This window comes from Cervus canadensis, chromosome 12, assembly GCF_019320065.1.
Source record: "Cervus canadensis isolate Bull #8, Minnesota chromosome 12, ASM1932006v1, whole genome shotgun sequence".
Taxonomy (NCBI): domain Eukaryota; kingdom Metazoa; phylum Chordata; class Mammalia; order Artiodactyla; family Cervidae; genus Cervus; species Cervus canadensis.
In genome coordinates this window covers 35628871-35763443 of record NC_057397.1, presented here as the reverse complement: position 1 = coordinate 35763443, position 134573 = coordinate 35628871, and the positions used below count along the sequence as shown (strand labels likewise).

Here is a 134573-nt window from a genome sequence, read left to right as displayed (position 1 = left end):
CACTGTTGGTGGGAAGGCAAACTAGTACAGCCGCTATGGAAAACAGTGTGGAGATTTCTTAAAAAACTGGAAATAGACCTGCCATATGACCCAGCAATCCCACTTCTGGGCATACACACTGAGGAAACCAGATCTGAAAGAGACACGTGCACCCCAATGTTCATCGCAGCACTGTTAATAATAGCCAGGACATGGAAGCAACCTAGATGCCCATCAGCAGATGAATGGATAAGGAAGCTGTGGTACATATACACCATGGAATATTACTCAGCCATTAAAAAGAATTCATTTGAATCAGTTCTAATGAGATGGATGAAACTGGAGCCCATTATACAGAGTGAAGTAAGCCAGAAAGATAAAGACCAATACAGTATACTAACACATATATATGGAATTTAGAAAGATGGTAACGATAACCCTATATGCAAAACAGAAAAAGAGACACAGATGTACAGAACAGACTTTTGGACTCTGTGGGAGAAGGCGAGGGTGGGATGTTTCGAGAGAACAGCATCGAAACATGTGTATTATCTAGGGTGAAACAGGTCACCAGCCCAGGTTGGATGCATGAGACAAGTGCTCGGGCCTGGTGCACTGGGAAGACCCAGAGGGATCGGGTGGAGAGGGAGGTGGGAGTGGGGATCGGGATGCGGAATACATGTAAATCCATGGCTGATTCATGTCAATGTATGACAAAAACCACTATAATATTGTAAAGTAATTAGCCTCCAACTAATAAAAGGAAAAAAAAATTTAAAAAAAGATTTAAGAGGTATATAAGGGCTTATCAAAAGATCCTGATTCAGAGACACCAACTGTAAAATTAAAAGCTGATGATAAAATGAGAGAAATTTGACTGGATATTTGACAATATTAAGAGATTATTTTAAAAAAAAGAAATTATTGCTCATTTTTAGGTGTGATAATGGTATTGAGGTTACTTTTTAAAGAGTCCTCATCTTTCAGATATAATGATTTATATATCTACATTTATATTTATAAACATATTTTGTGTGAAATACATTTTAGAATATCTAAGATTTGCTTCAAATTAATCCGGTAGGGGGGCTGTTTTTTTTTTTACAAATAACTAAAATAAGAAAAACTAAAATCAGAAATATCTGCTTCTGCTGCAATTTTATCATTTTCCTTAAGGTTCCTGTTCCCTACACACATTTTACTGGTAACCAAGGGCTCTGGGAGTTAGAGGCATTAAAGCTTTTGACACGGGGCATGATAACAGTAATAATGACGATGACTAACATTTCTTAATAATCCATACATTTGACTAAAACCAGTCCAGGAACATGCTAGGCCAAAAAACTGATGCAATCTCCCTGGGAGAAGGGGAGGAGGGCCCCCTGAGGACCAGAAAGAAGGTAAGGAAGGAGTCACTCAGCATGAGCTGCTCACATTTCCGTTTCCCCCAGATTGCTGTGAGCTGCTGAAACCAGGGAACCACGTTTTATTCATCTTCCCCGTCCCTGGTCCAATTACCACATCTGGCAAGTGTAGCATCACTAATTGAGGAGGAAGATAAAACGCAGAGATAGAGAGTAAGGGAGGGATTCTGATATCTAAAACCAGGTGGGAGAGGGAAGCTAAGACCAGTCGGTTTTGACTTGCCACAGAACAGCAAAGGGACACGACTCCCCTCAATCTACTTGAAGAAAACCACAAACCAAAAATGTACGAAAGTCCATAACCAGAGGAGGCGGTCTGTGACCTGAAACAGGTTTCGTCTTGCTTCTGCTCATCCCCTGGTGAGTCTGGGCAGTAAAGGACTGTGATGGAAACGAAACCTGCACCCACAGGAGGCAGCACAGAGCTAACATTCTAAGAGATGCAAAACCCAGATCAGTAAGGTGGGGCCTCACCACTTCCTGCTGGGAACTTCCAGCCTTGGCTTCAGGGTTTACCTCTCACGGGACAACAAAAAGTGCCTAAGTAGCTTTCTGGAAGAATATGGGGAAGCAGTAAATCAGTAGCAGTGTGGGAGGGATAAGCTCTGCTGTGATGAAGTGATAGCGGATACAGTGGAGTATCCCGAGTGGAAAGTTTTTCATATAAACATCCTGAAAACTTACACTTAGCTAAACCTCATGCCAAAATGTTCTGCAGGTTCCCTCTAGACACATGCTTAAAGCCATGTGCCTGCATTTTAAAAATTAATTCCTAGCCCCACAACTGCTCAGAGAAATCACCTGAAAGCATTTTAAGTGTCAATTTATTATTGAAGGTCTCCTCCCTGGATTCCTAAATGTTGTCTCCAACCCAGGCCATCAACAGCAACAAGAACAAAAAGTCTTCTTTTGAGACACTGTGGCCCCTGGGAATAAACCGGTGTTGATCAAGTTAAATGCAAAGCCACTTAGGCACAGAACTTGCAGCTTGCTTTGAAACCCTGAGCCCCGTCCCCCGGGAGATCCAGAGCCCTCACCCCCTACCCTGACACCCCGCTCTGATGCAAGGAGGGCCTGCTTTCGTACAGACTAAGTGGGCTTGAGCAATACTTCTGACATCATCTGCAGAAATGGACTTCCCCTTCACTTCAGGTGCACAGCCTCCATCCCTCCTCCCTTCTCATTGTGTATAAATAGTGATGGGCATGAATTCGAAGAAACCTGCCCTCCTTGATTTTTCTCTTTCCGGTTGTCCCCAGTTGTCCTCACCTCATAGCCCACACCTCAAAGGTAAGACGCACCTGGGACCCTTTGCTGCAATGCTTGCACCTGCACACATCTCTGCTCCAGCAACAAAATACAAAGAAACGATATGAGACTAAAAATAACTGCGTGCAAGTGTAGTTGGGGCAAATTCTGGACCCAAAAGATACAAAGAGCACCCCCCCCAAAAAAAAAATCCAACTGAAACTTTTGAAGAGCCTGGAGCCAAAAGCAGTGTCAGGAGCAAAAGCAAAAAAAACCAAAAAACAAAAAAACAAAAAAAATGGCAACAAGAAACAGAAAATGCTTCCAGAGAAGAGGGAAACCTCACAACTTTTTCTGATTAGGATTCAGAATACTATCTTTCCCTGTCTTCTCATCTAATTTTTCTAGATTTGGGAAATATGAAGTGTCATGAGCAGAGAGGATGAGGCCAGATGGTGGAAGGTCTGGGCAGGTGCCTGGTAGACAAGGGAGGTTGTGTACTTCTTACATTTTCTAGAAGGGAGAGTCTGCTGCTCCAGGGGATTTCCTCCTCCAGAGGATCTTCTCAACCCAGGAATAGAACCCATGTCTCTTGCATCTCCTGCTTTGGCAGGTAGATTCTTTATCACTCAGCCACTTGGGAAATCCAGCCTATGAAATTACCCAGTCCATAAAACTAACAGCACCACCACCCTGCCCCCCACCACCAAAAAAAAGAAAAAACAGCCCCAATACCCCGAGTCCACTCTCACATTCTGAGTCTGCATTCTGCCTGTGGGATGTGTATCTCTCTCAATAAATTTGCTTCCACTTTACTCTTGAATTCTTTCCTGCACATAACCAAGGACCATCACGTGGTGGCCTATCCCAGGAACTTGCCCAAGACCCAGGACATGACCATTCTCTTGCTCCCTCTTCTCCTGCGGCACTGCCAGATGTCAGGAATCTGAGAAGTGACCAGCTCTGAACCCAGTGGCCCAGTGCGAGGGCCTAGAAACCAGACACCGCCTGACTTGGAACCCCTACTCCAGCACTTGGATGAGCTCCCACATTTCTGAGTCTTAATACTCTAATGTGCAAAATGAGACTCATACCCTGGGAAATCTTGAACAACAGCACAGGGTGGTTACTGTGAGAATTCAAGGAGAGGAAGTGTGGAAACCACCTAGAACTGTGGCTGGGCACTCTCAGAATTAAATCATTTTCTGTCTCCCTTTCCTTCCTGCCTTCCTATTACTTCAGTCTCTCCTTTCCCAGTTACGCATTTGGCCTCACTCAACAAGGAAATCCTCAAACGCCACTGAAAGTTTTCAGCTGACATTGCAGGATATTTGGTTTCTGGACAGGGCAGATCAACATGATACTCAAATTTGACTTCTTTCTGGATTCATTTTTCTAGCTCTGGAATATGAGACACCCTATAACATATGCCAACTCTATATGATAATTCTTTTACCAAGAGAAAATTGCTTCTTCGTAAATGATCCTGGGGGGGTTACCTTTTTGTTATGCTTAAAATTTCAAATACAAGCATAGAATGCTATAAAATACTTCTGTGAGCCCATATCTAGCTTTTTTTTTTCCATTTATTTTTATTAGTTGGAGGCTAATTACTTTACAATATTATAGTGGTTTTTGTCATACATTGACATGAATCAGCCATGGATTTACATGTATTCCCCATCCCGATCCCCACTCCCACCTCCCTCTCCACCCGATCCCTCTGGGTCTTCCCAGTGCACCAGGCCCGAGCACTTGTCTCATGCATCCAACCTGGGCTGGTGACCTGTTTCACCCTAGATAATATACATGTTTCGATGCTGTTCTCTCGAAACATCCCACCCTCGCCTTCTCCCACAGAGTCCAAAAGTCTGTTCTGTACATCTGTGTCTCTTTTTCTGTTTTGCATATAGGGTTATCGTTACCATCTTTCTAAATTCCATATATATGTGTTAGTATACTGTATTGGTCTTTATCTTTCTGGCTTACTTCACTCTGTTTGATGGGCTCCAGTTTCATCCATCTCATTGGAACTGATTCAAATGAATTCTTTTTAATGGCTGAGTAATATTCCATGGTGTATATGTACCACAGCTTCCTTATCCATTCATCTGCTGATGGGCATCTAGGTTGCTTCCATGTCCTGGCTATTATAAACAGTGCTGTGATGAACATTGGGGTGCACGTGTCTCTTTCAGATCTGGTTTCCTCAGTGTGTATGCCCAGAAGTGGGATTGCTGGGTCATATGGCAGTTCTATTTCCAGTTTTTTCAGAAATCTCCACACTGTTTTCCATAGCGGCTGTACTAGTTTGCATTCCCACCAACAGTGTAAGAGGGTTCCCTTTTCTCCACACCCTCTCCAGCATTTATTGCTTGTAGACTTTTGGATAGCAGCCATCCTGACTGGCGTGTAATGGTACCTCATCGTGGTTTTGATTTGCATTTCTCTGATAACGAGTGATGTTGAGCATCTTTTCATGTGTTTGTTAGCCATCTGTATGTCTTCTATGGAGAAATGGCTGTTTAGTTCTTTGGCGCATTTTTTGATTGGGTCATTTATTTTTCTGGAATTGAGCTGCAGGAGTTGCTTGTATATTTTTGAGATGAATCCTTTGTCTGTTGCTTCGTTTGCTATTATTTTATCCCATTCTGAAGGCTGTCTTTTCACCTTACTTATAGTTTCCTTTGTTGTGCAAAAGCTTTTAAGTTTCATTAGGTCCCATTTGTTTATTTTTGCTTTTATTTCCAATATTCTGGGAGGTGGGTCATAGAGGATCCTGCTGTGATTTATGTCGGAGAGTGTTTTGCCTATGTTCTCCTCTAGGAGTTTTCCATATCTAGCTTTCATGTGTGTGCACTCAGTTGCTCAGTTATGTCTGACTCTTTGCAATCCCTATGTACTCTAGCCCACCAGGCTCCTCTGTCCGTGGGATTTCCCAGGCAAGAATACTGGAGTGGGTGGTCATTTCCTCCTCTAAGGAATCTTCCTGACCCAGGGATCAAATCCACATCTCCAGCATTTCCTGCATTGGCAGGAGGATTCTTTACCACTGGGCCAGCTGGGAAGCCACTGGAACTTTAATGGTTGCCAACAATTGAGTATTTTTGTTTCACCTGCAATCCTTGCACTGTTGTTGCTGTTATTGTTTTTCTAGATGTCTTATTATACCACCATAAATGCTTCAAGGTATGTCACTAACAAATAAGGACATTTTCTGTCATAACCATAATACCATTATCAAACCCAATAAAATTCATAACAAATCCTACTATCATTTGATACCCAGTCTATATTCGCCCCTTGTCTCAAAGATATCTTCTTATGGTTGTTTCTTGGATTCAGGAATCCCCTGCATGTGGTTAATATTCCTTAAGTCTTTTTAAATCTGTAACAGGTCTGTGCCAGTCACGGAGGAGCACCGCCCAGATCCCCTCAAGGAGCAGCTGCAGCGCAGCTGCAGAGCTTGACATTAATACCACAGCCCCTTCACCCAAGGTCACACCCTTCCCCGAGCAGCCCACCTTCGAGGGTAGGTAGAAAGCCCAACTTCTTGGCCTGACACAGGACAGACAACTCCAGTGACCAACATTTGCTCCAGAGAGTCCCAGGCATTGTCCAAGACTCTGCCAGGCCGGTATCACATGGGTTCTTTCTTGCTGCCCCCTGCGTCCCAGCCCCTTTCTTCTACAGGTGTGGATCCTTTTTAATCACCTTGCGCCCAGACTGTGTGGCAGCATCTGCTCCTAGAGAACGCCATGTGCATGGCTCTCCTCCCTTTCCACACCATCAACTAGTGGGAGAAACTAGGACTGACTTGATGTGTTAAAATATTGTTTACTAGACTTACTATGGTGGTCATGTTGCAATATATGCAACTATTGAAACAGTATGTTGTACACCTGAAACTAATATAATGTTATATGTCAATTATATAAATCAGAAAGTAACTATTTTCAGCATCCACACATCTGTTTTTTTCCAGAATGGAAATGATAAGCCAAAGGTTCTCATTTTCAGTAAAAGAAACTTCCAATCAACTGAAATCAAAAGAAATCAAAGACGAATACAGTGTAGTTAACACTTCTATTCCATTTTCTTAAAAAAGCTAAACTATTTCGTCTACATTTCTACTAAATTGCTGACGTTACCAAAATAAGAAACAAAGTAAAAAGGTCTAGATGTCTATTAAAACTATTTTAGTATAAATTATAATATGTTCATCAATCTCTTTCTTACCCCTAATAGAGTAAGGGCCAACTTGAGCAACCACAGGCTGTAGGGAAACTGCAGGTATTATAATTCCTAGAAAAACAAAAAACCCTCCTAGAACACTTGGTCATATCCATGAAAACTGGCTGACCCAAAGCAGTCTCAGCTCCCTGTTCCCCTGGAAAAATGAGAAAGCCTCTTTGCCCCCAGAATCTCATTTGACTCACCTGTGAATTAGACACAACACTCTCAACTTCACAGTACTGTTGTGCAGACTGATGGGATAATGTACAACGAAGCACCTTTTTACACTGTTACATGCCAGCAGCTACAAATCCTTGCCTACACACACACACACACACACACACACACACACACACACGTTGCAAATCTCCTGATTCACTTTTTGTTGGGAAGCAGCAGCTGGACCTGTGAATACGCCACCCACCTTCTACCTTCAGGGTCTCTGATCTTTGACTCAGGTGTGCATGTCGTGTTTAGGTCCTTGACAAACATACAAGGAAGGCTCAGGTGAGAAGCAACAAGAACTCACACGGGTTCAGTTCTTGCTCATGCTTGTGGGGTTCGGCCCTCCCACACTCTCCCCATCTTTCCATCTATCTTCAATTCCTGACTGGCTGTCCCCTAGTCTGCAAGCTCCCGAATCAGACAGACCAACGACAACAGCCTAACAGAGACCACATGACTAGTTCCCCTGATTGGACAGGGCCAGGTCTCTGTCTACCTCTGCTAGTGGTTCTGCTCCTCTGGCCGGACCGGGTCTGATGGGGCCACATTCTCACCTCCAGACTCATGCTTGCTCCCCACCTTCCTCAGCACAGCTTCACCCCCTTCCAGCACCTCCCAGGGCTTCCCATACGTTTAAGCTTTTCCAGTTTTAAAACAACTTTGTCAAAAGCCATAAAGCCGAAAGGGTTTTTCACAGGTTTAAAAGAAAAATCTCTTCATGTAGATGGCCACCATTTCACAACGTAATGTCAGCATGTACCAAATCCTTTTCAAAATGAGGATATCTGCCACGTCAGCCTGCTCCACTTTTAGAACTTATTTGAAAGATATACCTTGGATGTATAGAAAGGATTATCATGTCAGTTTAATTCATCATGATGAAATATTGAGGAAATATTAAAAGAAATACTAAAATTCTATTTTAACCATATGGTGAATTATTATGCATCCATTAAAAGTAGTCATGGGGAATTCCCTGGTGGTCCAGTGGTTAGGACTCCACACTTTCACTGCCAAGGGGCCAGGTCCAATCCCTGACCAGAGAACTAAGATCCTGAAAGCCAAGCAGCAAGGCAAAAAAAAAAAAAATAGTCATAGAAAAATAAATTGCAAGAGCAGGCTTTTCACAGAGGAGGAAACGTTCATGGCCTATAAGCTCATTTCATTAGGACTGACAAAAAAGTAAACCAAGATTTCAACAAGATGTGATTCTATACCTACAAGTTTAGCAAAATTCAGAAGTTTAATGAGATCAAGCTGTGGATCAGTAGCTGGTAAGGTGTAAAATAGCACAACCACTTTGGAAAATTGTTTGGCATCATCCTGACAAGTTGAACCCTCACATACCTTCCAACCCAGTAAATGCATTTCTGACTCTGCATCCCAGGGAAATGTTTTCACTTGGCACTTGTATACCAGAGGCATATATAAGATCAGAGCAGTGTCTGCAACAACAACAACAAAAAAAAAAAAACTAGAAACAACCCAAGTGGCCACCAACAGGAAAATAAATCAGTAACTTGTGCATATCCACACAATGCAACGTGATATGGCAGAGAAAATGAACCACTGCTATACATATTGTGGATAAATAATAAGAAACATTATGTTGAGAGGTAAGTGACAGAAGGCTATGTGCCATTCACACAGTGCACAAAACAAGCGAAGACAAACAATAGGGCTTTTAAACAGATACAGGTGCATGTGCGTGCTAAGTCGCCTCAGTTGTGTCTGACTCTTTGCGACCCCATGGACTGTAGCTCTCCAGGCTTCTCTCTGCATGGAATTCTCCAGGCAAAAATACTGGAGTGGGTTGTCATGACCTTCTCCAGGGGTTCTTCCCGACCCAGGGATCCAACCCACGTCTCTTATGTCTCCTACATTGGCAGATGGTTCTTTACCACTAGCGCCCCCTGGGAAACCCAAACAGATATACATTAGAACTAAAGCCATATTCCATTTAAAAATGGTGGGCCTGGGGATGAGAGGTAGGAGATTCGGCTAGGGAAAAATAGATACAACTTTTTGGTAATATCCTAGTTCTTGAATTGGGTAGAGGGTACACAGTAGTCATTATATTGTTATGCTTAGGAACTAACATCAAAGTTACATGTAATCTTTTAAATATATCATTTTTTCTTATTATAAGACATTCTGGAGTCAAGTGGGTTCACTTTTGAGAGCAGCCAGAGGAGGATTGTTTGATGTGCCATAACCAAAGAGTTAACTCTGTTGGCAATACTGAGAGAAAAAGGCTATTTTGGATGAATTTCCAGTTCTACAGAAACATCTTTATCTGTTTCCTCTAACCTATTTCTGCTTATTTTGTAAGTTTTGCTTCTCAAAAAAAAATTCTTGCCAGGCAATTAATGCCATGTAAGATACTTCCTGCCAAGTGCCCTGTGAGTAATACTTCTGAGCAGCTGAATAGCATCCTAGCATGTGGTAACAAGCCCATGTTCCCAAGTCCAACTGCCTAGTCCCAAAGGCCACCCTGCCATGTACCTGAGGGACGTCACTTAGTCTTTCAGTCTCATTTTGTCATCTTTAAAATGAGCATGATAATAAGAGTCCTACCATATTTCACCAAAGTGAGAATTAAATATTTGTGTAATAAAATGCTTGACAAATGATATTCAGTAAGGAAATTCTCATTTCTGGCTATATGGCACACTAGTACCCAGAACAACACTCTTGATAAAAAGAAATTTTAAAATGTGCTGTATAAAATTAAATGCACCCTTTAACAAGAAAATAAAACAACTTATATCCTGATTTTGGTCTCTAGAACCCTTTCCCATGAAAAGAGATCAGGATTCCTTGGAGAAACACCTGGTTCCAGGGGAACCAGGAAGGATACAAAGGGAAGGAAGGAAACAGGAAGGATACAAAATAAGCTTGTCACATTTTTATAGTGCTTGAAACCAGGAAAACTTTCAAAAATTAATGGAATCATAACAAAAAGACATAGAAGTAAGTCAAAGGGGATCTTAAGAGCCTAATAGTAATAATATAGGAATCAAAAAGAGTAGTTATTATAGTTTAATGGCACACATTGACTATATTAAAACCAAAAAGTCCAGTGTATTAAAAAAAGATATAGCTGGAGGGAGGAGGAACTCATTTATCAACATCTAAAGAAGTTATTAAACCAAATTCTTACTATGAAAATTGGTAAAGGGGAAGAATTAAACATTTACCCTGGTTTTCTAGTATAAAATATGTTTCAGGAGAGCCAAATGGCTCTATTTTACAGAAAAAAAAATGCCAGCTAATAAATACAGAAGGAATAAGAGTACTAATTAAAAATCTTCATTTCACAGCCTCAATGAAATTTTTGATTTTTTTTCAACAAATGAATGAATTAACTGCTGACCGATGGAGGTTAAAAGCATTAGAAAAAGGTTGATAAGGAACTAAACAGTTATATAGTGTTAAAGGAATATCACTTAGAGAATTCCCTGGAGATCCTGTGGTTAGGACTTCTTGCTTTCACTGCAGAAGGCCCAGGTTTAATCCCTGGTGGGGGAACTAAGATCCCTCAAGCTGTGCAGTGTGAACAGAAAGAAAGAAAGAAAGGAACATCACGTAGACTCTTCTTGGTTAAGGAATGTCACTGTGCACTCAAGAGATCAGCCTGCTGTCCCTCCAACATCCATGTCCCTGATGATATGGATACAAAGCTCACAACAATTCTTCTGACATAAGCAAGCCACAAAATGTTCGCTTCATACCAAGAATAGCTTCCATCTTAAGAACCATTTTCTTTGCTCATTCACAAGAAGGAACTTATCATCTTTTAAATTTTTATCAGGAGATTGTAGCAATTCAGTTACATCTCCATTTCTAATTCTCATTCTCTTGTCATTTCTACCACATCTGCAGTTACTTCCTCCCCTGAAATCTTGAACCTCTCAAAGTCATCCATGAGGGAGGGAACCAGTTTCTTCCAAACTCCTGTTAATGTTGATATCCTCTTCCCATGAATATTCATGAATATTCTTAATGGTATCTAGAATGCTGAATCCTTTCCAAAAGGATTTCAATTTACTTTGCCCAGATCCACCCACTATCTATTGCAACTATAGCTTTTAAAAAAACAGAGTTCTTAAATAGGAGTTAAAAGTCAAAAGTACTACTCCATCCATGGGCTGAAGAATGGATGTTTGGTTATGAAAACATGGCATGAAAACATTAACTTTGTTGTACATTCTATTAGAGCTCTTGGGTGACCAGGTGCATTGCCAATATGCAGGAATATTTGGAAAGTAATCTTTTTTTACTAAACATTAGTTCTCAACTGTGGGCTTAATATATTCAAGTAAACCCATGTTGTATACAGATGCGCTCTCACCCAGGCTTGGTTGTTCCATTTATATAGAGTACAGGCAGAGTGATTGAACATAATTCTTAAGGATTATGGATTTTCATAGTGGTACATGAGCATTGGTTTCACCTTAAAGTCACCAGTTGCATTAGCCCCTAACAGGAGAGTCAGCCTGTCCTTTGAAGCTATGAAGGCAGGCACTGACTTCCTCTGTAGCCATGATAGTCCTACATGACCTCTTCTTTCAGTTTAAGGCTTTTTTTTTTACCTATGTTGAAAGTCTGTTGTTTATTGTGGCCACCTTCGTGAGTTATCCTAGTTAGATCAGCACTTGCTGCTTCACCTTGCACTTTGATGTCGTAGAGATGGCTTCTTTCCTTAAACTTCATGAACCAGCTTCTGCTATCTTCAAACTTCTTCTGCAGCCTCCTTACCTCATTCACACTCCACAAAAATGAAGAGAGTTAGGCTCTTGCTCTGGATTAGGCTTTGGCTTGGGAGAATGTTGTAGCTGACTTGACCCTCTATCCGGACCGCTCAGACTTTTCTTCATATCAGTAATAAGGCTATTTCACTTTCTTAACATTCATGTGTTCACTGGAGTAGCACTTTTAATTTCCTTCAAGAGCTTTTCTTTTGCATTCACAACTTGACTGGTACAAGAAACACAGCTTTTGGCCTATCTTGGTTTTCAATATGCCTTCCTCACTAAACTTAATCATTTCAAGCTTGTGATATAAAGTGAGAGACGTGCAATGATTCCTTTCACTTGAACACTTAGAGGGCATTGTAGGGTTATTTATAGGTTTGTTTATTTATTTATTTTGGCTGTGCTGGATCTTTGTTGCTACCTGGGCTTTTCTCTAGTTGCAGTGATCAGAGTCTACACTCTAGTTGCAATGCACAGGCTTCTCATTGCCGTGACTTCTCTTGTTGCAGAACACTGGCTTTAGGGTACTCAGGCTTCAGTAGTGTGGCTCTCCAGCTCCAGGGCACAGGTTCAATAGCTGTGGGGCACAGGCTTAGTTGCTCTGGGGCATGTGGGGTCTTCTGGGACCAGGGATCTAACGCATGTCTCCTGCATTGGCAGGCGGATTCTTCACCACCAAGCCGCCAGGGAAACCCTGTAGGGTTATTAATTGACTTAGTTTCAGTGTTATTGTGTCACAGAGAACAGGGAGGCCTGAGGAGAGGGAGAGAGATGGAGGAACAGCTGGTCAGTGGAACAGTCAAAAAACACACAACACTTATCATTGAAGTGTGCTATCTTATATTGCATACTTCGTGGTACCCTAAAACAATCCCAATAGTAACATCAAAGACCACTGATCACAGATCACCATAACAAATATAAGTCAGGATGAAAAGGTTAGAAATACTGTAAGAATTACCAAAATTCTTACACACACAGTGAACAAAGTCAATTGGAAAACGGCACCAACAGAGGTGCCCAAAGCAGGGTTGCTATAAACTTCAATTTGTAAAAAAAAAAAAAATGCAGTATCTGCAAAGTTCAATAAAATGAAATGCAAGGACTTCCTCGATGGTCCGGTGTTAAGAATCTGCCTGCCAGTGTAGAGGACATGGGTTCAATCCCTGGTCCAGGAAGATCCGACATCCCCGTGCACCACAACTACTGAACCTGTACTCACGGTCCACAAGCTGCAACTACTGAAGCCCACGTGCCCAGACCCGTGCTCCACGACAAGAGAAGCCACTGCAACGAGAAGCCTGTGCACTCAGACAAAGAAGAGCCCCAGCTTGCTGCAACTGAAGAAAGCCCATGTGCAGGAAAAAAGACCCAGCATAGGCAAAAACAAATAAATAAAACAAAGTATAATAAAAGAATGTATGCCTATATATCTTTATGATGGACTACTATTCATCAAAAAAAAAAAAAAGAAATGAACTCCTGTTACACTCACCATGGATGACTGAAAAACATTATACTAAGTTAAAGAGCACACTCTATATAATTCCACTCATATGAGATCTGGAAAAGGAAAATCTCATTTATAATGACAGAAAACAGACCACTGGATTGCCAGACCACTGAAGGACACTGACCAAAAAGAAAACAAGGAACTTTGTGAGGGGGGTGGGTAATGGAAATATTTTATATCTTGGTTATAGTATTGGTCACACAAGTGCATACATTTAATCAAAACTCCTCAAACTATATATTTGAAATATATGTATTTTATGTAAATTATTTCTTGATAAAGTTGGTTTAAAAATACTAGCAAACTGAATCTAGCATTGCAAAAAAAAAAAAATCATTCAAAACAAAACAAGAAAATTCTCAAGACCAAGTTAGTTGTGGTATGCAAGTAAAAATTAGCTTAGTGTTAGTTGAACAATTAATGTCATTTAACACATTAACAAATTAAAGGAGAAAATATATGATTATCTAGAGATAGATCACAATAAAATTTAGCAATCGTTCAGTTTTTTTGGCCACACTGCGTGGCTTGCAGGATCTTGGTTCCCCAATCAGGGACTGAAACCAGGTCCTGGTGGTGAAAGTGCCAAGTCCTGACCACTGGACACCAGAGAATTCCAAACAATCGTTCATAATTTTTTTAAGTTTGGTGACCTAGGACCAAAAGGAAGCATCTTTATCCTGATAAAGTGGATCCACAAAAAACCAACAGGAAGTTTTTAGTTAGTATTAGCCATAAATAAACATGTGGGGGCTACCATTTTATAGCTAATGTAACTTGCTCTATAATTCAATAAGCATTGTTGGACCTACCAAATTCCAGATCCAGAGTGCAAGGAAATATAATTTGTAGATCCTGACTTCAGGGATATAAAAAAATCTGGTGATGGAGCCTTAAACAAAGTCATTTAAGAAACATCCTCATTTGGAGTGAGATTTAAACATATTCACTTGATTTATATTTTTAAAGTGTAGTTGACTTACAATATTATATACAATATATTATATATATTCAATTGTTCAACATAGTGATTTGATAGTTTTTACACAACAAAATGACAGCATGAGAAGTCTCATTACCATCTGTCACCACAAAAGTTATCACATTATTGACTATGCTGTACATTACATCCTTGAGACTTATTAAACATATTCTTTTTTAAAATACATCCAGAAATTTTATTTGATCCTCCCAGAGAAACATGCACAAAAATGAATCAACACATCCACACAAAACTTATTCATTTTAAATGCAAAGCAACATGTGATTAATACCAACTGGTGATGACCAATATTTATTTTGTGCAAGGCAGTAGAATGAATCTGAGATACAACAATGAGTTAGGAGGTTTTATTCAATGAAATCATGTCATGCTTCAGGGATTCAGTTTGTCATACAGGAGAGGTAGAATTGTCTCCGTAATTATATTTTATTCTCTACATTTTGTGTTTATCGTTCAAGATTTGTATTATTGAATAGGTTTTCCACAATGCACAGTCTCATGAAAAATTCAGTATTTCATTAAAAGCTGAGAATTTTCACAGCAAAATTTCTGATTTAGGATATAAAATATATTATTTATAGAGATTCATAAAATTGTTTTCTCAGAAGAATATTGAGAAGAAGGAAACAGAATCAGTTGATTTTGTCACAAAATGCGGAGAGACTGGCTAAACATGCACCAGCCTCTCATTCCAGAACATGACCTAAAATGAGTTTAAGGAAATTGTCAGCTGAGGTCAGTTGTGAATAATCACATTGTTAATCACTCAGCATCTCTCTCCTTTGAGTATCTTCTCTGTTAGAAAAGCATGATCTCCAATGTATGACAAAACCCACTGAAATGTTGTGAAGTAATTAGCCTCCAACTAATAAAAAAAATTAAAAAAAAAAAAAAAAAGAAAAGCATGATCTCTCGGCCCCGAGCATTTTGCATTTATCTTTCCTTCTGGCTTCTGCTCTGCAACACTAGGCTGAAATTGTTCTTTGTAAGATCACCAGTGGGGGCTTCCCTGGTGGCTCAGACTGTAAAGAACCTGCCTGCAATGCAGAAGACCTGGGTTCAATCCTGGGCTGGGAAGATTCGCTGGAGAAGGGAATAGCTACCCACTGCAGTCTTCTTGCCTGGAGAATCCCATGGACAGAGCCTGGAGGGCTACAGTCCATGGGGTCGCCAAGAGTCAGACACGGCTGAGCAAACAGACACACACAAGATCACCAGCAGCGCCCTAGCTAGCCAGTGGTCTCTCTTCAGCCTAACCTCTGGCTGATTTCATAGCTGGCTCCCCTTTGTTACCCCTTTCCTCACTTAGTGATACCTTCCCAGGTCTCCCTCTGGTTCTTCAAATATTCACCTCAGACTCCTCTCTCCCAGAGGGAATCTCGGGGACCCTGTGGCTTCAGTGACATTGAACAGTGATGGTTCCCACCCCTAATCCCCAAGTTTCTCCTGCTTCTGTTCCACGAAATGCCACCTCAGTATGCCCCAAACGGAAGGCACTCTCTCTCACCAAACCTTCCTTCGCCTATGCCTCACCATGGTTAACACGGCAGCTCACCTGAGTGCCAAGGCTCTGGGCTCAGAATCCACGGCGACATTTCCGTCTCCCTTACCACCACCAGATCCAAGGGCTCTCAAGTTCTGCCAGGTGGGCTCCTGAGTGTCAACTAAGTCTGGGCGCTCCTCTTCTCCCACTCTTCCTTTTTCTTTTTATTTACCTACTTATTTGGCTGTACCGGGTCTTGGTTGTGGCACACAGGATCTTTTGTGGCACATGGACACAGGCTCCAGATCGTTCGGGCTCAGTAGTTGCAGCATTGGCCTTGGTTGCTCCACAGCCTGTGGGATGTTAGTTCCCCAACCAGGGATCGAACCCACATCCCCTGCAATGCAAGGCAGATTCTTAACCACTGGACCACCAGGGAAGTCCCCCACTGTTTCCATTAAGCCTCCATCCTCTTACCCAGACTCCTTGCCTAGACTGCAGCTGCGGGTCAGCCTGCCCCCAGCTTCTTGGCTTCAACCTCTTCTGCTTCCAGGGAGATCTTTTAACACAATAATCTGAGTGCCTTCTTGGTGCAATGGTCAGCACATCAGTCTCATAATGCAATCATCTCTTCTTGTTACTTCCCTGCTTTTCTTGAATCTCTCAGTGCTTCTCTAATGACAACAGGTTAAAGTAAAAATTCCATCATATAAGATATGAGGTTTAAAAAACCTGGATTCTACCTCTTTTTCAGCTTCGCTTCATGCTTTTGTCTTCCACATGTCACCCCCACATGAAATACAAATGCACATCTACCTCTGCCACCCCATTATGCTAGACCACACTGAACTCTGTGATACTCCCCAAAGTCAGCTTTCTCCTTCACGCCTCAAGCGCCCTTCCCTAACATCCAGGGTTGCTAGATTTAGCAAATAAAAACCTAGGATACCCAGATAGATTTGAATTGTCCTATGTCTAAGTACTTCACATAAACCATGTTAACATTTCACCTTTGTACTCATCAATAAAATTCAGGGCTGGAATTCAATGGCAAGAGAATCCCTCTATCACCAGAGCACAGAATGTGGCCTCTTGCTTTCAATATCACAGAAATGCAGAAATGTACACTCAGCTGTGAAGATTATTTTAGTAGCTACTATTATTCAGTGTTTCATCAGTGGTTCATATGGCCTTGTTTATCATCTCAATTTTCCTATAAGATAGGTAATGTTGTCTACCTCATAACCAGTCAAAATGGCCATCATTGAAAAGTCTACAAATAACAAATACTAGAGAGTGTGTGAAGAAAAGGGAGTCCTCCTACACCATTGGTGGGAAAGTAAGTTGGGGCAGCCACCGTGGAAAACAGTATGGAAGTTCTACAGAAAACAGAATTACCGTAAGATCCAGCAATCCCATTCCTGGGCATAAATCTGGAAAAAACTATAATGCAAAAAGATACATGCACCCCTGTGTTCACAACAGCTCTCCTCACAATAGCCAAGACATGGAAATGACCTAAATAACCATCGGCAAATAAATGGATAAAGAAGGTGTGGTACATATATACAATGGAATTCTACTCAGCGATAAAAAAAAGAATGAAATAATGCCATTTGCAGCAACATGGATACAACTAGAGATTATCATACTAAGTAAGTCAGAAAGAGAAAGACAAATGGCATGTGATATTGCTTATATGTGGAATCTAAAATGTAGCACAAATGAACTTATCTACAAAACAGAAGCAGACTCATAGACATAGAGAACAGACTTGAGGTTGCCAAAGGGGAGAGGGTGAGGGAGATGGATGGACTGAGAGTTTGGGGTTGGTAGAGGCAAACTATTACATTTAGGTGGATAAACAGCAAGGTCCTACTGTATAGCATAGGAAACTATATCCAATCTCCTGGGATAGACCATAATGGAAAAGGCTATGAAAAAAGAATGTATATATGTGTATAACTGAGTCACTTTGCTGAACAGCAGAAATTAGCAAACATTGCAAATCAACTATACTTCAATAAAAAATAGAGAAAAAAGATAAATAATGTTACTAAAATTCATTTTATAGACAAGGAAGCTAAGGCATAGACAAGTTTCAGAACTTGGCCAAGGTTGTATAGTAAGTGAGGAGCACCAGAATTTAAACCCAAATAGTCTCACAGCAGATCCCATATGATTAATCTTTCTACTTTGACAGCTACTTCTGTCTGCATAGTGGAGGTGGTTTATGTCTGCCTGGCGGTGATTTAGTCATTCAGTTGTGTCCAGCTCTTCCAACTCCATGGACTGTAGCCCACCAGGTTCCTCTGTCCATGGGATTTCCCAGGCAAGAATGCTGTAATGGGTTGCCATTTCCTTCTTCATCTGTTGGTATAGTACTTTGCAATTCTCTTTTTTCGTTTCCTTGTGTGATATCTTAGGAAAAGATATAATATGACCAAGATTCATGTAACACTGTACACCAGAAATACAACACTTAAATAAAGCTGAAACCCCCCCAACTGCATTCCCTTCCCCTAGTAAATATCATGTTCAGTTGGTCCTGATCCTCACAATTTGTGTATATGTTGTTTACAAAATATAATATTATTTTATATTTTTAACATATGGTCATGTGGTATGTATTCATCAGCAATTTGCATCTTTCTCTCCTATTGTATTTTTGGGACTTACCTGTGTTGATACATATAGTCTTATTCATTAATTTTCACTGCTGCATAATTTTTCATTGAATGACTATATCACAACTTACTCATTCATTCCCTTGTTAATGGATATTGTTGCCAATTCTGGGTGTGTTTTTTTTCTTGCTTTGGCTTTTATTTTATTCTGTTTGTACAGTTGTTTGGTTGATTCTGTTTGCTTTGGTTTTTATTGACTAGCAACAAAAGCTATTATAAACTTCTTGCACATAGCTCCTCAGGCAAGAATTTCTCTTTAGTAAGTACTCAAGAAAGGAATTTCTCTTAAGAGTGAGTACATGCATTATTATATTGGAAGTCCTAGCTAACAGGGACTAAGAAAATAAGGGAAATAAGGAAAAGGGAAATAAGAAAAAGAAAATAGGGGGGAAAAAAGAAAATAGAAAAACAGGGGAAAAAAGAAAATAGAGGAAAATATGAAAAAGAAAAGCCACAGGGAATACAGAGGAAGAAACTAAAATGCCAGTATTTACAGTCAATCTAGCTGACTATATAGAAAATAGAAAATTTATTAAGAGAGTTCAACAAAAATGGCTAGCTCGGTCATATCCAACCCTTTGCCACCCCATGGACTGTACAGTCCATGGAATTCTCCAGTCAAGAACACTGGAGTGGGTAGCCAGTCCCTTCTCCAGGGAATCTTCCCAACCCAGGGATTGAACCCAAGTCTCCCACATTGCAGGCAGATTCTTTACCCACTGAGCCAGCAGGGAAGCCCAAGAATACTGGAGTGGGTAGCCTATCCCTTCTCCAGGGAATCTTCCCAACCCAGGAATAGAACCAGGGTCTCCTGCATTGCAGGTGGATTCTTTACTGGCTGAGCTACCAGGGAAGCCCAAAATTTAATAAAAGAGTTCAACAAAAATAGCTAGATATTAGCTCATGTTTTAAAATCTATTATATTATTATGCTATAGCCAAAAATAATTAGAAATATAAATTTTAAGAATAAGTAGGAATAAGTTTTACAAAAGATGGGTAGGGCCTTTAGTGAAGAAAATCATAAAAATTACATGATTCATTGTATAGCTAAATAAATAGATACACTTCCCTAGTTGTTCACTGTTAAAGAACTCACCTGCCAATGCAGGAGTTGAGGGTCGATCCCTGAGTTGGGAAGATTCCCTGGAGAAGGAAATGGCAGCCCACTCCAGTACTCTTGCCTGGGAAATCCCAGGGACAGAGGGGCCTGGTGGGCTACAGTCCATGGGATTGCAAAGAGTCGGACACCACTTAGCTACTGAGCATGAGCATGAAATAGATACACAATATTCATAAACAGAAAGACTCAATATTATAACATTAGTTTCCCTCAAAGTAATCTGTAAATTCATTGCAATTCCAATCATACTTGTAAAAGATCTGGGAGAAAATTTGTGCAGTGCATTTATTCAATGAAGAATGGTATATCTGAAGTATATAAAGAATCACACAAAATAGACATAGTGTTGTAGGTAAATTATACTTCAAAATTAAATAAACAAACAAAGTCATAAAAAAAACTGATAAGATCTGTGGTTACCAGAGGGAAGGGGGAGATGCATGAAGGCCGTCAAAAGGTACAAACATCCAGGTATAATGCAAACAGATACTAGGGATGTAATGTACAACATGACGTAGAATTAACACTGCTGTATGTTATCTAAGAAAGCTGCTAAGAGAGTAACTTCTAAGAGTTCTCATCACAAGGGAAAAAAATTTGTATCTATGTGAGATAATGGATGTTTACTCAGCTTATTGTGACAATCATTTCACGATGTACGGAAGTCAGATCATTATGCTGCACACCTTAAAAAGCACTGTATGTCAATTATATCTCAATAAAACTGGGAAATTTTCTAATTAAAAAAAGAATCACACAAGACAAAGTAAATAGACAAACAAAATCTTAGGAATATAGACAGTATACATGGTGGTTTAAAATCTGCCCCCAGATTCTGTCCATATTTCCTTCAAAAAGTAGAGCTAATTTCCTTCTCCTTAAGTGTGAGTTGAGTTTGATAACGCATTTCAAACAAAAAGAATAAGATGGGAATGAAGGGAGGCTTGTGTGCTATTTCTATGGCAAGGTCATAAAAGACATCACGATTTCTCTGTTGTCTCTTGGGTACCTGATTTGGAAGATGCTAACCACTGTGTCCACAATAAACTGTGGAAAATTCTGAAAGAGATGGGAATACAGACCACCTGACCTGCCTCTTGAGAAAGCTGTATGCAGGTCAAGAAGCAACAGTTAGAACTGGACATGGACCAACAGACTGGTTCCAAATAGGAAAAGGAGTACATCAAGGCTGTATATTGTCACCCTGCTTATTTAACTTATATGCAGAGTACATCATGAGAAATGCTGGGCTGGAAGAAGCACAAGCTGGAATCAAGATTGCCAGGAGAAATATCAATAACCTCAGATATGCAGATGACACCACCCTTATGGCAGAAAGTGAAGAGGAACTAAAAAGCCTCTTGATGAAAGTGAAAGAGGAGAGTGAAAAAGTTGGCTTAAAGCTCAACATTCAGAAAACTAAAATCATGGCATCTGGTCCCATCACTTCATGGGAAATAGATGGGAAAACAGTGGAAATGGTGTCAGACTTTATTCTGGGGGGCTCCAAAATCACTGCAGATGGTGATTGCAGCCATGAAATCAAAAGACACTTACTCCTTGGAAGGAAAGTTATGGCCAACCTAGATAGCATATTAAAAAGCAGAGACATTACTTTGCCAACAAAGGTCCATCTAGTCAAGGCCATGGTTTTTCCAGTGGTCATGTATGGATGTGAGAGTTGGACTGTGAAGAAAGCTGAGCGCTGAAAAATTGATGCTTTTGAACTATGGTGTTGGAGAAGCCTCTTGAGAGTCCCTTGGACTGCAAGGAGATCCAACCAGTCCATCCTAAATGAGATCAGGCCTGGGTGTTCATTGGAATGAGTGATGCTGAAGCTGAAACTCCAATATTTTGGCCACCTCATGCGACGAGTTGACTCATTGGAAAGGACCCTGATCCTGGGAGGGGTTGAGGGCAGGAGGAGAAGGCGACGACAGAGGATGAGATGGCTGGATGGCATCACCGACTCGATGGACATGAGTTTGAGTAAACTCCGGGAGTTGGTGATGGACAGGGAGGCCTGGCGTGCTGCGATTCATGGGGTCGCAAAGAGTCAGACACGACTGAGCGACTGAACTGAACTGAATCACTATGTCATGAGGACACTCAAGCAGCCCTAGGGAATGGTCCATGTGGCAAGGAAGTGAGGTATCCATCCAATAGCAAATGAGTGACCTACCTTGAAAGCAGATTCTGTAGCCTCAGTCAAATTTGCAGATGACCACACTCCCAGCTGACATCTTGACTGCAACTTTATAAGAGATCTTGACACAGAACAACATAGCTAAGCTATGCCCAGAATTCTGACACTCAAAAATTATGAGTTAATAAATTTTTGCTCTCTTAAGCTGCTGTATCTAGTAGTAATGAGTTATGTAGTGATAGATAACTAGTACATGAAGTTATATAGTAACAGCATAGTGACTACAAACCCAAACACCAAGTCACACTGTCTAGATTCAAATTCTGGCTTCACTGCTGACTAATTATGTGACTATGGGAAGTGACTAGCCATCTAACTACCTCAGTTTACTCACCTATAAAGTGGAGATAATGCCAGCATGCCACACAGGACCACTGTGAGGATTAAGTGAGTTAATGTAATAAAGCAATTGGAAGAATATCTGGCACACAGGAAGCATTCAAGAAGTGTTAGCTGCTGGTATCAATTTACAAAAGAGTAAATCTGAATGTAAATTGGATAACCAACCTCATTAGGAAAACAAAGTAAAATCACCATGAGACTTCCTTGTTCTGCATAGAGTTAGCAAAAAGCAAAAAACTCTTAGCCTGAGTGATGGTAATTGGGCATCTTCACTATAGGATAATTTACCAAGATGTCTGTCTCTGGTGTGAGCACATTTTTTTGTGAGCAAGTTATACTTCAATTCAAAATTTTAAATTAATAAATAACACAAGACACACACAAAGCCAATACTCTCCCTCACTCTACCCTTACCCCCAGAAATGCTCTGTTAAAATTGGCAAATTGGCAAAGACGTGGAACACAAGAACTCTCACATCTTGCTTGTGGAAGTAGAAATTGTTACAGCTATTTTAGAGAGCAATTTGGCAATGCTAGCAAAGCTGAAAATTCACAAGTAAGGTTTTACCTGAGTGATAGGATACAGACTTTCACTATCCAGTTTTCTGTATCTTCTTTAAACTTTCATTCCTGTCAAGATACCAACGTGGGGGATAAGGAAAGTATTCAACCCAGCCATAAAATTCTGTGACCTGGACCCATTTATATTCTTAAAAATCCTAACATAACAGAGAGGAATGGTTCTTCTGCTGCCAGCCTCCGGGACAGCATGTAAAACATGCCTGGCATGCTGAACACTTTGTTATGGGCCTCTGAAAAGGAGAATTCCTAGATAAAACAGTAATCAGGGCTTTTTTAAAAAGCAGAAGGACTCAAAACCTGAAAAGAAATTAAGAATGAGTTATATTAGGGGCAAGAAAGAGAGTAGAAAAAGAGGTTGTCTTAAAACTAATCCAGTATTTAAAAATTTTTTTAAATTGTGGTGAAACATATAAAATTAACCTTTCTAACAGTTTCTTAAATGTACAGTTCAATGCCACTAATTATATTCGCAACATTGTGCAACCATCACTACTATCCGTCACCCCAAACAGAAACTCTTAAACATTAAACATTAAATAATAACTCTTCCTCACTTCTCCCCACAGCCTCTAGTAACCTCTGTTCTACACTCTGTATCTATGAATTTAATTACTCTAGGTACCTCACATAAGTGGAATCATGCATTATTTGTCCTTTTGTGTCCAGCTTATTCCACTTAGCACATTATTTTTAAGATTCACCCATGTGTTCAAAGGCACAGCTCAGAATTCCTCTTTATGGTTGAATAATATCTCATCTATGAAGTAAAGTTGCTCAGTCATGTGCAACTCTTTGCAATCCAGTGGACTGTAGCTTACCAGGCTCCTCCTTCCATGTGATTTTCTAGGCAAGAGTCCTGGAGTGGCTTGCCATTTCCTTGTCCAGGGTATCTTCCCAACCCGGGGATTGAATCTGGGTCTCCCACATTGCAGGCAGACACTTTACCCTCTGAGCCACCAGGGAAGCCCAGCAGGTCACATTTTGTTTATACTAGTGAGAACCTACTATATAACACAGGGAGCTTAGCTCAGTGCTCATCTATCAATGGACACTTGGGTTGTTTACACCTTTGGACTATCATGAAAAATGGTGTGATATACATTGGTGGACAAGGATCTGCTTGAGTCACCTGAAGTAAAGTTGGTCATGAGTTCCACTAGGGGTGGATGTTGAAGACAGGGGTGAGCCTATGAGGTGCTCAGGGGTCAAGGACGGACTCAGCTTTATTCATTCAGTTGGTCAGTCTTGCAACAACTATTTATCAAACACCACAATGCAAGAAACTGAGGTTCAAAAGTGGGGGAAATAAAACACTGTTCCCTCCTCTCAAAGACCTTGTTCTCTAGGTACTAAACAAGAAAAGATGGTTTAAGAGTGAAAAGTAGAATAATTAGTGATGCTGAGCGTCTTTTCATGTGACTCAGCCACCTGTATGCCTTTTTCAGAGAAAGGTCTATTTAGGTCTTCTGCCAATTTTTTGATTGGGTCGTTTCCTATTTTAATATTGAGCTACATGAGCTGTTTGTATATTTTAGAGATTACTACTCTGTCAGACACTACCTTGTGTAAAACAGGTAACTAGTGGGAACCCGCTGTATAGCACAGGGAGCTCAGCTCAGGGCTCTGTGATGACCTAGATGGGTGGGGTGGGGTGAGAGGGAGACTTGAGTCTTTGTGACCCTATGGACTGTAGCCCACCAAGCTCCTCTGTCCAGGGGATTTTCCAGGCAAGAATACTGGGGTTGGTTGCCATTTCCTTCTCCCAGGGATTTTCCCAACCCAGGGATTGAACCCACATCTCTGATGTCTCTTGCATGGGCAGACGGGTTCTTTACCACTAGTGCCACCTGGGAAATGCCAAGAGGGAGGGTATATATATATACATATAGCTGATTCATTGTACAGCAGAAACTAACACGACACTGTGAAACAATTATACTCCAATTTAAAAAAAGGAGTGGAAACTATTTTTGTGATGTAACAACCAAATTGAGGGTCAGGATGTCCGGGGGTAGTAAATTTTAAGCCAAGACCTGAAGGCTGAGAAAACTCCCAAGAGAAGCAGGTGAATGTGAAAGTTGTGTCCGACTCTTTGCAATCCCATGGCCTGTAGCCTGGCTCCTCTGTCCATGAAATTCTCCAGGCAAGAATACCAGAGTGAGTTGGCATGCCCTCCTCCAGGGGATCTTCCTGACCCAGGCATCTGTTACGTCTCCTGGGTTGGCAGGCGGGTTCTTTACCACTAGTGCCACCTGAAAATCAAAGAGGGGTAACATAATGTTTCAGACAACAGGACAATAGGAATAGGAATTATTCACATCATACAGCAGGCAACAGGAATACCTTGTGTGAACCGGAAGGTAGGGAGAGCATGGTTCTTCAGAAGAACTTTCAAAGGCTCACCATGACTGAACTCTGAGAACAAAGAGTAGTGGTGGCAAAGATTCCAGAAACAGTAGATGCAGATCAAAATTTGGGGCTTAGGTGAATGGAAAAGCATTGAAGGACTTAAAGGTAGAAGGACGAGAATCTGATCTGTAAAGCAGAGATGACTGTGAAGACTGAGCACCAGAGGAAGATGTGGTTGCGTATCTGGCTTGGGCAAGCAGGTCACAATGATCTAATTTCCCATTGTCAGGATTGGCCTTGCTGTGGACGGGTGACCAAGTTCTGGCCAGGGAGACACAAGGCGAAGTCTCATAGGGGAGCTTCTGAGAAAGATTTCCTTCCACGGGGGGAAGCAAAAACATGCTCCTGTCGGAATTCATTACTTGAAACCCATCATGAAGAACATTGGAAAAGCCCAAATCAAGGGACATGGGAACAACTGACCTATATGCAGGGATCATCTGGCAACAAGCGTGAAGAGGAAAGCTAATGTGCTAAGGAAGGTGGAATGGAAAGATGGAAATCTTCTGGGTTCCTAACAACTATGTTTTGCTAGTGAATTAACCAATCCTAGGATCTAACTTCAATCAGAATTTATGCAGTTTAATGTTTAAGCCAGTCCCAAACTTTTCTATTTCATAGTACATATTAAAAAGTGATGTTCATATGACACACTTGGCTAAGCAGATGAGGATGCTCGTGGCTAGAGGTAACTGTCTCCAGGGTCTCCAGGCCACCCCAGGCTGTCACCCGGTTGCCCCAAGGACTAATTGGGTCAGTATTTCAGAGCATCTGGAACACACTATTGTGCTAGGCACACTGGTTGGCAAATACTATCTTAAGTCACTATTAGCTGGGCTTTTTTATTCCTTGCAGCTCAAAGCATGCCACTATCTGGCTGACAAATTCTAAGCATTATCCTCTTAGCAACCCAACGTAAAAACTTGAGTCATCCTGCACTCATTCCTGTCCTTCACTCTCACTTCCCTTATGTTTTTTGTCCAGGTGCCTCCTTGAAATCTCCACCTTCTGCCACTCACTTCACCCTTGCTGCTATGGCCTTCATCTAGGTTAACGCAAGACTCAATTGCCCCCCTTCTAATCTCAATACCTTTTCATCCATTCTAACATGGCCAATGACTGCTCTAAAATACAGGTTACAACTCTCCTTTAAATCATTGCTTAGGTCCCATCCGTCTCAGTCTCATGTCATGTTCATTTGTCATGAGGGCCACAGATAATTTGTTAAGAGGGAGAATACTAAAATATGGTGATGATTTGCTATTTAACATAACTTAGAATGTATTCCAATTTGTCCCAATGACGTATTTGTTTTACTTTCTGACATGCTCTCCTGAGTTACTAGAAGAGCACTGAGAATTTCTGCAGAAACTGTTTACCCTCCCAACACCCACACCAGAAGAAGGGGTGGAAGTTAGATGAACAGAATGATTTTAACCTTGAAAAAGAGGAACACTTTCTGTGGGATATGAGTGAAAGAGAAACAGGATAGATAAATATCCAAAGATTTGAAGAAAGAATCAGAAACACCTAAATTTAGGAAGGCTTAATCTTTTCAGAAAAAACCAGGTCTTTGTTGGGTCAAGAGACGAAATATTGGATATTTTGTTTGACCGCCGATCTTCTCTACCTCCTCTGAGCCTGGGAGGCTGAATAGTGTGAACTCAGTCAGCAACACTCTTGTCCCCACAGAGGGATGGGATCAGCCAATGACAGACCTTGACAGGAGATGAAGGGATGGAGTAGATTGAAGGTGGTTATGTTTCCCCCAGCTCCCTCCCTGCCTGGTACCATGTGTTGGCTATGTACCTGTACCCAAGGCCACATATGTTGCCAGGCTGCCTCTCCATGTAACTACCCTCCCGATGTTCCGGTAACCATTCCCCGTGGTTGTATCTTCAGGATTAAGGTGTTAATAGCTCTCCTACTCTCACTACCTCTGAGATACTGCACTGTCCCCCATTGGTTTTCTTAAATCTTGCACACAGCTTTATGAAAATCCTCTTGTTAAATTCTCAGAGTTGGTTTGAGAGTATTACCTATTCCTTGCTGGGCCCACCAGTGATTTTGAGTCACATAATGGGGTTTGGGTCATGCTGGAGGGGAGTGGAAAGTTTTGAAATGGTCATAATAAAGAGTCTTGTAGGAATCTGCTAAGCAAGCCTGTGAATGCTTGACACACAAGCCTCCATGCTCTCCTATCTTTGGGGAAGGAAAATATTCAGTGGTTTGCTGACTGAAATAATCAATTACCAATAAAGTTAAGTTTTATAATTATTAGTCAATATTATGAGTCACATGTGATTATATATGAATGACCACCAAATGAGCAGTAGTTTTCACTGTATGCCTACTGCAGTTAGCTGTGTTGACACACTTTTCTCTGATTTTGTTTCCTCATCCATAAGTAGATAACCTTTAAGGTTCCTTTTAGATTTCAGAATTCTGTGATCATATGATGACAGCATTGAACCTAGCTGCTGCTGCTGCGGCTAAGTCGCTTCAGTTGTGGCCGACTCTGTGCGACCCCATAGGTGGCAGCCCACCAGGCTCCCCCGTCCCTGGGATTCTCCAGGCAAGAGTACTGGAGTGGGGTGCCATTGCCTTCTCCATTTGAACCTGGGAATAGATGAAAACAAGGGAGATGAAAAAGAAGGGGAGGTGGCAAGGAGGAACCAAGAGCATATTCCTCATGTATATCCATGAATCTGCTGACAGCCAAACCCAACCGTGAATAGTTTTTCTTCTCTAAATGTTGATAGCACGTGACCTGTATCACAAAATCTCACACTCCAACATGTGATTTTATGCCACTCTCTCATCTCTAAACAGTATAGACATCAGTTTACCCTTGCCTCTGTGCCTCCCCAGGCTTCCCTGGTATCTCATCTGGTAAAGAATATGCCTGCAACACAGGAAACCCTGGTTCGATTCCTGGGTCAGGAAGATCCACTGGAGAAGGTATAGGCTACCCACTCCAGTATTTCTGGGCTTCCTTGGTGGCTCAGATCTGTGAGCCATCTGTGGTAAAGATCTGCCTGAAAAAAAAGAAGAATCTGCCTGAAATGTGGGAGACCTGGGTTTGATCCCTGGATAGGGAAGATCCCCTAGAGAAGGGGATGGCTACCCACTCCAATATTGTGGCCTGGAGAATCCCCATGGACAGAGGAGCCTGGCAGGCTACAGTCTACGGGCTCCCAAAGAGTTGGACATGACTGACCAACTTTCACTTTCACTTTTCACTATGCCTCCCCACTCAGTCACAAGCTCATCAAAAGTAGAGACTACATAATATAATTCTGTATCCAGTGCTCCCAAAGCTCAATATATTTTTGCAGATATTCAATATATGTTTAATGAGCTGAAATGATGAATACACACTGACTGATTTCCGTGTATTTCTGCCAAGAACCTTTCCCACACACTTCCATCTTCATTTGATTTTTGTTTTCATTGTAATGTTTTTATAGGAGAAAAAAGTAGGTGGCATTTGGGGGCTTAAATGATTTTCTCCCAATTTGTAAATATTTATATTTACAAAACTGGTACATTAGCTAGGATAAGCTAGGAGGTGGTTACAGGTGTGTGTGTACATGTGCTCAGTCATGTCCAACTCTTTCTGACCCCATGAACTGTAGCCTGCTGGGCTCCTCTGTCCATGGGATTCTCCAGGCAAGAATACTGGAGTGGGTTGCCATTTCCTCCTCCAGGGGATTTTCCTGACCAAGGGATCAAACCCACATTTCCTGCATTCTTTACTGCTGCACCACTTGGAAAGCCTAGGAGATAGTTACAAGTAAACTCAAAATTCCAGTGGCTTAATACAAAGGAACCCATAGCTCAAGTAACACACATTTATTCCCTCGCAGTTCTATAAGTTAGGAGACCAGTGGGCTCAGCAACTTCCCTTCTCTGGGTCTCTCAAGGCCAAAATCAAGCTGTCAACCAGCCTGAGCTCTCACCTGCAAGATCTGGGGGAAATTCACTACCAGGTTTATTCAGAACCCCGCTTCCTTACTAGCCGTCAGCCAGCATCACCGTTTAGACTCCTGGGGGCCTCTCTCCCGTTCTTGAGCATGGCCCCCTACCTCTCAGTGTCAGCAATAGTGCAGAAATCATTCTCAGGTTTGGGGTCCCTCTGATTCCCTGTTCTGCTGCTACTGTTCTGCCTCCAGCCAGAGGAAGTCCTCTGCTTTAGGGGCTTCTGTGATTAGATTGGACCCCACTGGATAAAACCAGGATAATTTTCCCTATTTTAAGATCTGTCACCTGGATTAGAACTGCAAAGTCCTTTTTGCCATGTGACATAACTTATTCACACGCTCCAGGCATGAGAGTGTGGACACAAACCAAACATGGTATGGTTTATACATGTGCCACACACCGTTTTGGTGTTTTACATACATCAAGTGATTTGATCATCACAAAAACCAGATGATGTGGCACTTTGAATATCATAACCATCTTGGAGGTGGGGACTAAGGCAAAAAAGGTTAAATAACTTGCCTAAGGTGGCACAGCTTGTCGGTGGCACTAGTGAGTTTAAAACACCAGCGACCCGGACTCCCAAGGCTGTACTCTTTACCTGAAACCACATTCTCTCTATAAGGGATATATAAATGTATCCTCTCTTGGCGTCTACATCCATGAACATGTGTTGTCACAAAATGTCAGAGGACCACATGGATGGTTCAGATATCTAAAATCATCCTGGCCTCAGCCAGTCTCCTGACTGGCTTTTCTTGGTGTATTCAACAAAATTATATTTTTCCTAAAATTCTTCTTAATACAGTAGTTGCTTAACTAAAACTATTGTACATCAAACTTACATTTACAAATAGCCAATTTGCCCAGAATGGCATTTATTAAAAAGCTAAATAAGGTAATTAATCGTTTGTGCTTGCTGCATGCTAAGTCACTTCAGTCGTATCTGGCTCTTTGTGAACCTGTGGGCTGTACCCCACCAGGCTCCTCTGTCCATGGGATTTTCCAGGCAAGAATACTGGAGGGGGTTGCCATTTCCTCCTCCAGGGGATCTTCCTGACCCAGAGATCCAATCCGGGTCTCCCACATTGCAGGCAGATTTGAGCCACCAGGCAAGCCCCAACTAACCACTTACTTAAACTTAAAAGAGCAATTTCCTAAGAAATATGTGTTGATTGTAAAGAGATTATAAAATTTGGCTTTTAAATACATGTATATTAAGACTTCCCCAAAATTAAGGAATCTATTTCTAGTGTCAAGGAAAAAAGTTGTCTAAGGCTTACATATGGTCATAAAAGATTCCTGGATTTCCTTTCAGTGGAATTCTGGTGTAGCATATTGTTTTCATTATCTATTACTGAGTAACATGTGACCCTGGAACTCAACAACTTAAAACAACTATTTTTTTTTCTGTGGGTCAGGAATCCAGGAGAGGATTACCCAGGTGGTGAGAGCTCAGAGTCTCTCATGAGGGTCCAGGCAAGATGACGGCCAGGACTTTGGTTATCTGCAGACTTGACAGAGCAGCAGATCATTTTAAGATGGCTCATCCACAAGCCTCCCTTTAGAGCTGCTTCAGCATCTTTATAACATGGTGGCTGACTTTTCCAAGACAGAGTGACCTGAGAGGGATAGAACCAGGTAGAAGCTGCAGCTCCATGAGAGAAGCATTATGACTCCAACTTCAGGAAACACCCAGAACAGGCAAATCCATAGAGACAAGAAGTAGCTTAGTTGTTGCCTGGGGCTGGGAGGGTTTGAATGAAATGGGGAGTGACTGCTAATGGGTACAGGGTTTCTTTTTAGGGAGGGATGAGTATGTTCCAAAATTTATTGTGGTGATGATTGCACAACTCTGTGGATATACTAAAAACTGCTGAACTGGATATTTTAAATAAGTTAACTGTATAATGTGTGAATTACAAAATTATATCTAAATAATGCTGAGAAGAAGAAGGAGGAGGAGGAAAAGAGACAAAAAGAGGAAGAAAAGGAGGTAGAGGACAAGGAAGAGGAGAAGGAAAAAGGAGAGGAAGAGGAAGCAGACAGTTACAATGTCTTTTATGTCCTGATCCCAGAAATTAAACACTATCACTTCCATCATGTTGGTGGTCAAATCCAGTCCACACTCAAAGGGACAGGAATTAAGCTCCACCTCCTGAAGGAAGGAGTATCAAAGAATTCATAGGCATATTTTTAAACAGTATATAGACCCTCCCTAGATTATTGATTCTATATGGTCATCTATTGATTCATCTTTCAACTCTGTAGAAATAAAAGTTAAGATATAAGGCACATGTTCCTGTACAAAGCAATGCAAATGAATTTTGCCAATAGAGGGATTTCCCCCCTGTAGAAAGGATGACCCCCAATTATTTCAATTTATTGGCCTTTAGTTTTGCATCTTGTACTATATTCACTTCAGAAGTCCTCATTGCCTCTACATTTCTGTCCTTCAAATTCCCTTTGAACTGGTTACAATGTCTTACTGGTTCTCTCATTAATTAATGTATTGAATAAAATGTCTGACATATTTATTTTACATTTGCTTAAAAGCCATGTCTTGTAACCTTTTGAAAATTATAATTTAGTTTTACTATTCATGTATGTACCCTGCTCTTTCTGCCAAAATTAGCATGGAGGGGCAGAGACTGGAACACTCTCAACATTACACAGCACAAAAGAAAACAAGAACATTACCTTGGCTAAGAGGTTGCACATATCCAAGTTCCTCTATTCCTAATCTTTATTTAATGTGTATCCAGGGCCATACACACTTTCAGAGCTCATCAGATGTTTGGGATGATAAAACTGCTGAGAAAGAAAATATAATACCCATCTTAGGGTCTCAAGTTTGAGAGGAAAAGTAGCTTACCATGACTGTTACTTTGTCTATAATTTACTTCCAAAAGCTTCAGCATAAACAAGGTAAAATACGAATGTTTTTATTATTCCTATTAACTTTTACTAGCTATTATTCTTGATTGTTTCTGTATCACATGATTTTCATTTTGAACAAGCTCAATATATGAAAATCTAGGTTTTTCTGAAAAATAAATGGTATAATGAGAATTTGATAGTCTTCATTTTGCAAAGGATCTCACAAGATTTGATTCCCTTCAAAAGGAAACTCTAGCTTCATTTAAAATGTGATTTAACTCACGAAAAATTAATATGAAGAGAATATGAGCAAAGAAAAGAAGTGAGAAGGACGAAATGTTCAAGGAATGATAAGTAATCCAATTTGGCTGGAATGAAATGTGTATGTTGGGGAGTGCTAGAGATAAGTCTGTGAAGGTAATTTCATTATAATTAATCATATATAAAACTCACACATGATTGTGTCTTATTAGGTTGCATCTGCTCAGTCTCAGAACTACCTTATCAAAAACACAGATGCAAATCCAATTAAGAATGTACCAATTAAAATGAGTAAAGTAGGATTTTTTAAAATGCTTTGTTGCTATAACTCAGATATAAAGGGCAAATATCTTAATTGTACAAAGATTTTTAAATATGTTTACTTCCTTATAGCCACTACTCAGACTGAAATACAGAACATTACTAGCACCCCCAAACTCTTCTTCATATACTCCAGTTAACACTACCCCACCAAACAAAAAACAAACAACCCACTATTCTGACTTGTATCACTCTGGATTAGATTTCCTGTTTGTTCTTGAACATTGTATAAATGGAATAATACAGGGTGTACTGTTATGTGTCTCCTTTCACTCACTTTTCTGTCTGTGAGATTCATCTATGATGTCGCAAGTAGCAGTAGTTTGGTTCTTATTGCTGTGTAGGTTCTCTGTTGTATTAAAAATATGTATTTATACACATACACACACACATGCACACACACATACACGGGGCTTCCCAGGTGGTGCTAGTGGTAAAGAACCTGACTGACAAAGCAGGTAGACATAACAGACCTGGGTTCAATCCCTGGGTTGGGAAGATCCCATGAAGGAGGGCACAGGAACGCACTCCAGTATTCTTGCCTGGAGAATCTCATGGACAGAGGAGCCTGGCGAGCTACAGTCCATAGGGTCACAAAGAGTTGGACACAATGGAAGCACCTTAGCACATACACACACAAACACATCATAAATTATTCTTCCATTCAGTGGTTATTGAATATTTGATTGTTTTCAGTTTGAGATATTATAAGAATATTTTATTATTTCCAGTTTGGGACTATTATAAAGCTGCAATGAATACATGTGTTTTGCTGAAATAAGCATTCATTTGTGTTGAGTATATACCCCAGAGTAGAGTAGAACTGCTGAGTTATAAGTTGTACACGGTTAGCTTTAAAGGTATTCTTACAATATACTCTCCCACCAGTACTATGAGAATTCCAAGTGCTTCATGTCTTCTCCAACACTCGTAATTGTCGATCAGTTTCATTTTAACCATTCTGGTGAAGCTATAATGGTATCTTATTCTGCTTTCAATTTGCATTTCCTAAATATGGAGAGCACTCTTTTGTGAAGTGTCTGTTCATAGAATGTGGATTTTACCCAAAGTTTCCTAAAAAAATAAAGGTGTGAGCTACGTTATACAACATAAAGTTAATTGACAAGGAGATGGAAAAGCAAATGTTTGGTAAACCAATGTTTGCTGGGCCAAGCAGGGATAGTGGGACTCAGAGAGGAATTTTAACAGACTTTGCTAGGTTCCTCCCTGTCCATACACCTAATTCATATATATATTAATAGTTATCTACAGTGATCACTCCCCTTTTGGAACAAGTCCTCTATCCACATTCTCTAGGCAGTTAGAAGGAAGGTCAAAATTTCTTCTTGAGTCTGTTGGGCCTTGATTGTTCTCAGCTTGAAATAATCTGCTTATCGACACAACTTTTGGGGGCAGCAAATTTTGCTCCCCTACAGTAAATTGATAGCATATTAAAAAGCAGAGACATCACTCTGCTGACAAAGGTCTGTATAGTTAAAGCTATGGTTTTTTCAGTAGTCATGTATGGGTGTGAGAGTTGGACCATAAAGAAGGCTGAGCACCAAAGAATTGATAATTTCGAATTGTGGCACTGAAGAAGACTCTTGAGACTCCCTTGGAAGCAAGGAGATCAAATCAATCAATTCTAAAGGAAGTCAACCCTGAACATTCATTGGAAGGACTGATGCTGAAGCTGAAGCTCCAATATCTTGGCCACCTGATGCAAAGAGCCAATTCACTGGAAAACACCCTGATGCCGGGAAAGATTGAGGGCAAGAGAAGGGAGTTACAGAGGATTCGATGGTTAGATAACATCACTGACACAATGCACATGAACTTGCGCAAACTCTGGGAGATAGTGGAGGACAGAGGAGCCTGGTGCACTGCAGTTCAAGGGGTCTCAAAAAGTCAGACATGACTTAGGACTGAACAAAAACAACAGTAAATTGTAATTGTCCTCGTGTGCTTCTATTGACAATAATCACACCGCTCGCTATTATTTTACATGCTACAGACCCTCTTCAGGGTCTGAATTTACAACCCTTCATGCTGATGCAATTGATGCCAGAGAAGTAAGTCTCTCATGAATCAAGCTCCCATCCCTCCCGGGTGCCTCACTTTCTAGGTGCGTTCCTAGAACGTGTGGAGCCCTTGCTACCACTCTCTTTCCAACTGTAGTTGAACTTGGTGCTTCAACTCTGTCCCAGATGGAGTGCCTGGTTTCCACTGCCTAGAAATGGCATTTTCCATTTTTTGTCTTTTCAGCCCTTCTCCCTTCCAATACCAGAGGAGTAGACTTCCATCAGACTAGGAAATGAAGGGTCAGAAAGGGATCAGCCTAGTCAGGGCAAACTGGGCTAAACTGGAAGAAGCAGCTAGTTACTGCTTTCCAGGTACATCTGCTTATGAGGGGCTGCAGCCAGTGCTTTAATAGTATTGTGATGGAGACAATTATGTCACAAGTCTCTTTTCTTAGCCCCTCTTATCTGCTACCTCCACTACCCCCTGCCCTGGTGTGCCCCCCACACACACATTCACATGCACATGTTCATGTGATAATCCTCTTATTGGCCAAAATTGCCCATCTACCAAAATCTCCTCCCCATCTCTGAAATAATCTTCTCTCCCCAACCATATTACCAAGTCTTTTTTTTTTCTTTTCCCTTTTCTGCATATGCAGCCTCTCTAAACATCCATCTGAGTAAACTTTACTCAGTCAGTAGTTGAACTTCAAAACTCAGTTATTTGAATGGAGAAGTGAGCAAAATTGAACCCTGCTAAAGATTTTGACATTATGAAAGAGAAGCTTCCTAAACTAATGACTAGTGGGAGATACAGGCTCACTGGGTCATCTACAGTCAGGCCTGTTTCTGAGCAGCCACTGAACAGTTTATTAAGAGGTCACTCTCTGCGGTGCCCAACTTACAGCAGGAGCAAACTGCTGAGTTCCTGAGCGCCGCTGTTGTACTAGGTGTCTGCACATAGAAGCCTGGCTCCTAATTTTGTCTGAAAGCATGCTGTTCTCATCAGCAGTAATGTCAATATTAGACCCGCTGCTGAACACTAAGCAAATAGAAGCCCGTCACTTCCCTTCCATGGAATTATTGCTTCCTCTCTTGGCCTTCAGAATTATAATTAAATCTTATACAGGAAAATGTGTCTTCCGCACATAGGCCACATTTGTACGCATATTTAGAACAACCTTTCTTCTTCTCTGTGTTACCCATAATATCTTATAAGTCTTGTGTGTGTGTGTGTGTGTGTGTGTGATTTTTTTTTGGCCATGCCACATGGCTTGTGGGATCTTAGTTCCCCGACCACAGATTGAACTCTGAAGATGGTTTGAACTCAGGCCCTGGCAGTGAAATTGCCGAGTCCTAACCACTGAACCTCAGGGGATTTCCCAGGTCTTGTGTATTTTTAAAAGGACATTGCTAATAGAATTGATGGTGGTAGTGATGTTTTGGTGATGGTAATGGTGCTATGATTTCATTAGTAATTAATCAATTAGTAATGAAATTAGTAATGAAATTCACATTTCATTAGTAATAATATGGCAACAATATTTTTTAAATGTTAAAATAGGTACTTCCTGGAAGTCCAGACTTCACGCTTCCAGTGCAGGGAACACCAGTTGGAACCATTATCAAGAAACTAAGATCCCACATGCTGAGCGGCCCAGCCAAAAAAAAAGTTAAAATAATAGTAATAAAATCTAAATCCCACCACTCTTGAATATTTCCATTTTTTTCATATAGCTTCATTCAGTGTGTCCATATTAAATATAGCATTTTATATTGTTAACACTTTTATTATTTCTTAATAGATGAAAAGTAAAACATCTGTATCTAGCATAGGGTGGTGTGGGGATAAGTGATTATGGGTGAGTTGGCTGTCATTCACACCATGTCTTAGTTAGACTTATTCAGTGATCAGTACAACACTCATCTTTACTGACTGCTGAAATGCATGGATATTCCTTCAAATAGCAATTTAAAATACCATCCCCAATGTGTGTGTTTCTTCCACACCATCAAGGAACTAATTTAATTCTCAGAGGACACAGATAAAGTAGCCCACAAATTTAATTCAGTTCTAACACTATCTGCGTGGAGACAGCATCAGATTCCACAGGTTAGTAGCCAAGTCCAACCAGACTGCACCCACTTCAGAAGTGACTTGTAAGTCTAGCTTGTTACCTGTGCTTCTGATCAATGGCTGTAAATCAGAAGTTCCCACAACCTCCTCCTCAGTTTGGATTAACTTGCTAAAGTACCCCACAAAACTCAGGAAGCCAGTCTACCTACTAGATTACAAAGGATATTCATGGTTTTTACAAAAAGTATTAATATATATGAATGAACAGCCCGATGAAGAGATTACATAGGGTGAGGTCACCAATCCAGGAGCTTCTGCTCCTACAGAGTTTGGAACCTGAAATGTAGATGAGTTCTGGTTCAACACCTAAAAGCTCTCTGGAGCCCTTTCTTTGGCATTTTTATGATGGTTTCATTACTTAGACATGATTAAGTCACTGGCCACTGGACCTTGGCCAACCTCCAGCCCCTCTACCCTCCTTTCCAAAAGGCACTTCATTAACATAAGCTCAGGTGTGGTTGAAAGGGGCTTTTTATGAGTATCAAGACACCTTAATTGCTCTTGTTGTTGTTGTGTTGTTCATGTCTGACTACAGCACACCAGGCTTCCCTCTCCTTCACTATCTCCCAAATTTTGCTCACATTCAAGTCCATTGAGTCAGTGATGCTATCTAACCATCTGATCCTCTGTCACCCTCTTCTCTTGCCTTCAATCTTTCCCAGCATCATGGTCTTTCCCAGTGAGTTGGCTGTTTGCATCAGGAGGCCAAAGTATTGGAGCTTCAGTTTCAGCATCAGTCCTTCTAATGAATATACAGGGTTGATTTCCTTCAGGATTGACTGGTTTGATCTCCTTGCAGTCCAAGGGACTCTCAAGAGTCTTTTCCAACACCACAGTTCAAAGGCATCAATTCTTCAGTGCTCCACCTTCTTTATGGTTCAGCTCTCATATCCACACATGACTAGTGGACAAAACTCGTAGCTTTGACTATACGGACCTTTGTCAGAAAAGTGATGTCTCTGATTTTTAATGCACTGTCTAGGTTTGTCATAGCTTTCCTTCCAAGGAGCAAGTGTCTTTTAATTTCATGGCTGAAGTCACCATCTGCAGTGATTTATTTCTTTTAATTGCTCTTAACACTTAGGAAATGCCAAGGGTTTTAGGAGCTCTGTGCCAGAAATGAGAGGAAGACCAAATATATTCATAGATTTCTTATTATAAATCATAACATCACACCAACTTTCCAGATTCTAAACGGGAAATGTAACCTTTAACTCTTTGCTACTCAACTCTTGTGGAAAGCTCAAATTTGAGAAATAGCATTCAGGTAGAATTGCATGAAAGCATTACATTTTACTCTTCATCAAGTGAGTGCCTGAATCTGCTGCCTAACTTTGACTAAAATCTACTGAGTTAAATTCTTAGTGCACTTCAAAGGATATTGTTAGAATTTGTCATTTCAAATCTCAAAACAGGAAGTATAAATGGAAATACATGAAAATGTATGTAATCTTAAAAATCAGAGAAATTTCAACAGTGAGATGAATATTTTTGCTTACTAGATTAGCAAAAAAAATTTTTTTTAAAGGAGAGAATGAATTAAGGAAACCACAAGTGGTTTGGTCTGGCTAGAGTGTCAGATGTGACACCGGAAATAGCAAGAGGGAGTCAGAAACCCAATCTCTTCATTCATGTAGGCATTCAACAAATACTTATTAAGACCTTACTATATATCAAACACAGGGATAGATGATGAGAACAACGGTTAACAAAAATAGATATGGTTCCTACTCTTCTAGAGATTACGATCTGGTGGGATAGACATCAAATAATTGTGATTAACGAAGCATTGAAATCAGGGTTGGGTGTTATGCCATGGGGACCACTAGGTGTCCCCATATCCATTCACTCCATCTATAGGAACAGATCTCCAGGTTCATCACCAAAGCATATGGCAGCCAAAATAAAGGCTCCTTTCCCCAGCCTTCCTTACACCTAGGTGTGACCACATGACCAAGTTCTGATCAGTGAGAGGTAATGAAAAATAACAAGGGCAACATCTGAGTCATGCACTTAAAAAGAGTGATTGTACCCTCCCTGCCTTCATCTCCCTTTCAGTGGCTGGAATATGAGATGGTGGTGCATCGTCTTAGAGCAGGCTAGTAGGTAACAGTCTAGAGACATCAGCGCAAGAAGGCAGAAGGATCCTGGGATCCCGAGAACATGGAGCACCTAGACAAGTCCTGGGCTACATAGGCACACACTGTATTGTAAGAAAACAAATTTCTATCATATTAAAGTCACCAGAATCTCTGTTTCAGCAGCAGATCTAGATCCTAACAAATACATGTTCTAGGAAGAAGAGACTTCCCTGGTGGTCCACTGGTTAGGACTCTGCACCTCCCCTGCAGGGTGCATGAGTTTAATCCCTGTTCGGGGAACAAAGATCCCATGTGCCAGTGCAGTTTGGCCAATAAAAAAGAAGCTAAAAAATAAATAAAAGAGAATTCTCTGAGGAGACATAGCCAGGACCTATGCAGGGTCTGAGAAGATGGGTTTATCTGAAGAGTTGAGATGAGAGCTTAGGTTGATGGGTGGGTGGATTTAACCAGCTGGGGTGGGGTGGTAGGAGTGACCTGGGCAAGGCTTGTTTAAAACACTGAAAGAAGACAGAGCCTTGAGGAAAAAAAATGGGTAAGAATGATGGCGAAAGCTGATACTGGGTTTTATAGGGCTTGAAAGCTGTATCAGAGATGTTGATCTTTAGCCCTAAGAACAGCAGGAAGTCATTAAAATGTTCTAAGCAGGAGAATAAGATATCAGATTTGTGTTTCAAGCACATTGCTCTAGTTGGGATTAAGGTTAGTCTTGGTGTTTGGGTGATATTTTAATAGTTGAGGGAATTCCCTGGCAGTCCAATGGTTAGGACTCGGGGCTTTCGCTGCCATTGCCCAAGTTCCATCTCTGGTTGGGGAACTAAGATCCTTGTAAGTAGTATGGCACAGCCAAAAATGGGAAAAAAATTTTTTCAATAGTTGAAAAGGAAATTATGGTGCCTTTCTTTGCCTAGTGCTGCAACCCCTGTGAGCCCAGGGCGCACACACACAAGACTCTTCATGGCAATGTTGTTTGTAGTATCCAACATGAACAAGTTAAAATTCTTTGCAGCAACGAAGTGAAGGGGTCTCAGAAACATCCTGCTGATCCAAGAACAGACAGAGGTAAAAGAACACATACAAGGGAGCTCATTGCATATTCTGTGATGGCCTAGAGGGGTGGAATGGGAGGGTGAGAGGGAGGCTTTAGAGGGAGAGGTTATACGTGTATATATGTGACTGATTCACAATGTTGTACAGTAGAAACACAATATTGTAAAGCAACTATATTATTCCAATAAAAAATAATAAAAATGAAAAAGAACACACACTGTATAATTTCAATCATATGGTTCAAAAATGAGCAAAACTAGTCTACATCAAATCTAAGGTGCCACTGATGGTAGTACACACCATTACTTTATACTTTTGTATTTATATTTTATATTTCTTCTCCCAGGAAAGAAAAATATAGTGCTGCCAATTAAACCTTGCCAGGGCATCATTATAAGCACATCTCCACTTCAGATATTCTCAAATACTAGATTCAATAGTGTGAGATATACGGTCTAGTGATTCATACATAAGTGGTAAAGCTAAAAAGAAAAGCAATAACATTATCACAGAAATCAAGATAGTGGTTCCTTCTTGGAGAGAGGGAGGGTTTTGTAACCGAGGAAGGGCACACGGATTGTGGAGGGTGCTGGAGAGCTACAGCGTTGAATTTCTTAACCTAGAGAGTAATTTATGAGCATTCCTTAAACTGTGTACAGATTTTATACATTTTTCTGCATATGTGCTGTATTTCACAAACAAGAAGGAAGGGAGGGAGGGAAGAAGAAAAAAGAGCTAGAAAAGTGGGTAAGGCAGATGGAGAATTACAACTACATTGACAAATGCAGTAAGTAGGAAGGGCATGAGAACAAAGAACCTGAGGCTGCAGAGTGACAGACAGGTAAGAGGGGTCAAGTCAAGAAGCAGAAAGACCAGTTAAGCAGAGAGATTTAAGCCTGGTCTAAGTAGCAGCATGAGAGTAGAAGAAAGGGAGCAAATGGGGAAAGGTGCCTGAGATTTAAAACGGACTTGACTCTGACTCAATATATTGGTTGACTGAATTATCTTGATTATCAGAGCCATCCTCACAGCCATCATTTGTGGGGAGATTACCGCATCTCAAACAAGGGCACTTTACATGCATTGCTTTGTTAGTCTTCACCACCACCTAAGCCGGTCAATATTATTATCAGCCATACCTCAGAGTTGAAAACGGAGGCATTCGTCACACAGTTAGTGACTGAGCCAGGATGCACAGCCAGGCCTGACCAGTACTCCCAAAGTTTATTTACCAGTTCTCTGTCATTGGACTCAGGTATCAGAAAGCTTTTCTCTTGTGTCTTGTGCACAAAGATTGTGTTACCCGGCACCACGCTTTACCCGGCTTTCAAAACGAGGCCAGCAATTTGATCCGCTGAGATTGTCCATCCTTCAGTCACAACACACTGAGTCTCTCTACTATTTCTAGTGGAGAAAGGCACCTGGTCAGCTCTGTGCTCATCCATAAGCTATGGGGCCAGAAGCACTTGTGAGGGCAGACTCTGACTCGCCTCTTCAGCTGTGTGGAGAAGTCAAATGGTAAAATACAACTAGCACATCTAGACTTATTTAAGTCATGATATATAAGCAATAGTGAGTATTTTTAAATGCATGGTCAAAATCAAAACTTTAATGAGATACCACCTCACACCAGTCAGAATGGCCATCATTAAAAAATCTACAAATAACAAATGCTGGAGAGGATGTGGAGAAAAGGGAAGCCTCCTACACTGTTGGTGGGAAAGTAAGTTGGTGCAGCCACAATGGAAAACAGTATAGAGGTTCCTCAGAAACTAAAAATAGAGCTACCATATCACACTCCTGAGCATATATCCAGTCAAAACTATAATTCAAAAACATACATGTACCCCTCTCTATGTTCAGAGCCGCACTATTCACAATGGCCAAGACATGGGAACAACCTAAATGTCCACTGGTAGGTAAATGGATAAAGAAGACATGTTACATATATACAATGGAATACTACTCAGCCATAGAAAGAACAAAATAATGCCATTTGCATTATCATGGATGGACCTAGAGATTATCATACTAAGCAAAGTAAGTCAGAAAGAGAAAGACAAATACCATATGATATCACTTAGAGGCAGAATCTAAAATATAACACAAATCAACATGTCTACAAAACAAAAATAGATTCATATATATAGAGAGCAGACTTGCCAAAGGGGTGGGCAGATGGGAGGAAAGCATTGGGAGTTTGGGATTAGCAGTAGCAAACTATTACATACAGGCTGGATAAACAATAAGATCCTACTATATAGCACAAAGAACTATATTCAATATCCTGTGACAAACCATGATGGAAAAGAATATGAAAAAGAATATGCATATGTATAACTGAATCACTTTGCTATAGAGAAGAAATTGGCACAACATAGTAAATCAACTACATTTCAATATAAAAACATAAAAAATAAAACTTAAAACACAAAAAATAAAAATAGAATGTGTGGTCATAGGCAGTGGATACTCATTAAAATGAAAAAAAAAAAAAAAAAACGATGCTTATCTCAAAAAAAGAGGCCAAATGATGTTTGAACCCTCTGATTCTGTGCTGTTGTTCCAGGGGGCTCCTTAAGGACGGGAACTGGGGAGGAAACTGGTTATTCCATTAAATTAGAACAAAATCTTTTCATGTAGAAAATCCCCAGAGAATGAGTGGGTCAAGAAACATGCTCACCAACCCCACAAGGCCGTGAATTTCTAACACACAACAAACACACAACAGCCATGTAGGAAAGGAGATGGAGGATTGCTGAAAGAAAAAGTTGAGGATTACAAAGGCAAATTCATAACTTGCCCTTCACGATTTAGCAAAGCCTTCTTTAAGAACAGGCTTTACCAATGGTTCAGGTGATAAAGAATCTGCTAGCAATGTGGGAGACCCGGGTTCCATACCTGGGCTGGGAAGATCCCCTGGAGAAGGGAATGGCTACCCACTCCAGTATTTTTTTTTTTTTTTGCCTGGAGAATTCCATGGGCAGAGGAAAGAGTCCAACACAGCCTGACTTTCTTAGTAAGGGTTTCCTGGTCTTTATTACTGATCATACAGTACCAAAAACACATTCAGGAGAGCTTCCTGTTTATTGTTAGTATGGAAGTGGTTTTTCTCACATGTTCATGGAAGATACAAATAGAAAACACTTCCTTGTCTGACACATCTTCACAGGCTTGTAATTTCAGAAATTAGGATAAAAAAGTGATGCGAGTTAATGTGGTTAACTCATGACTGCTAAATGGAGTCATGTGCATCCTTTTTCTTTAAATCACACTGCCTTACTGACTAGGGAAATGTGCCCCTAATCATGGCAGAAGTTCTGGTGGATGTTCTGGCAAGTTGTGTCATCCAAATTCAGTAACCATGAAATGATCTAGCTATTAATAGGATTTTGTCAGACGTTGGCTGGGAAGGTGATTCCTGTCTTTGTCAACGCTGACGTTCAGGTTCCTTTCATGGAGTTGTGCTGGACATCTTCCGCTCACCCCTCCCTTCTCCACCTTGTTCTGTGTCCTGGGAGCTGACCTATAAGAATGAAGACAGCTTGCTTCTTCGCCTTTAGTTCCTCTGGGTTCAGCCATCAGGGAGCCTCACTGAGATCTGAGGGAGGTAGCAGGGTGCAGCCCCTCCCTGTGGGGTTACTTCTGGCTAGTCTCGCTGAAAAAAGGATGTAGGGGAATCTCAGCTTCCATCAGACAGAACTCTGCCCCCCAGTTCCTGTCCCTAGTCCCCTACCCTTGACCTAGAGCAGTAACAGAGCCCATCTTCTTCTAGCCCTGGAGTCCTGCGTTAATCTCCATGGTCTCCTCACACATGGGCCTCTGTAAACTGTTTCTTTACTAAATTATCCTAATTCAAATGCATCATGTTTTCTGCTGGGACCCTTGTGTAAGAGCTGAAGGCTTTTAAAGTTTCTCATTAATTTATTCACACTTGGATAACACATTCTGAATAATAGACCTAGAAATGCAAGTGTCTATGTTTAATTTTGAGTCACTGTGCTACAAATAGAAATGAACACTCTCTTTGTTCTTGTCATTGGCATTTTTTGCAGCCTTTGTGTTTTTATTTGTTTTCATTTTCACCTGTTGTTCCCCGAGGGAATTTTATTTTTACATAGTGTTAGTGCATCAAGCCACCCTTTCCCATTTGATCTTTGCTTGATTCACTTTTTATTCTCTCTAATTTCTGAACTGACAAGGCCTGTGAAGGCATGGCAGCCAGGGAAGTATTTTCTATTTTTATTCTCCATGCACAGCACTTGGCACTGAATGGAACTCAGGACAGATATTTTGAATGAATGGAGAATCACGTCTATTCCTGATAGCAGTTATTAGGGAACAAAGATCATCAGACAGTACTCTTCTTAGAAAGGTGACAAGGTGTGTCTGGGTAGAAGGCAGCAAGCATATAAGAGCTTATACAGGGACAATCCAAAGCTGAGACACTCAGACTTATGCAACTCTGCCTTAGCAGGCAGATTCTTTACTGTTGAGCTACCAGGGAAACCCCATTGCCTTGTAATTCCCCTTTAAAAATGCAAAGATGACCACTTTTCCCCCCTATTTGCAAATCACTCCATATAAGCAGTCATGAGTTAACCACATTAATTTACTTTTAACAAAAAAGAAGAAATGGCTTCTGTCTCCTGTATTTCAGCTGACTTGCACTCAGTGGGTTGTCAGCTTGAAAATTTTCTTTTACATTCTTAACATTCTGCTATTCTCTATGAATAAAACTTTACTTTAAAACAGAAAGTGAGGGTTTGGGTTCATCTCTAATTTTGATCCATATTCTATAAACTCTCTATGCATAAGAACATTTAATACTCAAGTTACCATTAGAAACTATACAGTTCTTTAAGAGGGTAAATCATGTTTTAGGTTTTCCTGTGCATCAAGCATACTCTACATATACTTAGGAACTTGCTTCTTTTTAAACTTTGGGTTGCCCTGGGTCTTCGTTGCTGCACCTGGATTTCCTCTAGTTGTGGTGAGTGGGGGCTACTCTTTGTTACAGGGTTCTCATTGCAGTGGCTTCTCTTGTTGTGGAGCACTGGCCCTAGGGGCCTGGGCTTTAGCGATTGCAGCACACGAGCTCAGTTGCAACTTGCTTTTTACACTTAATATATCCTGCAAATCACTTCCTTTCAGTTCATAGAAATCCCCCTCATAGAATTCTATCATGTGTATATACCAATGTTTATTCAACCAGTCTTCTATGTTTGGTTACTGAGGTAGTTTCCAATATTTTCCAGTTACAAAGAATGCTGCAACGAATCACCTTGGGCATTTATTCTTGTATTATTGGAGACATGTTCATATTGAATTTACAGAAGTAGATGGCTGGGTATGTTTCTCCTATGCTCCGTCGCTAAGTCACATCTGACTCTTTTCAACCCCATGGACTGTAGCCTGCCAGGTTCCTCTGTCTTTCGGATTTCCCAGGTAAGAATACTAGAGTGGGTTGCCATTTCCTCCTCCAGAGGATCTTCCTGACCCAGATATCAAACCTATGTCTCCTGCATCGGCAGGTTGATTCTTTAACACTGAGCCACCACGGAAGCCCCTGGGTTTGTTAGATACTGACAAATTCCCTTTTGTAAGCCTGGTATCATTTGCCTTCCCAGCAGCAATGTTTCCTCCTAGCCTCTCTAACAGAATATATCATCGAGCTTTTGAATCTTTGCCAACCTAAAAAAGGGAGAAATAGTATCTCAATACAGTTTTATTGTAGGACGGGGGACCCCTTCTCGGGCCCAAAACTGGGCTCTTGTCTAACACTAGGAAATGAACTGTCTGAGAAGACACATGTGCTGACAAAGCAAGAGATTTTACTGGGGAAGGGTGCCCGGGCAGAGAGCAGTAGGGTAAGTGAAACCAAAGAGAACTGCTCTGCCACATGACTCGCAGTCTTGGGTTTTATGGTGATGGGATTAGTTTCCGGATTGTCTTTAGCCAATCATCTGACTCAGAGTTCTTCTTGGTGGTGCATGCCTTGTCCAGCCAAGATGGATGGATGCCAGCAAGAAAAATTCTGGGAGGTGGTCGGACATGTGGTGTCTCCTTTAGACCTTTCCTGAGCTCTTTCGGTTGGTAGTGGCTTATTAGTTCTGTGTTCCTTACCAGGACCTCCTGTCATAAAACAACTCATGCAAATGGTTACTATGGTGCCTGGCCAGGGTGGGTGGTTCCAGTCAGTGTGCCCTAACACTAACAACAGTTCTCCTGGGTTCCCTTACCCTACTGCTCTCTGCCCCGGCACCCTTTCCCAATAAAATCTCTTGCTTGGTCAGCACATGTGTCTCCTCGGACAATTCATTTCTGAATGTTGGACAAGAGCCCAGTTTCGGGCCCTGGAAGGAGTCCCCCTTTCTGCAACAGTTTTAACTTCAGTTTTTCTTATAAGTGAACATGAACACTCTTTTATATCTTTATAGGCTTTTTTATATATGTAATTCATGAATTGATTCATAAAAACTTGAAGCACCCTTTTATGTGGATCACAACAAACTGTGGAACATTCTTAAAGAGATAGAAATACCAGATCACCTTACCTGCCTCCTGAGAAATCTGTATGCAGGTCAAGAAGCAACAGTTAGGACTGGATGTGGAACAATGGACTGGTTCTAAATTGGAAAAGGTGTACATCAAGGTTGTAAATTGTCACCCTGCTTATTTAACTTATATACAGAATACATCATGAGAAATGCTGGGCTGGAAGAAGCACAAGCTGGAATCAAGATTGCCAGGATAAACATCAATAACCTCAGATATGCAGATGACACCACCCTTATGTCAGAAAGCAAAGAGGAACTAAAGAGCCTCTTGATAAAAGTGAAAGAGGAGAGTGAAAACGCTGGCTTAAAACTCAACATTCAAAACACAAAGACGAAGCTCATGGCATCTGTCCTATCACCTCACAGCAAATAGATGGGGAAACAGTGGAAACAGTGACAGATTTTCTTTTCTTGGGCTCCAAAATCACTGCAGCTGGTGACTGCAGCCATGAAATTAAAAGACGCTTGTTCCTTGGAAGAAAAGCTATGACCAACCTAGACAGCATATTAAAAAGTAGAGACATTACTTTGCCAACAAATGTCTGTTTAGTCAAAGCTATGGTTTTTCCAGTAGTCATGTATGGGTGTGAAAGCTGGACCATAAAGAAAGCTGAGCACCAAATAATTGATGCTTTTGAACTGTGGTGTTGGAGAAGACCCTTGAGAGTCCCTTGGACTGCAAGGAGATTCAACCAGTCAATCCTAAAGGAAATCAGTCCTGAATATTCACTGGAAGGACTGTTGCTGAAGCTGAAACTCCACCTGATGAGAAGAACTGACTCATTGGAAAAGACCCTGATGGTGGGAAAGATTGAAGGCAGGAGGAGAAGGGGATGACAGAGGATGAGATGGTTGGATGGCATCACCAACTCAGTGGACATGAGTTTGAGCAAGCTCTGGGAGTTGGTGATGGACAGGGAAGCCTGGCGTGCTGCAGTCCATGGGGTCACAAAGAATTGGACATAACTGAGCAACTGAACTGAACTGGACTGAACCATCACCCACAATCTGGACCCATTTTCTTTTGCCCAGCAATGATTACTGTGATTGATTTGATGTATATCCTTCCAGTTTTTATCTAATGTCTCTCTATATAAATATACATCCCTGGGACTTCCCTGGTGGTCCAGTGAATAAGATTTCACCTCCCAAAGCAGGGGATGCGGGTTCAATCCCTGGTTTGGGAAATAAAGATTCTATATGCCTTGCAACCAAAAAATCAAAGCATAAAACAGAAGCAATATTGCAAGAAATTAAATAAAAACTTAAACAAATAAATACATGTCCCTGTAAAAAGCATAGTGTATAGTTGGTAGGTTTTTTTTCTTTTACTTTTCTTAATGTATCATACTATATATGTCTGTCTGCAGCTGAAACATCTTTTACAAAGAAATAGAATACTAACATTCAGTGTTTCCAATGTTTTAAATTATAGTGTACTAAATAAACATTAGTTTTACTATTTTTTCATTTGCATATACATTCATAACCTACAAAATTTTTAATGTTTTGATTGTGGTATAAGACACATAACATGAAACTTACCATCTTAAATACTTTTAAGTATACAGTTGGGTACACTTTGTACAGTTGGGTTCACATTGTGAAACAGCTTTTCAGAAATTTTTCAACTTATACAACTGAAAATATACACATTAAACAATTCTCCTTTTCCCTTTGCCAAACTCCTGGTAACCACCAATTTCCTGGATTTTAGTTACTTTAGATACATCATATAGATGGAATCATATAGCATTTGTCTTTTTATGATGGGTTTATTTCACATAGCATGTCTCAAGTTTCATTCACATTATAGCACCTGGCAGGATTTCCTTCCTTTTTAAAGTTGAATCACATTTCTTTGTATGTACATACCACATTTTGCTTCTCCATTCATCGTTTGAACATCTGAGTTGCTTTCACCTCTTGACTATTATGAATAATGTTGCACTGAATGTAGGTGTGCAAATATTCTCTTTGAGACTCTGCTTTCACTTCTTTTGGATACATACCCAGAAACAGGATTGCTGGATTATATGACAGTTCTCTATTTTTTTTTTCTCTATTTAATTTTTTAGGAACTTCTTTACTTTTTTCCATAGTAATTGTTACCATTTTATAACCCCAACACCAATAGTGCAATAGGATTCCAATTTCTTCACATTCACAAATAATTTCACAAATAACACATTTTTTTTGGTAGTAGCCATCCTAGTGGGTGTGAGGTGTTATCTCATTGTGGTTTTGACTTGCATTCTCTGATGTAATGACGTTGACCATCTTTTCATATGCTTGTGGCTATTTGTATGTCATCTTTAGTGAAATATTCAAATCCTTTGCCCATTTTCTAATCAGATTAATGGAGTTTTTGTTATTGAACTGTAGGAGGGAGTACTTTATATGGGTTTCCCAGGTAGCTCAGTGGTTAAGAATCCACCTGTAATGCAGGAGATGCGTTTTTGATGCATGGGTCGGGAAGATTCCCTGGAGAAGGAAATGGCAATCCACTCTAGTATTCTTCCGTGGAGAATCCCATGGATTGAGGAGCCTGGTGGGCTACAGTCCATGGGGTTGCAGAGTCAGATACAACTGAGTGACTAAACAACAACAATAACAACGACAATACTTTACATATTCTAGCCATTAACCCCTTGTCAGATATACTATTTGCAAATAGTTCTTCCCATTCATAGGATGCCTTTTCAACCTATTGATTGGGTCTTTTGGTGCACAAAGGTTTTTAAGATTATCCTATTTTTCTATTATTGCTTTTGTTGCTTATGTTTTTGGCATCTTATCCAAAAAATCATTGCCAAGTCCAAAGTAAAGAAGTTTTGCTTCTATGTTTTCTTCTAGGAGTTTTATAGTTCTAGGTTTTGCATTTAGTTCTTTAATCCATTTTTAAATTTTGTCTATGGTGTAAGGTATGGATCTAGTTTCATTCTTTTGCATGTGGACATCCTGTCCTTTCCTCTTTAAGTAGTTTTGGCATCCTCATTGAAGGTCATTTGACTGTATAGACAAACATTTATTTCTGGGCTCTTTATTCTGTTCTACTAGATGATTTATCCATCTTTATGACAGTACCACACTGTTTTTTATTACTGTCACTTTGTAAATCATTTTGAAATAAAGAAGTGTGGAGTCCTCCAATTTTGTTCTATTTCAAAATTATTTTGGCTATTCAGGAACTGTTAATATACTGTAAAATTTCAGGATAAACTTTGCAGCTTAACTTAATTCAATAATATTTCTTGGGGATTTATCCATATTAGTACATCTATATCTACATCAGTCTCATTCTTTTAAAATGCTGCATAATATATATAAACAGTGCCATGATTTACTTCAAACATTATCCATGATTGTCACATTGTTTCTAATTTTCACTGCTTTTGACTGGGATTGCTTCAGTGTTTCTTAAATTTAAAATAAGTCAGTGGGCTTAGGTGCTTATTAATGGAACAGTCTTTTTAATGTCATTTTATTTGAATATAAACATCAATATATATTTTTAAATTTATTTATTTTTAATTGGAGGATAATTGCTTTATAATATTGTGTTGGTTTCTGCCATATATCGATATGAATTGGCCATAGGTGTATGTATGTCCCCCTCTCTCCCACTTCTCACCCCATCCCACTCCTCTAAGTTATCACAGAGCATTATATTTGAGCTTCCTGTGATGTAGGAGATAGATGGGCTGCAGCTTAGACATTTACAACTGGCCTCCTGTTTATATTTCACGGGGCACAAAGAAGTGGGCTTCTCCCTGGATACTTACAACTGTTAGCATTTCTTGAGACAAGAGATAGGTGGGCTCCAGTTAAGGCATTTATAATCAGCCTCCTGTTTGCCATCTGAAATGGAAGTAACAACAGAAACAGGGTAAATAGCCAGTGTTTGTCTCTTGTAAACACCTTAATGTAATAGTCATGGCAAGGAGAGAGGGGCAAAATGCTGTTTGTGTAAAGGATTAAGAGGTCTCCACTCCCACCTCTTTTGGGACAAGGGAGACACATGCACAGAAAGGCTCCTTGTGGGTCAAAATGTCAAGGGATAACACCAAGCCATAATGAGAATTGCTCCTCCCAGAAGCCTTTACTTCGAGATCCATCTTGGCTGAAAGGTGCATGTGCAACCAGGGGAGGGTCCCAGGGTAGGTCAGATATGGAAAAAGAAACCAGATAATTGGCCTGAAAGAAGGCAAAGACCCAGAAGAACTGACCTTACATAAATGACTTTTAGCCGCTTCTTCACTGCACTCCTCCTCACTCGGGGAGATGCCCACACTCTTTCTCTCTGGGTGTGCATCTCTGCCTTGCTTTTTATCTTAGCTAAACAAACCATTTCTCTGTATGCTTTCCCATTTGTTGTTGTGCTACATCTCTAATAATAAACTTTGCACCTGCATTTCCAGTTTCTACTTCCATGATAAATGCACTTTTCACGAGAGTCAGAGATCCAGGGAAAAATAACTTCTAGCCTCTAGCCCTTGTTGGTCTGGTGGTTAGGATATCTGGTTCTCATCCAGGCTACCCAGGTCCAATTTCTGAGCAGGGAATTAAGAACTTGTTTTATTCCGCTACTCACTGCTGCCTCGCTGAGATCACCTGCATCATACAGTAAATTTCCACTGGCTATCTAAATTTACATATGGTAACAATACATACTTATTACAGAAAACTATGTGCAGAAAAATACAAAAACAAAAAAATCTAAAATATTCATAAACCTACCAAAATGATAGGCAACACAACACAGATTTTGGAGATTTACAATACAGAGATTAAATCCTAGATCTTCCATTTACCATGTAACCCTAGGCAAGTTACTTAACTTCTCTATACACAGTTTCCTCACCTATAAAATGAAGACAATCTACCTCTTGGGGTTTTGTGAGAATTAAACGAGATAGTAATTTGTATAGGGTTTGCCACTATGTTCTACATCTATGCTATATTCTATACTATTGAATCTCTAGGGAAATGGGTAACTAAATTACGGTACATCCAAACAATAGAAATTTATGCAACCATTAAAAATAATGAGGTAGCTCTCTCTATATACTGACTTGGAAATATTTCCCAGATTCAAATTAAAAAACATATGTAAGTAATTTAATGTTTTAAAAAGTGCATGTTTATATAGTGAAAGTTGCTCAGTCGTGTCCGACTCTTTGTGACCCCATGGACTATACAGTCCATGGAATTCTATAGGTCACAATACTGGAGTGGGTAGCCTTTCCCTTCTCCAGGGGATCTTCCCAACCCAAGGATCAAACCCAGATCTCCTGTATTGCAGGCAGACTCTTTACCAGCTGAGCCACAAGGGAAGCCTGCATGTTTGTGTACATATGTATAAAAATGTACATAAGCCTGAATATTCATTGGAAGTGTTGCAGCAAGGGGGACCCCTTCCAGGGCCCGAAACTGGGCTCTTGTCTAACACTCGGAAATGAATTGTCCGAGGAGACACATGCTGACAAAGCAAGGGATTTTATTGGGAAGGGCACCCGGGTGGAGAGCAGCAGGTAAGGGAACCCAGGAGAACTGCTCTGCCACATGGCTCGCAGTCTTGAGTTTTATGGTCATGGGATTAGTTTCCGGGTGGTCTTTGGCCAATCATTCTAATTCAGAGTCTTTCCTGGTGGCGCACGCATCGCTCAGCCAAGATGGATACTAGCAAGAGGGATTCTGGGAAGTGGACGGACAGACAGTGTCTCCTCTCGACCTTTCCCGAACTCTTCCGGCTGGTGGTGGCTTATTAGTTCCATATTCCTTATCAGGATCTCCTGTCATAAAACAACTCATGCAAATGGTTACTATGGTGCCTGGCCAGGGTGGGCGGTTTCAATCAGTGTGCTTCCCCTAACAGAAGTACTGATGCTGAAATTGAAGCTCCAAAACTTTGGTCACCTGGTGTGAAGAGCCGACTCACTGGAAAAGACCCTGATGCTGAGAAAGATTGAGGGCAGGAGGAGATAAGGATGACAGAGGATGAGATGGTTAGATAGCATCACTGATGCAAGGGACATGAATTTGAGCAAACTCCATGAGAAAAGTGAAGGACAGGGAAGCCTGGCATGCTGCAGTCCATAGGGTCACAAAGAGTAGGACACGTTAAAAAAAAAAAAAAAAAGAGTAGGACACGACTTAGCAACTGAACAACAATATAAAAATAGTTTGCATAGTGTAATATACATATAAAACTGAAGTCTAAATTGTTACCCACTAAACTGTAAAAATGGTTTGGGGGAAGCAGTGTAGAGAAAGAAATGAAAAGGGAAATTTCACTTGCTTTTTGCATTTATGAACTGTGAACCTGTTACAATGAAATACACTAATTTGCAATAAAGAGGTTTACATTTTTTTGTTTGTTTTTTTTACTCTAAAGAGAAATTCTAACTGTAAAAAGAATTAATATCTTTCAATTATATAATTGCTTCACAGAACATTCCACCTGTTGTTTTTTTGAAATTTGACAATTCCTTATGAAGAACAATTTAAATTAAATATAGCAAATAGGTCATCTAAAACCTTCTAACTAGGCTCATCTCAAAGTAATATCAGGAGAGGTTTACATTAATGCAACTCTGCAGGAGGACTTGTGAGGCTGACCTGAATCTTCTGACCTACCTCAAGAGATCAACCTTGCATAAAGTAACCACCATCTAAGCCTCTCCTGGCTTTTGTTAACCTGGGCCTTCTGGCTCACTTGAAATGAGGCAGAGCAATCCATGTAAATCTACTAACCTCAGGTGCCCAAGGCCATACAAATTAACCATTATGATCATGGTCATTTCATAACGCTAAAGGAAATCAACAGTGAGGGAAAGGTTACTTCCACAAACTGTGGGACTTTCCATTGAGAAATGAAATATTTCCTGCCATATCAGTAAATAAGAATGTCAGAGTCATCAGCGATTTCAACCCTCCAATATGAGCCTAAGAGCACTCAGGAAGGAGAAAAATACCTGCAGTCTAACAGCCATCAGATTGCAGCCACTCACAAGAGCGAACCCAAGGGAGTTCCCAAGAGAGCACAGGATACTGGCCCCAGGACAGCTGAAATGCACACAATAAGAAGTGGTTTCGGTAAGCCCAGAAGCTTGCCTCTTCCCATATTTAGAAAAGCGCTAAATTCTTTAAACTGGGATATATGAAATGAAACAAAATGAAATGAAAGTGAAGTCTCTCAGTCGTGTCCAACTCTTTGCAACCTCATGAACTGTAGCTTAGCAGGCTCCCCTGTCCATGGGATTTTCCAGGCAAGAATACTGCAGTGGGTTGCCATTTCCTTCTTTAGGGGATCTTCCCGACCCAGGGATAGAACCCTGATCTCCCGCATTGCAGGCAGATTCTTTACCATCTGAGCCACCAGGGAATCCCTGGATGGTTTTCTTTAATTAACAATAATCTTTCAATGTTCAGACTACTTGCCCTTTATTGCAAAACTTCCATATAACCTGGCTCTTCCCCTCACCTCCTCTGAACACTTCACTCAGGGTTACTTGAGATGCTTTTAGGATTTTAAGTCCCCCACGCTTAAAGTCCTAAAAATTCCCACCGAATAAAATATATCTCTCAAATTTTAGGTTGTGATTATTTTTTAAGACAACACCATAAAAGTTACGATGCTGTCATAAATTAATCAAAATAAAAGAATAGTCATTTTCAGTATTTCCTTGAATTATGTTTGTAGATCAAGAAGAAGCTTCTAAAAACAATTACATTTATGCACTGGAGAAGAGACAAAAATTAAGAAGAACCAAGAGCGTCTTTTAAAATAACTTCAGAGAGCTAGCACAATGTAATAGCTGCAGATTATAACTTCACAAATGAAATTTACTCTTTCACAGGCAACATGGAAATCCCCAGGAACAATTCTTATAAAACTCAATTGAGGAATTCATTGGAAGGTGAAACCAACCAGATGAAGGGGGCAAGGGAGAGGATTAGTAGGAGAAATATGAGCTCATAAAATAGTTCAAGTGCAGGGAAAATTTCAGCTTCATAAACTTTTATTAGTCATGAGACAAATTGAAATCTGAGACCAACTAAGCCAGTTTGTCATTGTTTAGTAGCTAAGTCATGTCCGACTCTTTTGTGACCCCATGAACTGTAGCCTACCAGGCTCCTCTGTCCATGGGATTTCCCAGGCAAAAATATTTGAGTAGGTTGCCATTTCCTTCTCCCGTGGATCTTCCCAACCCAGGGATCAAACCTGCATCTCCTGTATTGGCAGGTGGATTCCTTACCACTAAGCCACCTGGGAAGCCCAACTAAGCCAGTTAGGGTAGTATGAAACACAGTGAAGCAATTCAAAGCAATTATACTGAAAATCCTAAAATGACTCCAAGAGAAAGAATACAAGTCAATATCTAAGCAATGTTCTTACAAGTCATTTACTTTTTATGAGCAATGAAACAGCAGTAATAAGCAAAAAAAGCGATGTCTGATAACCTTACAAAATTGTCTTTTAAATGGCATTGCTAATGGAAAGGTGCCATCTGGTTAACAGATATAGTGAAGAGCTGTTTGGACCATTCAGACCATCCGGGGCCAGCTGGATGGTTCCTGGGTCGTCAAGGTGCCACATCAGTCCTAGATGAGAGAGAAATAAGATTCTATCTGATTAAAGTCATTGTTACATAGGGTCTTTGCCCCAGGAGCCAAATTTGGATCCCAACTAATATTGATGAAGTATGATTTACTGAAGAAATTGCAGGGTTATTTCACCTGTAAAACAAAGAATTGTGCTCCCAGAACATGGTGTTCTTATCAAGACATTACAATCCAATTAGCTGGACATTTCTCTCCAAAGTTATCATCCGTGCTGCAAGAGAGGTGTGTGAATGAGCTGTCCGTAAAATCAAGGTGACTCCTCAGCATCCATAACTCAAACTGAAAGACAGCTAATGATTTTATATATATATATGCAATGGACTAGTACGGGATTTTATATATATATATAAAATATATATATATATATTAAAATTAGTCCATTAAAATTAGCTCCTCTCTTAAATTGTCCTGTTTATGTTTGGGGCACCGTGATTCTCCCTCATCACACAAGCTTGAAAACTCAGTGGTCTTTGAATCCTTCTCCTTATGCCCTTATAATAAGCAGTTGCTGCATATGTTAAGACTGTGATTGGGTTTGGCTACATGTAAGTGAAAGTGAAAGTCATTCAGTTGTGTCTGACTCTTTGTGTCCCCATGGACTATACAGTCCCTGGAATTCTCCAGGCCAGAATACTGGAGCGAAGTCGCCATTCCCTTCTCCAGGGGATCTTCCCAACCCAGGTTTCCTGCATTGCAGGCAGATTCTTTACCAGCTGAGCCACCAGGGAAGCCTGGCTACGTGTAAGAGCAACCCAACTAAGGTCTTCAAAACCAGAAGTCAGGAGTGGGCAGTCTAGAGCTGCTATGACATCCAACTCCATCACAGTATCAGAAACTCAGGCTCCTAGTTGTCAGATGCACAGTTATTAGCATGTGACTTTCATAGATCTTGAAAGATGCTGCTTCCTATCTGACACCTTCCGTGTCTGTCTTAGCCTAGGAAAGACAGACTGAAGCAAGATAGAATTGCTCCTGCATTATTAGGTTCTATAAGCCCAGAGCATAGAACAATAACCAAAACAAAATTCCCACCCTCAGTGAGTATGTTTTAGTGGCAGAATCAGATGATAAACTAGTAAATAAATAGATATTATATGCTGTGTAATCTAGAGAAGGTAGCAGAAAGTGAGTTCAATATTGTATAGACTGATCAGGGAAAGCATCTCTGAAGAAGTTAAATTTGAGCAGAAAATTGAATGAAAAAATGAATAAATTATGTGACTATCTGGTAGACATTCCATGCTCAGGGAAGGATGATTGAAAGATCTGAGATTAAAATGTGTTAAACATTTTGGAGGAAAAGGAAGGAGATCATGTGGCCAGAATCAAATGAAAGATGCCGAGAGAAGTAGGCCATGAAGTCAGAAGGGTGGACTTAGGGACAAGATGTCAGGTCTTATGGGCCATATGGAAGGGTTTCATTCAAAGGATGACTAGATGGTCCAAAGGAGGGTTTGGGGAATGAGAGACAAGAGTAGAATAGTAGATGTCAATTAAGAGGGTGATTGCAGTGGTCCAGGAGAGAAGGTGTGATGGATGTGATGAGATAAACATGGGGGTCACGAAGGAGCAGGGCTCCTGCTCAGGGCTGGGGGTCGAAGTACGACAGCCCAGCAGTGCCATGCTATCTCCTGCCTCACCTCCAACAACCCTCTTTTTTACCTTCTACCTCCCAGCTGCACCTGACAAGAAGATGAGAATCCTAAACCTGGAGCCAGACTGTCAGGACCCAACCCCAGTTCTGCCACTTACTAGGTATACAACCTTGCATAAGTTACATTAATTTCTGTGTGGCTTCTCTATCTTTCCCATGTGTAAAATGGGGATAATACTAGTATCTATCTCTTAGATTGCTGTGAGGATTAATGCTTTTTTACTTGTAAAATGCCTAGAAAAGTGGCCACCATCTGGCATGATAAGTATCAGGAACTATTATCTGGTCATATCATTAAACATTCTCAACATCTTGAATATGTTGAATCTCCCTCACTTCTAAATCTGTCACTTCTCTTCCCTATGCCTGGAATATAGCACTTGAATTTCAAACTCAACTTCCAGCTCTCAGCCTCCAAGTCATTGCCTCCAGGAGATGTTTTCCTATCCCCTAGACTAGATTCAGTTCTCCTCTTGTTTCTTGCCCTATTACCCTATACTTCCCCTCCAGCAATGACCCCCCCATCATATTTTACAATAGTCACTTGTTCTGTTGTTAAGATTTTCCTACTAGGTCAAAAACTGCGAACAGAAGAACTATTCTTATTTGTTTTGTTTCCACCTATATCTTTAAAGCCAAGCACAGTGCCTGGAAAACAGGAGGCATTAAATAAATACTGAAGAAGTCTATTCACCTTAGCAACCTTCTAATATTAGCAAAAGACCCCAAAACAGAGAATGTAATAACCATGCACCAGAGCCACATTATGACTTTCTTGGATCCTAGCGCTTTTGTCTTCATGGGCCTCCATTCTGCATAAAAATACATATATAAAAAGGATATTTTAAAACTGCCTTGGCATAAAGATGAATATAACCTGGACTAGATTCATTATTATATATTCATTGTTATTATATCCATTTTTAAAATTCTTATTTTAAGGGAAATTAAAATTTTTAAACATTTTTGAAGGCCTAGGCATTGTGCCCACTATGCATAATAGGTAAGTTGCCACACAGTGTCAGCAATGGAAGGATTAAAGCCATGAGAAAAACAAAAACAAACTAAATATACAGGACAGAGTAGTGGTTACCAGAAGGGGAAGGGTGGGGAGGGTGAAATGGTAAAGGGGGTCACCCATATTCACACAGATGGAAACTAAATCTTTGGTGATGAGCAGACTGTAGGGTATACAGAAGTAGACATAGAATGTTGAACACATGAAATATATAATGTTATAAGTCAATGCCACCTCAATCTTTAAAAATCAATTCTAAAAATAAAAAGTAAAACAATGGAGAAAGCCAGAAGGGAACAAAGGGAGGGTCAGAATCTGAAATTAGGCTGACTTCCAGGATGAGTCAGACCATGTAGCTATAAATCAACTAGAATGCTTTCAGCAGCAAGTAATAGAGTTCTGATTCCAACTCACTAAACCAATAACAGGACTGTTCAGAGGTCTGGCTGGGTCTGGCTTAGTTAATCCAGTGACTCAGGTGTCTGCAGAGTTTCAGGTCCTTTCTAACTCTCTATTCTTCTGTCCCAAAGTATTGGCTTCATCCGAAGTCAGGTTCCCCTTATGGTCATCAGATGACTGTCAGCACAAATGGAGGCAACATCCTCCTGGTTTATATCCAGTGAGACAGCCGAGGAATTTTAGTTCTTCCCTGTAGTCTGACTGAGCCAACTTCAGTCATGTGCCCAAATGGACCAATAACTCCCTGGAGATCACCCCACACTAGCTGATCTAGCAAATCAGGATCCATGGAGCCAGGACTACAGCATACACTGGGCAGCATCAGGGATCAGGGAATATCTGATAACCCATTCCGCAGCTCTGGAAACATCTCAAGAGTTGAAGAGTTACAGAAAGAGCTATCACACATGAAGTACATAAAAAATATTTACATCAAGGATATAAAGAATTTACCTCAAGTATTAAAAAGGTCAAGGGATCTTTCTGGCAAGGAAGGATCTTAAAGGGGAAGATTTGTGGAAGTGTTTTTAGAGGAAGCTGTGCTGTGACCCTCATCCCCAAACCCCTCCCCTTAAGGGATAAAAAATAAAGGTGGGCAAAGACCTGCCTTCCTGCCTCAAACCTCGGTGAGTGGGGATTACACAGGGCACCACAGAGAGCATAATCAGTTCAGTCCAGTCCCTCAGTCATGTCCAACTCTTTGCGACCCCATGGACTGCAGCACATCAGGCTTCCCTGTCCATCACCGACTCCCGGAGCTTGCTCAAATTCATGTTCATCGATTCGGAGAGTCCATGAGTCCGACCAACCAACCCCATCCAACCATCTCATCCTCTGTCATCCCCTTCTCCTCCTGCCTTCAATCTTTCCCAGCATCAGGGTCTTTTCCAATGAGTCAGTTCTTTGCATCAGGTGGCCAAAGTATTGGAGCTTCAGCTTCAGCATCAGTCCTTCCAATGAATATTCAGGACTGATCTCCTTTAGGATGGACTCATTGGATTTCCTTGCAGTCCAAGGGACTCTCAAGAGTCTTCTCCAATACCACAGTTCAAAATCATCAATTCTTCAGGGCTCAGCTTTCTTTATAGTCCAACTGTCATATCCATACATGACTACTGGAAAAACCATAGCTTTGACTAGATGGGCCTTTGTCAGCAAAATAATGCCTCTGCTTTTTAATAATGCTGTCTAGATTGGTCATAGCTTTTCTTCCAAGGAGCAAGCATCTTTTAATTTCATGGCTGCAGTCACCATCTGCAGTGAGTTTGGAGCCCAAAAAAACAAAGTCTGTCACTGTTTCCATTGTTTCCCAATCTATTTGCCATGAGGTGATGGGACCAGATGTTGCCAGGGTCCAGCCCCAGCAGGATCCAGGGGAACCCTCAGGATGAACGGCGTCGGCGAGAGAGACACATAGGACCGGCCTTGATGGGGCCAAGTCTGCGAGGGAGAGAGAGAGAGACCAGACCAGGAATGTGCAGCAGAGTCTGGCAGTTGCTTTATTTTTCACCGTAGCCTTTATACCCTAAGTTGGTACATTTCTAAGGGGCAGATAAGCATACAGACTTAGTTTAACATTATATCAGCTTGTCCTTCATGAAACCAGGTGTGCTCTGTATATTTTTTTGTTTATGAGAGTCTTTTCCCATAGATTTTTTGTACATTATCTTCTGGCCTTGAGGTTAGCAGAAAACAGAAAAGTGGCAGTCTCATGGTACAGCAAGTCCCAACATAATAGAAATACAATCCTGTTAACATAAAAGTCAGTCTTTTTGCAGAAATTCTCAGCTAAATTTATCTAAAAAGTTTAACACACAAAGACTCTGTGGCTCTGGTGAGGCAGCCCCTGTTTAGCGCTCTTGGTTAAAATTAACAATTATCTTATTGTTTTTACACTAGGGCTAAACTCTTATTTTACTAGATCTTTAACTATATTAACAATAGTTTCTACTGCACAACCTCAGCACATTAACATCAATCAAACGTTGATCTAATAACCACTTTTAAAACAATATTTTTTGTATTCTCTAATAGGGCTTCCTCACCCCCCAAAGGGCTCTGTGACTATTAGGGCCTTTTTAATGGTTAACCTTTATGTATAATATCTTTTGGCTTTCAGGCCTGTTGACAATTTATGGTTTGTACCTGGTGCAACTTTAAGCAACTTCAGTAGCCGACCCTGTCTTTTTTGTGGTTAATCTATTTTCTTTCTATTAGGTGTCATCTCCAAGGGAACTAGATAGGATTACATTTTTTACAGAACAGAAATGCAAAGGATTGCAAAAACAGCAGATATGGCACAAAACAGGCTCTTAGTCTAAAAGTTAATTACCTGCAAGAAGTCGCCATCTGATCTCTATCTAAACTATTTTCTATTAGGCACATTTGTGGCTATAATATTTGTGGAGCTTTTCTCACCCCGCGAAGGGGCCTATGCTTAATAGTTTCTTTTGTTAGCGTACTGTGCTTAGGATGTTTAGAACAATCATGAGCATTTTTTGCAATGAGAGCACACATTTATCAAACAAGCCAGAATGCCAGCAAAAGGGTTTGAATTGAAGCATTTCCTTCATCTCTGGCCCTTTCATAGGGTACCAGCATCTAGGACATTTATTAATTAGGGTTTTAAGTTGGTCCTCATTCAATGAAAGAGGAGCAGGAGAACTCTCGGCAGGCAACACAAGAATCTGCAACAGGGCAAACAAGAACAACAGCAGAAAAGGGGGAAGGATACAGGGTAGGGTAGAGGCCGAGGCCAACCTAGAGGGTCCCTTATCCTAGACGGCCTTGCGTGTCAGGTATTTTCCTCATGACCTTGTCATGGATGGGATCCCTGACGGCCTTGCCTGCCTGGTATTTTCTTCATGACCTCGTCACGGGCGGGACCTCCCATAATGGCTCCCGGCAAGATGTCATGACCTTAGTTTTTTGAATGTTGAGTTTTAACAGTATGAAAAGGAAAAAGAGAGAGAGAGCTTAATAATGACCCCCAGATTTGAATGGCACAAGATTGGAATCAATGCTTGGGAACTCTCTATTGGTGACATAATCAAATCACAGACCCCCATATTGCAAAATCCAAAAGTCAGCACTCAGTCTTCATCTTATTTAACAGATGGGCAGATCAAAATCATTTAAAGAGCTTCTTCACCTGACTTCCAACAGGCCAGCATCCCAGGTTTTCTCTTACTTTCAAGGCCACTCCCTCTCTTCTGCTGGCTTCTCCTAAACCTCCCACCCCCACCCCCAATGAGGGAGAACCCCAAGGCTCAATCCTTGGACCTCTTATTTTCTCTGTCAACCCTTCTCTCTACATGTTGGCAACTTCCAAATGTCCATCTCCAGCTCAGAACTCTCCTGAACTTCAAATTCATTTATCCACTGCCTTCCCATTGTCTCCATTTGGATTAATAGATATCTCAACATGTCCAAAACAAAGTTCTTGATTTTTCTCCCCTAAAACATGCTCCTCCCTGACTTCCCCATCTCAAGTAATGGCAACTATATCTTTCCATCTGGAATCATCCCTGACTCCTCTGTTTCATACTCTACCATCCAACTCATCAGCAGAAGTATTTTTGGAGTTGTCTCAACTTTCAGAATATATCCAGCTTAGATCGTTTATCACCTCCTCCATCACCTTTCACATGGATTACTCAAAATCCTCTCAACTTCCTCCTCCTTCCTTCCCTACTTAGATGGTTGCAAAAACCTCTCTTTTTTCTCAGGTCTAAGTAGACAGCTGCCTTTTTAAAATGTGAACCAATGTCAATCTCTCTCAAACAAACTCCAGGAACTTTCCATCTCATTCAGAGCAACAGTCAAAGTCCTAAGAATGGCCCATCAAACTCCACAGCACATGCTTACCCACCCCCAACACACACACTTCTCTGATGGCATCTCCCCACACTCCCTTCATTTGAACAGCTCCCTGTTCCTCCTCAAGGAAGAACACACTCTGACCCTGGGTCCTTGAAATCAGCTGTTCTGTCAAGTACAAAGCACTTACTTCTAGAAAGCCACATGGGCTGCTACCTCATCTCTTTCAAATATCATCTTCTTGGTGGGGCCTTTCCTGACCACCCTATCAGAAAGTAAAACCATATCACCTCCATCCCTACCCTCTTCCCTGCTTTAATGTTGTTCATGGCACTTAACACAGCATGTCTGCTGCTAAAGTAATTTAGTTGCCAGTCTCTTTCCACAAAAATATAAACTCAATACGAACTGGAATATTTCTCATCTGGGTTGTTAAATGCTGTTTCCCCAGCATCCAGCCTGACATATAGCAGGTGCTCAATAAATTTTCTTTAAATGACTGCACGAATACTGTTCTATAGATAATGTATTATTTGAATATTGTATAAGAAGAAAATGTTTGTTTAACCATTCAACAAATATGGATTCAGAGCAAATTCAAGCTTAAGTACTATGCTAGATGCTAGTCAAGAGTGGGAAGCAAAACTGAGCTGACTACCCTGCCTGGGCTCATGGAGCTTAGTCTGGTGATGGATGACTGCTATCATGACAAAAGGAGTGTTAAGAACTGGAAGGAAGTAACCTAGGTCGACAAAAGCATATCACAAAGTAAGCCGGCCCCTGCCTGGATGAGGTAAAGGTGGGTGGAGGAGAGGGATCTGGGGGACCAAGAGAGCCACAGGAGATTGAAAGCCGGGCTCCATGTGACAGAGTTTCTGTACAGTTTTACTCAGGACTGCCCCTGCCCAGTATCAAAAGTGTAATAGGTGTGCCGTGTGCTACCTGATAAGAATTCCCTGAGAAAATAGCATCTGAGCCAAAGAAGATCCACACCTATTACTGATAAGGGATAAGGGTCAGGTAGAGTGGATGCATGTAACTGAAGCAGAGGGAACCGTGTGGGTGAAGGCTCTGGAGCAGGAGGGAGTATGGCACATTCTGGGACCCAGAGAGCAAGGGAACGGTGGTGGGGAAAGGGCTGGGGAGGGAAAAGGTGGGTAGGGACTAGCAGACCCTCCAAAAGATTCCACCTTTATCCCAAAAGGGACCAAAAGCCATAGGTGGGGCTTGTTTTTGTTTTCTTCCATGTGCACCATGAGCTGTATTTTGAAAGTATTACTGAAACTGCCTCTGTGAAGGATAACTTACCTGAGGTACCCAACCAGGTGTAGGGTGGTCAGTCAGGAGGCAGCAGAGGAGTCCAGGCAGCCAATGCTGGCGACTTGTTCCAAAGCAGATGCAGAAAATGGAGAGAAGTCGAGCGACTGGGGAGATGATATTTATTACCTGTGTGCTACAGGCTGAACTATGAATTCTGATAATTCACAAGCTGAAGCCCTAACCCCAGTACCTCTGAAGGTGACTAGATTTGGAGACAATTAAGGTAAAATGATGTCACTCGGGTAGGCCCTAAACCAATGACCGGTGTCCTTATAAGAGATTAGGGTTACATGCCCAGAGGGAAGATGACGTGAGGACATAGGGAGAAAAAGGCCATCTACAAGCCAAGGAAAGAGGCCTCAAAAGGAACCCAACCTGCTGACAATTGGATCTCAGATTTCTAGCCTCCAGAACAAAATAAATAAGTATTGTTGAGGCCACCTACTCTGCGGTATTTGCTATGGCAGACCTAGCAAATAAATACACAGTGTAAAAAATATTTTAAGTGAAGAATAAAGCTTCTGAAAAATAAAAGCAAATACTTGATTTATTCTAATTGAAATCAGGGTAATGTATGACAGTAAAGTTCAAGCAAAAGAGCTTTTCTTCAGTGTTCCCCTCGATGGCTTCTGTAATACAGTTGTATTGTCCCTAAAATGAAATACAAGTAATATAAAATGTTAGATGCTTCTATCTTGCATGGCTTTTATAAGAATTTTGTCTTACTAGCAGAAAGCTACTTAATACTTTCTGTTTTCTAGACTAGCCTACGAAATTTTCAAACATTAGAAATATTGATAATTTGAAACAAAATAGGTAAAGAATATGTATTATTAATGTTTATTTTAAAATAGTTAACCAGAAGTGAAATTTACAAAGTTTCATTGCACTTCTAATGCAAATATCTAAAATTGCCCATCATTATTACTCATGGAGGCAGGTACTGAGTTACACACAATGGTCACAATGATGCTTTCACCCAAAGATCATTCATCATATTAACAATGAGCATTTGCATTACTTTTAGCAACATATGTTGAAATTTAAAAAGAGTTTTCTTGGGCTTTCCTTGTGGCACAGTGGTGAAGAACCCACCTGCCAATGCAGGAGATATGGGTTTGATCCCTGGTCCAGGAAGATCCCACATGCCATGGAACAATTAAGCCCGTGTGCCACAACTCCTGAGCCCACAGGTGTCAACTGAAACCCGCTTTAGGGCCCACACTCCACAACGAGAGAAGCCACCGAAATGAGAAGCCTACACACCAGGACTAGGCAGCAGCCCCGCTTATTGCAACCAGAGAAAAGCCTGCACAGCAACAAAGACCCAGTGTAGCCAAAATTAAATGAACAAACAAAATTACTAAAAAACAAATAAAAAGGGTTTCCTTTGGTGTACGTTTTCTATTTTTCCATATTCTACAGGAAGAAGAAATAGCAAAATATACAAAATCAGAAAAAGTTAAAAAAAAACCTTGAACGTCTTAATCTTGAATCAGTATTTTTAAAAGTTGTGGACTGCTTTTTTCAAATTCTTAACACATCTGTTACTACAAAAGATTAAAGAAGTACAAAACGACTTGAACAATACCTTAGAAAATCGTATTCCCCTGAAGGAGAATTGTATTGTTGTGTTCACAGTCTCTGCAACCAAAATACAAAAAGTTATTGGCCAACATTAGGTAATTTTGTTTTTTTTTGTAGCATGACATGCATGCAGGAGACGTAAGAGACACAAGTTCAATCCTTGGGTCAGGAAGATCCCCTGGAGGAGGGCATGGCAACCCACTCCAATATTCTTACCTGGAGAATCTCACGGACAAAAAAGCCTGGTGAGCTGCAGTTCATAAGGTTGCAAAGAGTTGGACACGACTGAAACTACTTAGCACACACACACATGTACCTTTTATAATCTTATAAAAGGTATGACATGTACCTTTTATAATTCTACTACTGGCAAAAGTAATCCAAGCAAAATTGTAGAAAAATAACGAATCTTATCCCCTGCCTATGACTCCCCTGTGGCTTCCTCTGCCACCCTGAGCCCCTCTCGGTATCAGCCTGTATCTCATCCCCTAGTGGACACAAACTTGTAAGATCCACTGGTCTCAATAACGAATGAATGATGAACAAGTTAGTGCTAATATGCTTCATCCCACGTTACATTTGTGCATGTTTATTGTTGCTGCGTCTCAGCAGGAAATGATAAAGAAAAACGTTCCTAAAGGTGGAGGAGAGTTTTGGGAGGCAGCCAGGATATCAAAGCTCCTTTCAACCCCACCACTGAGAAGCCTAGGTATGTAGTCACTGTTGAAATGCACAGCCATGGGCCTGGCCCCGCAGAAGCTGTGGGAAACAGTTAGAAATTCAGGGAAAACCCACACTCCATTGACCCAGTCAGAAACAACAAACAAGTGAACTTAAAGGGCAGGGATAGAAAGAAAAATGCTTTGAATCTCTAACAAAAGCAATAGTGACCAAAAATCTTTTTTTAAATTTTTTATTTATTTATTTTTATCTTTGGCTGTGCTGGGTCTTCATTACTGCACAGGCTTTTCTCTAGTTGCAGCAAGTGGGGGCTACTCTCCAGTTGAGGTGCATGGGCTTCTTATTTCAGTGGCTTCTCTTATTATAGAGTATGGGCCCAAGAGCATGCAGGCTTCAGTATTTCACACACACAGGCTTAGTAGTTGTGGCACATGGGTTCTAGAACAAAGGCTCAACAGTTGTGGTACACAGGTTTAGTTGCTCTGAAGCACGTGGGATCTTCTGGGACCAGCGACTGAACCTGTGTCTCCCACCTTGGCAGGCAGATTCTTTACCACTGAGCCATCAGGAAAGCCCCCAAAATCTTTTCTAAAGTAATAAAAATAGCCAAATGCAAACTATAATGATTACTGTTCTCTGAGTTAGCTAAAGACAATCTTTAACAGCAAATGATTGGATAATGTCTGCATCTATACCTTCTTTTTCCCATATAAGGATTTATTTATTTGCTTCTGGGAGTATTCTTCTTAGGGGTGCTCATACATTGAATTCAGTAAAGTGACCATATCTTAATGATCTGAGGATCTTTCATTCAAGATTAAATTGAATTCAAATTTAATAGTTCAACAAATATTTATTGAAAGCCTACTATGCACCAGGGACTCGGGAGACAAGGTTAGTACAATACCATCCTTCCCCTCAAAGAGTTAAAGTCTCCTGGAATACAGACATGCAAATAAACCAATACAAATTCACTGTGTGATGAAAAGATGCAGTAAGGATGAAGGCAGGATAGTATTTTTATGAAGAGTGATGCTTCTGGGGCCTGACCTGCTTGAATTTGAATCCCAGCTCCTCTGCTTACTCAGTATGTGACCTTGGGCAAGTCACTTAACTTGTCTGTGCCTCAGCGAAATGATGATGGATAATAACATCTATTTCATAGGATTACTATGAGGGTGTTGACTGAAAAAAATGCACAACCTATAGTTGAGAACTGTATTTTATACGGTGGACATACTGGGGACTTAAGCCCAGAAGACGGCTTCTCAGGTAGCTCAGAGGGACTGCTCCAAAGAGATAAGGGAGGAGCCAGAATACATAGGAATTCTTGCAAAAAAAAAAAAACACTGCAGTAGTTGGAACATCAAAAGATTCCTATTAAATAAAATCTAAACATCTCAGGTTCATGAATTTAGCACTTTTCTATGTATGGGAAGATGCTCATTGAATCTTTCCTTTGATATGTACCTCAGACATGCCCTAGATCTGAGGGCCAGTATCATGGGCCAGTATCTTGTTTTCTCCATCCTGAATCCCCTGACAGTCTACTTTAGAGGGAAGGGGTGGGAGCAGCTGCAGTGGCTGACAGCTTAATGGCCACAACATCCTCTGTTTACTGATATGGCAGATGACATACTTTGTAGACACGAGCTATAAAAGTTAATACATGTAAGTACTCAGAACAATGTCTCATTAAATGTTATTAACATTCAAATGTTATCTATTATAACATTAAACGTTACTCCTTTCTACAACCCCCATAGCATCTTGTGAATAATAATGATGCTGTTATTAATATTATCAGTGACGTTAATATTCTCATTGATGTTAATGTTATTATGACAATTGAACTCACATAAAAGATGGGAAGGTAGGTAGGGAGTATATTCCAGGTGGTTGGAAAAAGAGGAGCAAAGGCAGGAAGGTGAAAATCAATATACTGATAGTTTACAGGTATGCCTGAAAGGGGCTCAGTGTTATAAAAGCAAAGAGGCAGCAGGAGTGTGAAGAAGTAAAATTGAAGAAGTTAGCATGAATTGACTCAGACTCCACAGGAAGAGAATGGTGGTGATAGGGAAACAACCAAGGGTGTGAATTAGTCAGAATTTGTTTAGAGAGTTCAGTCACATGACTGTACAGTAGCTGGATTTGAGGGGACACTAAAAGTCAGGGAGACCAGTCAGAGCCCAGGAGGCAGTGATATCTATGAAGAGACAGGAGGTAAACACCCCTCATGGCCTCCACCTCAGGTAACCTTCCTCATCACACTCTACCTAGTCATCCTGCTGCTTTCCTTGAGAGCACTTACTGTAAAATGAACCTTATTTCATTTTCATCTTTATCTTCTTTCATGACTTAGTGACCACCTTGTTTCCTCCACTGCTCTACAAACTCCATGAGGACAGGGGCTGTGCTTTGGTCACTTCTGAATTTCCAGCTCTTGGTACTACCTGGCCCCCTGCATACCTGGTTCTAAGACCAGCTACATAATTTGCAAGGCTAAGCACAAAATGAAAGTAGGGACCCAGGGACTTCCCTGATGGTCTAGAGGCTAAGACCACTCCCAGTGTAGGGGCCCAGGTTTGATCCCTGGTCAGGGAACTAGATTCCACAGGCCACAACAGACCCAGCACAGCCAAATAAGCAATTAAACATATTTTTAAAAAAGAAAGAAAATGGGAGGGGGAACTTATTCAGAAATCTGGGGAAACATTCATTAAAGATACCAAAATACAAAGTTTTTCCTTTCTTTCACAGTCTCTCTTTCTCTCTCCAGATTTGCCATGATAGTTTTTTAATCTTTTTTTCTTTCAGTTTTACTGAGATGTAATCGACACAGCACAGAAGTATATGGTGTAGAGCATAATAACTTGACTTACACATGGCGCTAAATAATTACCACAGTAATTCATCACCTCATAAAACCAAAAAGAGTTTTTTTTTCCCTTGTGATAAGATCTTTCAGGATCTACTCTCTTAGCAACTTACAAATAAACCACACAGCAGTGCTAACTACAGTTACTGCCGTAGTTTTAATTTGCTATTTAATCTATTCAAAATAAAACAAAATTTTAAATTATTAGCATGAATTTTACCATTCCTCTTTATATTGTATAGTGTCAATTGTAAACACAAATATCAGAGCATTTAACTCCAAGGCAGAATCACTGAAGTTTCACAATTTGTATTTCAAGGCTCATCCCCAGAAGGTGCCTGAAGCAGGTCAGAAGAAACTGTTACAAGCCAGACTCAGAAAATTCAGAAGGAGGTTGAGAAGGTCCTCCAGGCATAGAAGAATCTGAGGCAATGTTCCCTGCACCAGTCGCAAGGTAAGTGTAGAAGTTCGCAGGCACCCAGGGGCTGCTCCAAAATGACGGGAGATGGCGTTGAGGGTAGGTGCAAACTGTGGGCCTGACAGCTGGTTGACAGGATTCCCCTGCTGCTGCCAGACGTCTCATACTCCAGAGGAGGGCAGGGAAGCCAAACCAGGCATTATTCTCCACCACAGGCCTGCAGACCCACACATGACCCTCAAAGGTTTTGCAACCTCCATAAAATACCTCCATAAATTACCTGCTGTGGAGGAGGCTGTCTGGTCCTCATCTAGTCACCCACTAAACACTGTCGTGGTGCGGCCAGTCCAGGTGGGGTGGTCACTGCCATACCCCACCCCAGACACTGCAGGACACTGTGCCTGACCCTGACCCTCCCAGCTCCAGGCCTCCACCAGGGCTAGAGGGTAACAGGTGTCCCCAGATGGGACAAGATAGGGGATGCCAGGAAGGGACCAGGGTGCTAACAGGACAGTGAACCGCAGGAAACCAAGAACCTGTCCAGGCTAGGTGGACACATATACCACTGTCCCATCACACTTTGTATACAAAACACACGCTCAAAGATAAAATGACTAAGAATCTCAAGGCTGCAATCCCAGAATAGTAAAGCCCAAATGTGAAGACCTCCTGAGAATGCGGCCCTGGTTGTGAAGTAAACACTGCCAACTTCGTGAGAGAGAGTGATGGATGGGACTAGAGTCTGAGGAAGAAATCAAGAGTAGCTCCCAAGGGACTTTTCTGATGGTTAAGACCCCATGCTTCCACTGCAGGGGGCACGGGTTTGATCCCTGGTCAGGGGAACTAAGAATCTGCATGCTGCATGGTGCAGTCAAAAAAAAAAGTAACTCCCAAATTTCTATTTGGGATATCTGCCTGAATGTCTACCAGGTCAGGTGGGAAGAAGGAGCTCTAACCTCTTCTGTGGGACAGCCCTCTTTTTCAACTGTTTTTCTTTCCAAGAAAGACATATCTCCCATTCTCCTCTTATAGGGAGTTAGTGTGAAGCCTCTTGAAGAAGCCAAAAGAGAAACAAGGCAGTTAGAGAAAAGAAAGATAGAACCTCAGCTTAGACCCTTCTCTGCTCTTCCCAAAAGGTATCCACGTAGCTCACTAGTGGTCCCGTCCAGGTTTCCCTGCAACTATGCAGCACATAGGACCCAAGCCTCAGATGGTGTTATGGGTTGCAAAGTGTCCCCCCAACAGATATTCAAGTCCAATCCCCCAGTATCTTGAACACAGACTTATTTGGAAGTAGGATCTTTGCAGATGGTCAAGTTAAGATGAGGTAATTAAGGTGGGTCTTAATTGAATATGACTGTGTTCTTATAAAAAGGGGTAATTTGGACATGCAGACTAACATGTATAGAGGGAAGACCACACAAGAAGACACAGGAGAAAGTTGGTCATCTACAAGGCAAGAGTCTCCTCAGGCTGCCTGAGCTAGGAGGGAGGCCTGGAGCAGATCCTTCCTAACCAAGAGCCTTTAGGGGGAGCACAGCCCTGCCAACAGGGTCTCTGACTTCAAGCTTCCAGAGCTGTTAGACCACAATCTGTTGTTCTAAGCCACCCAATTCTTGGTACTTTGTTACAGAAACCCTAGTGAAATCCTGAAAACAGGGCTAACAGACATTAAATTTAAAATGCCTTTGAAATATCCACTTATTTATTCATAAATGTCTTTTTGAAAGAAATGAAGATGTGTGTGTATTTGTGTGTGAGAAGAGGAAAGAGTATGTGTAATTTTTATCTTCACTTGCCCATATTCCTAAGTATCACATCCTAAAAATGTATGACCTTTCTAACAACAAGTCGTTGAGTATGTTCCTTACTCATTTGACTCGCAAATTTTCAAAGGTCTGTCGATAGCATCAGTGCTTCTTAAATCAGAAATGTCCTAATCTCTAGGCCCATGTACTTAGCTGCCAAGTGAGTTTCTTTATCTGAAAGTTCCCAAATTACCTTAAGCCCAACATGCCAAACCAGAACCCACTATCTTTCTCTTTAAAAATCTGTCCCTTCCTTTTACACACATCATTTCCAATCATGGCACTTCTATCCATCCAATCAACACCCTGGAGCAGTTCTTGATTTATTTGATGTTTACCTGCCACATCAAATCAGTCAGCAGTCCCACCACTCCTGTCTCCCCAAATACTCTCTGTTGTCTCCTTCTCTTTACTCCCAGGGCCTCCCTCATGGTCCCTTACACAGCCTCCCAGCTGCATTTCCTTCCATCCAAGTTTCTTACCTCAGCCAAAACCCACCTCCTTCTGAGACAGGTTGGGACCTGGGAACCTTTGCTATAGTATCTACACCTGGACAAATGTCTCCTCTAGCAACAAAACAGAAAGATACTCTAAGGGACTAAAAATAACTGCAAGCATTGGCAGTTGGGGCAAATTATGGACAACAGGATACAAAAAGGCCAAAAAAAAAAACCCAGCTGCCACTTCTGAAGAGCCAGGAGCAAAAACAGGGTGTTGGGAGCAGAAGTAGGGTATTAACGGAGTAGGCAAACCACCCGAGTAACTCCTCCAGCCCATCCTGGTGTTTAGGCGCTCAGTCATGTCCAACTCTTTGCTACCCCATGGACTATAGCCAACCAGACTCCTCTGACCATGGAATTCTCCAAGCAAGAATACTGGAGTGGGTAACCCTTCCTTTCTCTAGGGGATGGTCCTACTCTCACTCCATATAAGGAACCAGCTGGCCCCTCCTCAGAGAGTGAGCAAAGAAATCTGTTACTTATTTACTTCCCCTGGCTGCAGCAGGGGCCCCCATGGAGACTTGCCTGAATTTCCTGCCTAGCCTCTTATCGTGGGTAACACTTCCACAGGGACACTGCTGCTGCTGCTGCTGCTGCTGCTAAGTCGCTTCAGTCGTGTCTGACTCTCTGCGACCCCATAGACGGCAACCCACCAGGCTCCGCCGTCCCTGGGATTCTCCAGGCAAGACCACTGGAGTGGGTTGCCATTTCCTTCTCCAATGCATGAAAGTGAAAAGTGAAAGTGAAGTCGTGTCCGACTCCCAGTGACCCCATGGACGGCAGCCTACCAGGCTCCTCCGTCCATGGGGTTTTCCAGGCAAGAGTACTGGAGTGGGGTGCCATTGCCTTCACCACACAGAGACACTAGTTATCTGCAAAAATGGAAATCTTGTTGGGTCACCCCTACCCACTAACAACAAGATCCAAGCCAGTATTTAATCCATGACTTACACTACCCTAGCCCCTTTTCTAGGTTCATCTCCAATTTCCCACAAACATATTCTGCTTGACTACAAAAAAAAAAAAAAAAGCTACTCTCCAGGGACTTCCCTGGTAGTCCAGTGGCTAAGACTCCATGATCCCAATGCAGGGGCCCTGGGTTTGATCCCTGGTCAGGGAACTTGATCCCACATGCCACAACTAAGACCCAGTGCAGCCAAATAATTAAATAAAAACTTTTTTGAAAAAAGCTACTCTCCAAATAAACTATATTTTTTCCTGGCTAGACAAGTTTGCATATGCTGTTTCATCTCAGGGAATGTCCTTTTTCCTCACTCTCTAGGGTTCTCAGATTTAAGACTAATAAAATAGTCTCTGAAGCCTCTTGAGTTCTCCTGTCATAGTAAATTGATAACTATGCAATTAAAACTAAGAGCATATAATCTATTAGCATTTATGACATTTCATTGTAACATTTGTTGCCATGACTATCTTTCCCAGAACAAGGTGACCTGAAGAAAGAGAACCTATAGATGAACTTTGAATCACCACAACCAAAATCATGATTTGCTCAGATTAGGTTCAACAGATGTTTGTGGAAGGAAGGAAGGGAAGTGAGAAGAAGCAGGCAGTCTGGGTTGACTCTGATACATCTTCAATCATAAAAAAGTGAGACTTCGAAAATTCATACAAATGTCAACATAATCCCACAGAGATTAAGTAATTGTAAAACTGTTGTATGAGAGAAAGGGACACTTTTTAAACAGTAATCTGTCAAGAGAATATCTTTCACTTTTTTTTGGTCATTGTTGCTTTTTTGGTGGTTTTTTTTGGGGGGGGCGGGGGGAGTGGGTTTTGGCCATGTCATGCAGCTTGAGGAAACTTAGTTCCCTGACCAGGGATCAAACGCACGCTACCTGCAATGGAAGGGCAGAGCGCTGACCACTGAACTACCAGAGAATTCTCAGGGATTTCTTTCAAAGAGAAAGAAAGTATGGTCCAGTGGAAGAGCAGTTCTTAGAGGCTACTCCATTACCAGATCTCCAAAAGACCAAGGGCACATTGCTGAACCACTGCAGACATCAGTTTCCTCCCTTATAAAAATGACAGGACTATAAAGTCAGGAACAAAAATACATACTTAATCACCATAATTCTTGATTCTCACACTGAGCACTCTACTAAAATCTTTTTAAAACACAATTTTTTTTAAACACAGATTCTCTAATTTTATCCTTAAAGCCACATAAAATAGGTTTCCTTGTCCCCATTTCTCAGAGGAGGAAAGTGAGGTTGATAGAGGTTAAATAACACCCAAGGCCACATTGCCAGTCGGTGGAAAAGCTGGGACATCGACTCAGGTCTTTATAACTCTGAACCCAGACTCATATCAATGCCAGCTCCACAGTGTGTATGTGGCTTGGGAGTGGCAGATAAGTTAGAGATGAGGAGAGATGGTTGGTTGGGAGACACATCTTGAAGCTTCATTTGTGTAGCAAGAGATTGATTCACTTAAAAACATTTTGTTCAAGGAAGGGGGCAAGCTGCTGTCTTGTGGGATCTTAGTTCCCTAACCTGGGGTAGACTTTTCTAGTTGTTTATGCTTTCCAATCTTTAATAATGTGAAAATATAATATATAGAATTTTTTAACTATTTAAAATACTACCTTAAAAATTATTATGGAAAAATTCATGGGTTTGCAATAATTATCTTTAAGGTCCTAAACTTTGAAATTTTATGATTCTGTGAATAACTCCAGGTGGAAAAAGAGGGAGAAAAGACATTGAAGGAACCAATGTAACTGCATAGAAAAAGCTACTATGTTTTTATGAAAAATAATAAATGCAATCTTTAGAAAACAAGAACCATAACGAAGGGTAAACGTACAATGTTAATCTAAACAAGGTAAAAATTTTAATATCTCTTCAAACACACCCAAATAAGTGTCATCTTAATAATAATCCAATAACATAGTTGTAAAATGTTGTTTAAGCTGCTAAAAGAAAAACATTGGGTAGAAATGAAGAATTATTATTAGAAAAGGAACTTCACATTTTTAAAGTACTTAATTTTCACAGCACTCTCATAAGACATTATATTCTATTCTGAGAGTAATATGAATTGAATGCTTACCTCCCTTCAGAGCTCTGCAAAAGGAAAAATCATCATCATATCCTCGGCAAATAACTTCTTTGCGTAATGGGAAATTCATGGACTTAGTAGATAGATAGATATTGAAATACAAGCTTTTTATATCTCTTCCTTAAAGAGAAAAAAAATTCATTAGCCCTTCAAATAAGGTTATTTTTTTTATAAATGTTTAATAACCAACATTGACTGTATACTTAAAATATGCCTTGTGCTTTTCCTACATTATTTCATTTAATCGTCATAACTACCTGTAACATGGATAGCATTATCCTGTTTTGTAGATGAGAAAACTGTGGTTCTGAGAGGCCCACTAGTCAATTGTAATCAAATAGAATGTTCCACAGTGAGAATTATCTGTGCTATGCCAAAAAATAGAAGAATCTATATTTTTGAGAAAACTATCAAACTGAGAATACAAAATTTCTGATTGTTGTCACAGTTCCACTGTTCCACAGATTCAAAAGAAAGGGAAGGGAGAGGAAGTAACAATAATCATAATCAACTCGTGCCCACGCTTTAGTAGTTTTGATGAAAGATTTCTTGGAGGACAAAATTGAACCCATTGATTACAACTTAAATAGATCAACTTTTTATTATTTCCTTATGATCTCCTTATTACCAAGGAACATGGAAAATTCCAGGAAGAAGTGCATTTGGCTCATTTCTTCTAAGTTATTCAGTTGGCCTAACTGGATAAGATGTACAATCTTTTATATAATGAAAACAAGTACTATAACCACTACTTTGTGGAAAATATTTTCCTAATAAGGTCACCAAGGCTCATTGCAGCCATAGTGAAAAAAAATGTTTTTCTATCTTTACCTTGAGCTTGACTGTGCTTAACAGAACTGTCACCTTCTTTCTCAAAACACTGTTCTTCCTTTGGTGTTGGTGCTGCCACTCTCTTCTTGTCGTCCTTAAACCATTCTGACTCCCCTCCCCAGTCTAGCTCGTTGACTCATCTTTCTTAGGGTTCTAACTTCAGTGCTTCTTAATTTCACACTGCACACTCTCCCCAGCTTTAAATACCACAAAGGGTAGTAACTTCCAAATCATCATGTTTGGTCTCAACTTTTCTTTTGAGTGCCTGTCCTCTGTGCTCATTCAATATCTCTACTCAAATGTCACTTATTACTACCCCCAATAGATCCCAAATTGATTTCTTCATCTTCATTACCAAATCAGCACTAGAATTCCTAATCCTGGTAAATTCTACTGGCCTCCTTTCATCCCCATTACCACTATCTTAATGCAGGTCCTCATTACGCTGAGCCTAAAGTACCAGCAAACTTCCTTATTTGTCTCCATTTCTCTACTTTCAGGGTTAAGTGTAGAGAAGGAGAACGTCATACAGTCTGTTTCACATAGTGGCCCCCATGGTACACTCCATGGACTTGGACCTGAACCTCTCTCAAAGCAGGAATGTGTATGGAAGTTGAAGACCTGCTTTCATGGGGGATGTCTTGAGATAAAGGCACATGGTAGCATGGCATCCAATGATGATGCAGAACAAAGAAGCTTCTTCCATTTCTGTGTGGAACACACTGATTCTAGGCTTCAGTGATTCCAAGAAAGAAAGTGTTGCTTTGACATCTCAATACTTTACATCTTGAGAAGCTTCTTGCCCTTAGACATCACTGTGGTCATGTTAGAGTTCACTGTGGTCACTGTGAACAATGGTCAAAGTGAAGTATGACTCGCGTGCCTCAGCAGCTCAGGGATATTGATGTTGGAGTGACAGACTGGGACATGGTGGCTCTTGGGGCTTTGGTGAAGAGAACTGTTTTTGAGCTCACCTATGACAATTTTGGGAACTTCTGGAAATAACTTTGAGGAAGGTGTATGATCCAGCTGTATTTGTCAATTAATTGTTTTAATTAACAATTAGTTAATTGTTAATAGCGACATACAATTTTATAAGCAAGGCTATGAAGTCTTAAAATAAATGATTTCCATTCCTAACCTATTTTTGGTTCAAGATTACAGTTATAGCTCTTACTGAAATTAAGTAGAGATAGGGCCACAAAAATATGGTTGATTTCTATTAATATGGCCCACGATTTCACACAGATGTTCTAGTATAATCTAGGGAAACCCAGGTCATAAAAGGAAAGCATTATAAAAAATATGACCAAATGATATTTTAATTACTGAATTAATATAATGTTACATAGATGTCATGTCTACTAAATGATTAAGGTATTTGTGGTGGCCTTGGAGGTATACTGCTCAAAACTCCCTTCCAAAGAATCTGTGAGGAGGAGGGCAGTAGGCAGAGAGCCTCCAGCTACTGCACTTTCAGAGACCAGACCCTCACGGTCTGCTCCTGTAATGACGGTGACACCAGAACCAGTCCACTCCTGCCTGTCATGGGACACATGTGACACGCAGAAGGCTCCCCACTTACCTTGCTGAGGGTGTCTCAGGGATTCACTTTAATCCGATGATCATCCTACCAAATTCTCCTTTCTTCTCTCTCATTTCAAAACTATCAGGCCAACCCAATACCTCAATCTGAATCTTCTTGCCTGCTCTGGCTTCGTCTGTTCATAAGAATTTCCCTCCCCCACCCCCACACCCTGCAAAAAATCCCTTGTATGTCTAATTCTTTCTTGGTATCTGCGTTTCAGAGAACCCTAAGTAAAACTGTGTTGTATTATTATTACTTGGATCTGGAAGGTCTGCTTCCTGTGTGTAAGGGCAATGGGCTTACTTGAAAATGAGGTCATTCATTATGTAAATAATCACTTCTGCAAACACACACAAATACCACAAACGTATTTGTGGTGTGTGGGGTAAAGCACACCACACAGACCAGAAAACAAAACCTGAGAAAAAGAGGAAGAAATTATAGAGCTTTCGTTGGGCAAAAATTTAGATTATTTTAGGGGATTAAGGGATACATGCTACTGTGTGTAAAATAAGCAACAAGGATATATCATACAGCACAGGGAAATATAACTATTACTTTGTAATAACTTTAAATGAATTGTAATCGATAAAAGTACTGAAACACTATGTTCTACACCTGAAATTACTATAATATTGTAAATCAACTACACTTCAGTTAAAAAAGTTTAGATTAATGCTTTCACCCTTGGCTAAGAAAGTGGAGCAAACAGTTCATTATTCTTTCCTCTGTGCTACCACTAAGCCTTATTGCTATCATTTCACTTTATCGTACTTTATTATCTACAGCTCTGTCTATCCCATTGCACTGAGAGATTCTTGAAGGTCAAGAGAATGTCTTACTTATCAATGAATTCACAGTACATACCATAATATTTGAAATAAACTACACATAACTAAGTATTTTTAAATGAATAAATTAATGCAGAAACAAAGTATCAGGATACAGGTTAAATGATTAGATTCAGGAAAATTAAAACATGTTTATTATCTATCATTTCTGGATTCTCAACTACCCTTTTTCCTATAAGCTGGAGAATTAAACTCAGGAATAAATATTTCTTAAGCTTATTTATATAAAAGCACTTTTTTTTTAAAAAAGCACTTTTTAAAAGTATAAACTCCAAATATAAGCTAGGATGTAAATGATAATGGTGATGATGAAAAAATAATAATGACAATGATGATGATTACAACCGAAGTTTCCTGGGATCTTTACCGGCCACAATTGACTGGTAGGAAAGGATGAAAGTTGGTTTTGGGGGATGTTTTTGGCTCTGCTGGGTCTGCACTGCTGCACATGGTCTTCCTCTAGTTGTGGCAAGCAGGGGCTTCTCATTGCAGCGGCTTCTCTTGTTGCAGAGTATGGTCCCTAGGGGCATACCGGTTCACAAGCTCTAGAGCACAGATTCAGTAGTTGTGGTGCACAGGCTTAGCTGCACTGAGGCTTGTGGGATCTTGTCTGACAAACCAGAGATCGCATCTGTGTCTCCTGCATTGGCAGGCAGATTCTTAACCTCTGGACCAGCAGAGAAGTCCCAGGAAGAAAGTTTTGTGTATTTTCACAGAGCCTCAGATCCAGCCCAGTGCTATCACCATCATCCAATTAACTTTTACTAAGATGATAGCAAATAAAATCAGAGAGAGAAAAGAAATAAAACACAAAGCAATGCTTCTTTTCATATCATCATCACCATATACATATATATTTTTTTAGAAAGTTCACCTTTAGGGAAAAAAAGAAGTCCTGGATTGCTCATATACAAATCTTTGACTCATGAAAACCCTTACTTATCAGCTGAATAGCTAACAAGGGATATAGGTAGTAGATGGTTAGAAGTTTCAAATTGTTTCCATTTTTACCATGCCATTATAGAATCCCTCCTCATGAGTGTGAGTAAGCCTAGTGACTTGATTCTAAAATATAGAAAATAGCAAAGATAATAGGGTGGCACTTTCATCATTATGCTATATAAGACTGTGACTTCTATCTTGTTAGCTGTCTCCCTTGTTAATTTCAAGGAAACAAGCAGCTATGTTGCAAAGGCCCAGAGAGCAAGGAACTGAAAGCTGGCCAAGAGCCAGACAGAAACTGAACACTGTCAACAACCACCTGAGCTTAGAAGTGGGTTCTTTCCTAGGTGAGCCTTCAGAAGAAACCCTGGCCAACATCTTGACTGCAGCCTTGGGGGAGACCTTCTGAAGCTGACACAGCTAAGCCATGGCCAGACTACTGACACACAAAGACTTGTAAGATAAAGAATCTTACTGTTTTAAGCCATTAAGATGATGGTAATTTGTTGCATAGCAATAGAAAACTAGTACACATATATTTAGAACTCCATCATTTATCACTGATATTTCTGGAGCCCTTTTAACTGATCAAGAACAAAATTCTGGACTTACTTGGAATGAAGTAGACATACAGCATTCCACGGCTTCCCTTCAATGTTATACAGGGCTCAGAACGTATTGAAACAGGAAATTTCAAGTTATCTAAATGGAATAAAGAAAATGTCAATAAAATTAAAATAATTTTAAGTCATTTATAATAAGTGTTCTGAATATCAGTGCCCCCCGCCAAAACTACCTTTTCCATTAAAATTTTATAATGAGCAAAATTGAGAGTAGTTAAAAATATTGTCCTCCCCAGAAGAGTGAAGTCAGCCAGATGGCAGATAAAGTCCTTCTTCCCCCTACAAACACAGCAATATAGCAACAATTTATAGACAATTTCCCTTTGTGAGAAATCGGAAACCAACTGAGAGTTTCCTGCATCCTGGAGAATGTAAAACCAGACTCACCAAGTCAGTAGTGAGGTTCAAAACATCTCTCACCAGAGACACTGCTCCTGGCTTAGCATAATGAGGAAGAGATACCCTACCCCTCAACTTCACTCAGAAGGGAGGAGATGGTTTATGCATTCAGAGCCCCAAATGTTCCAAGGAGATCCCCAGAGGACTAAAGAAAGAAAGTCTGAACAGTCTTACAACTAGTAAGGAGACTGAATCAGTAACTGCAAATTTCCCAAAGAAAAGTCCAGGGCCAGATGGCTCCACAGGAGAATTCTACCAAACATTTAAGTCAGAATTAACACCAATTCTTCTCAAACTCTCCCCCAAAAAATGAAGGAGAGGGCACACTTCCAAACTCATTTTATGAGGCTAGCATTGTAAAGCCAGACAAAGACACCACAAGAAAATTATAAGCCAATATCCCTGATGAATTTACATGCAAAAATCCTCACAAAATACTAGCAAATTTAATTCAATAGCACATTAAGAGGATCACATACCATGACTAAGAGGCATTTTTACCTGGGATGCAAAGGATAGTCCAACATACAAAAATCAATTAACCGATATGCCACATTAATAGACTGAAGAATAAAAATCACATGACCACTCAATAGACAACAAAATTCAACACCTTTTCATGATAAAAACTCCCAACAAACCATAATTAGAGGAAATAGCCTCAACATAATGAAGGCCATATATGAAAACTTCATAGCTAATATCATACCCAACAATGAAAAATTGAAAGTTTTCCCTCTAAGATCAGGAGCAAGACAGGGATACTCACTCTCAACAGTACTGAAAATCCTAGCCAGATAAATTACATAAGAAAAATAAATAAAAGGCATCCACACCAGAAAGGAAAAAGTAAAATTTTCTGTTTGCAGATGGCAAATTTTATATATAGACAACCCTGAAGACTCCATTAAAAATTGTCAGACTAATAAAAAAATTCAGTAAAGTTACAGGATACAGTATCAAAATACAAAAAATCAGTTGCATTTCTATACACTAATAATGAACTATACAAAAAGAAAATTAGGAAAACAATCCCATTTACACTATCACCAAGATTATAAAATATCTAGGATTAAACTTACTTAAGAAGGTAAAAGACTTGTTTGTTGAAAACTACAAAACACTGATGAAAGAAATTAAACAAGGCACAAACAAATTTAAAAATATCTTATGTTCATTGGGCTTTCCTTGTGGCTCAGTTGGTAAAGAATCTGCCTGCAATGCAGGAGACCTGGGTTTGATCCCTGGGTTGGGAAGGTCTCCTGGAGAAGGGAATGGCTACCCACTCCAGTATTCTGACCTGGAGAATTCCATGGCAGAGGACCTGACAGGCTACAGTCCATGGTGTGGCAAAGAGTTGGACATGACTGAGCGACTTTCACTTCACTTCCTTAGAAGAAGTAATGATATTAAAATGTCCATTTTATGCAAAGCAATCTACAGAATCAATACATTTATATCAAAATCTCAATGACTTTTTTTTTACAGAAATAGAAAAAACAACTCTAAAATTCATATGGAACCATAAGGATGATAAATTTGAGAAAGAGGAACAAATCTGGAAGCATCACATTTTCTGATTTCAAACTATATTGCAAAGCTATAGTAATCAAAATAGTATGGTAGTGTCAAAAATAAGGCCATATAGACCAGTGGAACTGAACAGAGAACCCAGAAATAAATCCACATGTATTCTGCAAACTAATCTTTGACAAGGATGCCAAAAGTGCACAATGTTTAAAGGAAAGTCTCTTCAACAAATGGTGCTAGGAAAACATGCAAAAGAATGAAACTGCACCTTTATCTTATACCACAAACAAGAGCCAGTTCAAAAGGGATTAAAGACTTAAACATAAGATTCAAAACTATAAAAACCCTGGAAGAAAACACAGGGGGAAAACTTCATGACATTGGATTTTACAATGATTTAATGGATATGACACCAAAACAAAGGCAGCAAAAATATAAATAAACAAGTGGGACTATATTAAACCAAAAATCTTCTGTACAGAAAAGGAAACAATCAACAGAGTGAAAAGGCAGCCTATGGAGTGGGAGAAAATGCTTGTAAACCATATATCCAATAAAGAGTGGATCTCCAAAATATATAAGGAATTCCAAAAATTCAATTGTAATGAAACTAACAATCTGATTTTAAAATGAGCTAAGGACTTGAATGTTCATTTCTTCAAAGAAAATATGCAAATGACCAACAGGTATATGAAAAAACGCTTGTCACTAAGCATCAGTTCAGTTCAGTTCAGTCGCTCAGTTGTGTCCGACTCTTTGGGACCCATGGACTGCAGCACACCAGGCCTCCCTGTCCATCACCAACTCCCGGTGCTTACTCAAACTCATGTCCATTGAGTCAGTGATGCCATCCAACCATCTCATCCCTCTGTCATCATCTTCTCCTCCCACCTTCAATCTTTCCCAGCATCGGCATCTTTTAAAATGAGTCAGCTCTTCGCATCAGGTGGCCAAAGTATTGGAGTTTCAGCTTCAGCATCAGTCCTTCCAATGAACACCCAGGACTGATCTCCTTTAGGATGGACTGGTTGGATCTCCATGCAGTCCAAGGGACTCTCAAGAGTCTTCTCCAACACCACAGTTCAAAAGCATCAATCTTCGGCGCTCAGCTTTCTTTATAGTCCAACTCTCACATCCATACATGACCACTGGAAAAACCATAGCCTTGACTAGATGGATCTTTGTTGGCAAAGTAATGTCTCTGCTTTTTAATATGCTGTCTAGGTTGGTCATAACTTTCCTTCCAAGGAGTAAGTGTCTTTTAATTGCATGGCTGCAATCACCATCTGCAGTGATTTTGGAGCCCCCAAAAATAAAGTCTCACACTGTTTCCACTGTTTCCCCATCTATTTCCCATGAAGTGATGGGGCCAGATGCCATGATCTTACTATTCTGAATGTTGAGCTTTAAGCCAACTTTTTCACTCTCCTCTTTCACTTTCATCAAGAGGCTTTTTAGTTCCTCTTCACTTTCTGCCATAAGGGTGGTGTCATCTGCATATCTGAGGTTATTGATATTTCTCTCGGCAATCTTGATTCCAGCTTGTGCTTCATCCAACCTGGCATTTCGCATGATGTACTCTGCATATAAGTTAAATAAGCAGGGTGACAGTATACAACCTTGACTTACTCCTTCTCCTATTTGGAACCAGTCTGTTGTTCCATGTCCAGTTCTAACTGTTGCTTCTTGACCTGCATACAGGTTTCTCAAGAGGCAGGTCAGGTGGTCTGGTATTCCCATCTCTTTCAGAATTTTTCACAGTTTATTGTGATCCACACAGTCAAAGGCTTTGGCATAGTCAATAAAGCAGAAATAGATGTTTTTCTAGAACTCTCTTGCTTTTTCGATGATCCAGCGGATATTGGCAATTTGATCTCTGGTTCCTCTGCCTTTTCTAAAACCAGCTTGAACATCTGAAAGTTCACAGTTCACATATTGCCGAAGCCTGGCTTGAAGAATTTTGAGCATTACTTTACTAGCGTGTGAGATGAGTGCAATTGTGCGGTAGTTTGAGCATTCTTTGGGATTGCCTTTCTTTGGGATTGAATGAAAACTGACCTTTTCCAGTCCTGTGGCCACTGCTGAGTTTTCCAAATTTGCTGGCACATTGAGTGCAGCACTTTCACAGCATCATCTTTCAGGATTTGAAATAGGTCAACTGGAATTCCATCACCTCCACTAGCTTTGTTCGTAGTGATGCTTTCTAAGGCCCACTTGACTTCACGTTCCAGGATGTCTGGCTCTAGGTGAGTGATAACACCATTGTGATTATCTGGGTCGTGAAGATCTTTTTTGTACAGTTCTACTGTGTATTCTTGCCACCTCGTCTTAACATCTTATGCTTCTGTTAGGTCCCTACCATTTCTGTCCTTTATTGAGCCCATCTTTGCATGAAATGTTCCCTTGGTATCTCAAATTTTCTTGAAGAGATCTCTAGTCTTTCCCATTCTGTTGTTTTCCTCTAGATCTCTGCATTGATCCCCCATGTTGGAGGTCAGGGGCGGTGGCCGAGACTAGCTACCCCACTAAGCATCAGGAAAATGCAAATCATGAAACCACAATGAGATGTCACCTCCCACCTCTTTTCTTGTTTTGATAGTAGTCAGATTGGCTACTATCAATAAAAGAAAAGAAAGATGACAAGAGTTGAAAAGGATGTGGAGAAACTGGAATGTTTGCACACTGCTTATAGGAATGCAAAATGATGCAACTGCTTTAAAAAACAATATGGAGATGCCTCAAAAAAAAATTAAAAATATTACTACCATATGATCCAGCAAACCTACTTCTGGGTACTTATCCAAAATAAGTGAAATCAGGATCTTGAAGAGACATTAGCATTCCTACATTCACTGTAGCACTGTTCACAATATCCAAGGTGTGGGAACAACCTAAATGTCCATTGACAGATGTATGCATAAAGAAAATGTGGGATACACATACAATGGGATACTATTTAATCTTTTTTAAAAGAGGAAATTTTGCAATATGCTACAATATGAATGAACCTTGAGGACATTATGCTAAAGGAAATAAGCCAGTCACATAAGGACAAATATTGTATAATTCCATGTATCTAAAACAGTCAAATTCATAGAATCAGAGAGTGGCTAGTAGTTGCCAGGGGCTGAGAGGAAGGGGAAATGGGGAGTAATTAATCACTGGGCATAGAGTTTCAGTCAAGCAAGTGACTAAGCTCTAAAGATCTGGTGTACAACTTCATGCCCACAGTCAACAATAATGTACACTCAAAAATTTAAGAGGGTAGATCCCATGCCAGTGTTCCTATCACAGTAAATTTAAAATTTAAAATTCTGTACAAATACAAAAAAAACCTCCCTATAATGTAAATAGATTAGTGTTTTAGTGCCCTTATATTGTTAAGGTGTAGTTTGAAGGTAGTGAATTACTTTAAACTCTGTGGAAGTGGGTGAACTCCTCAAAACATATTTTCATAAAATTACTTGTCCCATTTTCATACTTTTTAGCCTGTTCTTTTCTACATTGCTCTTCTTTACTCTACTCTCCTCACCTTTTTGTACGTTCCATTGGTTAAAAATAGAAAATATACATCAAGTAGAGTTCTAGTAAATGTTAAGTGACTGAACACATGAATGAATGAATGAGTTAATAAACAAATCTTCCTAAGAAGAGCTTATAAAAGCACTGAGGAGGAGGAGAAAGAGACTAAACCAGTTTTATTTAATTTGCCCCTAAATGCAACCCTTAAAAATTAATGTTAACATCTCTCATTCAATGAATTGAGTTTCCCTGCAATAAAATTCTCACAGAATAAACTATATTAACAGTCATTTCACCAAATCATGGATGTTGACAAATATTTGATGAAAGATGCTCATTCCTGTGACAATTACAACCAAAGAAAAACACCCCAAATTTGCAACAACATAGATGAAATTTGAGGGCATTATGCTAAGTGAAATTAGTCAGAGAAAGAAAGACAAACACTATATGACTTCACTTTTATGTGGAATCTGAAAAACAAACAAACACAGAAAACACACAAAAACAAACTCAGAAAACAGACTGGTGGTTGCCAGAAGCAGGGGGTGGAAGGTGGGAGAAATGAGTGGAAGGGGTCAAAAGGTACAAACTTCAAATATAAGTAAGTAAGGGGATATAATGTACAGCATGGTGATTAGAGTTAATAATACTATTTTGCATATTTAAAGGTTACTAAGAAAGTAGATCTTTGAGGGGCATGTGGGGGGAACATGCTTGTGACTTTCAGACTCTTGGTGCCCCAACCAGGGGATGAACCTGGGTCACCACAATAAAAGTGTTGAGTCCTGAACACTGGACTGCCAGGGAATTTTTTTTAAAAAATAGATCTTAAAAGTTTTCAGCATAAGAAACAAGATTTATAACCTATGTGAGGTGTGTGTGCGAAGTTGCTTCGGTCATGTCCAATTCTTTGTGATCCTATGGACTGTAGCCCACCAGGCTCCTCTGTCCATGGGATTCTCCAGACAAGAATACTGGAGTGGGCTTCCATGCCCTCCTCCAGGGGATCTTCCCGACCCAGGGATTGCATGTGTGTCTCTTATGTCTCCTGAATTGGCAGGTGGGTTCTTTACCACTAGCACCACCTGGGAAGCCCAACTATGTGAAGTGATGGATGCTAACTAGATTTATCCTGGTGCTCATGTCACAGTATATACAGATATCAAATCACACTGTATATGTGAAACTGTAGTAATATTATATATCAATTATATCTCAAGTTTTTAAAAAGTGCTCAGAGGTGAGTGAATAAATACTAATTCTCAATCACTAAGTCATGTCTGATTCTTTTGTGACTTCATGGACTATAACCCACCAGGCTCTTCTGTTCATGGGATTTCCCAGGCAAGAGTACTGGAGTAGATTACCATTTCCTTCTCCAGGGGATCTTGCCGATCCAGAGAGCAGACCCACATCTCCTGCTTTGGCAGCCGGGTTCTTTACTGTTGAGCTACCAGAGAAACCCAACTGAAAAATATTGTGCATCTATTTATTGAATTAATGTAAAGTCATTAACCCCTGGTGACTCAGACGGTAAAAAAATACACCTGCAATGCAGAAGACCCGGGTTCAAGCCCGAGGTTGGGAAGATCCCCTGAAGGAGGAAACGGCCACCCCCTCCAGTATTCTTGACTGGAGAATTCCATGGACAGAAGAGACTGGTGGGCTACAGTCCATGGGGTCACAAAGAGTCTGACAATACTAAGTGACTAAATAAATAAATTTATATTAAAAAAAAGACTAAGTGACTAACACTTTCACTTTTCACTTTCAAAGTCATTTAAATAAATTTTTAGGATATTTAATGATATAAATGTTTGTGGCATACTATCGAGTTTCAAAGCTGCTGGTTACCCAACAGTATACCCAATATGATTCCATTTTTACTGTTTTTAACATGTTATTACATATCTAAAAGAATATTTAGCAAAATAACAAACTGTTCATAGTGGTTAACTCTTAACTAATTGACTTATGTGCCTTATTGTCTTCTTTTCCACCTAGGTTTTTGAAGGTTTGCATAATTAGTGTACTTATTCACTTTCTTACCACTGAAAAGGTTGACGTGGTATTGAAACATGGGCACTTTCATATGCATTGCCAAGCACAGTGCAATGTGTTTCTTCTTTCTCAGTGATAAGCTTGTAGAAAACCATCAGAGCAAGCCAATCAAGAGTAAAGCTGGGAACAAGTTAAAAGCAGTGAATCACCACCACCAACTGTCATAAGAGCAATTCTCCACTTTCAGTTAAGGTTCCTAATGTCTGAAGTTGGTCTGATTATGATAAAACCATCAAATCAATCCAATCAGACAAATGGTCAGAATACCCCTATGGGTGCTCAGTTTTGAGCCAGCACCACAGCAAGGCAGGGTGGAGTATAGAAGTGTAAGCTTAAACTTTACATCAGGAAGCCTAAGATTTTTCTAGAAAGACAAGACCACCATACATTTTTAAAATGGAATCATTGATAAATCCAATGTGAAAGTTAAGGGAAAGAAATAATTAGGGATACCCCTGGTTTGGGGGCTAAGGAATTAGGTAGATAATGTCATGAGGAAGATTTCGGAAGAAACAGATGTGGAAAGGAGTGTAAATGAAAAGTCCTACCTCCAAATGGCTGTTAGACTTCCCAGTGGCCATGCTGAGTCTGTAGAATAATAGATGAATCATGGTGATATGTACAGTTAACCTTCCTACTGTTACTGAAATGCAAATCCATTCACCCAATGCACAGATGAGGCCAAATAATACAAAAACAGTCCTGAGTGTTCATTAGAAGGACTGATGTTGAAGCTCAAACTCCAATACTTTGGCCTCCTGATGTGAAGAGCTGACTCATTTGAAAAGACCCTGATGCTGGGAAAGATTGAAGGCAGGAGGAGAGGGGGATGACAGAGGATAAGATGGTTGGATGGCATCACCGCCTCAATGGACATGAGTGTGGGTAAACTCTGGGAGTTGGTGATGGACAGGGAGGCCTGGCGTGCTGCGGTCCATGGGGTCGCAAGGAGTCGGACACAACTGAGCGACTGAACTGAATTGAATACAAAAACGGAGTTCGGGGCAGAGAAAAGTTTACTGCAAGGAGACGGGTGGCACATGCCTTAAAAAACCCCAATTCCCTGAAAGCTCTCAGGAAAGCCCTTTTCTAAGAAAAGAAAAGGAGGGTCGTGGGTAGTTGTTGCAAACATCTTAGTGTCAGAGCCTTTGCTCTTCAGGTCAGGTCATGGTCAGGTAACCAAGTTCCTATAAACCTCCACCAAATGAATGTGATTCTCTGACAAGAAAAGCCAGGTCCCCAGACACAACTTCTACCCTGCCAAAGTCCAGTCCTGAGAGGAGGCAAATCTCAGCTGCAGGCTCCCTCAGGGCCAGGTCCCCAGATGCTGCCCAGCTGTCATCCCTGAGGGAGTCAACCACCCAGAATCTAATCTGCCCTCAGGCCACCCAGACATAGGGGGCAAGTCCCCCAGACTGCGTCCCAGGCAGATGGCTGCTGCCATGAGGTCACAGAGATGGGGATGCAGGAGAGGTTTGCCGCTGCTTCAAGGCCTAGGCCTGGCCAGTGGGTGGCCATGGTGAGGACTCTGGAGCCCAGCAGGACACAGCCACCAGCCTGTTCCTGAGTTCCAGCTCTCGCGCTGGCCCAAGGCTGGGTAGGCTAGCGGGCCCCCGAGGGAGAGGGGAAAAGGCTGGGACCCATCTCTTACCTCAGACTCAGCCAGACAACTGCCACTCTGCCGTCCTTTGGCTGAATGGACCACTAATGGTCACTGGTTGATAGTTGGTCACTTGGAGGCGGGGCCACTGCAGCACCAACCAATGGCTGAGCAGGACCACTAATGGTCCGCTCAGAGGCTGGTGAGGCAAGTAACCACAAAGGCCAACCGGCCACAGGCTAAGGGCTGCACACAACAGTGCTCTATTACTGTGTGTGTGTGTGTGTGTGTGTGTGTGTGTGTGAATTCAGTCGTGTCCAACTCTTTGTGACCCCATGGACTGTAGCCCACTAGGCTCTGCTGTCCATGGGATTCTCCAGGCAAGAATACTGGAGTAGGTTGCCATGCCCTCCTCCAGGGGATCTTCCCAACCCAGGGACCCAACCCACAATCCTCTGTGACTACTCCAATGCAGGCGGATTATTTATACCGATGAGCCACTGGGGGAGGCCCTCTATTACACTAACACCCATAAATAAGACAAAAGTCAGGGGTTCCTTGAGGATGCCAGCTATATATATATATTTTTTTAATATTTATTTGCCTGCACCAAGTCTTAGTAGCAGCATATGGGATCTTTAGTTGTGGCATATGGGATCTATTTCCCTGACCAGCGATGGAACCCAGGCCCCCTGAGTCTTAGTCACTGGATCACCAGAGAAGTCCCATACCGGCTATAACTTAACACACACTCTCAGCATTCCTCAGCATAATAACTAAAATAACTAAACATAATGCCCATTAAAGACATTAATAAACTGAATTAAATTCAACTTATTTGACCAGTCTCTATAAGGCAGGTAGGACTTTTAATGGACCTCAAAGGTTTCTAAAGAACGGAAAGATAGAGAAGAATATTTCAGGTTAGAGAATAGTAGAAATATAAATAAGGGTCAATAAAGAGGCTGGACTACTTGGAGTCAGGAGCTGGGGGGGAGAGGGGGAAGACCAGATGCCAAGATACACACACTTAGCTGGGAGGACCATGCAGCAACCACACATCCAATCAGTCAGCAAGTCCAATGGCTCCATCTTCAGAATACAGTAAGTCCCCTACATACGAACAAGTTCCGTTCCAAGAGTGCATTCATAAGTCCAATTTGCTCTTAAGTCCCACAAAGTTAGCCTAGGTACCCAATTAACATGATTGGTGGTGTAGTACTGTACTGTAGTAGGTTTATAATACTTTTCACACAAATAATACATAAAAAGCAAACAAAAAATAAAACATTTTTTATCTTATAGTATGAAAAGTACAGTAGTACAGTACAACAGCTGGCATAAGAGCTGGCACTGAGTGAACAGACAAGAAGAGTTACTGAGGAGGGAGAGGAGGTGGGAGACAATAGAGCTGAAGGAGTGTCAGCAACAGGAGATGGAGGGCAAGCTGCAATTTCACTCATGCCTAACGTTGATGGAACACATGTTTGCATCTCTGAAAGTTTGCAATTTGAAGGTTCTAATGTAGGGGACCTCCAGCACCAACCCCACCTCATCATCTCCACTGCTCCCATTCTGATCTGAGTCACCAATCTCTCATTCACTTGGACTATTGCAAGTCTCCCCACAGGTTGTCTGCTTCCACCTTTGCCATCTTACAGATTATTACCAATCCACGAGACAGACCAAGCTTTGCCCACAGTAAAAGATGAAAGTCATCCCCTGACTTACAAAGCTGTCATTCCTTTCCCATTTCCTTCTATGATATTACCTCCTACTACTTCCCCAGCACTCACTCCATGGCAGCCACACTGGCCTCCTTGCTCTTCCTTCCTCACCACCTCTAGGCCACTGGGCTTGCTCTTTCCCCCACCCCTTTCCCTGGATATGGTAGTGGCTCACTCCCTTTACTATTCGTGTCCTGGCTACATGTCACCTTCTCAGTGAGAGCCTCTTTGGCCATCCTAATTTAAAATGCAATCCCCACTCCCATCTCTGCACTCTCTATCCCCTCCCTCACCTTACTCTTTTCTCATAGCAGTCACCACCATCTGACATGCTGAATATTTCACTGATCAAAACTCCAGGAGGGCTGGGACTTTTGTTGTTCACCGCTACGTTATCCTCAATGTCTAGAACAAGCACATGCCAGATGCCCAGTGAATAATGGCTAAATTAAATAATCCATGAATTCCTTAAATTTCAGGATGACCTACAGCCAAAAACACATTACAACTGAATCTGACAACTCTAGGCTACAAGACAGTGTATGTCCAGGACTGTGTGGACTGACTCGCACAACCATGTTTTCTGCCTTTTCCAGAGCTGGAGAATAAAACAGCCAATTATTGCCATTTCTGTATGTTACGGGCTGAACTGTGCTCTCCCTAAATTCATATGTTGACATTTTAATCCTTAGGACCTCAGAATGTGACTGTCTTTGGTTGTTGTTTAATCGCTAAGTTGAATCTGACTCTTTTGCAACTCCATGGACTGTAGCCCACCAGGCTCCTCTACCATGGAATTTCCCAGGCAAGAATACTGGAGTGGGTTGCCATTTCCTTCTTCAACTGTCTTTGGAGACAGGGCCTTTAAGAGGTGATTAAATTAAAATGAGGCCATTAGAGTAGGCTCTAATCTAGTATCATCAGTAACCTTAGAAGAGGAGATTTAGACATACAGGAAGTCCCCAGGAATGAGCACATACAGAGAAAAGGTCATATGAACACATGGCAAGAAGATGGCCATTTATAAGCCAAGGAGAGAGGCCTCAGAAGGAAACGAAACCTTGAACTTGGATTTCCCGCCTCGAGAACTGTGAGAAATAGATTTCTGCTGTTTAAGCCACACAGTCTGTGCTGTTTGGTTACAGCAGCCCTGGCAAACAGGTATACCATGTATGCCCAGTAGTTCGGCCAAGTGGGAATCACTCTCACAGAAAGGACTGAGTTATGGTCACCAACACCCTGACAATAACACCGGAGGGATCAATGCCTCCAACACATGAAGCGCTTCCATCTTGGCCAGGATGGATTCTCGAACGCAGGGAAAGGCTGATGTCTGGGGAGGGGGGTCAGAGAGGCCTGGCAGCCAGGAGAGTCTTGCTGTAGCTGTGTACCCCAACCTGCTCCCCATGATCCCTATATCCACGGGGCAGCAGAAAAAGACCACGAAATTTCTCAGCATTGGAGAGAAACAGGTAAGATCCCTCCTCAAGGGACTTCCCTGATGGTTCAGTGGCTAAGACACCAAGCTGCCAATGCAGGGGACCTGGGTTTGATCCCTGGTCCGGAAACTAGAGTCCACATGCTGCAACTGAAAAGAACCTACATGCAGCAACAAAGATCAAAGACCCCGAATGCCACACCCACCTCAGCCAAATAAATAAATAAAATAATTTTTTTTTTTAAGAAAAGAAGATCCTTTCTGAAAAAAATCAAATTAAAAGACAAATTGAGTTAGTGTTACTAAAAGATTAAAAGTTAAATAAATTGGGACTTCCCTGGCTGTCCAGTGGTTAAGACTTCACCTTCCAACGCAAGGAGAGAGGGTTCAATCCCTGGTCAGGAAGCTAAGATCCCACGTGCCTTGAGGCCAAAAAATGCAAACATAACAAACAGAAGCAATATTATAAGAAATTCAATAAAGACTTTAAAAATGGTCCACGCCAAAAAAATATTTTTTTAAAAAAGCTAAATAGATAATATAAAGTGTTACATAAATAAAGGCTGTATGAAACAGCACAGAGAAGGCGGCATAATCAGTGTGTGGAGCAAAGAGAAAGTTCTCTCTTTGGTTCTCTCAGCACCAAAGCAGAGAGAAGAGGGCTGAGTGCACTGAGGAGGTCCTGAGACACAGGAGTGTGAACTGACCTCCCGGGATGGGGAATTTTCAGGGATAAGTTGAACAGGAATTCAGTACAATCACACACAGGAAAAAAATCATCAGTCTGAGACTGGTCACACACTTAGGCTTTGTTTCCACATCTGGGATTACTTCTAATTCCCCAGGAGTAACTTTATATTAATATTTGGCAGAGTGCATTTGGCACACTCAAAAAATTAGAGAAAATAAAACTGAAAATTGGGAGATTAAATAGGTTTCTTTATTGCAGAACTTCTCAGAACTCAAAGTACATTTGTAAATCTCTCCCAAATGATTAGACCATAAATCCTTTTTTCCCATGAGAATTTCAACTAACTAGTATTTTCAGGAGCATCCCTTTAAAACTTCCTGATATATATATGGAATTTAGAAAGATGGTAACGATAACCCTATATGCAAAACAGAAAAAGAGACACAGAAATACAGAACAGACTTTTGAACTCTGTGGGAGAATGTGAGGGTGGGATATTTCAAAAGAACAGCATGTATGCTATCTATGGTGAAACAGATCACCAGCCCAGGTGGGATGCATGAGACAAGTGCTCGGGCCTGGTGCACTGGGAAGACCCAGAGGAATCGGGTGGAGAGGGAGGTGGGAGGGGGGATCGGGATGGGGAATACGTGTAAATCTGTGGCTGATTCATATCAATGTATGACAAAACCCACTGAAATGTTGTGAAGTAATTAGCCTCCAACTAATAAAAATAAATAAATAAATAAAAATAAAAAAAAATAAAACTTCCTGATATTGCTAGTGGGTAGAAAAGGCCAACCAACCCATGGTGAGCAACACAATGCAAAGCACCAAACCAAAACAGTAGTCAAGCCCCAAAGCTGTGCTTTCAGACCAGCAGATATTTGTAGAGAAAGGGGGGATGCAAAACAAGACAGAACAAAACAACAGTGATCCAACCAGTAAATAGCATTCGACTGAGGCTGATTTCTTTTTTTACGTAATTAATATTATTGTTTCTATGTGTCTCTGGGCTGAAAATTCTACCTCAAAATAATCCTTGCAAAATGGGTTTGAAAATCACTTTCACTTTACAGATTAAAAAGCTGGAGCACAGAGAGGCTAAGACTTTGCTGAAGATCACACAGATAGTAACTGACAGAATCAGCCTCACACTCAATTAGGGAGGTAATACCAAGAGTCTTTAAAAACAACAGCCTGAAACACTTAAACAGAGTACCTGTTATACACCCAACACAGTGCTGGAGGGAAAAAAAAATCACAGCCTGGAGATAGAACCAATTCCAAGAAGCAGCTAGGACTGTTCTACCTTCTCAAGAAGAACCAGTCAATCTTATGTTAGTCACTCAATTGTGTCTGACTCTTTGCTATTTCATGGACTATGGCTTGCCAGACTCCTCCATCCATGGAATTCTCCAGGCAAGAATACCAGAGTGGGTTGCCATTCCCTTCTCCAGGGGATCTTCCCAACCCAGGGATGGAACCCAGGTGTCCTGCATTGCAGGCAGATTGTTTACCATCCGAGCCACCAGGGAAGCCCCTAGTCAGCCTTGGGCTGAGACAAAAATCTCAGAAGCAGATGGTTCTGCCAGAACAGCGAAGAATCTGAAACTGGGTTCAAGGTAAAGATAGCTGACTGCAGGAAAGGACAGAATGCTTGGAAGTCAAGAGAAACACAGTTCAGAGACTCATGAAGTCTATGATGGATGGAGAAAATCCACAGAGGGCAGGAACCAGACATCCCTTTTGCTGCCAGCAGCCTCCCCAGGAGCTGGAACACACGGTCGTTTCCTGCGTCCTGGTGATAGCAGAGGAAGGTTCCTGTGAAAACACCCTTGCAATGGTTGACCTGTTTTTGCCTTTGTACTTACCACAGTAGTCGTACCAAACGGTGGCGTCAGAGGAGTTGCAGACCCAACGTTTCTCCTCAGGTTCAGTAAATATGGAAGAAAACAGGGCAGAAAAAAGCACAAATGGAAACATGATCCAATCTCTCCAAAACTTTAAAAATGTAAGGAGAATCTGTAACTAATCTTCAGACTCTTCCCCTTTATTTTTAGTAAAGGGAAAAAAATGTAACTTAGTCATCAGTCACATGATTTCTGAGTTCCTATCCAACTGTTTCCTCTTTTGAATGTGTGTGTGCGTGTGTGTGCGTGTGTATGTGTGTGTGTGTGTGTGTGTGTGTGTGTTTAATATTTGAGCACTTCCTGCAAGAGGAGAGGAAAATGATTTAGAATGTACTCTTCAATGGAGTGATACAAATGAGAGCACAGAGCTTTAAAAACAAAACAGGTACTTCCTGGTCAATAGTAACAAAACCCCTCTTCCTTAGAAGCTCAAAAGCCCAGCACTCTTTATCCCTTTGTGTTGCTATTCTCTCCCACAAGTTCTTTTTCTTTTTTTCTTTAAACCCTAAGCACACCCTCCTATTCTTTCTTTATTTATGGCTAGATGTTTGGCTTGGAAGCATGAAGTCCTAGACAGCCAGGGAATTCCCTCCCACAAGATCTTTATACATCAATTCTTACAGCCCAGAGAGCAGGACCTTCAGCTCTGAACTGAACAGTGTTCATGCACAGTGTTTTTGCTTGGCGACAGGTTGAACCAAAGGGTAGAGACTGGCTGGATGAGACCTCAGATACAGGACACTAGCCAGAGTTCTGCATTATGGGCAGGGGTCCCACCATGCTTGAGAATGCCCTCACTTTAGCAAACTACAGGTCCAGGGAATACCTTGAATAGTCATCATTTTGGGTGTGGAATGTATTTCATTCCAAAACTCTCACTCTGCTCTAGAAAAACAGCTAACCCTTTAGATGCTTTGCTACCTGAAATCCTTTAAAGGACAGTGGCCTGTGGATTAGTAGCCAAAAATAGCATAGAGTTGAAGCCTTCAAATTTACAAGTTTAGAGGAAAATAATCATATTTGTAAAAGGTTTTTGTACTGAAGAACAGCCTTACTTTATTGTTTGGTTTTTTTAAGGCAAAAATTCATGGGGTAGGGGTTGGGCTAGTGAAATGGGGAGTTGCTCAATTGGTATTATTTCAGGTTGGCAAGACGAAAAGTTCTGGAGATCTATTGCACAAGGCAAATATAGTTAACACTAGAGTCTTTGTTCCTTTTAGTGTATTTTGAAATTACTAGAAACCTGCATGGGTGTGTCCTCTTTCTTCCCCCCACTTTTAAAATACATTTTTATATTATGGAAAAAACATATAAAATTTACCATCTTAACCAATTTTTTTTTTTTTTGGACACGCTGGGTATGATCTCAATTCCACTAAAAGGAACAAAGACTCTAGAGAAAGTGCTGTTTCAGGTCTGAGGCAGAAAAGGTATAAGATGAGCCTAGAACATCTTACTGTATCAGAAAACCAATCTGATCACAGTCCCATTGACCAAAGAATGGTTTCCTATTGCTGCTGTAACAAATAGCCACAAATTTAATGCGTTAAAAACAATACAAATGGGGGCTTCCCTTGTGGATCAGTGGTAAGGAATCTGCCTGCCAGTGCAGAAGACATGGGTTTGATCCCTGATCTGGAAAGATCCCACATACCACAGAGTGGCTAAGCCCGTGTGCCACAATTACAGAGCCTGTGCTCCAGAGCCGGGGAGCCGCAGCTGTTAGCCCATGTGCTCTAGAGCCAGTGCTCCGCAACAAGAGTAACCCCATGTACCTGTAACTAGAGGAAACCCTGGCAGCAACAAAAACCCAGCACAAACCCCTCCCCCCAAAAGAATACAAATGGGGGATTCACTGGTGGTTCAGTGGTTAGGATTCTGTACTTTCACTGCTGAGGGCCCAGGTTTGAACCCCAGTTGGAGAACTAAGATCCTAAAGCTGCCTGGAACAGCCAGGAAAAAAAAAAATCTATTATAATTCTGAAGGTTGGAGTCCAAATCAGTTTCTTTTTTTTTAATTAATTTATTTTAATTGGAGGCTTATTACTTTACAATATTGTAGTGGTTTTCACCATACATCAACATGAATCAGCCATGGGCACACATGTGTTCCCCATCCAGAACCCCCCTCCCACCTCCCTCCCCATCCCATCCCCCAGGGTCATCCCAGTGCACCAGCCCTGAGCACCCTGTCTCATGCAGCAAACCTGGACCGGCGATCTGTTTCACATATGATAATATACACGTTCCAATGCTACCCTCCAAATCAGTTTCAATGAACTAAAAGTAAGGAGTCAACATACTTAGTTCCTCTGGACTCTCCAAGGGAACAATTCATTAACTTGCCTTTTTCAGCTTGTGGGCTGCAATTCTTTCATTCCTCCATCTTCAAAATTCAGCACTGCATCAACTCTGCTCCCATCATCACATCACCTTCTCCTCTGATCTCCTGCCTCCCTCTTACAAGGACCCTGTGATTTTATTGCAACCATTTGGACAATACAGGATAATCTTCCCAACACAAGATCCACCTATAAAATCCCTCTTGCCATTTAATGTAACATTCATAGCTCCCAGACTTAAACATTCAGCCTGCCTGTAGACTGTATGATCATTAATAAGATGGTAACTTCAGTGTATTGAAATACATCAAAAATATTCAAATCCATGAGCTCATAATACTTGTTTAAAGTCTAATCAGCCAATGATACTAGGAAACTAATTCTACTTTGAAAACTGATAAAGGGAAAGAATCAAGCATTTATCCTGACCTTTCTATGGAGACTGAACTACTGGTAACCAAATAGTACAGAGAGGCACGTTTCCCTCTCCTTCTCATGCTGTTTTCTCTTTTAGAAATATTAGAGCTGTACATGAAAAAGGAATGATAGAATAGAACCATTTTGCAATATCTAATGAATTAGTGAACTTAGGCAACACAACATCAGAGGTTGCTAACATCACAAAGAGAGATAAGAAGACATCATATACCTCTCAATGGATGAACAGGGTGGTAGCCTATCTCTAAGACAGCTCCCAATTATCCTTACTTCTTGGTATGCAAATTCTTGTGTAGTCCCCTCCAACAATGAATAAGGGTGACTGTGTAACTAAGAAAATATTGCACAATGATAAAGTGCAACTTCCAGAATAGATCATAAAAGCCTCTACCTTGTTCTCCTGGATCAATTGCTCTGGGGCAAACAGTAGCTCTAAAGAGAGATCCATGCAGTAAAAAACGAAGGCCTCCTCCCAAAAGGCCAGCACCACACATAGATATGAGAGTTGAACCATAAAGAAGGCTGAGTACCAAAGAATTGATGCTTTCGAATTGTAGTGCTGGAGAAGACGCTTGAGAGTCCCTTGGACAACAAGGAGATCCAACTAGTCAATCCTAAAGGAAATCAACCCTAATATTCATGGGAAGGGCTGATGAGGAAGCTGAAGCTCCAATACTTTGGCCACCTGATGCAAATACCTGACTCATTGGAAAAGACCCTAATGCTAGGAAAGACTGAGGGTAGGAGGAGAAGGGCGACAGAGGATGAGATGGCTGGATGGAATTATCGACTCAGTGGACATGAGTTTGAGCAAACTCCAGGAGACAGTGAAGGACAGGGAAACCTGGCGTGCTGATCTTCACAGGGTCGCAAAGAGTCGGACAGGACTAAGCAACAAACTACAAAAAAATGTGTCAGTCACATGTGTGAGCCACCTTGGAAGCAGTTCCTTCAGATGACAGGAGCATTAGCTGGTATCTTCACTGCAACCCCATGAGAGAACCTGAGCCATACCCACTTAGCTGAGTCATTCCCAAATACCCAACCAACAGACACTGTGCAGTTATAAACATTTGTTGTTTTAAACCACTATATTTTAGGGGCAATTTGTTATACAACAATAGATAATTAATATAAACATCAGCTATGAATCAGTCTTGTCCAAACTAATCAAACCTCAGTCTGATGAGACCTCAAGTCCAACTACCAATTTATAGCAAATACAGTAGACAGAAACATTAACTACACCTTGAGAATATAATCAGAAAATCTACACTGTGAAAACATGTATAGGACAAAAAACTCAGTTTTTTCAACAGATGATGTGCAAGAGGAAGGAAAAAGAGAGGACATTCCCTATTGGTCCAGTGGTCAGGATTCCTCACTTCCATTGCTGGCGGTCAGGTTTGACTCTTTTTTGAGGAGCTAAGATCCCGCAAGTTGCATGGCACAGCCTAAAAACAAAGTGAAGGAAATAGAAGGGCCCACAGATTAGGAGTCTTAAAAGACATTTCAAAAGTAGGTGTAAATAAGGTGAGAACTTTACTTAAATCTTAATCCAAACAGAGGGGGGAAATTATGAAACAATTGGAAATTGGTAGACTGGATATTTGATAACTTTGAGATCAGGGACAGCTTAGGTATAATGGTATTGCTATTTAACTCCTTATTTTGTGGATAAGGGGCTTACCTGGTGGCTCAGACAGTAAAGAATCTGCCTACAATGCAGGAGACTCGGGTTCAGTTCCTGGTCAGGAAGATGCCCTGGAGAATTAAACGGCAACTCACTCCACTATTCTTGCCTGGGCAATCCCATGGACAGAGGAGCCTGGTGAGCTATAGCCCATGGGGTCACAAAGAGTCGGACACGACTGATTGACCAACACTTTCACTCTCACTTGTAGAATTACAAAATTAAATATTTAAGAAATACTATGATGTCTGCAACTTGCTCTCAAATAAAAGTAGAGGGCAGGAGGTCTAGAGGAAACAATACTGACCACAAATTGGTAATTGCTGAATCTGAATAACCATCCTTTTTCTGAAAAAATCCTAATACAAGTTTAACAAATGAGTCATTCATACCTAATGACCAATTTGTTACTTTTGCTGTTGTCTTTCAGTGTGATGTAATTATTAATAAACTGAGGGAAAGGATTACATCTTACTGTCAAGGGTATGCTATCTGATGTAACCCAGAACCACCCTGTCTTCTGAGACTCAAATAAACCTTACTAAATATCCTTCCCATAGATTGTGGCAGATTCATCAGTCTCAATCTTTCCAGGATTACTCTGCCCGGGGAGAGGGTAGTGAAGTGGCATGGAGGGATGTGCATGTATTTTCCCCTTATCTTGGCCTGAGTTGCTTCTGCAGACTTAATTGACTGATGAATCATCATGGTATCCTATGCATGCTGATCCTTTTCTCATCTTGGCCTCACTCCAGATCATGCCCTTGAGAAGACATCTTTCTCATGCAGTCTTTTAAGCAACCACGCTGTCCTCTGAGGAATTATTCTGATACTAACAAAAATAGGTTTTTTCACTCCACTACACAGGAGACAAAATGACGGCATGTATACAGGACATTTAAAGAAACAGGTATGATGTACTCAAAACAAATTATGAGAAAAGTGACCCTCGAGAGAAAAGTTTAAAATGTTAACTGTGCTGTTTTCTTCTATGTATCTAACGTTTGATAATGAGTATTTGATTATGGAATACCTTTTTATAGAAAGATATAAATCACATTAATTTTTAAGACAGCAACACGTGTATACCTAGGTAACAAGACAGAAGAGCAGGCAGGCAGAGAAGTCCAAGCTGAGGACAGAGGTGGTGGCAGCCTGTTCATCCCTGAGAATACAGCCTGCCCTCTACTAGGACCACAGGCTGGCTGATCCTAGCAGAGGGCAGGCTCTAAATCTCAGAAAGAGCACTTTTCTACCTTAAGCTGTCTCCTATAACCTTCTAGCACCTTGATACTTGATCTTCCCAAGAACTAGTGATGTTCCTACTGCTTCTCCATGTACTTCCCTCACATAGAAGAAGTCATAAAAATTAGACTTACTATTGTAGCAGGTGATAGGAGGCCTTGGGCAGCTCTGTAGGCTCGGCGTTCACCTCCCTCTCATACACAGGCAAGCCATAAAGATTAGATTAACCATCATGGCAGGAGATGGCTATTACACAGCTTTATAGACTGGGTGTTCTTAACTGTGACTCTGGCAACTCGCCCAGTACCCAGTGCATTCTAGGCACATAATCAGCATCTACCAATCTAAATAACAATTTGAGGCCATTTGTTCCTGGCTGAAAATCCTTCACAAGAACCAACTTTCTTTCTACAATTAGAGGTAAAAATCTTAAAATGCCAATACTTGATAAGTTCGCATGAAGACTGCAGTTTCATAAAAGGTACTATCCATCTGTATGGATACAATCGTACCAAAGTGGATAGGATTTTCCCTGTGTGTGATAGAGTGTACCAAAGGAGCGTGCACGTGGAGAGACAAGCAGAGCCACTGAAGACAAACTCCTCAGATTACCATTTGCCTTCAAGCTAACCTCATTCTATTGTACAAGATCTTTAATATGGGCAGCCACGTCACAGAAGATAGGCAAAAACCTGTTATTCAGAGCCAAAGGAAGCAGATTAACACTTGCTTTCTATAATGTGTGAATTTTTAGTTTCTATTGTGGGAAAAGGTAGTATCTATCTCTTTAGAAAAGTTCACACACAAAGGAGAAATAACTCTCCCATATGCTTTTGATATCCAACCCCCAGGTGAGAAGAAATCATTATATAAAATTAATTATGCATACATCAGCATATACATGTATTTTCACACCCTTTTAAACAAAATGGTAGAATGTTACAAGTTTTGTTTTCAAACATAACTTTTTTTATTATAAAGGAACACAAGTCTCTGAAAATTAAAAGTTCTGTCTGATACAACTTAAATTATTTAACAATCAATCACTAACAAAATCAAACATAAAGGCAATTATCATACATTGGAACACAAATCACATTTAAGCACAAACATAAAAATAACAAACTCAGGACTTTTCCAGCAGTCCAGTGGTTAAGACTTCACCCTTCCAATGCAGGGGGCATCGGTTCGATCCCTGGTAGCAGAACTAAAATCCCACATGCCATGTGGCTTGACAAAAAGCAGACTTATTTCTCTTCTTTAAGCTGTTTCTTTTCACTGGCTTCTTCCAGATCAAAAGTGAATGGTTTGTCATAACCCATTAAATGGTCATAGTCTTCAGGGTTTGGAAAGAGTGCTGGATTAACTAACAATGATTTTGTTTTAGCATAAAACGTAGTAAACACATGCGTGCTGTTTGGAATCTTCACATCATTCTGGTGAAATACTGTACTTTTTTCTGAAAGTACAACACTGTAAGTAATGGCTTTGTAAGTGTCTGTTCTGGCCTCATGGTACAAGCGAATGACATAGCCTTTTGTAAGAAAGTGAAGCAGTGCTGGAGTGATCACTGTAAAGCTTCCTATGGTGCCATAAAATAAGATTTGCAAAGGCAGACTTCCAAATATAACATTATTTTGTGCAAATATGTATGGTAGAAACGCAAGGCTGATCAGACTTGTAGAGTAAGAAAAACACTTCACACCTAAAAAAAGAAAATAGGAAAAAAAAAAAGAAAAAGAAAATAGGAGAGGATTAATACCATCCAATTAATTCTTTCTTCCTACCATATCATCACCAAAACAACAAAACCAAAACACCTATACAGTGCTTATTATATCCCAGGCTTTATTTTAAGCACTCCGCATATTTTATTCATGAAATCTACAAAAAAGTCCTATGAGATGTATAATTAGCATCATCATCACTCCCATTTAAAAGATGAGAAAATATCAGGCACTTGCTCAATGTCACATAACTACCAAATAGTTGTGTGAAAATGTAAAGTCACTTCAGTCATGTCCAACTCTTTGCAACCCCATGGACTGACTATAGCCCACCAGGCTTCTCTGTCTGTGGAATTCTCCAGGGAAAAACACTGGAGTGGGTAGCCATTCCCTTTTCCAGGGGATCTTCCTGACCCAGTACTGCAGGCAGACTCTACTGTCTGAGCCACTAGGGAAGCCCCACCAAAGAGTTGTGTTGGGATTTAAACCTAGGCAATCTGACTCTAGGGTCGAGGCTGTTGGCCATTACAATGCACTACACAATAAAAGATTTAATATTACTCAAAAATCTTTATGAATACTATAAAACTTAACTCAGTCAGCAGATAATCAAATAAAATGCCCTGGTTATAAGTACTTCCGCAGATCTAAAACAAAATGTTCAAATACAGGACTAACTTTATCAGGTTAAGTGCCCAACATTAAAACAGCAAATTTAAAAACAAAAAATCCCCACTGGTGGTTAAGAAACGTGTGGGAGAGGTAATCAATTTCCTTATCAAGGAAAAACACTCAAGTTAAAATAGTGACATATTTTTACTTAGAAAAATTTTTTTAAAAATCACTGACTTCTGAACTACATATTTAAAAATGGTCAAAATGGTAACTTTTACATTATGTCTACTTTACCACAGTAAATAAATAACTTAAAATGTAAATTTTCTTAGTTTGAATGTATAATTTTAACATGATTGAACACCATCTGTTTGGAAAACGGACAAGCTGACATCCTAGATGAGCTGATTATAAAGTTAATTTGGAAAAACAAAGGAAGCAAAAAAGAGAGGGAGAGTTAGATACTAAAACATTAAAATAGTGTTGTATAGGCTCAGTGCATGAACAGATCAATGGAACAAAAGCAGAAAATCTAGAAAACTGCGTATGGAACTTTAGTGTAAAGATACAATTTAAAACTAGTGGTAAAAAAAATAAATAAATAAAACTAGTGGTGCTGGGGCAACTGGATAGCCACATAGAAAAAGATAAAATTCAATCGATCCCTCATATTATATACTCGGAAAATTCCAAATAATCCAGACCTTGGTATATAAAATAAGAAAGCTATAAGAAGCCTTGTGAAGGCCTTATAATCTGAGAACAGAAAAATTTTTCTAATTATGACTTAAAATACAGAGGCAATCAACGGGAAAGTTGATAAATCTGATCACATTTTTAGTACACAGACGTAAATACCATAAACAAAATAAAGAGATGAATGAGAAAAATACTGGAAACTTATATCACAAAGGATTAACATACCCAAGATATAAAAGATTGCCAGTATATGAGAAGAAAAAGATCGACAACCCAATAAACAAATGAGTAAGAAATATAAGCCGACAGTTCAATGAAACAAAAAATGCACATGAATGCACATGGCCTTTAAACAGATTGTGTGTGTGTGTGTTTTAGTTGATGCTCATTCATGTCTGACTCTTTGCGACCCCATGGACTGTAGCCCACCAGGCTCCTCTGTCCACAGAATTCTCCAGGCAAGAATACTGGAGTGGGTTGCCATGCCCTTCTCTAGGGGATCTTCCCAACCCAGGGATTGAACCTGGGTCTCCTGGACTGCAGGCAGATTCTTTCCCATCTAAGCCACCAGGGAAGATTTCAATAGACGAAATGATACTAAACTTCAATCATAAGAAACATGCAATTAAAACCACAGTGAGATACCGTTTTTCCCCCAAACTGGCAAAAACCAAAAAATCTGACACCATACATGTTGATGAGGCTGTAACAGAGCAGTCACTCTCATACATCACTGCTGGTTGAAGGCTTCTTGTTTGCACCAGTTTAAAAATAATTTCTTCCGCTCACAGGTAGTTGTCATGACATTGGTACACATGGGATTTAATGGGGACCAAGCTGTCTTCTACAGAAAAACCACCTCTTGTTTCCTCATTACTCTTTTCACACTATAGTAGTATGAACTGTGTCCCCTCAAAATTCACATCCACCCAGAACCTCAGAATGTGACCTTATTTAGAGACAGGGTCTTTGAAGATAATTAGAAGTTGAGATAATCCATCCTGGACTAGGGTGGACCCTACATCCAATGAGAGTGTCCTTAAAAGGACAGAACAGGACAAGCAGACACACAGAGAAGGCCTTGTGAAGTAGCAGGCAGAGACAAGTTATGCAACTACAAGCCAAGGAATACAAAGAATGGCTGCGAGTCATCAGAAGCTGGGAAGAGACAAAGAAGAGTTCCTCCCTAGTGCCTTCAGAGAGAGCATGCACATGCCAACACTGTGATTTCAGACTTCTAGCCTTCAAAACTGTGAGAATAAATTTTTGCCGTTTTAAGCCACCAAGTGTGTGAAAATGAATTTTAAGAGCCCTAGGAAACTAATTCATACATATACTTTATTATGCCTGGTGGTGGTTGTGGTTTAGTTGCTAAGTTGTGTCTAACTCTTCCGACCTCATGGACTGTAGTCCACCAGGCTTCTCTGTCCATGGGATTCTCCAAGCAAGAATACTGGAGTAGGTTGCCACTTCCTTCTCCAGGGGATCTTCCTGATCCAGGGATCAAACCCACATCTCCTGCATTGCAGGCAAATTCTTTACCTACTGAGCCATCAGGGAAGCCAAGATTCAGTTGCTCAGGTTGAAGTAATTGCTATTTTCTAAACATATTCTGGGTTTTCCCATCCTGATGCCTTTGCTCATACAACTTCCATGCCTAGGATGTCCTTCTTTCACACCTCTTCATGTTCAAATTCTACTCGTCTTAAAATGAGAATACTCTGACATCAGTAATTTCTGTTGCTGAATTAACAAGAACTGCCAACCAGAAGTCCCCTCAAATGTCTTTACACTAGGATCCAATTTGGTAGTTTAAAGAATCTCCAGGAATGGCACCGCTATGTTAATGCCTCTCACTCAGTTTTACACAGAAAAATTATTAATTCCTGATACACATATAGAATAACTTTCTATTATAATATTGAAGGAACTCAAACATCAAATTCTGCTACAATTCTAGAACTTTGAATACCATGCAAAATTTTGCTGTTCCACAAATATTATATCGTAACCATACTATAAAATTAGGAGGCTTCCTAGGTGGTGCTAGTAATAAAGATCCTGCCTGCCAATGTAGGAGACCTAAGAGATGTGGGTTTGATCCCTGGATCGGGAAGATACCCTGAAGGAGGGCATGGCAGCCCCCTCTAGTATTCTTTTTTTTTTTTTCCCCTCTAGTATTCTTGCCTGGAGAATTCCATGGACAGAGAAGCCTGGCAGGTTACAGTCCATAGGGTCGCAAAGAGTCAGACATGACTGAATCGACTTAGCATGCAAGCACACACACTAAAATTCATTCCTATTTATAATCTCTTCAGAACTCAGTCAAGTGGGGACATGAAATAAATGGATAAACCTTCCCTTCATTTGAAGGAATGGTGTCTGTGTTCATAAAGAAGGATATCATGGGAGTCACAGCTGACACATGTCAAGGGCATCAATCCAGGTATCCGAGGCTCAATCGAGAGATGTGACACAGGCTCAACGACCTACTCATGTTGTGACTTCTGAAGAAATTTCTACCATCCAAAACAGATTATTCCAAGAACTTTAGAACTCCTCTCAACAGTACTATAATCAGTCCTTATTCCCAAAAAGTTTTAAATTAGCTAAAGTTGTATTTTAAATATACTCTATTTTAATGTCACACATGCTTGAGAGTTTACAGATTTTCAGATTAAATTTCAGACAATCAAGTAACATCAACATGATCAAAAACACACATGCCAATGGGGCACTGAAATCTTGTGGCCAGTTGGGCTGTAAGGTAATCCTCCAAATATTTCAGGTTATACTTTTTTATATAAGGATTATTGAAATGGAATACAACCTCAGAAACTTGAACAAACCACATACCTACATTCTTCTTTTCTAAATTATTCCATACTACATACTGAATTATGACCTAAGGAGACAAAACAACTTTAAATTTGTAGTTATTTAAAACACTGTCTTTTCCTACTCCATTGTAACTCCCCACCTACTGCGTGCAAAAGTCACCAAGTAAAGACATTTGCTGAAAATTCTAAGACCCAAAAAATGTAGACTTAATATATCTTTGAATCATAATTACTCTATAGAGTAAATGTCTACCCACCCAAAATAACTACTCCTAAGTATTCATCCATATTTGCTTCTCTGAATATTCAAACATTATATAAATATACACGTTTTGTTGCTAAACATCCTGAGAGGTGACCGAAGGATGAATCTTTAGTGCTCAGTCGTAAGACCACAAAGTCATAAGAGTCTTCAAAACCCTTTTAAAAATCTAAAGGGAGGTGGTCCAGTGGTTAAGAATCCACCCTGCAATGTAGGAGATTCAGGTTCAATCCTCAGTGGGGAACTACAATCCCACATGCTGGGGGGGCAACTAAGGGGATTGCAGATGCAATTGTAGGGGGCCTGCGGCAACTACTGAGACCAGATGCAAGAAAAGATTCCACGTGACAAAACAAAGATCCTGAGGCAGCCAAATAAACAAATGAATAGATAAATAAAAATGTAAATTTCCTAAAAATGCAAAGGTCTCAACCTCCAAATCCTTTATTAAATCTTATAATTTTTCCTTCTGTCTTCCAATTATGAAGTGGTGGCTCAGGGGTAAAGAATCTGCCTGCCAATGCAGGAGATGCAAGAGACGTGGGTTTGATCCCCGAGTCAAGAAGATCCCCTGAACCACTGGCAACCCACTCCAGTATTCTTGCCTGTGAAATCCCATGGGCAGCAGAGCCAGGCAGGCAACAGTCCATGGGGTCTTAACAGAGTCGGATAGGACTTAGCAACTAAACAACAATAAAAATAGTAAGTATCGTATGCTAAGAACCTTTTTTATAATCAAAAGGGAGAAAAAAGGAAGTACCCTCATTCATGATTACCCACCAAATACTGTTCGGGCCAAATTCCCAGTATAAATCAGCCTTCCATCTTCTGATTTGTCAAGCTGTGTATGTGAACATCGAACACCTCTTTCCCAACAAACAGGTATCTATTCAAAGAGAGACCATGATGTGAGTGCATAATAAATTGCATTTTAGACCAACTTTTAAATTTTTTAAGTTTATTTTGAAAAATATTATAAAGAGAACTTCTGGTATAGGGTGATTTAAGGAATTCTTCCAAATAATCTACAGAGCTGAAGAACTCAAACTGAGTAACAGAAAGGCTTTCCTTAATCCCACTCACAAGTAGACACTGAATTGGGAGTTTGAAGACCTAGGTTTGCATGCCAGCTAGAAGCTTGTTAGATAAAGTGTGACCTTAAACAAGTAAAAAGTTAGTGGAGTAGTTTCTTCTATTGCATGTGACTCTCACTCAACTGCAAAGATTTAAATGCATTAGTTTTGGGTTTGTTTTTTTTTTTAATCACTTAAAAAAAATCACTTTATTTAAGCAAAACACTGCAGATTCAGTATTTATAAAGCCCAGGTAGTTTTTAATACTTCTAAAATATTTATAGCACAGCTATTTATATATATATATATACACACATATATATGTGTGTATATATATATATATATTCTTTCCCCAAACTTTTTATCCATTCCTTGTTCTCTATAAGGAAAAATTTCCACTTGAACTCCTACATCAAATTTCACAGGAACAGAGTTCCCAGAACCTCTGAAAATGACTTTCACTACACACCCTCTTGAAGATGTAAAAGGCATGCCTAATTCCTTTAGACTGAAATTTAATTAGATTTCAATTCCCGCACTGGCTTTCCAAGTTTCAGCATGTTTGCTAATCCTAATATTTTACAGGGTAGGATTAGGAGACAATTTATTCAGATTAAAATAAGAAGGATTAACGTCTTTATCCCGTTTTTTACCCAGGGAGCAAAGTAACTCCTAAAAATAGGGCCACCTAATAAAAAATAGAACTCAAAGAGGTTCTCTGAGTTTTTTTCAGTTCCATCTCCACATGGCGCATCTAACTTCCTTGAAGATTAGCTCTTACAAGCTTGCGCTCAAGGACACAAAAGGCAATAAGCTGAGTCCTCGCTGGATTTGCAACCATCTGTAAAATGACTAGAACCGCCCAGAAAATAATCACTTTCCAAGGGACACTTAGATTCGCGGGTGCTGTGAACCCCGGGATGCACTGGCCTGTTCCCAAGGCCCAAACATACTACTCCCGCCAGCCTCGCACTGGGCGCCTTCCGTACAGGAGCCGCCGGGCAAAAGCTGAGGGGAAGCCGGGCTCCCCAGGCCCGATGCTACTTCCACCCCCCCGCCCTTACACGGGTCCGGAAGCCCTCTGACAGCCGACCTGGGCTCGCACCCGACGCAGAACAGGCGTGGCAGCCGACAGCCCCGTGCCCCCGACGCGCCCTGAGGAGCCTCTGCAGGAGGCCGCCCTCGAGACGACCGCCCTGGGGCCTCGGAGCGCGGTGGAGGCCCACGTTGCTGTCCTCTTCCCGCCGAGCCGCAGTCCGGCCGCCCACGGGCCGCCCAACGCCAGAAGCAGCATCCCGCACCCAACCAGGAAAAGCGACCGCACTGCGGAGGCACTTCGGCACCCTAAACCACTGCTTCTCACCAGTCCCGGGCCGGAACGAGCCGCGCAGGCGCAGCCCCCAGAAGGCCCGGGGGCAGGCTTGGCCGCCGGCGCATGCGCAGAACATACGGCACGGCTGCAACGTGCACAGCCTCGCGCGTTCTCTGCGCGCTGAGCTGTGCACCGGACCAGACTCTTGCTGCGGAGACCAGCAGACGCCCAGCTTGCACGCTGCTTCCCCTTGTCGGAGTGTGGGGCTTTTTATAACAGTGTGGAAGGACAGAGGGGAGTGTGGGATGCTCCAGGCGTGGACGGAGATGCCAGGCAGGCTAGAGTCTTGGCCTCTTTATAACAGTGTGGAAGGATAGAGGAGAGAGCCATGCTCAAAGGACAAATCCTGGAAGCCCGAGTTAAATGTTTCATTTTCCTGGGTGTCACTTTGTAGGCCCCCCTAAACATTTTATTTATGGAAAATGTTTCTAATCTATTGGCACAGAGGAATAATACATTACACGTTTGAACAAAAATGAATGGTAATTTGATCCAGCCAATGAGTTGGTAGAAAATAAGTGGAATGCGTTCACTGACTGTTGATACTTGTCAAATTTGTTTTCTGAAATCATTCTCATCCGTGTACTGGATAATTCATTATTAGTTAAAGAGGTATTGAGTGCCTTGCCTATTGCCAGGACTAACTCAGAAGCTGAGGCCATAAAGATACTGAATAAAACTGGGAATCCACAGTGCTTGTGTTGCAGGAAGTGGAATCCCTTCCAAGGCCGGAGAGAGGGCTCTTGTGTAACACTCAGATGAATTGCCCAAGGACACGCATGAGCTGAGTAAGCAAAAGATGACTGGGTAGGGGCATCTGGGTGGAGAGCTGTAGGGTAAGGAAACCCAGTAGAACCGCTCTGCCATGTGGCTCACAGTCTTGGGTTTTATGATGATAGGATGTTTCCAGGTTGTCTTTGACCAATCATTCTGACTCAGGGTCCTTCCTGGTGGCTTAGGCATAGCTCAAGGAAGATGGATACCAGGAAGAAGGACTCTGGGAAGTGGTCAGACATGTGGTGTCTCCTCCTGACTTTTCCCCAATGCTTCTGGTTGGTGGTGGCTTGTTAGTTCCACATTCCTTATCAGGACCTCAGGTCATGAAACAGCTCACACAAACTATAGTACCTGGCCAGGGTGGGCAGTTTCAGCCAGTGTGCTTCCACTAACACACAGTGAAGGAAACCCTAAAAAATAAGTTAAAATATAATGTTTTATTATAATTGAAACATACCCATTTATGAAATGTTACAGAAGCCCAAGACACAGAATGATTAATTTAGCCTGAGAATGGCCAGAGGTTCAGGTTCAGCTGAGTATTGAGGGATGAGCATCCATCTAGTTAATACACTCTTTTGTTTATTTCAGAACCATGTGTTTTACTCAAAATGTTATTTGCATAGGAGAGGAACAAACTAATAGTCTAAAATAGTGCCACCTTCACAACTCCAAATCCTGTCTACCTTTTTCTGGGTATCTAGAAAGATAAATTGGGCTCCAAAATCACTGCAGATGGTGATTGCAGCCATGCAATTAAAAGACGCTTACTCCTTGCAAGGAAAGTTATGACCAACCTAGATAGCATATTAAAAAGCAGAGACATTACTTTGCCAACAAAGGTCTGTCTAGTCAAGGCTATGGTTTTTCCAGTGGTCATGTATGGATGTGAGAGTTGGACTGTGAAGAAAGCTGAGTGCTGAAAAATTGATGCTTTTGAACTGTGGTGTTGGAGAAGACGCTTGAGAGTTCGTTGAACTGCAAGGAGATCCAACCAGTCCATTGGATCAGTCCTGGGTGTTCATTGGAAGGACTGATGCTAAAGCTGAAACTCTAGTACTTTGGCCACCTCATGCAAAGAGTTGACTCATTGGGAAAGACCCTGATGCTGGGAGGGATTGGGGGCATCTTGCCTGGGGAATCCCAGGGACAGAGGAGCCTGGTGGGCTGCTGTCTATGGGGTCGCCACGAGTCGGACACAACTGAAGCAAATTAGCAGCAGCAGTACTGATACATATTTAAATTTGCTGTTCATATAGTGTTTAATAGCTCTAAAAAGATAAACTGAGGCACACTAAAGTTTCTGAGAATTTATTTGAGCAAAACTTTATTCCAATCATACAACACCAAACTTGAAATGGTCATGAGCACTCCACTGACAGGAGCTAGGGGCAAGGTTTTTATAGAGAAGATGCACATTCAAAGCAAGGAAATTATTTGATTGTTATAGCTTATGCTGTTGCATCATTTGAGAAAAATCTCATTGGATGTTTGTGATTGGTTGTTCCTACCCTTGAGGTATTCACAGGATTGAATCTGGGGTTGCTCATTAACCTACCAAGACATCAGAGTCATTTCAGTCTAATGCCTTTTTGTATGATTACTTCAACAATACATTGAGAGAATGTGAATTTTTATTTTCCATTAAGCTTAGTTTCTTCCTACAGAAACTGTAGGCAGATGGAAATACTATTTGGTCTACTCAGAGTTTCTAAATAGCTGAAATGAGATCATATTCTGAAAATGTTGTGCTATAGAGTTATATGAAGTTATTATTCATGGTTAAAGATTTCCCAATTCTAGTAGTTTAGAGATATTTTTAAAATATATACTACTTGAGTGGGATTTTAGAATGATACTAAGGCTGTTTTCAAAATAATCCTTGATTTCCCCATTCATACCGTCTGAGAGGGTTTTAAGATGGAGGCTCATGGAAAAATTGAAAATGGGTATCCCTTGTAGACTGTATGGCCACCATTATTTTTTTTTTTTTGGCCACCATTATTATATGTAATTTTTGTTTGTTTTTTAGCTGCCTTTCCTTCCCATCCACCCCGCCCTTTCCCCTCCTTTAACTTAAGCTTAAGGACAGAATGGTGTGATGGAAAAAAGAAAAGAGAATTTTTGGTAAACCCAGTATTTTATAAGAATCCTAAATACTTCTTTATACTGGGTTGGAAGTTAAACCAGGAGAGTCTTTTAGGAAAATAATTTGTCAACAGATTATCAAGAACTTTTAAAATGTTCATATTCTAAAGAAACAGAAACATGGTCAAAGATTTCTGCAGATCCTGAATACAATATTACATAAAGTGACTTGAAAATAAGGTCAATGTCCAACATTTAAGAAAATACTTAAGTGACTGATGGTACATTTAGACAGTGTAATTCTATAGACATTAAAAATGATGTTGTGGAGATTTTGGTTACAAAAGTGTGGGTTATTGAGGTTTGTTAAGTAGGAAAATAAATAGTATAAAGAACCATATAAATACAGTATAATCTATGTAAAAGTGTATTGAAATACCAAATGTATCTGCAATTTCTACATTTTTATAACCATGTATAATACATTTACTATATGTAAATAATAAATTATTATTTACATTATAAATAATATCCTAAGTAAATTTTGCATTTTTAAAAAACAATCCTTGACTAGATTTTAGCCCTAAATCTGGCATTAGTTAGCCTCAGCATCCTCACCTGAAAAATTCTATCATTTTCTAGGCAACTAACACAGTGATCCTTTTAGAAGGTGATAAGGCAATGAGGAAATGGACGTTTTAAGGGGTGAAAACAACACTCCTGAAGTAAAGGAGGAAAAGTTCAGTCGAAAATGAGCCCACAGACTCCTCATCCCATTGCCTCTCCACCTTACCAAACTCTATTCTGAGCTAATATAACCAAAAAACCTTAAGCATTTTTGCAAAGGCTTGGAAAAATTAACCCCCAACAGTCTGTCTGGTATTGCTTTTGCAACACTTTTTAATCTGCCAAATGAACTAAAAGTGTCTTTCAGGCAAAAGTCACTAATTAGGTCAACAAACTCTGGGTGCCTGTGTGTTCCTTTTGTGGACATCATTACACAACAGTCCTAGTTGAGCAACTTGCAATGGTGAGAGTCTTGGCCCTACATTCCTTTCATGCCTCAGTCCAGTAAACAGAGGGTGAACTTTATTTAGCTGTTTCACTCTTCCTGGAAGGGTGCCTAAATTTCACCACAGGAAAGCAAGTAAAGGCGGCTCTGACTTATGATAGTTCAGTTTATAATTTCTTGACTTTATGATGGTGCAAAAGCTGTAAGATTCAGAAGAAACCATACACAATTTGGAATCTTAATCTTTTCCTGAGCTATATGCAGTATGAAAGATGCAGTATAATACTCTCTCCTCGGTTTTGAAGCTTCTAATCACTTACCCAATCAGGAGGGTAAACCACCTATACACTTACATTATGTTTTTCACATTCAGTACAGGAATCAATAAACTACCTGAGATAATCAACACTCTATTGTAAAATAAGCTTTGTATTTGATGATCTCAGCCCAACTGCCGTCTGATATAAGTATTCTGAGCACAGTCTAAGGTAAGCTAGGCTAAATTGTGTTGAATAGGTTAGGTCTACCCAGTGCATTTTAGACTGGTATTTTCAACTTCCCATGAGGTTTCAGGATAGAACCCTATCTTAAGTGGAGGTAAGATCTGTAAAAAGGATAGGCAGATGGGAGGAGTGGGGAGATAGTGCGCCGAGGAGACAGTGGGAGAAGACAGCAGAGGAAGGAGGGGCAGAGGGGGCGTGCAGTGACAAAGATGGTGTCAGAATTGAGTACTCGTGGCCGTAGTTTCTGTGTATGATTTCAGAATCCAAATGAGCAACCGGATGGCTGGAGGGAGACAGGATATGGGGTGAAGGCCTCCGAGTGGGGGTGGGGGGCGTGGCTGTTTTCAGTAAACACTGAAAGTACCGGGAAGAGAGGAAATGAGGCCAGCTATTTCACGAGCTGCCGAGATGCTCTTCAATAAGCTCTGCAACTTTTCACAAAAGACAGAAACTGCTTCATAAACAGCACGATCTTGTTAGCATAGAAACCGCACCCCCACTTTCCGACGTTTCTTCTGCGGACGTCTGCTACCTCTAGGCTTACCCGCAAAGGAGGGGCAGGGACAACCTCCAAAATTACCAGACTCTTTTAAGACTCGGCGTGAGAAACTACAAGTTCCAGGTTGCAGCGCTGACTCCGCCAAACACGTCAGTACCCACCAGAGAAACTACAAATCCCAGGATGCAATGCTGCCTCGGACCCCCGACCCCCTCCACTCCCAGCAACGCTTCAAGGATGAGGTCCCTTCGGAAATCAGATTAAGGTCGGCGCTGCATGCTGGGAATCAGAAGACCCAAAATAGGATTGGCTGAGACTTTTCCCGGCACCGCCGTCCTCTCAGGCTGGCCCGTGGGAGAAGGGAGAGGGCGCTGCGCACTTCCTGTAGACGCCGGCAAGCAACGGCCTCGGCGCGTCTCCGCCTCACCAGGTACTAATCTCCCGCGCGTAGAAAGCATCTGTGACCCAGCGGAAGTGATTCCTCTTGCTGCCCCGGAACCCACGGCGGCAGGCAGCTGGGGGTGGGGGGGCGGCCCTGGTGTAGGGGCTGTGGCGGTGCGCGGGGACCCGGTGCGGTGGCTGCGGTTGCTGCGGAGCTGACGAGTGAGTCTCGGGCTAGGGTGGGAATGGAGCTCTGGGCCCGCGTGGGGGACGGGGGAGGCTCGTACTGGGTGCTCTCGCCATCCCACTTCCCACCCCTTCCCATTTGGGCGGGGAAGGAACGGAAGCTTAACCTTCCCCTGCCGCTTCGGCTCCTGGTTTGGGGGAGGGGAGAGGAGGGCGGCGGGACCTTCCCTGGCGCGGCTCGGTGGGCTTGGAAAAGGGAAGAAGGAGGGGCGGCGGCTGGCGAGACTGGGCCTCTTCGGGGTTGAGCGCGAGGAGGGTGGAGTTAGGAGCATGGCAGCCCTGTCGCTTTTCCTTTTTTGCTTTCCCCGGGTGCACTCAGGCTCGTCCATTCCTTGGAGTCAGTCCCGTCACAGAAGAGGGCCCTCGCTCTTTCCTGAGGCGGGTCACCGAGAACTTTACCTTCGGGGCAACTTGTTGGGTGATCTCTGCCCGACTTGGTTTGGGTCTGTCGAGCATCTGCCGCCCAGTCTTACCTGATAGAGGCAGCTAGTGTCAAGTACGGTGGCCATTAAGTTTCTCCTGTGGACCTCTTTAGTATAGTTTATGGAGTTCGAGTTATTAGTGCGAGCATTTCTACTCTGCGTCGCCTTCAGTATAGAAAACAACCGAAATCCTTTAGAGTTTTAAAACCTTATTTTCAAACTGCCAAATTTGCTTTTTGATCTCCAGATAGTTTTCCTGTTTTGTTCAGTGGGCTAAAATGAGACATCTCCGATCTCGTTTACATTGTAATTGTGGTATAATTCATGCTGTTGAAACATCACTGTTCACATGTGGATTCATTCATTTCGGAGATAAAATGGCAAAGAGACAACTATGGCCCCTGTCGTCTGGATATTAAGTGCTTATTGCCAGTGATGATTTTTTCATAATTTTTAAAGGACTGTCCTTTTTCCTTAAGTATGTGATCGACCTAATAACCAATAACTACCATTCCAAAGTATATATATAAATTTATTTCAAATGGAAGATGCTAGTTTCTTTGCATTGTAATTCTGTAATATGATTAGGCAATAGTTTGTAGTCAGAAGTTAGAGTCAGTTCTATATATCAAGTTATAAAGTAATATTTGTATATTATAAATTGCTTTTTGGATTTTTTTTTGTAGATTTTTCAGTATTAGAAAATAATCTGAAATGTCTTTGTATTTACATTGGTATGTGTTAATGCATTGTGGGTAATCCGTCCTAAATGTTTACTGTTCCATTATTAAATAAGATCAGAAAAATCTCATCAGTGATTTCAAGCTTTGGTGATTAAGAAAACTATAATGCCATTCACTCAAATATTTATTGAGCATCTTCATCTTGTATATGTTAGGCACTATATATGAGGCCTGCCCTCTTGGAGCTTGAGGAAAGAGAGACTGTACATTAAGTAAGCAAATATAGTTTCAGATGGCGATAAGTGTAAAGAATATAACTAGATTTAGAGTTAGATTAAGTTAGGGTGACTAGGGTGGGAGTGTGTAATTTTGAAAGAGACGTGCTCAAGAAGACCCACTTCTCTGAAGACTTAATGTTTTGCTTGGAGACCAAAATAATGAAGATCTGAAGGAAGAATTTTTGAGAGAGCAGTAACTGCAAATGCATAGACCTCAAGAGAAATGAACTTGACCCATTACAATACTTAGAAGGTCAGTGTGGCTGGAGCATAAGGAAAAGTGATGGGAGATGAGAGCAGAATGGTTAGCAAGCAGTAAATCAAATGGAACTTTTTGCTTTGTTTGTAATGAGAAGCCATTAGAGGATTTTGTGTAGGGGAATGCTTTTGATGACTAAGTGCTGAGTGGCAAATTGAGTTGGAGGAAACTGGAGAAACTAGCTCCTAAGGCGACTTGTAGTAGTTCAGTTGAGCTGTGGTAGCTTGAACTAGAGATGTAGAGTTGGAAGTGAGAAGCAGTCTGATTTGGAGTATAATTTGAAGATGGAACCAAATGGGTCTTACTCTAACCCCAGGACAAAAAATCTGGAAGAATCACCTTGCTTTGCCCAAACATCTGGGTGAACAGTAGCACCATCTCCTGGAATGAGGAAGACAGGGGCAGGTGCACTGGTTTCTAAGCAATAAAGCAGGAGTTCTGTATAGAGTGTACTGAATTTGATAATTTTATACAGCTTAGAATATGTGCAGTAGTAGGCAATAGGATACCCACTACTGTTGCTCAGAGCAGAAGTCAGGCTCGGGAGATAATCTTGGAGTCATGTTTTATAGGTGGTACTTAAAAATATGGACCAGAGGACATCAAGAATATTGATGGAGAAGAGGACAGATGGCTGGGAAGGAAGCATTCTGGTCAGAGGAGCAGTGATGGGAACAGAAAGGCCAGGAGGGTGTGGCCTCTGTAATGCTAATGGAAGAAGAGATGGTGGAGTCAACTATAAAAGAGAAAGATGAGGATTAAAAATTGTCGTAGTGACCAAGTAATTGAAATTTGACAAAAGCACTTTGATTGGACTAGTAGTCTAAAAAGATTGATTATTGTGGGTTATGGAGAAGTTGTGGTCCTGATGATGTTACAGCGTTTGATGTGTTGATAGGAATAGGGGCAGAGCAAAGTGTTTGGATCACTGTGGTAGGAAGGATGATTTTTATGCAGCTTTTGAAACAGGAAAATGGACAAAGTATATGGTATATAGGTATGCAGGTAGGATGAAGGTGGAAAAGAGGCATTTGAAGTGATTTGTTCTGTTTTCTTGGTGAAATAAGTGAAGTTGTTAGGATAGGGAGGAGAGGAGTATGGGAGGTTTAAGAGAAGCTGTAAATTTTCTGAGTAGGAAAGCCAGTTAACTAGTTAGTTAGGGGGATCACTGTGATACCAAGTCCCTGTTTAAAGTGTGTGGCCATAGATTTAAAATTAGAGACCAGTCAAAATGGTTGTGAGTTTTCTTCAGCCAGTTCAGCTTTTTATTTGAGGCCTGAGCTGGGTAGAGAGTTGGACTGGCCAGGATTGGGATTTTGGGTGGGTTGGCTACATCAGAGGAGGAGCAGGGGGTTCAGGAGTATAGAGACTGTGACGTGTGTATGCTGCCAGCCCTCATGTTAACAGTGGACTGAAGCCTGCTCTGGGGTTGCTTTGTATTTGTTTTTTATTCTTAGTCCATTGTTGAAAGGTTTTTAAAAATTATTTTATAGTGCATAGAATGTATAATTGTTGTGTCCTGCTCTTTGGGACCCCGTGGACTGTAGCCCACTAGGCTCCTCTATCCATGGAATTTCCCAGGCGAGAATACTGGAGTGGGTTGCCATTTCCTTCTGCAGGGGATCTTCCCAACCCAAGGATCAAACCCATGTTTCCAGCACTGGCAGACTGATTCTCTACCACTAAGCCACCAGGGAAGTCCTTTTGCTCTTACTTTTTAGACTGAGACAAAGGAGTTTGGAGATCATTGCCTGAGAGGGAGATAAGGTTGGTTACAGGGTGTGGCAGACAGCCTCAGTGGAACACACAGCACTCTGGAGCTCTTGAGTTCTGTGCTGTGTGGGAGCCACTCTGCTTAATAAAGATGAGAAATTGGGAATTATGGGCATCTGTAGAGGGAGGGTGAATTTCAGATGGGTTCAGTCATAAAATGGTAGAGCTGGAAGGGACTTCAGACACAGTTTAGTCCAGTTTCCTCATTTGGGAGATTAAGAAACAGAAGTCTTATTACTTAAACCTATCTGAGTCTAAAGATAGAAAAAAAAATTTTTTTAATGTTTCAGCTGTGTTGCATGGCTTGTGGAATCTTAGTTCCTTGACCAGGGATTGAACCCATATCTTCTGCATTGGAAGCTCAGAGTCATAACCACTGTACCACCAGGGAAGTCCCAGAATGAGAATTTTATATCATCCTGAGACACAAATTCAGCAACACAATAAGCACATTCTAGGCAAAATATTCTAATGTCTTTTTATCAACTAGAATTGTGTAACTTCTGTCAATTTGTATTAATGGCCAAAGCCTCTCTAATTGCCTCTTCAAATAGTCCTAAACATTAATTTTTGGTTAATGTAATTTACTTCATTTTCCAAAGTAATTATATTCTTACATATTATTATTAAGAACAAATTATCAGGCTGACTGACCATTGTTTCCTTCATAAGCAGCTTAGTTCCACATACTTGTTTCTTTTTAAAAAATCAGTTTTAAATCATAGTTTTCTAGTTAAATAACTAGAAATAACTAGTACTTTCAGACATGTATTTCAATGCTCTTTTTAAAAAAAAATTGAAGTGTCATTGACCTACAATAATACATTAGTTTCAGATGTACAGCATGTGCTGTGCTTAGTCGCTTAGTTGTGTCCAGCTCTTTGTGACCCTATGGACTGTAGCCCACCAGGCTCCTCTGTCCATGGGGATTGTCCAGGCAAGAATACTGGAGTGGGTTGCCATGCCCTCCTCCAGGGGATCTTCCCTGCCTTGGTATCAAACCCAGGTCTCCCACATTGCAGGCAGATTCTTTACAGTCTGAGCCACCAGGGATGATTCAGTATTTCTGAACATTACAAAATGATCACCACGATGGTAAGTCTAGTGCCGTCTGGTACTACACAAGGATGCTAAAATATTTGACTGTATTCCCCATGCTTTGTGTTTTATCCACATGTTTCATGACTCCTAACTGGAAGTTTGTTACCTCTCTTTTTTTTTTTCCGAATTGAAGGATAATTGCTTTCAGAATTTTGTTGGTTTCTGCCAAATATCAACATGAATCAGCCGTAGGTATGTGTGTGTCCCCTCCCAGGTTTTGTACCTCTTAATCTCCCTTGTCTGACTCATTCCTCCACCCTATTCCCGTGGCAACCCCCGGTTTGTTCTGTGACTCTGGTTCCGTTTTGTTACATTTGTTCATTCATTTTGGTGTTTAGATTCCACATGTAAGTGAGATCATACAGTTTTTGTCTTTCAGTCTTTGACTTACTGACTTATTTTACTTAGCATGATACCCATGTTGTCGCAGATGGCAAGATCTCATTCTTCTTATGACTGAGTAATACTCTTTTGTATGAATAATCTTGTATTGTGTATGTCCCATCTTTATCCATTCATCTGTTGATGGGCACTTAGATTGCTTCCATATCTTGAGTTTTGTAAATAATGCTAAAATGAATGCAGGGGTGCATGCATTTTTTTTGAATTAGCATTTTTGTTGACTTTAGAAAAAATCTGCAGAAGTGTAACGCTGGATCTATGGTAGTGCTATTTTTAATTTTTTGAGAAACTTCCATGCTGTTTTCCGTGGTGGCTGCATCAATTTACAGTCCTACCAATGCTGTGTAAGGGTTCCCTTTTCTCCACATTTTTGCCAGTGCTTGTTATTTATTAATTGTCAAAAATGATGATAGCCATTCTGATGGGTCTCAAGTGGTATCTTATTACAGTTTCTATTTGCATTTCCCTGGTGATTTTTGATGTTGAGCATCTTTTCATGTATTGGTTGGCTATCTGTGTGTCGTCTTTGGGAAAATGTCTATTCTGGTCCTCTTCTCATTTTTCAGTTGGGTTGGTTGGGGGGTTTTGATTTTGAGTTGTATGAATTCTTTAAATATTGGGTTAGCCAAAAAGTTTATTCTGGTTTTTCCTTAAGATGTTAACGAACTTTTTTTGTTGTTGTTCAGTCACTCAGTTGTGTCCTACCCTTTTCGACCTCATGGACTGCAGCGCATCAGGCTTCCCTGTCCTTCACTATCTCCCAGAGTTTGCTCAAACTCATGTCCATTGAGTTGATGATGCCATCCAACCGTTTCATCCTCTGTAACCCTCTTTCCTTCTGCCCCAGCCTTTTCCAGCATCAGGGTCTTTTCCAGTGAGTTGACTCTCCGCGTCAGGTGACCCAAGTATTGGAGCTTCAACTTTGGCCAACCCCATATTTTGGGTATTAACCCCTTATCAGACATACTGTTTGCACACTTCTCCCATTCAATAGGTGGCCTTTTAATTATGTTAGCAGTTTCATTTGGTTTGCATAAGCTTTTTCTTTAGTTTGATATAGTTCCATTTGTTTACTTTTGCTTTGTTTTCCTTGCCTGAGGAGACATATCCCACAGAATACTGCTAAGACCAGTGTCAAGGAATGTACTGCCTATGTTTTCTTCTTGGAGCTTTATGATTTCAGGTCTTATGTTTAAGTATTTAATACACTTTTGAGTTTATTTTTGTATATGGTGTGAGAAAGTTCAGTTTTGTTTCTTTTGCATATAAGCTGCCCAGTTTTCCCAACACCATTTGTTGAAGAGGCTGTCTTTTTCTCACTGAATATTTTTGTTCTTTTATCATAGATGAATTGATCATGTAACTGTGGTCTCATTTCTGGGCTCTCTGTTCTGCCATTAGTCTATGAGACTGTTTTTACATACTGTTGGGATTGCTGTAGTTTGCAGTATGGAGAAGGAAATGGCAGCCCACTCCAGTATTCTTGACCGAGAAAGCCCATGGACAGTGGAGCCTGATGGGCTCCAGTCCATGGGGTCGCAAAGAGTCAGACACGACTGAGCAGCTGACCACAGCGTAGCATGCCTTCTGCATCTTACGTGTAAGACTCCTTTCATCACTGAGCGCTAGACAGCAGCACAGCAGCTTGTAGTGGAATTTAAAAGCAGGGAACATGTTCCCTCTGACTCTATTCTTTCTCAGAATTGTTTTGGCTATTCAGGGTCATTTTTATATATTTTCCTGCAGAAAACATGAGTTTAATCGGTGAGAAATCATTTATTTTTCATAAATGGCATGAAACTATACCTATCATTCTTTTCTGCTTTTAAAAAAAATCAACAGTTTATCTTGGTGGTATTTCCATGTTATTATATACATATATTTTAACTTAATCTTTTTCACTGCCCCGGAATGTTTCATAAGTTTATACTGTTTTTGTTTCATATTACCCATTTCCCCTCCCATTCAAATCTTGGATCTTAGCAAGTTTTAATGTTTTAGTTTTCATGTGGCCATTGGAATCAAACATTTTTATAGGGATCTGTGAGCTATTTTTGTATTTTTTTCTTCTGATATGTTTCTAGAGTTCAGTGGGTTTTTTTTTTTTTTTTTAACATTTGGTTCTTTAATCGCTATTGTATTCTTGTAAGTAATGAGTCAGACATCTGCAGAACTGTAGATTTGCAGCTGTTGCGCTCATCTGCTTTGCTAATCCAAGCAAGTCAGCTGAAAAACTGTTAGAACTAGTAAGAGAGTTCTGTGAAGATGATGGAATACAAGATCAACTCACCGAATGTAAAAGATTTTCTTTAAAACACCAGCAATAGCCTTTCAGAAAGTATAGCATAAAACAGATCTCATTCATAATGGGAACTGTCAAGTACTAAAAGTAGACCTAACAAGAAATGTGTGATCACAGAATGGGGACTTGCCCAACTCTTTAGCAAAAGCATGTTTATGACACTGTTGTGTGATTAAAACTAGGGATATTGGTCAGGTAATAAACAAGATTGATGGAACAGAATACAATCTAGGAATCCATGTAATATAGTGTATGATAGTAATATAGTAGTAATATAATGTATGTAGTAATATAGTGTATGATAAAGGTAACATTTCAAATAAGGGATGGGCAGTTAAAAGATCTTTTTGGTGTTCAATGACACTAGGCTGAAAACTGACTTCAGTATAGGCCTTAGGCTCACCAGAATTTCTGTTTTTTACCAAAACATTTTTTAAAAAATGCTAAGAGTAATTTTATATATGACACTTTAAAAGCACAATGACATCAAGCCTTTGTTCATGTCTTCTGCCTAGAACTATTCTCAACCCACTGTTCAACCACTTCCTTTTACCTACCTAATTTGTATTTCGAGAACTCGCTCAGTTACGGAGTAAATGTTCACACTGAGCTTTTGTAACTCCAAACTTACATTTATATATATATAAATATATATATATGTATATCTGTGGGTTAAGTCCAAATTTAATCATTTCAGTTATTTTAACTTCTTAGGTATCAGAGTCTATCTACTCTTGCTGATGTTGATTTACTCTTTGTTACTAATGGGGAGCTCCCTTCCCCACCCAACCTTTAACCCTTGTATAAATTATGGAATTTATTTACTATATTAAGAAGTCTGTAGAAAAACTGTTGCTACCCAGAGGGCTTCTAAGGTGTGACTTTTCATGGTTGCTTAGCAACTGCTAGTTAAATAAACATCCTAAAGGTTTTCCTCTGGAGATTTTTTAAAGAAAAGAAATTCTTGAAATTCTACCTTTTTAGCATCTTTTCCTTTTGTGTGTGTGTGTTTTAGGATGAGTACAAAGCAGTATGAACAGAAGAAACTAATAATGACTGAAAAATGTGTTAAATTGCTAACTGTTATTACCATAAAATGACATAGTACTGGTTTTAAATTTTAAATAACTATTCAAGGATTTATATTGGCACCTCTCAACAGTAGTCGAAAAGAAGTTTTAACAGGAGCCAGAATTCATTACCATGGCTTTATGGAATAATGGAAGGGAATGTGGGCTCTAAAGCAAACCTATCTGGGTTTAAATTCTCATGTTGCCACTTAAGCTATGGAAGCCTTGAGCGAGTAGAGCAGCCTCTTAGTGTTTCCTAGTCTCTACAACGGTAGTGACGCCTTCCCTGTGGAAGTATTGTTTTAAAATAAGATAATGTATGCAAGGAATTTAATGCAGTGTTTACACTCATTAGACCCTCAACTTGGTACTAATGTTATGTTGCCTGCTTTAGACATTATCTCCCTCCGTTCTTGGAGAGTGTTCTAGACTAACATTTAATTTTTACTCCTACTCTGTCACTCCCTGGAGCGAATCATTCAGCCTCACTATACATCAATGGTATCATTTTTTAAGGTGAGGGATTACATAGATTTAGGGCTTCCCTGGTGGTGGCTTAGATGATAAAGAATCTGCTTGTAATGCAGGAGCCCAAGGTTCGATCCCTGGATTGGGAAGATACCCTGGAGAAGGGAATGGCTATTCACTCCAGTGTTCTTGCCGGGAGAATTCCATGGAGAGAGTAACCTGGAAGGCTACAGTCTGTGGGGTTGCTAAGAGTCAGACACAACTGAACAACTAACACTTTAACTCGACATAGGTTTATTTGTCAGGAGTTTCTTAGAGAACAGGGTAATTAGGATATGCTGTTTTCCTGGTAATGACATAAAAATAATGTTGGGAGAAATAAAATCCTCCTTTGAAGAAATGCTGTTAAAATACAAATTGCTGGAAATGTGAGCTCTTTTAGCAATCATTTCTTTTGTAAAATTTAAGATTTCTCAAAAATTAATTTTTAACTCCTTCATTGTTAAATCTCAGAACTTTGGTAGCCTCTGTGCAGAATGGAGGGAACAGTAACCTGTATTATACATGTGCACACTTAGCTAAGAAGAGGGCAGGCCTTATGTTTTTTTTCTCATGAAAGTCACATCCTTGGGTTGATCATGTCATTCATTTAGCAAATACTTGCTTTAGTGTTTACCAGTGTCTAGCAGATATAATATACAAAGATGATTAAAGCCATGAGTCACTTTCAAGTTCAGTTCAGCTCCTAATGAACAACATCTGTATTTTTAAACTTGTCAGAATAGTTACCGTAAAAAGGTAGGAGACAAAGCTGTATTTAGAGTCCCCTGTCCTGCAGGTGGTCTTCTCTCAGATGTTCAGAAACTTGATACTCTTCCCTATTGTGGTGACTGGGGAACTTACCTAGCTGAGAGAGACCGAGTCCTTGCACTTGTAACACTAAAGGATGTATTAAATAATAATGGGTGAAAACATGTTACTCTGGCATTGATCTCAATATAGCATTGTTATATTTTCAGGAAACTACTAAAGTTCCTGTGGACGCAAAGTAGAATTTCATAAGAACATAATGGGTAAGTTATATGAAAGTAATTTTGTCATTCAGTTAGTTGAAGCTTTCTTCTCAAAGGTAGACCTTCAGAGTTGGTGAATGCAAGTAAGAAAATAGAGTGGATTGAAAATTAGTTGTTTATATCAACAGCTGTGTTTACTATATGTTTCTGAAAGGTAGATCAGTAACATTATTGTGCCAGATTTAATTTGTGATTGCTAGTGAGTAATTGTTACTTAAGAAATTAGAAACTCTCCTAACAGACATGGAAAATGGTTTCATTTCAAAAAAAAAAAAACCCAAAGTCACTAAATGTATAAATTTAAGTAATTGATAATTATTTTTATTTTTGTTCTCAGAGGTTGGCAAAAACTTAAAAATCTGTATGCTTGAATAGTCTGTGATTTAGAAGTTACTTGCATTTTTGAGTCCCCCAGCTTTTTACTATGAAAAATTGTAAGAATAATACACTGTGGCCTTTACCAATTAATGTTTTGCCATATTTGCTTTTCCTGTGTGTGTGTGTTTATATACCCACATATACATACAAAAACACACATAAGCCTTTTTGCCTGTATTTATTTAGTTGTACGTGTGATACTCAAGGAGTCTCCCAGGTGGTTCAGTGGTGAAGAATCTGCCTGCCGATGCAGGAGCTGCAGGAGTCTGGTTTGATTCCTGGGTTGGGAAGATCCTCTGGAGTAGGAAATGACAACCCTCTGTAGTATCCTTGCCTGGAGAATTTCATGGACAGAGGAGCCTAGCGGGCTACAGTCGATGGGGTCACAGAGTTGGCCACAACTGAGCATGCAGCACGTAAAACTCCATACTGAACACTTAAGCATGCATCTCCCTGATTCAGCCCATATTCAAAATTTCAGTTTCTTCAATAGTGTTCTTCACAGTGGGTTTATTCTTTTTAAATCAAGGGTCCAGTCAAGGATTACTTCCTGTATTTATTTATATCTTTGTCTCCTTTAAATAGTTTCCTACTTTAGAGATTGGGTGAGGAGTGAAGTCTTCCCTAGCACATTTAAATTTAGGTTTGTCTGAATGGTTCCTCCTGATTAGATTCAGATTAAACAATTTCGGCAATGGTAGAACATGAGTGATTTTGATATTTATTAATCTCAGTTTTAGGAATTTGTATTAACAGATGAATGAGTGAATGTATGTTTGTAATTAAACAGGGCTTCAGCTTTTGTACTTCTCACTAAGGCTTCCTGAGTTTTTAGAATGAGCTTTAAGATGTTTTCTTTCAAATATTGGTAATCATAAAAATTTAAATTCTGTCAGTACAAACATGTAAAGTTATACATGTGAGAAAAGATTATAAACAGATGTATAAAAATACATACTCCCTCAAAAAGTTACATTGCACAAACTCCTCTGGCTAAACCCAGCATGGAGGCAGTGGAGGTAGCTGCTAGCTACTTCACCTGTGCTTTGAATTTTTAAAGATGATACTTGTCTATATTCATTACTTCAGTATTCATGGAATAATTTAAACTGAGCAGTAAAACATTTTGGTCATTTTTTATGCATCAAGAGTAAAATGCTGAGTAAAGAAAGCCCTAATTTTGAGAATATGGGCTTGTCAGAAGTTGCACTCAAATGGCATACAAACATCTATTCCAAAATACAGTATACATTTTATTTTTAAAATGAGAGTTTCAAATAACAGATTTAAAGTTTTACTATTTGAATGTTTTCTTTTAGTCTTAAATTCGAATGTGCTGCTATGTTCACGAATTGTTACTATTCCCTTGAAAATACTGGTACATTTTTGTCTAAAGTAAACATCCTTGGGAGTTCCTTGGTGGTCCAGTGGTTAGCACTCAGCACTTTTCGCTGCCATGGTCCAGGTTCAATCCGTGGTCAGGGAACTGAGATCCCACAAACTGTGCGGTTAGAATATTTATAGACTAGTTATACAAGAAGTTAAAAACTTTAAAATCTTGGGAAATGATCCAGGTCTGAGTTATTCAAATACTAACTTTGGTAAACCTGTTTGTTTTTAATCCATTTTGTAAGTCAGAAATCATTTTACTACTTCCTTACTTTAGATGGAGAAGAGAAAACCTATGGTGGCTGTGAGGGCCCTGATGCCATGTATGTCAAGTTGATATCTTCAGATGGTCATGAATTTATTGTAAAGAGAGAACATGCGCTAACATCAGGAACAATAAAAGCCATGTTGAGTGGCCCAGGTAGGTACATTTCTTTATTTCCTCTTAATATATTGTGTCTTCACTTTCAATGTGTGATGAATGTGATTTAAGTTGAATTAGATAACTCATAACATTAAAAGAGAGACACTAACTGTTCTAACATTAATTATTGCATGATTTTGTTGCATTCCCTGGTGGCTCAGGTGGTAAAGCCTCTGCCTGCATTGCAGAAGACCCGGGTTCGATCCTTGGGTGGGGAAGATCCCCTGGAGAAGGGAATGGCAGCCCACCCCAGTATTCTTGCCTAGAGAATTCCATGGACAGAGGAGTCTGGCGGGCTACCGTCCATGGGGTCGCAGAGTCGGACATGACTGAGCAGCTAACATTTTCACTATGTTGCATTGGGGAAAAATAGCATCTGCTATTTCCTGTTTTCAGTTATTTACTGCAGTTTTATTAAGACCAAACTGATTATTTTGTAACGGGAAGGATCGTTTCCCTCTGTTAGTTTCCTTAGTGAGTTTACCACAGAAGGACTGTGATTGGTGATTTGTGCTCCTGGTTACATGTGAAGTTTATGTAAGTTACTGCCTCCCAAATATCTATTCTTACTTTTACCTCAAGAAAGTTTTTCTTGAGGATTGGAATTTCTGGAGCATACAGTAATTCGATGCTTAACTCTTAGAGGAAATGCTGAACTGTTTGCACTGTGGCTGAACCATTTTACATTCCAACCAGCAGTGTATGAAGGTTCCGGTTTCTCCACATCCTCTCTGACATTGGTTATTTTCTGTTTTTCTGATTCTAGCCATCTTAGTGAGTGTGAAGTGGTATCTCTTTACATTGTCCTTTGGATTAGCAATTCCCTAATGACTAACGATGTTAAACATAACGATGTTATGTGCTTTTTGGTCATTTGTATATCTTCTTTTGAGAAACATCTGTTCAATTCTGTTGCCTATTTTTTTAGTTGACTTGTGTTTCTGAGTTGTTAAGAGTTCTGTATAAATTCTGGGTGACTTCCCTGGTAGCTTAGCTGGTAAAGAATCTGCCTGCAGTGCGGGAGATCTGGGTTCAGTCCCTGGGTTGGGAAGATCCCCTGGAGGAGGGCGTGGCAACCCACTCCAGCATTCTTGGCTGGAGAAGCCCATGGACAGAGGAGCCTGGCGGGCTCCAGTCCATGGGATCGCAAAGAGTCGGACACGACTGAGCGACTAAACACAGCACATAAATTCTGGACACTAGATCCTTACCAGATACATGATTTGCAAATATGTTCTGTATTCTGTAGGCTGTGTCTTTTTCTGAGAGGCTGCTGCATTGGATCTTCATTGCAGCACATAGAATCTTTGTTGTGTCGTGTGAGATCTTTTGCTGTAGCACAGACTCTAGTTGTGGCGTGTGGACTTAGCAGACTCAGTAGTTGTAGCACTTGGGCTTCATTGCTCCACACGAACCCTCGTCCCCTGCGTTGCGAGGCAGATTCTTTTTTTTTTTTTTTTTTTTCTTTTCAAGCTTTTAGCATTTGTATTGGAGTACAACCAATTAACAAACAATGTTGTGATCATTTCAGGTGACCAGCAAAGGAACTCAGCCATACGTTTGCATGTATACATTCTCCCCCAAACTTCCTTCTCATCCAGGTTGGCAAGGCAGAATCTTACCCATTGGACCACCAGGACAGTCCTTTGATAGTGTCTTTTGATGTACTAAACTTTTTTTATTTTGATGAAATCCAATTTATTTTCTCTCTTGTTGTTTGTGATTTATGAGTCCTTTCTAAAAATCCATTGCCAAATTCAGTGTCATGAAGATTTACCCTTTTGTTTTCTTATGAGTTCTGTGGTTTAAGCTCTAACATTTAGGTCCTTGATATTAAGTTAATTTTTTATATAGTGTGAATCAACTTCATTCTTTTGCATGTGGACATCCCAGTACTATTGAAGAGATCATACTTTACTCCCTTGAATGGTCTTGGTCTCCTTGTTGATATCAGTTGGCCATAAGTGTGTAGGTTTATTTCTGGACTCTGAATTCTTCCTGTTGGTATATGTATCTGTCCTTATACCTGTATAGCACTGTTTTGATTTCTGCAGCTTTGTAGTAAGTTTTGAAATTAGGAAGTGTTAGGCCTCTAACTTATTCTTTTTCAAAATTGTTTTGGCTATTTGGGATCCTTTGCAATCCCTTTTTTATATTTTTTACTATGGAAATTTTAAAACAACCCAGATATGGAGAAAATAGCATAATATGCCTTCCTGTACCCATCAACCAGCTTCGGTAGTTACCAGTATTTTGCTAATCTTGTTCCATCTTTCTGACTTTAAGAGTATTTTAAGCAAACTTCTGACATAATGCCATTTCATTTGCAGAAATCTATGATTGTTCCCCTGCAAACTCTTTTTTTTCTTTCCGAGACCATCAGTTTTGTTTTTTTTTTTTTCCCATTTATTTTTATTAGTTGGAGGCTAATTACTTTACAATATTGTAGTGGTTTTTGCCATACATTGACATGAATCAGCCATGGATAGACCATCAGTCTTACTAGAGACAAGGTTATTTGTATAATGTCGACATCCAGATTAGACTTAAGTCATGTTTCATCTTGAAAACTCATAATTAGAACTCTGGAGGCTTGATTAAAATTCAGTTCATCTCTCTAACAAGAGTACTCTGTAGTTAGAACTCTTATATTCCTGTTGTATCGTGTCTTTTAGCAATGCCAAGACTGGTTAGTGGGTTCCAGAGTTATCAAGCTGATTGGTCCATGAGCAGTTCCCCAGTCAGTCTTTCATATAATAGTTTTAGCATTCACTGGGGCTATTACTGAAATTTACTTCATTCAGAATTATAAAACAGGGATTTTCTAATTCTTGTGTTTCTTCTGGACTTATTACTTAGAATTCTCCAATAAAGAACTGTTTGGTTACCCTGAAATACAACCTGTACAGGGGGAAAAAAAAGATAAACACTTGATTTTTTATTTCCCTTCTAATTTTTCAGAGTAGCGAATTGGTTCTCCAGCATCTTCCTATAGTAAAGAGTGTTTGTTTTGTTTGCATGTATACATATATGTGGGATATTTTTCAGGCCTGTGCAGTCATTTTTACTGATGTTCAGATTGCTCCATTTGCTCCATTTTTACGCCAGAGGGGGCACATCAAGTTGGCTTCTGCGTCCTTGTGACACGGCTATATTAGTCTTGGATATCTACTGCTTTCTGTAATAACAAAAGTTCTCAAAATGAACAAAATGTTCATTTTGTGCACTATTTCTCAATCCTGAAAACAACTTTTTCTAAAGAGCCCTGGTTTTTTTGTTTTTGGTTGGCTGGGGTTTTTTTAGTGGAAAATGGTACTTGGAGGCCCCTCTCTGGTGCTAGCAGTACTTGTTGCTCCTGAGTTGAATTCCTTTCAGACTTTTCTTATGGACAGAACTAGGATGTACTTGAGGGGGGAAATTCAGGAATGCCAACAAAATCTTAGTTAAAAATTAAGATTAGAGAATTTTGGCTTCTTTTGTAGGCCTGATCTCCTTTAACATAAAACCAACTTTCATGTAAACATTAGTTTACATGAAAAGGAATGTATACTGATACATGCACCTTCAAAACATTATGCTAAGTGAAAGAACCCAGACATGAAAAATCAAATATTGTATATCTCCATTTGTATAAAATATCCAGAATAGATGATTTCATAGAGACGGAAAATAAATTGGTGTTTTCCAGAGACTGGGGTGTGGGGGGAGGTGGGAAATAATTGCTTAAAGAGTGTGTGCGTAAAAAAAAAAAAGAGTGTGTGCGTGTGTGCTCACTTGTTCAGTCGTGTCCTACTCTTTGTGACCCCATAGATCATAGCCCATCAGGATTCTCTGTCCATGGGATTTTTCAGGCAAGAATACTGGAGTGGGTTGCCATTCCTATACCAGGGGATCTTCCCAACCCAGGGATTGAACCTGGGTCTCCCACACTGGCTGGAGAATTTACTGCCACCTGGGAAGCCCTGCTTAAAGGGTACAAGGTTTTATCTGGGATGACAGAAATGTTTTGGAACCAGAGGAGAGTGGATGGCTGCCCAGCACTGGGAAGTACACTGAATCACGCATCTTAGACGGGGACTTTTGTGTTATGTGCATTTCACCTCAAAAAAGCACTGTTTGTCTAGTGTCAAAGGCTTAACAACTGCCTGTTGGTAATATTTCATGCTTATGTTCAAGCAAGAGAATTGTAGTTATTGGCAAACAAAAGGTGACTTCATTGCTATGAATTATTTGTTGGTTCCTCTCCTTTTTTCTCATCCCAGCCTACCCCTAACCAACAGACATTAATAGAAAACTTTTAAAATACTCTTTTCTCAGAAAGTACATTTTTCTGTCTTTTTTTATTCAGTGCACAGTGCTAATGCTAGACGGTCAAGAAAATATTTTAACCTAATAGTAAAGGCTAAATTATCTTAAGTTTGTATAGTTAAATTTTGAGAGATCACTAAAAACAGTTTATGAACTGTTATTAAAGGGAAATATAATGACTTACGAGATCTCATTAACATGATCATGTTTTTAAAAACTAAAGAGGAAAACAGTGGATTTACTTCCTTGAAAAGATTTTTTTAAATTAGTGTTTCACTTATTGTTTATATTTACATGGCAACATAGCACAGAGCTCCTGATTATCGTAAATACTCGATTCCCTAGACTAGTGGTCCCCAACCTTTTTGGCACCAGGGACCAGTTTTGTGAAAGACAATTTTCCCACAGACTTGGGGGCTGGGGTAGGGGAGTAGTTTGGGAATGATTTGTGCATTACATTTAATGTGCTCTTTATTTCTATTATTATTGCCTCAACTCCCCCTCAGATCCTCAGGCATCAGGTCCTGGAGGTTGAGGACTCTAGACCCAGACTGGATCTTCTGTGTTTCTGGTCAGAAATCAGAGCTAGCTACTTCATTTGATGCAAGTTGGGTTTATCCTTTTTGCATTACATTAGTCTGCCATAACAAAATACCAGTGACTGGACGACTTAAACAGAAATTTAGTTTCTCACAGTAGTTATTCACATCCCAAAGGATGGGAATAAAGATTTGGCAGGGTTGGTTTCTTCTGGGGCCTCCCTCCTTGCCTTGTAGACAACTGTCTTCTCCCTGTGTCTTCACATTGTTGTCTAACCTCTGTGTGTCTGCAACCTAACCTCCTGTTCTGATAAGTGAAAGTTGCTCAATCATGTCCGACTCTGCAACCCTGTGGACTGTAGCTTGCCATGCTTCTCTGTCCATGGAATTCTTCAGGCAAGAATACTGGATTGGGTAGCCATTCCCTTCTCCAGGGGATCTTCCCAACCCAGGGATTGAACCCAGGTCTCCCGAATTGCAGGTGGATTCTTTGGGCAATAAGTATATATTTAACTTTATAAGATAGTGTCAGACTGTTTTCCGAAGTGGTTGTACTGTTTCACATTCTATCTGGCAATGTCTGTAGAGTTTAAATTTCTTGCCATAGTTTATTTTGGGTAATTTTAATTTACTTTATCTCTTTATTCATATGTGTGCATGTGCATGCTCAGTCATCTCTCGACTCTGCAGCCCCACGGACTGTAGCCTGCTAGGCTGCCCTGTGCATAGCATTTTCCAGGCAAGAATACTGGAGTGGGTTGCCATTTCTTACACCATTCTCCAAATGACTCGAAGTTACTTGGTTTGTTTTATTGGATTAGTACTTTAATGATAAAGTTATGAATTTTCAAAGAGCCAAAATTCTCTTTGCAGATGAACAAGGTGGAAGTCTAAAGTCAAAACATGACATGAAAAGTTCTGATAAGGATACCAGTCAAGTTGGTCCAGGACCTTAATTGCTTGTCTCCAAATATAGTCCCATTTGGGATTATTAGGAGTTAGCAATTTTGGAGGAACATAAGAATTTGGAGGAAAACACAGTTCAGCCCTTACATCACAAATTCCTTTTCTTTTCCAGGTCAGTTTGCTGAGAATGAAACTAATGAAGTCAATTTTAGAGAGATCCCTTCACATGTGCTATCGAAAGTATGCATGTATTTTACCTACAAGGTTCGCTACACTAACAGCTCCACGGAGATTCCTGAATTCCCAATTGCACCTGAAATTGCACTGGAACTGCTGATGGCTGCGAACTTCCTAGATTGTTAAATAAAATAAATTATAATAAACTGTTAACTCTTTTTCAGTATTTAATACCTGTAGTTCAGTTAGTACTTTTTTCATATATAGCATGTTGCCTGTGTGCAGTTGAACTTTAAAGTTCATTGCAAAGCAGATTATCTTCTGTTCTTTTGCATAGCAATCAGAGTTGAAGTTTGTTTGCTACATCAACAAATTAAGGACATTTTCACAAATTGAGAAATAAACAAATATACCAATTCGTAGGTGGTTTTGCCTTATCCTTTGGATGTGATTTTTTTAAATAAGAGAAATGATGATACAGTAAATGCTGAAATTTAGGCATAAATTGAACACGTTCTACAGGTAAATAATGGGGCTACGTATTTTTATGTTCTTAGTGTTTTTTTTAAAAAACCTATTCTGATCTTATAGCTGTCATTAGCATTACTAGAGTTATGCAATTGCATATAATTGCATTATAAACATGTTTATAACTTAGCCAAAATATTGATTTTTATAACTGTCAAAGACATGAGAGTTGAAATTTCTTATGTGTCTTTTGATAAACTGCAGTATTGTTTTAAGTGTATCTTGTCTTTTTGTTTATTGCTACAATTTAAGAACTTTATTTAAAATCAGTTTTGGAAGATTACTAGATACAGCTTTTGGAGCAGGGACTTTTTGAACTATAGCTTCATGGTCAACAAGTAAATTACACATGCATTTGGTTTCATGTACATTGTGCATTTTGGCCAATCCAAAGTACTGTACTTTCATTGACTATAGTTTCCTTTGCAGTATTCATTCTCACATAGTCCCTTGTAGGTACACTTCTCATTATTTAAATATGCTTTAAAAGACTCATGAACTTCATCTAGATCCTGAGAACAAGACTTCTCTGAACTATTTTAGTCTTCCTCCATTCAGCTGAAATGTTATAAAATACTGAAACCTGAAGAGATGCAGTGCAGATCATATAATGCACTTTGATATAGTTTATCATCTTCTGTAAACGCATTTCCCAGTAGACAGGATGTCGTAATCTGGGTCTTCTCCTGAAGTCAAACTTACAAAAGAGGCCTTTTCAGCTTCTATACTAAGACAAAAAAAGTTTTTTTTTTTAAGAACTATAAGATGTCTCTGCTTAGTCATGGGAAAAGAAGCACTAGAGTTGGATTTACTATAGTCTTCATCCTAGTAGTAAAACAAAGCTGTTACTACAGGGTCTATAAATTTAAATCTTCAGCTTACTTCTTTGAGACTGGTTTAATATGGACCAGTTTTTCTGGAACCTGCAAAGACCATAAACAACCAAGATCTATAAAAGTAATTTTTCCACTTAGAAGACCTCACAGTGTACTTTCCAGCTTATTGAAAGCAATTATATATAAATGTTAATTGCATATATTTTAGTAACTTCTTAAGACATACTGGTACATTTTTTTTTTTTTTCAAGAGAGTAAGACATAACTGGTACATAGTATAGAAGATTATCAAGTACAAGAATTATATTCTGCTACTTGGTGACAAATAATGCCAATTATAAACCTAAATGGTGATCTTAAAGGTCAAGGTAATAGCTAGAATAAAGTTTAACTTTGACCCATTTTAGTAGGTTACTTTGTATGTTAGATCCAGAAGTAACCTCAAGTTTAAAATATTGAAACAACTGAAAGATTAGGAAAACTTATCTTGTGGCAAATGATACTTGCATGTTAATAAAGACTATTGACTGAAAGGTTTGATGAACACTTGGTGTTTGATCTTTTTAGCCTTAATTTTCTGTTTTTCTGAGGATGTATGAAACTGTTTGCTTCAGTACATCTGTCAGATGACAATAGTAGGAATTTTTATTTGGTTAAGTTTAACAGATGATTTTATATAGTATTGAAACCTTAATGGTTTCCTGACATTTGATAATTAGTTTACTTTTCGAATTATGTGCAAATCTCCCCAATATTTTTTTCTGCACAGAGAATAGCACCACAAAATCCTTTTGTTTTATTCAGTTAGTATTTCATTTTGTATTGTCTAGATTATTTATGATTTTTAGATTGCTTCTCTTTCTTAACAATTATTATTGGCAGATAAGTCTTTTGAAGACCTGTTAATATTGAGAGATACAGTTTACTATAAGCGGTAAATTTAGCTCATGTTAAAATAGAAATACATTTAGAGACATCTTGCTATGTATGGAGCTGTCATCTTAGCTCTGAATCATTTTGCTAAATTTATTAATTATTATTCTTCCAAAATAGTACAGATATTCTGAGAAATACTGTAAAATTGCTGGTAAAGATTGAAGAGTGTTTAACCCTCATAATTCCTATCTAGGTACAGGAGAATTCATACAAATTAACAAAGCTGGGATATATTTAGACTTAGCAGTGCTAAGTTGAGCCTCTATTTAGTTTTATCTAATTTTGGTAAAACATAAGATCTGGAAATCAATAGATACCATCAATTTTATATATAGTGTTTTATTTGCAATTTTTAATCTGGTTTAATTCCAGGCTAGTCATATTTATGCTAAGATTTTGTATTCCTATTA

General features: G+C 40.3%; 3 protein-coding genes and 2 long non-coding RNA genes across 6 annotated transcripts; 1 reads left to right on the top strand and 4 right to left on the bottom strand.

Annotated features, from left to right (window-relative positions):
- Window positions 1-12514: 12514 nt before the first annotated feature.
- On the bottom strand, window positions 12515-16716 carry LOC122451142. The gene is made up of 3 exons (XR_006272315.1): window positions 16346-16716; window positions 15941-16265; window positions 12515-12622 (listed from the first exon to the last, which is right to left on the bottom strand). It is a non-coding gene; the product is annotated as an uncharacterized LOC122451142 (long non-coding RNA).
- Window positions 16717-17925: 1209 nt separating this feature from the next.
- LOC122451141 lies at window positions 17926-23667 on the bottom strand. Its single transcript, XR_006272314.1, has 3 exons — window positions 22794-23667; window positions 21860-21944; window positions 17926-18289 (listed from the first exon to the last, which is right to left on the bottom strand). It is a non-coding gene; the product is annotated as an uncharacterized LOC122451141 (long non-coding RNA).
- Window positions 23668-63956: 40289 nt separating this feature from the next.
- LY96 (lymphocyte antigen 96) lies at window positions 63957-94310 on the bottom strand. The gene is made up of 5 exons (XM_043483750.1): window positions 94061-94310; window positions 79205-79294; window positions 74372-74500; window positions 65019-65071; window positions 63957-64078 (listed from the first exon to the last, which is right to left on the bottom strand). Exons 1-5 carry the CDS (start codon window positions 94170-94172, stop codon window positions 63980-63982), a joined length of 483 nt encoding a protein of 160 aa, XP_043339685.1. The 5' UTR covers window positions 94173-94310; the 3' UTR covers window positions 63957-63979.
- A 6453-nt stretch (window positions 94311-100763) lies between these two features.
- Window positions 100764-108443, bottom strand: TMEM70 (transmembrane protein 70). Its single transcript, XM_043483457.1, has 3 exons — window positions 108127-108443; window positions 106741-106846; window positions 100764-101522 (listed from the first exon to the last, which is right to left on the bottom strand). The coding sequence occupies exons 1-3, from the start codon at window positions 108325-108327 to the stop codon at window positions 101065-101067; spliced, it is 765 nt and encodes a 254-aa protein (XP_043339392.1). The 5' UTR covers window positions 108328-108443; the 3' UTR covers window positions 100764-101064.
- A 5052-nt stretch (window positions 108444-113495) lies between these two features.
- ELOC (elongin C) lies at window positions 113496-132285 on the top strand. 2 transcript variants are annotated; one of them, XM_043483455.1, is made up of 4 exons: window positions 113496-113714; window positions 123689-123742; window positions 125787-125930; window positions 131859-132285. In XM_043483455.1, exons 2-4 carry the CDS (start codon window positions 123739-123741, stop codon window positions 132047-132049), a joined length of 339 nt encoding a protein of 112 aa, XP_043339390.1. In that variant the 5' UTR covers window positions 113496-113714; window positions 123689-123738; the 3' UTR covers window positions 132050-132285. The 2 variants fall into 2 exon arrangements, with proteins under 2 accessions (XP_043339390.1, XP_043339391.1); XM_043483456.1 differs by having other exon boundaries at window positions 113712-113887.
- Window positions 132286-134573: the final 2288 nt, after the last annotated feature.

What these genes read in the sequence shown, in the direction of transcription:
- TMEM70 (XM_043483457.1), bottom strand. Translation starts at nt 108,327, where the DNA reads ATGCTGCTTCTGGCGTTGGGCGGCCCGTGGGCGGCCGGACTGCGGCTC. An exon ending in TGCGTCGGGTGCGAGCCCAG is followed by an intron (nt 106,847 to 108,126) that starts GTCGGCTGTCAG and finishes CTCTTTGAATAG; the next exon opens with ATACCTGTTTGTTGGGAAAG. An exon ending in TTTGGCCCGAACAGTATTTG is followed by an intron (nt 101,523 to 106,740) that starts GTGGGTAATCAT and finishes TTCTTTTTTTAG; the next exon opens with GTGTGAAGTGTTTTTCTTAC.
- LY96 (XM_043483750.1), bottom strand. Translation starts at nt 94,172, where the DNA reads ATGTTTCCATTTGTGCTTTTTTCTGCCCTGTTTTCTTCCATATTTACT. An exon ending in TTGCAGAGCTCTGAAGGGAG is followed by an intron (nt 65,072 to 74,371) that starts GTAAGCATTCAA and finishes TTTTGGTTGCAG; the next exon opens with AGACTGTGAACACAACAATA. An exon ending in GGGGAATACGATTTTCTAAG is followed by an intron (nt 64,079 to 65,018) that starts GTATTGTTCAAG and finishes ATTTCATTTTAG; the next exon opens with GGACAATACAACTGTATTAC.
- ELOC (XM_043483455.1), top strand. An exon ending in AGCCATGTTGAGTGGCCCAG is followed by an intron (nt 125,931 to 131,858) that starts GTAGGTACATTT and finishes TTTCTTTTCCAG; the next exon opens with GTCAGTTTGCTGAGAATGAA.